The sequence below is a fragment of the Bubalus bubalis genome, chromosome 2 (genome assembly GCF_019923935.1).
Source record: "Bubalus bubalis isolate 160015118507 breed Murrah chromosome 2, NDDB_SH_1, whole genome shotgun sequence".
NCBI lineage: Eukaryota > Metazoa > Chordata > Mammalia > Artiodactyla > Bovidae > Bubalus > Bubalus bubalis.
Window position 1 is genome coordinate 180009675 of NC_059158.1, and position 141924 is coordinate 180151598.

A 141924-nucleotide genomic window follows, 5' to 3' on the forward strand; every position below is an offset into this window, starting at 1 on the left:
TTGCAGGTCACCTGACTCCCCTCCTTGCGCTCCAGCTGCCCCCCCGCCGCCCGCCCGGTTCGTGACTGAGCCCCGGGCGGCGTTTCCGGAGGCAGGCCAGGAGCCCGGGCTGCTGACGCACTTGCCGCCCCCCCGGGCCAGGCCGGGTGAGAAGAGCGAGCCCCCCATCCCCCTTTCCCGTAAGTGAGCTCACCCCCCAGGCCTCGCAGGAATTCTAAGAAGTGGAAACCTCTGCACCTGCTCCTCGCCCACCACCTCGGCCTCCCCACGTTGGGGGGAGGAGGGGCGGGGGTCCTTCCTCCTCTCCGGCTCAACGCTCAGGCCCAGGCTGGGGGCTCAGGGGCTGACAAAGGTTTCTCCCCCACTTAGATTAGGAAGGACCCAGAGATCAGGTTAGCTCAGGGCGCCCCCTTGGCCTGGGCTCGTTTTTCAGAAGATAAAGGGGGGAAAATCCAGAGAGGCCTGGGCAGTCCATCTGAGTCCCTCCCAGGCTGGGAGGAACATCTCCTCCTGGTGTTCAGACGGCCCTTGTGGGTCAGCAGTGGCTCAGGAAGAGTCAGCCCTTAGAGACTAGCAGGACCAAGGCCCAGAGACGGCAGTGACTCAGCCATGGTCACCAGCGGAGCCCTCAGCTACACCCCTCCAGGGGCCCACAGCCCTGGGCAGCCCGCTGATGGCACCATCACACATTTATTGAGCATCCTTTGGAGGGACCCAGGATGAAATAAGACGACATCCAGCTAGAATCACAAACATAACAACTAGCAGTCAGCGGGGGCCCAGGGCCAGGGGTTCTCAGTGCTGGCTTCTCAGCCAGAGCGCTAGGCTTTGCAAAAATACCGATTCTAGGCCTCTAGCCCTGAGACTAGGATTCAGTGGATTGGGAATCTGCATTTTATAGGATTCCTCTAATTGATCCGATGGCGGAAAGGCTCTGGGACAGACTGCGAGTGGCTCCAGGGCGGGTGTGCCCTGGAGGGTGATTTGCAAGGGCTTCTAATGGGAGGCTCAGGTGAGGCTCCAGCCTTCCCCTCCTGCACCAACCTCAGCCTGCACACGGGGTCCAGCCCCAAGGGATCCCAGAAATGATGCATCACTGAGTCAGGAGCTGAATGAAAGGATGTCCCCCACACCTTCCTCTTGCCAGGAAAAATGGGGGCCAATATCTGAGCCCCAAATGTCTGCTCACTCTTGTCCTAATACTTAGGAAACTTGGTTTTCTCTGGCCTGGTGGCACCTCTCTAGGGAATTTGGAAAGCAGCCAGAAGCTCACAGGCTGGGCTGCCTGGTTAGGGGCTGGCCTGCCAACCCATCCTACCCCTGTGCCTGCACTATGTCCAGCCAGGGTCAGGGAGGAGCCCTTGGCCAACGGGGGGGGATCTGAGGCAGCTGGAGCCCTCAGATGAGCAGGAATTGTTTTGGTCTGGGACACGGGGCCCACCTTCTAAGGCTACGGGTCCTCTCGAGGACTCCGTGTCCTCTTCTGTACAATGGGTGAAATCAGGAGCAGAGTGGGGAGAGAGTGGCTGGTTGAAAGCCCACAGTTTGGCTCATAGCAGTGGCTGGCGGGGGGGGCCCCCCTGCAGGCACAGATGCCCCTCCTGGCGGGGCGTGTCCCAAGCGCCTCTCTGGTCTGTATGGAGGTCATGGTGAGGAAGCAGAGGGCCTCTTCAACCTCCCCAAGGCCTTCCTCGGGCAGGCCACACCCCCTCCAGACCTCTGTTTCCTTCGGGCAGATACCCCAACTCCAGAAGGTCATTGTGAGGATTAAACGAACACAATCACCTGACCGTGTGAAGAGCGATCCTTACTTCAACTGATTTGTTTCTCACTAGCCTGTGAGTTCCAGGAGTGGGGGCTGGGCTCTGCTTCCAGGGCCTGTCACAGCACCTGCTACGTGGTGGGTGACCCGCTCGTGTTGGCGGAGGGAATAACGGGTTAGAGAGAGAGCTGCCTTTCTCTCAGCACGCATGTGTGCACATGCGTGTGTCTGTGTGTGTGGGCCTGCACGCTCACTCCTGTATGTGGGTTTGAACCATTGTGGAAATGTGGGTCTGTGCATGGGCCTGTCTGGGTCTAGGTTTTGCATACGGGTCTAGCGTGTGTATATTTGCATGTATGTCTTAGTCTGTGTGCCTGGATGCATGGGCCCATGTGTACGAGTGTGCTCAGCCCACAGGTGTCCAGGCCTTATGTGGTTAGTTCTTTGTGTGGGGGGTGGGGTGGGTGGGTGCCCCTTACTCTCCTGACCTCGCCCTTCCCCTGAGACTCCAAGTAATGGGCCCACCTGGGAGAGCCAGACTATGCAAAACTGAGGCCAGGCCTGGGGAAGCCCCTGGAGAGCAGCCCCTGGGGACTGGCTAGGCCTCCGCCTCCCCCCAGCCCCCTTCACAGCCCCCTCCCACGCTCCCCACCCTCACCACCCGCATAGAACAAACAGCCTGCCCCCTCCAGGGTCCTGTGAGCCTCCCCTCCCTGGCCTTCACACTGTCAGGAGCCAGGTCCCTAGATTCCCCCGCCTCACCAGCCCCACCCTGTCTGCTGTCTGCACCCCCCGCCCTCCCTTGATACCATGCCTGGAGTCTCTCTCCGTCCTCTGTGAGACTCCCTTTCACTTCTGCACCTCCCTGAGCTGCTGTTGCGAGCTGTACCATGCAGCAGGTACTTGGCACTTCACCAACAGAAAGGTCTGGCAAGTGCCCCATCTTACTGATGAGGAAACGGAAGCTCAGAGAAGTTAAGGAACTTGTCCAGGGTTGCACAGCAAGCAACTGAGCGTCAGACATGAACCAGACTCCATATCCAGATGTCTTACCCACAAGGCCACACTGCTGTCAGGCTTCAAGTCACCTATAAATGGCCAACCCTTGAGGGGCTGACCTTGTGAACCTCCCCTCTCCAAAAGGGGCCTCGGGGGCTGGGCTCCATCTCATATACTTACAGCTAAAGAGGTGGAGGCCTCGGACTCAGGAAAGGGCTCATCTTCTTAATGGCAGAACTGTGGTCCATCTGTGCTTCTGGGTCTGAGCCACATTGGGCCTAGAAACTTCTGCGCTCACCCCAGTCAGGCCAACTCGAAGCCCCCCAAGTCTTCCCATTGCCTGGTGGTCCCCACGGAGAGATCAGAATCCCCTTCAGCAGGGTGATTCTTGTTCCTCCAGGTCACGCTTCCATTTGGCAAGGGGGTGTGCTTTGGGGGAGCCACGTGGCTTTGATTTAAATCTCACCCTGGAAAAACAATGGTTTGGATTAAGAGAAGAAATAGTAGGTGAAAAGTCATGAAAAGAAAGGAGGGCAGAAGCGGGGCCTTGTAGCAAAAATGATCCCCAAACTTTTAAACCCTCATTCCAGAGGTTTCTCAAAGCCTGCCATCCAGCCGTGACCTCCCATGCCAGCACACTCCTGCCCCTTCAGTAGCTGGGCGGGTGACGCTGTGTGTGGGGGTGGGGTGTCCCCCAGGCCTCTTTCTCTCCTCTTATAGAGGAGTAAACTGAGGCTCGGAGAGGGTGACAATGGATTCTGGTGGCTTCCATGCAGTGAAGAATAAAGGTGGGGGGAACAGGGGGCTCTGGTGCTCCCATTGTGTTGGCAGGGAGCTTGCCCTCTTTAGGCCTACTTCCCTCCTGAGAAAGGGAAGAAAAGGGCATTACCGTAACTTATCACCACTGGAGCTGAGTAAAGCCCAGGAATCCCACACAAAGGCAGCCTGTTCAGCTCTGACCTGCTGACCTTTCCACTTGCCAGACTCTGCACCAAAAGCTTCTCATACATCTCCTGCACGAGTCTTCCCAGGACCTCAAAATCCCCATTTCACAGATGAGCAGACTGAGGCTCTGATAGGCTAGGAAATTGGCTGAGGTTCCCCCCCGCCCCACCCCCCAGCTAGGATGTGGTGATTGTGTCTTGAGGCCAGGTCTTTGCGGCCCTGAGGGCTGTTTCTAACCAATGGACTGTGAGACTGAGGCCAGGAAGTTAAGAGTGGAGGGGAGTCAGACTAGGGAAGTGAGAGCTGGGAAAAGTCTGGAAGCAGGCCCACAAGAGCATTTTGTGTCTCCTGAATTACCAACCTTTAGAGCTGAGAAGGCCTCAAAGAGTATCTATGCCTCCCTGGGGAATAGTAGGGCAGAGCAGAAATTGAGGCCAAGGAAGGTGGGACACGTCCAGGGTCACACAGGGGTTGGTGCAGGGCCCAGTTACAACCACGTCTCCCAAGGGCCAGCGGTGGCTTTGTGGCATGTATCCAAGCTGTCCTGGAGACGTGTGGATGGCCTTCACTTTTGGGGATGACACCTCTGGCCCAGCAGGCCAGTTTCAGTGGTGGAATGGCCTGTGCTCTTCCAGAACTCACATCTATGTCTCTGACATGGCTGCTTGGGGTCAGGATGCTGTGGCTGTGGTTATGGGTCCATCTGAGACCAGGGTCAGAGCATGGTGTGTGGCCGGCCCTGGTGTGTCAGTAATCTGGGCTTGGTCTGTGGCTGGGATCAAGGCTGAGGAGTCTTAGGCAATGAATATTGGAGTGGGTAGCCATTCCCTTCTCCAGGGGATCTTCCCAACCCAGGGGTCGAACCCAGGTCTCCCACATTGCAGGTGGATTCTTTACCAGCTGAGCCACCAGGGAAGCCCATGAACTGATTACGGAAGACCAAATGGACTTCAAACCCTAAAAAACAGGGTTACTAATGGTTCAGTTGCAGGAGCTGTGGTGTGCTGAGATAGAAGTAGAAAGCTGGGCTCTGGAGTCTCTGGGGGCAGAGATGGGGGCTCTCCATCCCATGCAGCTCCCCTTTACACCCACTGCTACCTGGCTCCAGGTATGTGAAGATGGTGGGAGCACCTGGCAATCCCCCTCCACCCTTTTCCTCTGAGAAGATGCAGCAGTCAATCAGGCCGTTCCCTCTCCTGACTTGCCTCCTATCGGACCGGAAGAACCACTGCCCCTCAGTTCTGGGGTTCCCTGGGCTCAGAGCCCAATCTTGGCCCCCATGATGGGGACAAGAACCATCTGGGAGAAGGGCAGTTCTGCTGGACTAGGTGTGGGGATGCTGAGCAATGGATAGTCAAGGGCATTGTTCCAGTTCAGGATGCCCCTGAACTATTCCTGTTACTGGGCACTCAAGCCATATGAAAGTGAAGTCGCTCAGTCGTGCCCAACTCGCAGCAACCCCGTGGACTGCAGCCCACCAGGCTCCTCCGTCCATGGGATTTTCCAGGCAAGAGTATGAGTATTTCAAGCCATATGAGGTTGAGCCAAATACCCCCGTTTTATGGATGGGTAAGTAGAGTGCTCAAGGTCACCAGCTGGCAGGGATGGAGCTGGGTTTATCAGGCCGGCTGGCTCTGAGCCTGGGCCATACCCACTCCACACGTGGCCTCACCAGCTCCTTGGCTCATCCTGGGCTCCAGGGGGCACCCCTAGCTGAACAGGCCAGGATGAGGCATCACCTGACCTGCCTTCTCAAGATCACAGGAGAAATGGTTTTCCCTGGAGGTGGGGAGAAAACCTCGGCTGATACGATCTGCTGATCTATCCCCCTCAGGTTTTGATGTCTGGTGTCCCCCATACCAAGGCAATGATGATAATAATAAATTGGCACTTCTTGAGGACTTCATATATATGGGTACTATTCAAAGAAATTCCAAGCATTCACTCATTTTATCCTTCCAACAACCCCATGAGGTAAGAACTATTATTAATCCTATTTTTAAAAGTCAGCTTTAGTTTTTAGAACAGTTTCAGATTTACAGAAAAATTGAGAGGCTAGTGCAGAGTTCCCATGTACCCTGCACATACGGTCCATTTCCCTGTTATTAACATCTGACATTCATCTGGTGCCTTTGTTACAACTAACAAATTGATGTTATTAATTAATGTCCATACTTTATTCCGATTTCCATCATTTTTGCCTGCTGTCATTTTTCTTTTGCAGGATCCCACCTAGAACACCACATTATATTTAGCTGTAATATTTCCCGAGGCTTCTCTTGGTTCTGACAGATTTTCAGGCTTTCCTCTTTTTTTTTTTAACGTTCCTGACAGTTTCAAGAAGTTCTGGTCAGGTATTTTGTAGAACGTCCCTCTGTTGGAACTTCTCTAATGTTTTTCTCACGATTAGACTGGCGTTATGGAATCTGGGGAGGAAGGCCCTGAAGGTAAAGAGCCATTTTCATCACATCATATAAAAGACACATAGTATCCATATGGCTTATCACTGTTGATGTTGACCTTGACCGCTAGAGGAGGTAGCATCTGTCAGGTTTCTCTACTGTAAATTTATTCTCCCCGCTCTTAAACCTTTCCCTTTCCGTACTGCTCCCCTTGGAAGGAAGTCATTAACCTATGTTACAGATGCAAAAACGCACTCAGAGAGGGTAAGTAATTTGCCTCACGTCACACAGCAAAGGGCAGAGCCAGGATTTGAACCCTTGTAGTCTGGCTCCTGATCCCAATGCTTCCGATTGTACCGACCAGAGTTCTTGGCCTTCTCCAATCAATAAAAATTGACCAGAGGCCCGACAAGAAATTCAGGCAAGGCTTTATCGGGGCCACTGCCACAGCGGGGGGTCGAGAACAAACCACAAGTTCCCTTGTTTGCTCACTTCCCAAGCTTGTTCCTTATACAGGGTAAGGGTGGAGGTGTGTCCAGGGGTCAAACTGGAGGGGTGGCTTAGGTGGTTTGCCCACCCAGTAGGTGGTGTGTGTGCAGAGGGAATGTTTTTTCTCCCAACACCCTGTTTTTGCTCCAGGCTCCTGAAAAAGTGTGGCAGTTGGAGTTTTTGGTCTCTTTGTATCGTTTGGATCCGGAATTGGCCCCCACGGTGCATGCACGCAGTTATTTTTAGTCCCATGCAGTTTCTTTGTATTTTGTTGCTCCAGGAGAGATGCATCCAGGTGCAGGCATTACAGGAAAGAGTCCCAGATCCCAGTCTGTTTCACAACCAGTTGCCGTAAACTTCCAAGAGCCTAGTGAGCAGCGATCCCATGATTTTAGCAAAGCAGGACAGAGTGGGGCAAAGTGCGGAGACTTGGGGCCACATGGCCCGAGGGTCAGGCTGTATCCTGCCGTTGAGTCTGAGCAAGTCACTTCATATCACAGGGGCTGATATGTAGGGTCAGACAACAAACAGGGGTCTTAGAGTCTCAGCACCAGTCTGCAGATCCAGGCAATGGCACACAGCCAGGGCAGGAGAAGCCACCCTGAGCCTCCAAGCGGCGTCCCATGAGAAGGTGCCCCCTCCAGCCTGTCCTGCATGGGGACAGTTGGCAGCGCTGGCCTTGACTTTGCCAAAAGGATGGGAATCAGATCCAGGGGTCAACGCCTGACCTTTGTCTGCTCATGATGACAGTGAGAAAACAATCCCCAAGAACTGAGTAGGAACCACCCTCTCCCCATTTTACAGAGCAGAAAATTGAGGCTTCAGGCTAGGAAGGGACTTGGCCAGCATTGTCCAGTGAGGTGCAAGCACGTGCCTGTCCCGACAGGTGCCTCATGATAACAACAGGGGCTACCTTTGCCTAAGTAAAGCCCCCGCCAAGCCTCCACGTGTCTGGTCTCATCTAATTCTGTCAGGGCCATCTGACCACCAGCCTCATCTTGTTAGGGATGCCACTGGTGGGGGTAAGTTTAAGGTGGCACTCACTCTTCCAGCAAATGAAAGCGATCGCAGTCCGGGTTCGATGCATGAGACAGGGTGCTCAGGGCCAGGGCCCTGGGATGACCCTGAGGGATGGGATAGGGAGGGAGGCGGGAGGAGGGCTCAGGATGGGGAACACATGTACACCCATGGCTGATTCATGTCAATGTGTGACAAAAACCACTACAATATTGTAAAGTAATGAGCCTCCAATTAAAATAAATTAATTAATTAATTAAAAAAAAAGAAAGAGGTGAGACTCGAGCCTGGCAGTCAGGCACCAAGCCACGTGTCCCCACGGTGCTGTGTCCCCAGCCTCACTCCCAGCGGCCCAGGCCAGGGGACCCCCAGGGTGTGGCAGCCTCATGCCCAGCCCCCCTCGTCCCCACATCTTTGCAGAAGTCCGGCCCCTCTTGGTTCCACAAGGAACACTGTTCCCTTTACCCTCCAGCCTGTCTCACGAGAGGTAAGAGGAAGACAAAACCACAGACGCAGGCGAAGTGACCCCACACCTGCCACCATTTCCCCTGGTGGATTTTTCCTCTGCCACTGAATTCAGAGGAACCAGCCAAATGGGAGAAGAAACTAGGCTGGGGGTGAAGCAGCTGTAGCCAGGGGTGGGTGCAGGAGATGGGGTGGGCAGTACACGACCAACCAATTGCAATCAGTTCATTTAGCATCAGCCTTGAACAGTGGGCTTTCCTGGTGGCTCAGTGGTAAAGAATCTGCTTGGCAATGCAAGAGACATGGGTTCGATCCCTGGTCCGGGAAGATCCCACATGCCGTGGAGCAACTAAGCCCAAGCACCACAACTACTGAGACTGTGCTCTACAGTCTGGGAGCCGCAACTACTGAGCCCCCGTGCCTAGAACCCATGCTCCTCAACAAAAGAAGCCATAGCAATAAGAAGCCGGTACGCCACAACTAGAGAAGAGCCCCTGCTTGCTGCAGCTAGAGAAAAGCCCATGCAGCAACGAACACCCGGCGCGGCCAAAAATAATTAGATAAATTTAAAAAAAAATAACCTTCAGCAAAGTCAGAATCCTGCTGGGTTGAGGGATGCCAAGACCCAGTTCTGGTGCCACTGCTTTGCTGTGTGACCTCGGACAATTGGCTTGGCTTCTCTGTCTTCATTACCCCACCTCTAAAATGAGATGCTTGAATTCATCAGCGAGGCTCAACTCTGGCAACACTCAGAGTCCTTTAAAATGTACACTTCATTAAAGTTCTGGGGTGAACACTACTTAAACCCACCCCAGGTGATTCAGCTGGGCAGGCAGAGTTGACGTCCCACCGCCAGCTTGTGTGTGGGGCCCCTGGGCTCCGACATTACCCACACACTACCTCACAACCATCAAAAAAGTAGAACTCCCATGGTCCCCTTTCCACAGAGGAGAAGCTGAGACTCAGAGAGGTGGAGTAGGTTTCCCAAGGTCACAGCTAGGAAGGAGCAGAGTCGTTTCAAGTCCAGACTGCGCACGTGAAAGGCTGTGCCTGAAGACCTCAGGGTAAGGGACCCGCACAAATTCAAGAGGGTTCCGGATTAAGCACCCAGACTTTCCAGCCTGCAGCCTGGAATCCAACCCCAGCTCTGTCACTTACTGGCTGTGTGACCTAGGGCAACTTACTCACCCTCTCTGTGTGCTTCAGTTTCCCCGTCAATGAAATGGAAATGGAAACCGAACACATGGGGCGTATGGGGGTTTCTGGTGACACTTGATTTGTACAGCAGCACGGTGCAGAGTCAGCGCCGTGTAAGCTGCAATCGTCACGATTATCTTACCTGTGCTGGTGGGATGCACCCAGCTGTGAGCAGTGGTTACTCTGGGAGTGGGCTGGCAGGATTTCCACCTCGTACTCACCACACTTCAGTAGCATTTTGCTTTTTTTTTTTTTCAATGAGCATTTAACCTCTATTGTGATATACACCCTTTTTTAAATAAAGAAAACCTTGGGCAGAGCTGAGGTGTGAGTAGGCGTCAAGAGGTCTCTTGTGGCAAGTTGTTCTCTTTAGAGAAATAGAAGAGGGGAGCATTTGATTGTACTTCATAGAACCTGAGTCACGGCTCGTGGGTGTGCGAGAGGCCAAGGCATTTCCATCAGCTTGAACAAGAATCAGTTTCACCCCCACCGCATGCTCGGGGCTGCAGGAGGAACACTGGACGGAGAGCCCCGAGATCTAGGATTAGCCTGACATTCTGCCATCGCTTGTGATGAGGCCTTTATTTCTTTGCTCAGTATATTCTCCCCAGTGCCTCCTCAGTGCCAGGCCCAGGGCCCCTTGGGCTCTGAGGGTCCACTGCTTGCCAGTCCTGGCACGAGTCCTGGGGGACAAAATATAGGACAAGGCAGAGGTTGTCCTCAGACTTTCGTGACCAGCAGTCCCTCAGGGGAGGCCAGCACTATCAGATCACCCCACCAGCAAATGTTTAGTGGCTATCTAATGTGTGCTAGGGGAGAGGCAGGGGACAGGGGCTCTGAGAGCCTCGATGGGGGCTGGCAATGGTCAAGGTGAGGAGGAGACGAAGGATGCATTGCAGGGAGAGAGGACAGCATAAGCAAAGTCCAGGGGGTGCAAAGGAACATAGGGAGCCTTAGGGAGGGAAAATGTGCCTAGAGCGAACAGGGCAAAGGGGAGCTTGGTATGAGATAAGAGGGAATGGAGGCAGAACCAGGCCGTACAGGAGGTCATGGTGGGAATCTGGCCTTCATCCCCCAAAGCCACAGGCCATGAAAGGAAACCAGGGAAGAGTCAGGAAGGTCTTACCTAGTGAGATTCCCCCCAAAGCCTGGGGAGAAGAGATTAGGTAGAGGGTCAGAGTGGACCGCTTCCTCTAGCTGCATAGTCATGGGCACAGAGCAGCATCAGTAAATGGCTCTTCCTCCATAAACTTCATCAACTCATAGAGGCAAAATTTAGACCAGTCTCTTTTTATTTAATAACTTCTTTTCCTGAATACAAAATATGTACTCTATAGTGCAGAACCATGGGGAATGACCAAATATAAAGGGCTGCCGTGGGAATTAGGGGCTTAGCTTACTTCCTGGGTTTCTCATCAGATGGAGAATCAGGTGTATGGGATGTAGCTATAAGTGCGTGTGTGCTTAGTCGCTCAGTCGTGTCTGACTCTTTGCAACCCCATGGACCGTAGCCCACCAGGCTCCTCTGTCCATGGAATTTTCCAGGCAAGCATGCTGGAGTGGGTTGCCATTTCCTCCTCCAGGGCATCTTCCCAACCCAGGTATGGAACCCGCATCTCTTGCATCTCCTGTGTTGGATTCTTTACCACTGAGCCACCTAGGAAGGCCATAAGGATAAAGAAGAGTTCCTCAACCTGTTCTAGGGGCTGTTAAGCTGCTAAGATTTCTGGGTTCCTGGATGAGTAGTGAGTTCCTCATTCCTGGTAGTAGGTAAGCTGTCAGAGTATACGTTTTAGAAAAGAAGTATGACTCTTATTCAAATATAGATTGAACATACATCAAAAGTTTGTTTAACTCATGAATGAGAAAACCAGTAAGACAGTCATGCTGATTCAAGGGAGAACAAGAGGAAGACAATTACAGGCTACTGGAGAAAGAACATTGGGATAAAATAGCTCAGTTAAATACAAAACTGGTTAGTGTTCTAAAGGACCAAACATCTGTAATCTTTGGGTGTTTCCTACTAGAGAGAAATCTATCAGTTTACGTACAGCTTCTAAAGTCATGCCTTTTAATAGCATGTGCCAATTGGTCAAAGTTAAATCCTCCAGATAATTGAATACCCTTGGTGGGTCAGTTATACAGTGCTCCAATATGTCTTTGAAAAGACACGTTGCCCTCTATTTGCCTATTTCCAAGTTTCGATACTTTTTCTTACAAAGCTGTGCAAATGGCTCCAGTGAGAGGCTGCAGGGGGGTTCTGGTGGCAGAGGGTTGGTTGGCATATTATTTTTTTGTGATATAAAATATTACCCAAAACTTTGTGGCTTAAAACAATCAACTTTTATTATGTTGCAATTTCTATGGGTCAGGAATGGGAGAGCGGCTCAGCTGGCATTTCTTGTTCAGGGTCTCTTATGAGGTTGCAATCATATGTAGGATTGAGCTGCATTGACCTGAAGGCTTGACTGAGGCTGGAGGATCTCCTCCCAAGATGACTCAATCACATGACTGGCAAATTTGGGCAGGGTTTTGGCAGGGCGTCTCATGTGGATCTCTCCATGGTTGCTTGAGTATTCTCACGATATGGCAGCCAGCTTTGCTCAGTGATCCCAGAGAGTTAAAACAGAAGTTCAGTTCAGTTCAGTTCAGGACTCTTTGCAACCCCATGGATTGCAGCACGTCAGGCCTCCCTGTCCATCACCAACTCCCGGAGTTTACTCAAACTCACGTCCATCGAGTCAGTGATGCCATCCAACCATCTCATCCTCTGTCGTCTCCTTCTCCTCCCGCCTTCAATCTTTCCCAGCATCAGGGTCTTTTCCAGTGAGTCAGTTCTTCGCATCAGGTGGCCAAAGTATTGGAGTTTCAGCTTCAGCATCAGTCCTTCCAAAGAATATTCAGGACTGATTTCCTTTAGGATGGACTGGTTGGATCTCCTTGCAGTCCAAAGGACTCTCAAGAGTCTTCTCCAACACCACAGTTCAAAAGCATCAGTTCTTCGACAGCAATTTCTTTTATGACCGAGGCTCAGAAGTCATACTCCATCATTTCTCCAGTGGGCTATTGGCTACACAAGTTGTCCCTGCCCAGTGTGGCTGGGGACTTCACAAGGGGGTGAATATCAGAAAGTGAGGATCACTGGGGCCATCTTGGAAAACGTATCCACAGCTGGACGCCTTTAGCGTTATTTCAGCTGGAGGCTGAGGTTAGTGCAGGTACCAAGCAGAAGTTACCTTCAGCTGTCCCACTGCCCTTGACACTTCCTATTTGGCTCCTTAAAGCTGCTACCCAGCCAAGGTCATGGGGTAGGTGAGTCTGCACCAAAGTCTGTCATTGCAGCACCTCATTGCATCTTCAGAACAAAAGCTGCTCTTCCCATCCCAGAATCTCAGCCCAGAACCAAGCCTCACTCTGGAAGAGCTAGGCTGATCAATCAGTCACACCTTAGTATGAATTAGTAGAAGCAGAAAAAGAGATTTGGGATGACAGTTGGTGGGAAACAGAGTCAAAGGAAAGTAAGCCAAGCAGGGCACTTGGTGGGATTCCCCAGCAGGGAACAGCCTTTCTGGGGAGGACCAGAAGGGACCATCTTGGGGGGAGCATTAGAAAGGGGACACCTTGGGCAGTGCAAGCGTGGGACGCTCAAGTGGGTCAGTGATTGGGGAACTTGGGATGGGAGCTGGGGCTCACTGCTCAGGGTCATCTGGGGTCACTCAGTGCCCAGGTGAGGGCATCAGGAGAGGGCAGGAGGCATGCAGGGGGAAAGGGCACAGCAATGAGAAACTTCCGACCCTGGTGGGCGGACACTGGCTGGCAATTAGGACGTGGTGGGCTGGCTGCCCGCTGATGTGTCTGGTTGAGGGGTGGTCCACAGCCCCCTAGTGACGGGCAGTTGGGCCACTCCAGACCCCGTGGAAAGCTCCCCTGTGGAAGTGGAGCAGGAAGAAGACTCTGTACTTTGCACAGTGGGCTGGCAGGGACCCAGGGGATGGTGACCAACCAAAAGGCTGCACTCCCAGGAGGCCTCCCAAGCATCAGGCCCATCAACAGAGGCCCACCCAAAGCTTCCAAATGAGGGAACTAGGACGAAGAGCCCCAGGCTCAGGGTCCAGTCTTGGTCCTGTCCTCGGCTGCATCGAGCTGAGACCTCTGGCAGACTCCTTCCCCCCATCTGGTACCCAGTTCCCTTCTGTGGGACAGGCTGGGGCACCATGATGGTGGAGCCAGCTCAGGGGGCTACCCCAAGTGTTGGCCTCTTCCCTGGCCAGGGCTGGAGGGCTGCCAGGCCTCCTCCTTCCTCTCTCCCTGGGCCGGTCCTCACTGAAAGAGGAGGTGGGCAAACAGGAAGGAGGACAATGATTCCCAGGGGCCCCATGGCCAGCTGATGCCCAGGATCTGATTGGGGGTGGGCAACTTCTGGGGGAGGTGAGGGGCAAAATCCAGCTGGGATTTGAGGTCTGTGAAGCCGTCCTAGACGCGTTTATGCAAGGAAGAAGGGGAGGGAGGCTGCCAGTTTAGGGGGTAATTATTTTGCAAAACTTTATGAAGTTTTGGAAAATCTTGTTTCCCCCTTCATTGAAACCATTGTTTTTCAAGGGAAATTGAATTAGAAGGTGGTGGCTGCTGGAGGGGTCTGGAGAGGGAAGAGTAAGCCACATGTTTTTCTAACTAACTGGGCGTCTATCCTGTGCCAGCAATTCCAGAAGCTCCTCAAGTCTGCGTCTAGGACCACCAGGACTGCGGCCAGGGTTGGGAGAGAGGTCCCAGCAGCTCTGGGGACAGTGGCAAGGCTGGCAGTGCCCCTAAATCAGTCCCCTTCATCTGGGCTGGGAGGGCAGTGGGCTTGACCTGAGAACTGGGGTCAAGCCCCTGGTTCTGGGATGGAAGCCTGAGAGAGGCTTTTGCAGAAAGCCAAGTGGCCTTGTACAGGTCTTCTTGTCTCTCCACAACCAGTAATCAGAAGGCAAGATAGGACAAAAACTCTCTAGAAGGTGTAGAGTGCGGCTGTCTTCATTGCAATTAGCATCCCCATCATGACTGTGTTGAGAGATGGTTAACCAGCGCCATCCTTTAGGTCAAGTCCATAGAGACTGGCTGGGGTGATTCGGTGAAAGTGTGTTCAGTGAGAGAGAGTGCAGGGACTGACTGTTGATGCCTGTTATGGATGTGGATAGGGAAGTAATATTACATGTGTTGAGGATTTGCCTTCTCTAATCTAACCCAACTCCCTCAATTTTCTGATAAAGAAGCTGAACTCTAAAGAAGCAAAAGGGTGTTTCAAAAGGTGACTATTCTGGCTTCCCAGGCTTATTGCCACGTTGTCACTCAAAAATCTTCGGTGACTCCTGCTGCCTAAAGAATAAAGTGACTCACTCTGAGCTGCTTCCAAGCACACTTTCCAAATGTTATTTCCCTCCCTAGGACTGTGTTCCAGCTGAGCAAGACCCTGCAGGACCCCATCTCACCTACCACCCGGGCTTTGTCCCTGTGGTCCCTATGCCGGTAACGCCCTTCCCATGTCCCACCTGGTCAGTTTTCTCTCTCACCCCAACCCTCACAGCCCTCCCTCTCTATTTTCCCTCCTGGTCCTGGTCAAACTTTATATTTTACACATATTCCCATACGTTCTCTTCACTGCTGAGTTGTGAGCTCCTGAAACCGAGCAGGTTGGCTACAATTTTTTCCTCTCCCCTTTCCTCGCAGAGGGCCAGGCACACAGACCCTCATCAAATACTCAGTGAGTAAATGAAATGAATGCCTAACCTCATTGCAGGAGGCGGTGGCCTCCTTACCCTGGATGCCGAACCCTTGACTCCCGGATCAGAGTTTCTATGGAAATCTGGCTCTCCCATGTCAGCTTTCTCTTGGCTTCCCCAGGCCAGATAAGCCTCTTTTTCCTCCCACCCTTGCTCCCTCCCACTCACCCATCCATCCTCCTTAGAGGTATCAGGAGGACCCCATTCAAGGCTGGCCTGATCTAGACTAATGCCTAGAGGTACGACACTGCCCCTCCCCGCCACTGCCAGATGAAGAGAGCCTGGAGACCCAACCTGAAACTCCATCATCTCCCCAGCCCCTAGGCTCAGCCCATCTCTCTCCTCTGATGACCCTTTATCCCTAAGCGTGAGGAACCCAGTGCAGAGGAAGATACCTGACTGGAGGGGCTGAGTCATATGCTCTGACTGCCTGACCTTGGACAAGTCCCTTCCCCTCCCTGGGCCTCTCCTGCACAGGAAATCAAAGGACCCCTCCAACTCTCCTGTGCTTCCCTGGTGGCTCAGCAGTCAAGAATCTGCCTGCCAGTGCCTGCCACTGCAGGAGACACGAGTTTGGTCACCGAGTCGGGAAGATCCCCTGGAGGAGGGCATGGCGACCCACTCCAGTATTCTTGCCTGGAAAATCCCTGGTGGGCTATCATCCATGGGGTCGCAAAGAGCTGGACACGACTGAGCAACTAGACAACAACAGAAGCAGCTCTAACAGATGAGGCTCATTTGTGCCTCTCAGCAGAGCGGGGGCACTGGGACTATGGGGGTGGAGAAGGGACCCCACTCTGTCTTGTCCTGAGGGTCTGGCCTTTTGGCCCGGTGCTTGAGCCCCCTTCTCCAGCACTCTGACTCAGACTGCCAGGGAGGCTGTGGCTCACGAGCCCGACTGTGCCAAAGGCCTTCCTGGGCCAAAGTGATGGTGAGCTGGAAACCGGAAGACAATCCTCTTTCTCTATACATTTGGCAAACTGAAATATTTCCTGGGAGGTGGGGGTGAGGTGCAGAGGGTAGGGAGGTGTGACTTTGATTAGAGACATTAACCTTAGTTTTTGGGGTTTTTTTTAAGTTTTATATATATAAAACTTTTATAAATTATATATATGTAAGTATATATATATATTATATATATGTAAGTATACATATATATAATATATATAAATGTATAATAATATATATAATATAATATAAATATATATATAAATATTTAAAATATAAATATATATAAATATATATGTATAATAATATATATAAATGTATTTTTTAATATAAATTAGTATATATATATACTAATTTATATTAAAAAATACATTTCTGCAAAGAAAGGGAGGCTCCAGGAGAGAGAGAGAGAAAGCCAAGGGAGGGGTAGGGGGAGGGGAGAGGAGAATCAGGCTCTAATGACTGGGGCATCTCTATACATTTCAGAGCTACATGCAGACGTCCTGACCAGGTATTCAGCCCTGCTTCACCTTCCACTCCTCCTCCTCACTTCTCCCATAGGCTTCAGAAAGCAGACTCCAGCCTCTGACCCTTTACTCCTGTAGTTTCTCCACCTAGCCTGTCCTCCCTACTGGCTCCGCCTTGCTGTTTTTTCAAGATGCAGGACAGAGTGAGAGATTCAGGCTCTGGGCTCCAAAAAGATTAGGTTCCAGCCCTTCCTCTGCCACTTTGCTGCAAGTGCTCTCACCTCTCTGAGCCTAATTCCCTATCTGAAAGGGGAAGTAATAGTAATAGCATCCACCGGGTTTGAGATTTCAACACTCTCAAATACTTAGAAGGGGGTCTGTATGCGTTAAGTGTTTGAAGTCGTTAGCTATTAAAAAATGATAAGGTCCATAAATGCACTGCTGACAGGCTGCCTTTGCTGACTACTCAGCAGGCAGCAGGTTCTCAGCAAATGTCTATCACTGGTGAGGCTGCACGTGGGGAGGGCAGTGGAAGGGCTGGGCAGCATCTCATCAAAGCCCTAGCCCCTTGGCTGGCCTCATCTACAACTGATCCCAGACAATCTTGTACTGTTTGATTTTGGAACCAGGTGAATGTGTCACTAATTGCCCCAGTTGCTACTGCTGCATAACAAATTACCCTAAAATTCAATGGCTTAAAGCAATGATTTTTTTTTTTTTAACTCATGAGGTTGTGGTCAGGAAGTGCTTGGCTGGGCATCTCTGGCTTAGGGTCTCTGACGCAGCTGCAGACAGGTGTGGGCTGGGCTGCATTCATCTGAGGGCTTGATGGGGCTGGACATCCAAGCAGGCTCCCTCCCACAGCTGGCTACCCATGCTTGGGTCTCGACTCGGGGCTCAGCCATGCTGGCAACTGGAGCACCTCCATGTGGCCTAGCATGGTGACCTCAACACAGTCAGATGTGTTCCACCAAAGCTGACTTGTTAAGCAGCAGGGTCCCAAGAGAAGCAGGAAGAAACTGCATGGTCTTTTACGACCTAACACTGAAGTCTCATCATGTCACTTTCATCAGATTCTGTCGATGGAAGCAGACACAGGTCCACCCATACTCAGGGGGAGGGGGACATAAAGCCCACCTCTTGATGATACGAGTGTCAAAGAATGTAGGATACTTTCTAATCTGCCACATTGAATTTTTAAAATTTAATTTAATTGTTAAAAAATTTAGGAAAAACTTATATCCCCACACTAAACAGAAAACCAACATCAAAAATAAATATAAGGAAACTGCAACTGCAAAAGTAATTGCAAACATGAAGATAAGGAGAGTAAAAACACTGCATTACTTTCCTATTGCTGTTTAATAAATGTATCAGCTCAACTCAACCAAAACTTATTATCTCACAGTTCCTGCCGGTCACGGCCCAGGCACAGGTTAGCTGGATTCCCCTGCCCGAAGTGCTGGCAGAACCGGGGCCCAGGCTCCTCTTTCAAACACACTGGTGGTGGCAGAATTTGGTTCATCGTAGCTGTGGGGCTGCCTGCTTTCTTGCTAGTGGTCAGCCGGGACGGCCCTCAGTTCCTGGAGGCCGCCCGCAGTTCCTTGCCATGTGGCCTCCCATGCAGCTCACCATTGGCTGCTTGCTGTCACCCTGGTCTGCAGAAGTCACTTCTCGGCACTTTACCTTCCTTGAAAGTCTCCTCTGATTAGGCCAGGCCCACCCAAGATAAACTTCCTTTGATGAGCTCACATGCATAGATCCTGCTCACACTCAATGAGACAGGAATACACATGGCGTGGATAGGAATCTTGGGGGCCTCTGAGAAGGCTATCTACAACAAAGGTTCTGAAACTCCAACTGGATACTACGGTGTGTGGAAGCCTCTGACTCTGAGACCCTCTGTTTGGATGGGAGACTGGCAAGAACAAGAGTGTTAAAGACACCCCCAGCACCTGACTGATGGGAATCAGAGGCACCAATGAGCATAGAAAAGGGCATTCCTGGCTCACTCTGGAGTCAGAGCCCATCAACAAGCACCAGAAACAACTCAGAGACCAGATAGCACTTGAGCCTTTCCAGTGACTAAATTCTGTGATGTTGGGGCTTCCCTGGTGGCTCGGGGTAAAGAATCTGCCCATGAATGCAGGAGACTTGAATTCGATCCCTGATTCAGGAGGATCCCCTATGCTGCAGGGCAACTCAGCCCGTGTGCCACAACTATTGAATCTCTGCTCTAGAGCCTGGGAACCGCAACCCTTGAGCCCACGAGCCGCAACTCCTGAAGCTCGGTGCCCTGGAGCCTGTGCTCTGCAACAAAAGAAGCCACTGCGATAAGAAACCTGCACAATGCAATGAAGAGTAGCCCCCGCTCGCTGCAACTAGAGAAAAGCCCACGCAGCAACAAAGACCCAGCGCAGCCAAAAATAAAGTTTAAAAAATGATTAAATAAAAAATTCGGTGACCTTGACCGTCAATCTCCGCTCTGTCCTTTGTGGCTATGTGGCCTTGGGCTGATCACGGTGAGCCTAGGATTTGAGAACGGGCTCTGCAAACTGTCAAGTGCTGGGCTAGTGCCTGGGGTTGTCATTCTTCATCCTGCCTCCTGAGCTAAGCCAAGCTGGACTTTGTAACTCCTCTGGGTACCCACACAGGTTGGGCAGACTGGAGTTGGGCTCCCAATCCGTTATCATAGCATTAAGTAGCTTTCAGTGTTCCTGGTGCTGGGGGTGGCTCGGAAGGGGCTGGGCTGTGCCATCTCAGGGGTCTGACAAGAGAGGCGCTCAGGGGTCTTCCCTCGGGATAGTCATCCAAGGCCTGTGTTATAGAGGTGCACCAACCAGTATTCACCATTTTCACGGCATTTCATGTATTTTAGGGTGGAAAGTCTAAGTGTTAGTTGCTCAGTCATGTCTGACTCTTTGCAACCCCATGGACTGTAGCCCGCCAGGCTCCTCTGTCCATGGAATTCTCCAGGCAAGAATACTGGGGTGGGTAGCCATTCCCTTCTCCAGGAGATCTTCCCAACCCAGGGATCAAACCTGGGTCTCCTGCATTGCAGGCAAAGTCTCTACTTAATCAAACCTGTGATTCCACAGACAAGATTTCTTAGGATGAGGTTAAATCTATTAAAGTAAAAACAATGAATACATTTTTTAAAACACATGAAGTAAGGAATATTATGTGCAATATGAGTTTAGAATAAGAAACGTCTTGAAGTTGTTACTGGAATGACTGAAATTTGGGAAAAAAAAAAAAAAAGCATGTTTGGGAGGACAGCTCACCACGGAGCGGGGTGTGGCTGTTTCTTCCTGAGTCATCAAGCCCAAAGTCAGGGAGTTGAAGTCGGGTCCCTGCCGCCAGGCTGAGTTCAGGATGCTCTTCTCTCACAATGGCAGAGAGCATCTCTTTGTAGATCGAGCTGCCTGGCTGGACCTGGCAGGAGGGTAGCTCTGCTATGTCCCGTCAGGCTAACCGGTGTGTAGTCTGCGGCCATCCTAACCCAGACCAAAGGGTGACCTGGGCTGAGGCCGCTGCCCGATGGTGCCAACTTCCTGCTGAGGAAGAACCTGAGGGCTCCTGAGTCTGATTTCCGGTGGCCAGGGAGGGGACAACGAGGGAGAGCTTGTGGCTGAGGTGGAGGGGGTCCAGGGTGGGGCGGATGGAAGACGGGCTGGGCAGGGAAAACCCAGGCAGGAAACACGGTCAACCAGCAGGACTTCACCTTGGGGACAGAGAAACCAGCATCAGCGAGGAGTAAATAAACCCACCCTGTCCTGTCCGAGCCTTTACGGAGAGGCTGGCCTTGTCTCCGTGTGGGCACGGCAGGCAGCGGCCATCATTGGGTGCAGGGAGGGAGAACCAGGGCAGATGCTCTGGGATCTTGTGTGGCCTCTTCAAGGGGCCGGAAGACAAGCCCAGGGCCCCGTCCTGATCCAGGGACCACAAGGGCTCAGAGCCGGGTCTCTGCTGGGATGTACGGGCCTCTGTCTGTTGTTGGGGAGCGCTTGCACGGAAGGGCAGGATGGAAAAGAAAAGCGGGGGCAGTTTGCACCCCAAGCACATCCTCAGAGCTGTAATAACAGAGTATGACACCCACTGGGCACTGACTGTGTACAGACCCTTCACAGCGTTAGCTCATGGGCGCCTCCTGACTCCCTAAGGGAGGGAGACACTCTTATACCCACTTTACAGATGTGGAAACTGAGGCCCAGAGAAATGGAAAAACTTGCCCAAGTTTACACCTGGGGAAGCAGGGAAGTGGCCAGGCCCTGCCAATGTCACCCTCAAGAGCCAAAGTGCATTGTTACATCGAGAAAACATGTCCTTCGTATGAACGTAACTAACCGAGATGAGCTCACACCCACATAACTGTTCTGTAATCAGCCTTTTCTCTCGGTGTGCTGAGAACCTCTTGACACCTTATGACCTCCATCCTGACATTTCTCAGGGCTGAGAAAACCTAGGTCTGGACTGGTTGGTCCCAGTCCCGTGCTGGGCGTGATGGAGGAAAGGGATGACAGGGAAAGAAGACAAGTCTCCAGGACATGCAGATGGTGGAGCCTGGCACCTGGTAGAAAGTCTCCAGTGGACATTTGTCCCCTTTGTGCCAGGCCCTGAGCTGGACAGTGAGTGCAGACACACACCCGACGGGGCCCTGAATTTGGGGAGCTCTCTCTGGTCGGGACATGAGCAGGGAATCAGTTAAATCCAGGGCAATGAGTTGAGTTGCCTGCAAAGAAGAGAAACCCGGAGCCCTCAGAGCACCCAACAACTAACCTGAGGGGCAGTGCTCTGCCGTGCGGGCCAGACGATGGGGTGGTGAGCCTGAGGAGGGACAGTTCTCTCGGGAGGGACCCGTCAGAGAGGCTTCATGCGGGAGTGGGACCTGGGCACCTTGGGAGGACGGGCCAGCCGCAGAGCCCAGAAATGATGGAGCAAAGGCCGCAGGAGGACAGAGCCTGGGAAGCAAACTGAGACAGTTGGTCATCCTGGAGCAGAGCTACTGGGCGTCAGCACTACCAGTCTTTGCGACCAGCTCTTTTTCATTGGGAGGGGCTGTCCTGCGCCCTGAGGGATGTTTATAAGCATCCCTGGCTCCTGCCTACTCATTGTGACCCCCTAGCTGTGACAACCGAAAACGTCTCTAGACGGTTTCAAACATTCCCCCCACCCCCCACCCCCCGCCCGAGGAGCAGAGTCCCCGGGGCCTGAGAACCATCACCTTTGAGGAAAAGAGAGGCTGAGAGACGAAGGCACTTCTCCAAGGCCACACAGCAGTAAATAGCAAGTCTAGGGCTGCTTGAATAGCAAACACATGGACTTTCCACGGGGCCGTGTGGCTGCTCCTGGCGTGGGGAATCGGGACATCTGGAAGGCGGCCCTCGTTTTACGTCTCATGTGCTGTGTGTTTCAGGCAAGGCACTCCCCGACTCTGGGCCCGTTTCCTCGTCTCTCGACCTGACAACCACTGAGGCCCCCAGATGCTCTGATGTTTAGATGCCCTGCCTTCCCAAGGGACCAGGGGAGGGTCAGCTCGGCTGGCCTGAGTGGGAAGTGGGGTGAACAGCCAGAGGCGGAGAAGCAGTTGGGGGGCAGGGTGGTTAGCGGGCGCTGAGCATCAGGCCCCGCTGTCTGGGTGTCTGGGTTTGGTCACCCTCGTGCGTCTGTCTGCCCACAGGCATATCTTGCTGGGATGTGGGAGGGCTCTGAGCTGCTCACGGTGGGTGTGTTCAAAGGAGAACAGAGGGGATGGAGCAGGGGGAGTGGGAAAACAGGGGTCCACAGGGTCGCTCAGCCCTTCGGGAAGCCAGTTTGTCTTCATAGCTATCACCAACACTCCTTCCTTTGACTCCTGCCTGCCAGGGCTTTGCACTTAGTGCTCAAGAAATGGTTGTTGTTTTTTTTTTTCCTTTTATGAATGAATGAACTCCAGCCCAATTCCCACCACAGCTGTGTAGGAACCAGTTCCAGGCACCCTGAGCCCTCCCAGGCCTGTAGTTTAACCATCACCCCTGCCTGGTGAGTTAACTATCATCAACCAAGGCTCCTGCCTCCCTGAGGTCCTTCTTGGTCTCACCCTCCTCTGCCAGGGCCTGGCATACGCTGTGTGCGCCCCATACAGGGACGAGATGCTCCCCGCCATGGGGTCAATCTCCAGCTCCCTGGTAGAGAGCACCTAGCGTGTAAGCTGGGGGACGCCTGGCAAGGAGGGGCTCGGAGCCCCCCTGCTCCCCACCTCTCCTGCCCCCCACGCTGCGGTTTGCTCACAGAGGAAGCAGCAGCTGGGCCTGAACACGAGGCCTAGAGGCGTGCTTGTCGGGGCCGTGTGGAAAGTTACAGCCGCCACCACTGAGGTCTTTGAAGACCAAACTGTTTGTGTTCCCCACAGCTATTTGTGGCCAAGGCGCCCCCCCCCCACCCCCACCCCCCACCCCAGCCGTGCTGGCTCAGAGCTGGAGACTGAGCAGAACTCAGAGCACTGTGGCTAGACCCCAGCCAGCTGGGACCCCAGCCAGACCAGGTCAGCCTACAACCCAGCCCACCTCGCCAGTCTAGCCCAAGCCAGACAAGCCAAGCAACCCAACCTATCTAAGCCAGCCCAGTTCTAGAAACCCAAGTGACCCATCCCATCCCACTAGCTTTACCCAACTAACCTTGCCTGCACCAACCCAAACCAATCACCCAACCAACTAACCCAAGCCAAGTAATGATTTCAGCCCATGTAACCAAGCCTAATTCTGTCAACCAGACCAACTCAAGTAGCCCTGCCCCACCCACATAATCCAGTTTATTCAATGAGTTATCCCAACTCAACCCACCCATCCCAAGTCAACCAATTCAACTTGTTATGGACTTAATGTTTGTGTCCCCTCTGAATTCATATGTCAATACCTAATCCCCAACATGGTGGTATTTGGAGGTGGGGCCTTTGAAGGTAATAAGGTCATGAATGTGGTGCCCTCATGATGGAGTTAGTGCCCTTATAAAGGGATGAAGAGAGCAGAGCTTTCTCTCTACCTTGTGAGGATATAAAAAGAAAATGCCTAGTTGTAAACCAGGAAGAGGGGTTTTACTAAGAACCTAACCTTGCTGGCACCTTGATCTTAGGCTTCCAGCCTCAGACCTATAAGAAATAAATGTTTGTTGTTTAAACCATCCAGTCTATGGCATTCTGTTTTAGCAACCACGGCTGAGTAAGACTCAACTCAGTAGCCCAATATAGCTAGCCTAGCTGAATCCAACTAACCAGCCAAATCCATCCAAACCAGCCCAAACCAACCCAACTTACCCAACCCAAATGAACTGACCCAAGTAAAGCCAAGCCAATAGCCCAGCTCAACTAGCTTAAACCAACTCAATTTACCCATGCCAAGCCACCTCAGGTCTCTCAATCCCAAGTAATCCAACACAATTCAACTAAACGGCCATTTCCCCAAACCAGTCCAGTCCAATGAAACAAACCAATCCCACTCTATTAACTGGCCCCATCCAATTAACTCAGTTTATTCCAACTTGGCCCAGATAACCCAGCCTCACCCAGCCTGACTAGCACACCTAACTCAACTTAATTCAACTAGTTTAGGATAAATCCTCCCAATCCACCTCATTCCTGTTGAACCAGTCCAGGTCCAAAAAGACTACCCATGCACTTCCTCCAAAGGGTACCCCAGTCCAGTTCTATCCCACAAGTTGCTATTAAGAAGCTACTCTTCAGGCTTCCCTGGTAGCTCAGTGGTAAATAATCCACCTGCCAATGCAGGAGACATGGGTTCGATCCCTGATCTGGGGGATCCCACGTGCTGCGGAGCAGCTGAGTCTGAGCACCACAACCACTGAGCCTGTGCTCTAAAGGCCAGAGTCACAACAACTGAGCCACATGCTGCAGCTACTGAAGCCCGCGCACCCTAGAGCCCGTGCTCCACAAATGAAGCCTGCTCGCCACAACCAGGGAGTAGCCCCACTCACCACGGTTAGAGAAAAGCCTGCATAGCAGTGCAGACCCAGCCAGCCAAAAATACATACATAAAGTTTTTTTTTTTTTTTTAAAAAAAGAAGCAACTTTTCTTCAGAATTAAATAAGTCCCTGACAAGAGGATGAGAAGAGACTAGGTCCTGTCCTCAGGGCCCTCATGGTCTTCCAGAATTTGGGAGGCAGCCTCTATAACATGGAGGGATCCCCTGTTGTGAGTTCAGTTCAGTTCAGTTCAGTTGCTCAGTTGTGTCTGACTCTTTGTGACCCCACAGATTGCAGCACGCCAGGCTTCCCTGTCCTTCACCAACTCCCAGAGCTTGCTCAAACTCATGTCCATAGCATCGGTGATGCCATCCAACCATCTCATCCTCTGTTGTCCCCTTCTCCTCCTGCCTTCAGTCTTTCCCAGCATCAGGGTCTTTTCCAATGAGTCAGTTCTTCGCATCAGGTGACCAAAGTATTGGAGCTTCAGCATCAGTCTTTCCAATGAATATTCAGGACTAATTTCCTTTAGGATGGAGTGGTCAGATCTCCTTGCAGTCCAAGGGACTCGCAAGAATCTTCTCCAATACCACAGCTCAAAAGCCTCTGCTGTGAAGGCCACCTCAAATTTGACACAGACCTGCAACATGGGAGAGGCTGTAGCCAGAGCCACAGGGTTTCTGAACACCAGGTACCATGGCTGACACGACCTACATACGGGTCCTGAAGAACGTCAGGGTGGACAGAAGGTAAAGGGAGGGAAGGGCAAGAGCAAATGCCCAGAGGTGGGAAAGCCCTACCTGACAAGCAGGACCAGTGTATGATGGCTAGGCAGCTTGGGGGCATGGTGGGGAGTGTGTGTCGGGGGGGATGGATGAGAACAGAAGGGAGGGCTGGGAAGACAGCATAGAGCCGCTGATTGCACTTCTATGTCTTGGGCAATAAGGAGCCAGGGAGAAGGATAGGGTCTGATCAGACACATGTTTTTGAAGATTCACCTTAAAGGACAGAGTGAAACAGGGGGACAGAAGGGCTAGTCTGGGTCAGGAGGCCATGAAGATGTTGCAGGTGGGATGTAGGAGGAGTGGAGCAGCAGCAGGGAAGGGAGAAAGGAGGGAAGGGAGGAGAGTCAAGAAAATGCGGAGAGAACAGAGAGAAAGCCGCATGTGAGATCAGCCTGGAGGGGCCTCAGCGCTGCCCCCAGCTCAGTGTACCCCTTCTGCAGATGTGAGCACTGCAAGCCAGAAACCAGGGTGTATCCAGGCTTAGACCCTCAGCCCAGTGTTCCTTGCCCAGCAAATACAGGAGCCCAGCTCTGTAAGCTATCGTAAGGACCCTGCCTGCAGGCTCAGCTCCTGAGGTCCCCTTCCTGGGGGTCAGCCCCACCCCCATAGAGAAGCAAAGACCGCAGGGAGGCTACACCTTGGGAGACAGGTACAGGCCCCGGGGATGGGGTGGGGTGGGAGGTGGGGGTAAATATCATGAGGGCTTTTGAAGGGAACTTGCCAGGAGAAGGTTGGTGTGGGGGAAAGCCAACAGTAGTTGACGCTGGGATGGCAGGGCTCAGGCTATGAAGCGGGCCAGCTACGCACTGCCAAGGACCACGCCCAGCCCATGAGCCCCTTCCCCAGCTAGTGCGACGTGCCCAGACACCAGGGAACGTCGTCACCACCATCGGGGAGAACAGAGCTGACCGTCCTTCCTGATGATTGATCTGAACTTCTCCTGTGGCCCCTGGGAAACTGAGGCCCAGAGAGGGACAGAAACTTGCCCAAGGCTATGCAGTAGGTCAATGTCAGAGCAAGGGCTAGAACCAGATTGATGATCCCAGGCCAGAGCTGTCAAACACATACCACCAGGCTATTTTTCAGGTTCAAAGTCCAGGGCTAGAGCGGAACAGCAATGAGCTGAAGCACCAAAAAAGTATCAAGGTTATTCCTGAACCTGGAAGTTGTCTCCTGGGCTGTCTCTTCCTCCTCACAGGCTGGGGCTTCCCAGCATGCTCTGCAGTCTGGCCACGCCAGCTGACCTCCAAGCAAAGTGTTTCCGAAAGTCAAGGGGAATTATTTCCTGGCTCCAAACCCTCTGCCCTCAACTGCTAGGCTGAGTCCGATCAATTTTAGATTGGGAGAATAACAGCTGTTTTCCTTGTGCTGATAGCACGGATCAATAGAAATAGCCCTGTCCTTGCCAGGCCAGACAAGTTTGCATGGCGGGTGGGCAGTGGATCTATATCAACCCAAGACCTTGGAATCCCACCTGCCCCAGCTGTCTGGAGAGACGCCAGGGATATTAAGGGAGAGAGGCCAGGAAATATATACATACACAACCCACTGTTTCTCAGAGTGAGTTCCCAGAGGAGGGAACAGGATTTGGGGATGGGAAGAATGGACCACATGGGGCAGGAGGCAGAGAGGTGCTAAGAGCCCAGAAGGTGGAAAGCATGTGGAGCAACTTCTTTGAGAATGCATCTCATTGACAGAGGGAAAGTGAGGCTCAGAGAGGAGCCAAGACCTCAGGGTCACAGGTGAATGAGGTCAGAGCTGGGATTCCCAGACCCGGGACATGGCCTATTCTGCCTCCTCGAAACCAGAACCAACCAGGAAACTAGAGAGAGGGTCCAAGAGCCATTACCCTTGCTCCACAAAGACAGACAAACTCCCCCTGGCTCAGCACAGGTGCTACAGTGAGTAGTTTAAGCACGTGGACCATGAATCAGACACCTGAGCTCATATCGCAGCTCTCCACAAATTGGCTGTGTGAGCTTTTGGTGACTCAGTTTTTCTACCTGTAAAATAGAAATAATAGCATTTTTCTCAGCTGTGAAGCATTCAGAACAGCACTGGGAGCATAGCCAGGGCTCAGTAAATGTTAGCAGTTTTATTTCCCAGTACTTGACAATGAATGGTTTAGTAAATAAATGAGGACCTTCTCCAAGATCACAGAGTGAGTCAGCTGCAAAACCAGCACCAGACATCTGTAAAATGAGTAGAAAAATGCTGAGAAGAGGCAAGGAGAGGATGCCCAAACTTGCTTGGGACAGTGCCGGTCACATGACAAGAGCCATTCCTCAGCCTGAACTCAGGGTTGGGCTCTCATTGGCCCATCTTGGGTCACATGCCCAGCCACACACCAATCAGAAAATCTCTGGGTGGCCAGGTCTGGGTCACGTGTTGGCTCCAGAGATAGGGGCGTGGCCACCAGAACAGCAGGAACTGGACTCAGGTGGTGATATGGCATGGAGAGGTTACCCCCTCACGTCCGGAGCTCCTGGAATCTGAGCAACCAGGAAGAGAAAGAGTAATAGCGCCATCATTTCCAAGCCCTGCCCACGGGGTGCGCACACCCAGCCTGTCAGGTGGGGCTGTCATCACCCCATGTAGCAAGTGAGGACACTGGGGCAGAGCTGAGTCATTAAGAGCCTCTGAAGGCGGGTGCCTGGGAGGAAAATGTATGGAGCTCGTCTCTATCAGGGGCCTCCTCAAATTTAACTGAGAAGCGTCACAATGTTCTCCTGTCAAATGGCTGTTAGGAATGTAAAATCAACGGTAACAATAGTTTGCATTCATTAAGCACTTACTATATGCCGGGCATGGCTTTAAACATTTTTCATGTATCAACTCGTTTAACCTATGTAATATTCCTATGCGGTAGGTCCTGTCATAAACTCCACTTTACAGATTAGGAAATTGAGGTGTGAATAGGTTAAGTAACCTGCTTAAGGTCGTACAGCCACTTATTAGGCGTTTCAAGAGAATTTCAATTAACCATGGTTTTGCCATATACAGGGTGGAGATTTCAGTTAGTATCTATAGAGAACACCTCCCTTCCGCTTCCTCCCCATTGGACAAAATAACTGTTACCTCAGCACCACCTACTTGCCAGGCATTTTTCTGGGTATATGACCTCCATTTAGTCTCTCACTGTTAAGAGTCATCCCCATTTTACAGATGAGGACACTGAGGCTTGCAGAGGCAGAGTGTTGTGTGCCTCAGGTCACACCCACACCAGAAAGAGCTGAATAGAGTCTGGACTGGCCAGGGCCCCTTCTTGCTCTGTGGTGAGGACCTGGATAAATGGGGCACAACAGCGGTGTGCAGTGGAATGTTCCCTGCCCATCCCAGCTCTCTCCCAGCATATGTCCCATAAATCTATCTTCCAAAAGGCTGGGAGTGGCCTGGGTGCCCCATGGGCTGCTCTGTCTGAGGCCTGATTCCCGGTGACCTTGGCATTGGCTCCTCCAGGACCACAGCCTGACCCTTGTTTTGCTCAGAAAGCCCACACATCATTTCACACAGGAAATTCAACCTGGCCTTCTCACGTCCTGTTCTCAAGAACAGGGGAAAAAAAACCTGTAAAGTGAGTCGCTGTGTTGTTTTTTAAGCCGACTTTGAAAAGTTTCCTGAGAGGGAGGGAGAGTCAAGAGAAGGAGAGAGAGAGAGAGAGAGAGAGAGAGAGAGAGAGAAACCTGCAGGTAGAAATGGGAGGGGAAATATGTCAGAAGGACCAAGAATCAGAAAGGAAGAGAGATGGAGCAGAGGGGGCTTCTGGGAGGAGCCCACGATGGGAAAGCATCAGATGGCACCAGCAGGTGATGGAGAGAAACAGAGTAGCGAAGGGAGCCAGTGGGGCTGAGAGAAGCACAGGGGGAGTCTGAGCCTGGGGAGGAGCCCCACCCCAACCTCCAAGGCCATCCTCACCCGCATGTCAGTTCCACCGGCCTGTGCTCCCACCACCCACTCATTCAGGGGGGTGGAAAGGGGCCTCATTTGGGGGTAAGACAGACCTTCAGATGTGCACTGGAGCCAGCTGGTGCTGGTTGCTATGAGCTTGCAGGAGGCAACTGTGAAACCCTTGGGAATTTTGTAGGTCAGTTGTTGGTAACTTGAAATTGACCTTGGTGGGAGTAGTTACACCATAGAAGTTGGCCACAAATCAAGGCTTTCTTTCTTTCTTTTTTTTTGAAAGCCAGAACACCACTGCCTGGAGTTCAATTCCATCCATGTCTCTTAACAGCTGTGTGACTGTGGTCTTGTCACTCTCTAATCCTCTTTCTCTTCCTGTGCAGTTAGAAGACTGATACCTGCCTCCCAGGGCTGTTGGGAAAATGAACTAAGAGTCTGTGTGAGGCACCTGCACACAGCAGACACCTAGCATATGCTCCCTTCTTCCCTTGGAGAACTTGGAACCCTGTTTCTCTTCACCCTCTTTGCTTCCCCTTTACGTCTGAGGTTCCCCTGCTAGAGGAAGATGGATTTAAGCCTTTCTGTCATTCAGTAGTTAAGTACTCCTCTTCTGGGTAGGGGAGGACATTGGTATGTTTCTCAGGCCTTTAGTCATTTTAATTCAGTAGGTATTAAGTGTGGGAAGGGAATGGGGAGGCTAGAGGAAAAGATGGAGATGAAGATGTATTTCCTAGAATCACAGAAAGGAGAGATGAGGTGGCATGTCCCAAAATGACTGACGCTCAGAAATCATGACATGTGGCTTTGAAACATGGAAATCAAGGGAGGCTCCCGAGGAAGGTCACATTTGAACTGGGCTGTCCTCCCTTCCTCCCTCCATTCCTCGTTCCCCTTTCATCATTCAATTATAATTTATTTGTTCATCATTCATTATTCAGCCAGCATTTCCTGCCCAACTGAGGGGATGAGGACACAGGAGAACATGTTCCCCCCTCCCTCCTGGAGCTTGTGGGCAAGTCGGGGAGACAGGCCCACAAGTGGCCCATTTCAGTGAGTCGTGGTCCCCTTTGCAGGCTGGCTGGATCTCGACACGTGCAGATGGTCAGGCGGTCATTCCAGGAAGAGGAAATGGCATGAGCAAAGGCCCAGAGGCTGGATTGGGTGGAGCATGCTCAGAAGCAGTGAGGAACCTGAGTGGCTGGAGAAGCGAGACGGGCAGGAGAGCAAGAAAGAGAAGTCAGGCCCTTGAATGCCTGAGACAGGACCTTTTTGCTTCATAGGGTAGGACCATTTCCAAGGACTGACAGCCTAAAGCGAGGAGGAGTGGGGAGGAGGGTCCCCAGAGACCCTGATCCCTAACACCAGTGCTGCCTTCCAGACAGTCCTGTTCCATGAGCCAGCCTTCCTCTGCAGAGCTAGGCAGCTGCAGTGGACACCGTGTTTGGGGCACCCCCAGCATCTGTCCTGTCTTCCTTTGAAAACGCTATCTGGATTTTCTTGTGGATTTTCCTGTCCTTCCTGCTCCCTCCTGGTGGTTCTGCATCATCTGATTACAAGTGAGATCAGGCCACTCCTCTGCTCAAGATCCTCCAATGGCTCCCACCACCCTGGAAAGACGAGATAAAATCCTCCTCGTGGGCTTCAGGCCCTACGAGCCTGGCCTGTGTTACTTTCAGATTCCTCCTCTCCCCTCGCTCACCCGCTCGGTTCACACTGGTTCCTTCACTTTTCCTGGGAGCATGCCAAGCCTGCTCTCGCCTCAGGACCTTTGCATGTGCTGTTACTCTGCCTGGAGTGTTCTTCCTCCAGGTCACGGTGTGGCTCACCCACTCACTTCATTTAGGCCTGTCCTCAAATGTCCCCTCGTCAGAGAGGCCTTTCCTGACACCCATGTAACTTTCAGTCCTCTTATCTTGCGTATTGTTTGCTTCTTAGCGCTCTTTGCCGTCTGACATATTCCATCTTTGTGCTTTGTGGTTTATTATCTCTCTGACTTCTCTGGGCCTGGCCAGTGAGAGCACTGAATCCAAGTGCATTTAGCCCTTGGTTTAAAGGCGAGCACATGATCCAAACCAGGCCAATGAGAATCTGTCCTGGGATTTGCCTAGATCTACGGAAAGGAGAGCTCTTTTCCTGAGACTGCTCAACTGAAGAAATGTAAAATTTTGGTTACTGAAGGCCACAGAAACTAAGAGGAAACGGGTGCCTGAAAATTAGGCCAAGACTGAAGATAGCATTATGGGGAGCTGCAGAAGAAGAAGGAGAGAGACCTTATCCTGATAATGCTGTTTGAGCTTCTGGATCCAACCATGCCTGAAGCCATAGCCCCTTGGAATTTTCAGTTATATGAGCCAATCATTAGACCAGTCTGAGAGAAATTTCTATAATATGGAACCATAGAAGTCCTTACCAACTTATCTCAGTCCTGGCCATCCTACTGTGAGAAGTGTCTATCTACTGAACCACAATCAGAAGAAAGCTTCAGGGATAGCAGGGGTTTCTTGAAACCATATCATTTGAGGAACTGTTGAAGGCAGATTAGCCTGGTGGCAAAAAACCCCACAGGATTTAGAGTCAGAGCAGGCTTCCTACTCTGTCCTGTATCGGTTGGGTGACCTTAAGAAACCCCTTCACATCTCAAGGCCCACAATGGGAGTGCCCACTCAGGGACAAGGGCATGAGATAACATGAGTAGTATGCATGGCTTGGCATCTGGAGAACAGCTGATAGGAGAGCTGGCTTAGAGGCTGGAGACTTTGGAGTGGGTGAGGGGTTAACATAGTGCTGGACTGGGCAGAAAGGGACAGGGGGTGGGAGACAGAGTGTGAGAGGGCAGAACTGTGACTACTAAGTGAGCAGACTCCAGCCCAACGTAAAAGGAAAGTTTCACCTAGTCAGAACTAGCCAAAAATGCCATGGGCTGCCTTAGGTAATAAATTCCCTGTCACCAGAGGCATGTAACCATTTGCAGGTGGTATAGAACTGGCTCAAGCGTTGGGCAGAGGCAGACACTAAAGTCTCCTGAGTTCCATGGAGGGTAGGGAGGCATCATGAGCCAGTTCCCTGGAGATTTCAGTTTCAGCCAAACTGCTTCCCAAGGGACGATTCAAAGCCTGACTCCACCCCCAAAGCTGTTCAAATGAAACCCTAGGCTTTGTCACATCCGTGTGCTTTTTCTTCAAATCTTCAGTTTCCAGTTCAGAGTGATTCCATCCCCTGGATGTACCTCAAGGCAGGGAACAAACAAACACGTAGGCGTCATCGTCAGACCACAGAAAGGAGGGTTACCTGGTCCCCTGGCCGGAGTCTCAGCAGTTGGCTCAGGACAAGTCACATGACCTAAGCAGGCCAATCAGTGGCAACCCCAGAACTTTTGCTGGAATTATTTGAAAAGCAGCCCTCCCTATCTATGGTTTGCTAAGCTTAGACAATGACTTAGAACATAAGGCAGCTTTCTTTGTGCCTCATGAGGAGAGCCTGCTCAAGAATGAAGTCAACACAGAGGAAAGTAGAACAGCGAGAGAGATTCTAAGGAAGAGGTCCACTCTGTTGAGCCTGGAAGGTTCACAGTTTGCAGAGGGAGACCTGTGAGAGAGCTGATGTGGCAACACGTCTGAAGGTCTATCTGCTGACCTTCTCCGGGGAAGTCAGTCTTTTTTTCCCTTAAGGCCATCCACTGATTGGATGTGGCCCACCCACACTAGGGAGGACAATCTGCTTTACTCAAAGATTTAAATGTTAACCTTATCTAAAAATACCTTCCTAGCAACATTTAGAGTTTTGCTTGATCAAATATCTGGGTACTAGCACCTTGCCAAGTTGGCACACAATATTAACCATCACAGTTGGGTTCCTGTCACTTGTAATAGAGCTTCCCTAGTAGCTCAGCTGGTAAGAATCTGTCTGCAAAGCAAGAGAGCCTGATTCAATTCCTGGGTCGGGAAGATCCACCAGAGAAGGGATAGGCTACCCACTCCAGTGTTCTTGGGCTTCTCTTGTGGCTCAGTTGGTAAAGAATCTGCCTGCAATGCGGGAGACCTGGCTTTGATCCCTGGGTTAGGAAGATCCCCTGGAGAAGGGAAAGGCTACCCACTCTAGTATTTTGGCCTGGAGAATTCCATGAACTGTATAGTCCATGGGGTCGCAAAGAATCGGACTCGACTGAGCGACTTTCACTTTCAGTTATAATAACCAAGGGAGTTCTGACTAGAAGCAGGGGAATGGACCAGGTGACCTTTCTGTCTTTTTCTAGCTCAGGGATTCCACCTGAAACAGAGGCAATAGAGTGTTTTAGAAAGAGCCCTGGATTAAGTGTCAGAGCTGAGCACAAATATCTCTTGTTGTAAGAAAAGGCATAAGAAAGAAGAAAGAGTAGGTGGAAATGAAAGTCAGTGTGAAAACATCTGATCACTCCTCTCTGCTTCCCCCAAAACTCTATTTGATGGAAGATGTTCCAGCTGGAAAGATAAAGTGTGGAGTAGAAACACCCAGATTGTGCACTCAGGAAGGCCAGCGCAGTCTCGACGCTGACACTTCCTGGCGTGTGGCTCTGGGGTGTCCCTTAGCCTCTCTGAACCCCAGTTTCCTAACATGGAAACGGTGGCAGTAGTACCGGCATCACACACCGTTGTGTAACTTTCAGGAGGGTGGTTTTGTGAATTGTACGGCTGCATGTAATAGGTGCCTAATACATGTGAGCAAAACCTGAAAGGGTAGAAAATCCAGTGAATGCCTCCACTGATGCCCATGCTCTACACCACACGGTGCCAGACTCTTAGGGGGCGCCAGAAGCAGAAGCTAACGTCTTGGCTACAAGAAGCACAGAAGAATGGCAGCTTCCTGGGGGAGGGGCACTAAAGCCGAGTCATGAAGGGTGAGGATTTAGACAGTGGCAGAAGGAAGGGAGGGACTTCCAGGAGGAAAAATCCCTGTGAACAATGATCTGAATTTTTTAGGTGCAAAGCATACCCAATCCTGACTAGTGCAAAATGCATAAGTAAAAGCAGCAAGAAGGTTACCCGGAAGGCCTCAAACTCCAGGCTGAGGAGTGGGGAGATGTTACAGTGGGCCCTAGGGAGCCATGGGAGATGGTAGAGCAGGAGAGGACCAGTTGTTTTGCCTCCCCTGGGGCTGCAATGGAACTGAAGAGTCCATCCCAGCTCGGGCTCCAGGAGTGAGCGACCTCTGCCCACGCCCTCCCCAGGTTTCCCAGAGGCCCAGCTGAACAGTTTGAACCACCGAGGGAAGCAGACAGCAGCCGGCTCGTCTGACACCTCGACCACATTCAAGACAAGAGGCTTATCTGATGTGCCTTAATGTGCAGAGTTGACAGAGCAGGCAAGGGAAGTGTCTTGATTTCTCTCTTGCTTCTGGTTGCTCTGCTTTGGAAATATTACCGTAGGGGCTGGAGTTGGGGATTGGAGCGGGGGCGGGTGTGAGTCCTGGACTGTCGTCATCGGGCCACCAGGAACGGCAGGGCCCAGAATGACACCGAGGCCAGGCCCCTGGTGCCAGCGTAGTTGCTGGCCCTGAGAGGCTGGGACGAGCTTCCTCTCTCTCTCTCTCCCCTCTCTCTCTCCTGCACCTGAAATCCCACCGTCTGAGCTGCCACCCCGCTTGCCGAAAGCCTGCTCTGCCTACTCACCAGAGCGCAGGGGAGGAAGGTGGCTCTGTGGTCCGGGCCTCAGAGGGAAGGCCTTCGGGTTGTTTTCTGGGAGTGGATTCTGACAGGGGAAGGATGGAAAGCATAGAGATGCTAAAGGTTGGGGGACAGGACGGATCAGGCAGGGTAAGGGACAGATGGGGACCCTGGGACTTCTGAAGCCCATCTCCGCCACCTTTGGTGCAGAGCTCCCATGCGGGTCACTCATGCCTCCTATTCCTCTACATCCTGTCCCCACCACACCAGACCTTGCCACGGAGTCCCCAGGTCCCCCAGGCCATGGTTCATCTTAGGGAGTTTCTTTCCACCTCCCACCTGCTCAGAACTTGACTCTTTCCAGTACACCACCTCTCTGCAGCCCTCCAAGAGAGCCTGCCCCTCCCTCGTTTCCCCACTGTCCAGGCTGCTTCCGGACGCTGCCCCCAAGAGTCCTCGCCTTGCCTCCCATGGAATCTTCTGCTCCTCTGGGCCGCTCACCTCTTCACTTGCACCCTTGCCGTGGTCCCCTGGCCACACCCCTCCCACCCTTCCAGCCCTAGGCCCCCGAAGGCCATTTTCCTTTGTGCTCCAAGTCCGAAACAATGAACGAATTGATAAATGGATGAGTGAATCAATAATCTGGCATCTGCTGCCCCCACTGAACCCCTCTCACCTGAATTGCACCCTGTTAATCACCAACGCCGCCATCCTCCTAACCGAATCCACGGTCACGTCTCAGGTTCTCTCTGCCCCATTGCCTCCCATCCATGATACCTTCCTTCCAAACCCTGGCCTGGACCCCCTCTACCTTCCCAGTCACCTTCCTGAGCTCACCTGTCCCCCCTCACATCCCTCCAGCTGGTGCATCCCAGCTTCCTGCCCTCCATTTGGATCTCTTCATACCCATTCTTCCGTGGCCCTGTGTGGGCAGGTGAGGCCCCCATTCCTTTTGGGCTCCAGAGCGATACCTCTACCTACCTGCTGGACACCTTCTCCAGGAGATCTGCTCAGACATGGCAGGACCAACCTGGACCCCTCGCAACTCAGGACCTCCCAGGTCCTGCCTGTGTTCCACCCTATGCCTTCCCACTAGACAGGCTCCAGCCCAGTGTTCCTCACCACCATCCACCCAGCCTCCAGACTACAATGCCAGAGCCACCTGTGTCTCATTCTAACCAGCATCCTAAGTGTCTCTTGAATCGATTTCCCCACTTTCTTGTCACTTCCAGCCACTGTCCTGTTTCAGGCCTTGGCATCGCCAAAGCCTGGATACCTCCCTGCCTCCAGGCAGATACTTTAGGTATAGGTAAGCTATCTCCAAACCCCTTTTCCCACCCACGTAACTCTTCCCAAATGCAAACCAGCCTCTCTGCTCCCACTCAGCTCCCCGCATGGCTCCCCATGGCCTGCCCAGGACTCAGGGCAGACGCTGTGGCAAGACGTACCGGCTGTCCGTTTTGAATCTCCTTTGCTGCTTTGAGGCCCACCTGTCCACAGTCCAGACCCAGGTAGGGCTGATGATCAAATACAGAGTTTCCAGTTAAATCTGAATTTCAGATAAATCGGAATCATTTTTTAGTGTATCTCAGGCGATTTTTTTGCCTCCTGCATTTTTATTTGCCAAGTCTGGCAACCCGAGGTCCAGAGCCACCTCATGCTGTGTCCACTGACGACTGGCCACCAGTGGTCTTGACCACAGACTGGCTCAGTTGACCCTTGGCATGTGGAGCCGACCTCGTGTGGTGGGAAGGCGGGGAGCCAGCCGCCTTCTTACTGTTGCTCTGCACAACTCTGTTTTGGCTGCTGCTGTGGCCTGGAATACACTGTTGTTGTTCAGTCACTCAGTCATCTCCGACTCTTTGAGACCATGGACTGTAGCATGCCAGCCTTCCCTGTCCTTCACCATCTCCCAGAGTTTGTTCAAACTCATGTCCATTGAGTCAGTGATGCCATCCAACCATCTCATCCTCTGGTCCCCACCTTTTCCTCCTGCCCTCAGTCTTTCTTAGCATCAGGGACTTTTCCAGTGAATAGGCTTTTCACGTTAGGTAGAACACACTTCTCTAGACTAAATGCTCATGACTCATCCCCTTGTTCCCTCGGGGTGAGGGTCTCTGCTCATTTGTCACCAGCTGAGAGAGCCCCCAACAACCTACCTAGACCAGCCCCTCCCTCTCTCTTTGTCCCTGTTCCTGCCTCGATTTCTTCATCTCACAGGCTCCACCCAGCACGATTCCCACTTACCTGTTTGCTGTTCTTGACCATTTCTCTCCTCGCCAAGGACCCAACTTCAGGAGGACAGAGACCTTATTCTGTTCACTGTGAATCTTAGAATTGAGACTCACGCCTGGCACACAGTAGGTGCTAAATGAACACCTGTGAGTGGAACAAAGCAATGCAGCCTCCTGCCATTTCAGCTCTCTGCCCCAAGGAGCCACACACGAGGTGGCTGGACACACTGCCCCGGCTCCCCAAAGTGAAGGAAACCAGAGCTGCTGCTGCTAAGTCACTTCAGTCGTGTCCAACTCTGTGCGACCCCAGAGACGGCAGCCCACCAGGCTCCCCCGTCCCTGGGATTCTCCAGGCAAGAACACTGGAGTGGGTTGCCATTTCCTTCTCCAATGCATGAAAGTGAAAAGTGAAAGTGAAGTTGCTCAGTCGTGCCCGACCCTCAGCGACCCCATGGACTGCAGCTTTCCAGGCTCCTCCGTCCATGGGATTTTCCAGGCAAGAGTACTGGAGTGGGGTGCCATTGCCTTCTCCGAGGAAACCAGAGGGGACTCCTCAAACATTGGTGGAGGGCTCTTTGGAGAGCTGTCACATGGGAGTGGGTGGAAGTGGCTGCAGACCTGGGAATCTGCGCTGTGACAAGCCCCAGATGCACGTGGGCCACAGACCTTGCCCCGCAAAGACCCACACCATCGAGCTCCTTCCCCTCTGCCACCGCGGAGCCCACCGTGAAGGGGGGCCATCCCAGGACACCCAAAGGGCGAGCCTTCCCCAGTCACAGCTCCATCTGTGACCTGGGCCAGCGGGCAGAAGAGAGGGGGAATCTTAACCTTTATGTGGGCCCTGGGCTCCTTTGGGAATTTTATGAAAATGAGGGACTGGAAACTACATATCTGACATGATTTTGTGTGTGGTTTCAAGGAGTCCCCAGGTCCCCCGAAGCTTGTATACTCAGGGAAAGAATGCCTGCTCTGGATTCATGAAAATTCAGCTATGGTAATGACATCTGGGGAGAAGAAAGAAAAAAAGGAGAGAGAAATAGACAGACCCTGACTCAAGAGAGAGAGACACACCAAAGTATTGACAGTGTTTAATTTTAAGTAGGAGGTGTGGGGTGATTATTACATTTTTTTTTTTTCCTCTTTGGTCTTCCCAAGGGTTCAGCATTGTACATGTGTGGCTTTTGTAATCAGGGAGGGAGATGCTAACTACAGGGAGAGGAGGAAGGCAGGAGGAGGGTTTGGTCCCAGGGTTGGGGGCAGGGCAGGCAGGCAGGCCTGGAGGGGGGCTCCGAGGCACAGAGCCCGGCTCCACTCAGGGCTGTGGAGCGGCCCCTCACCTGCAGGGTCAGGGACTTGCCTGGCTTGAGCTTCAGTTTCCCATCCATTAAACGGGGACAAGGGCGACCTTAGCCAGCACGTGCGGGTGAGGATGGAGCAGTAGGGGCAGGGAGCGTGTAAAAGTCCAGCGAACAGAGCTGAACCCCCAGTCAGCTCCCCTCCCGCCCTCCCCCTACCCTGAGGCAGCTTCAGGCTCTTTGATCTATTTCCTCGAAAGAGGGCACTTGAACATCCATGCATGAGGGGCAGGGTGGGTAGGAGCTGGGGTTGGGGGTGGGCAACTTCCCCTAAGCCCCTCCAGGTTCCTGGAGGGCCCCTTCCCCCACGCCAGGGACAAGACCATTTTCCAAGGGTCCTTGGTCCTCTGAAGGGCCACAGAACACGGGAGGGGCCTCCTGGGGTGGGCTGATGGGCAAACCTGAGCCTGTGGGGCTGACCTGTGGGGCCAAGGGGACTTGTTGAAACCGCCTGCCAACTGGTTGCCCCAAATCCAGTTCCCCGATGCCCTCCTGACCCTCAGTTGGAGTACAAGTTCAGAGAGGTTGAGGTGTTCGCCCTCGGTGCACAGCAGCAGGTGGCAGAGCTGCAAATTTAACCCAAGTCCTTTCCACCCGCTGCCTTGATGGGTGCTGTGGTCGCCCCCATTTATAGACACAAGAGTCGTATCTTGTGCTGTGGAGCAAATGGCAGAAGGGGTGTGAACCCAGTATGGGTGGCCTGGCTGGCAAGCCCGTGCCTTTCCACGTGCAAAAGTCACTTCAGTTCGGCTGAGAGCTGTGCACTGAGCAACACACGACAGGTGGTAAACCCCAGGTAGGCATTTTGGAAGCAGGGGCCCAGTCGTGTTTCACGCACAAGGTCTATGCTGTTGGATCCTGGACAGAGCACCAGCCGCCAGCCCAGGATCCCAGCAAGGAGGGGTCTCAGCTGCACGTTCATCTCCTACGTCTGCCGAAACGAACCCTCACAGACTGGGTGGCTTGAAACAGCAGAAATCTGTTCTTTCACAGTTCTGAGGGCCAGGAGTCCCGAATCGGGGTATGGGCAGGGCAGTGCTCCCTCCCGAGCCTCTCAAGGACAGTCCCTCTCTGGCCTCCTCCCTCTTCCGGTGGGGCCAGCATTCCTTGACTTGCGGCCGCATCCCTCCGGTCCCTGCCTCCTCTTTTCTGAGTGGCCTCTCTTTGCCTCAGAGACACGTAAGATGGCACCTAGGGCCCACTGGATAAACCCAAATAACCTCAGCTCAAAATCTGTAATTTAACCACACCTGTTACCATATAAGGGCAGGCTTCCCTGGTAGCTCAGCTGATAAAAAATTTGCCTGCAATGCAGGAGACCCCGGTTCGATTCCTGGGTCGGGAAGATCCGCTGGAGAAGGGATAGGCTACTCACTCCAGTATTCTTGGGCTTCCCTTGTGGCTCAGCTGGTAAAGAATCCGCCTGCAATGTGGGAGACCTGGGTTCGGTCCTGGGTTGCCATATCGAGTTTCCCAGGTGGATCAGTGATAAAGAATTTTCTTGCCAAAGCAGGAGCTTCAGGAGATGATCCCTGGGTTAGGAAGATCCCCTGGAGTAGAAAATTGCAATCTGCTTCACAATATTCTTGCCTGGAGAATCCCATGGACAGAGGAGCCTGGTGGGCTACAGTCCATGGGTTCACAAAGAGCTGGACGCGACTGAGCACGCATGATTGTTACCATATAAGGCCATATTCTCTTTTTGCCATATAAAGTAACCTTCACAGTTTCCGGAGACTCTTTCGGGGAGTCACCACTCAACCCATGACAGGCAGGCAGGCCTAGGGTGAAGTGTTGGGACAGGGAGATCCCTCATGGAGGGTATTAGTCGGGCGACAGGTTCAGAGGAGACAGCCTTATCTCAGGGAGGTGGGGACAGGGGCCCCAGGGCTAACCTTAACAGGAAGCCACCACATGGGATGTGGGGAGGGAGGGAGGTTGAAGGTCACCCCGTCCTTCTGTCCTTGGTGAGAGGGGTGCAGCCTGCAGCGTGTGTGTATACACAGCCCCGGTCCCCCTTCAACTAATTCTCTAGAGAAAACCTAACGCATGCACATCTGACCGTGTTACACCCCCGCCCCAAGACTTACCAACACTTTCTTCACCTCTGGTTGCCTTGACATCCTTCCAGAGCTGTCCCCGCCTACCTGTTCAGCCTCCCCTCTGCCTGGGCCTACAGCCTTGATCTATAGCTCCCGGGTCAGGCTGGCCCCTTGCCCTCCTCTGGTCCCTGGCCCATGCTGTGCCCTCTACCTAGCCCGCTCCTCACAGACCTCACCCCTACCCACGGGTCACCACGGCTCCTGACTCTGTAAAATGTCACTTTACCCATGGCTAAAATGAAGTAATTATTTGTGAAGTTACTTGTCAAATGTTGATTTCCCCCTTCAGCCTCTAAGTCCCATGAGCGGAGAGATCACACCTGTTGTGTTAACCGCTGGGTACTCAGTACCAAGCACAGAGTATCACACATGGTAAGGGCACAATGCACAACTGTTGAGTAAATGACACACATGCCGAGCCCAACAGCTCAAGCCTTCTCGTCTTCAGTGATTCAGAAATGGAGGGCCCTTCATTCAATCCCTTGTTTGGTCACGCGATCATGGATTCGTTCGTCAAACATCATGTGTGCTTGCTTCGGGGATCTGGAGACACACTTCCTGTTTTTGCAAACTCACAGAGGGTAAAGGGGGCCAGACACAGGAATGACAGCAGCTAGAGATACGGAGCGAGCGAGGAGGTTGGATGACAGAGCAGTTTCGTGCAGGTGTGAGCTTTCTACGGACAAGAAGCAAGGGCTGGGAGCAGGCAGGCCTCTCGAGAGAGATTATAGGAGGGGTAGAGTCCTGGAGATGTGAGGACCCCACACCTAGCCTGGAAGGAAGATGGAGGGAAAGAGCAGGGGTTTTCCTGCAGAAAATGGGAAGTTGTTGAAAGCACAGATGGAGTGCTGGCTGATTCTCCCCCTACCTGGCTGATAGATGGAGGATGAGCTGCCATCCCAGCAGATAAGAAGCAACACAGGGATTATTTTGAAGGTAAATAGCATATTAAAAAGCAGAGACATTATTTGCCAACAAAGGTTCATCAAGTCAAAGTTATGGTTTTTCCAGTGGTCACGTATGGATGTGAGAGTTGGACTATAAAGAAAACTGAGCGCCAAAGAACTGATGCTTTTGAATTGTGGTATTGGAGAAGACTCTTGAGAATCCCTTGGACTGCAAGGAGATCCAACCAGTCCATCCTAAAGGAAATCAGTACTGAATATTCATAGGAAGGACTGATGCTGAAGCTGAAACTCCAATACTTTGGCCACCTGATGTGAAGAGCTGACTCATTGGAAAAGACCCTGATGCTGGGAAAGATTGAGGGCAGGAGGAGAAGGGGACGGCAGAGGGAGGATGAGGTGGTTGGATGGCATCGCCCTTTCAATGGACATGAGTTTGAGCAAGCTCCAGGAGTTGGTAAGGGACAGGGAGGCCTAGCATGCTGCAGTCCATGGGATCGCAAAGAGTTGGACACAACTGAGTGACTGAACTGAAATTCAACAGTCAGACAGAAGAGTGATCCAGGACCTAGCCTGGGGACAGGGTGGACGACTGTGCCACTCACAGAAGAAGGACAAGTAGGTTCTGAAGAACTCTCTTTGGGAGCTGTGGCATTTGCATCATCTGTGGAACCTTTGAGTGGACTACCGGGGAGATGGTTGGCTAGTTTCATGTGTATTGGTTTTTCTCCATTCCCCCCACTCGGATCTGCTCGTTACCTTTCCCTACCCCTGCTCTGTGCACCCGGAGGTGGCCATCTGTGACCTACTTGCTTGGTCTTTGGGCTCCCTGACCCCCCTGCTGGGTTCAGCCAGAGGGAGGCGCTGCTGGAGGGGCTCCTTGCTCACCTGGCCTGCCATGGTTTGGGCAGTGTCTGCATTCCTTCTGTGAGGCACCTCCCTTCCCAGAGCTATTGGCTTCCCGAACCATCTCCACATCCCGTCCCCTCATCCCAGTGGTTTCCCATTGTGTCCCATTGCTGCTGGAATCTGGAAGCATCAGCATACCTTACTGGCTCCCTCATCCTGCCCCAGCTCCACAAAGCTCTGCTGTGTTAAACGCTGCTCAGCCAAGCCTTTGGGGGGTACCACCTGTTTCTTGCAGGATCCTGACTGATGGTCTCTTGCAGGGACATCCGTTTCTGGGCTCTTCATTTTGTTTCATTGGCCTAATCATCTCGTGCTAGTACCTCTCTGACTTGATGACTTTAATGTGTCCTAGGTCCTGATATCAAGCAGGACGAGCCTTCTTGCTTCCCTCTTACAAAACTGTCTTGTCTTTTCCTGGCCACTTATTCTTCCTCATGAGCTTTAGAAACAGTTTGTCAAGTTTTATGGAAAAATCCTAGAATTGCTAATATAATTTATAAATGACTTTTGGGAAGAACTCACTGTTATTTTTTAAATTTATTTATTTTTAACTGAAGGACAATTGCTTTACAGAATTTTGTTTTTTTCTGTCAAACTTCAACATGAAGCATTCACATTTTCTAAAGTTGAGTCCTCCCAAACACAAACAAGATCGATCTGGAATCCTTATTTCCATCAAAATCTTCCCCACGATCTAGAAAACAGAGGAGTGGGTTGAAGGCCTGTGTTCACATCTACTTTCCAGGTGTGGAGAGCTGTTGTTGGCTAGGTGATTGGTGCTGGTGTGTTTTTTTGGTTTGAGGGATTATTTTAGGTTATCTGACTACAAGGTCAGAGAGAACAAGAGAAAAGATAATAGCAGCAAAGTGTAGGAACCTGGAAAGCATCTGTGGGGCAAGCCCCTGACTTGGCAGACCTGAGTGGCCTAAATCCCCACAGACATGCCATGGGAAAGCAGAAAGCAGCTCCATTTCTTACACAGCAAAACTGCGAAAGACTCAGGGATTGGGCGCAGGAGAAACATCCAGATATGGGGTGGGGAAGGCACTGAGAACAGGAGGGATGTTTGAAATGCAGGAGGGCTTCCCCTGCAGTCCAGTGGCTAAGAATCCCCCTCACAATACAGAGGACGTGGGCTCAATACCTGGCCACATGGGTTCGATCCCTGGCTGGAAAACTAAGAGCCCTCAGGCCACAGAGCAACTAAGCCCACATACTGCCAGCTATGAAGGCCAAGCACTCTGGGCCCTGTGCCACAGCTGAAGTCCTTGCCCTACCATGAGGAGCCCGAGTCCTGCAGCTAACACCTGACGTGGCCGAATAAATAAATAATAGATAGATAGATAAGGAAAATCTATAGGAAGCAGTTAGACCCCCAGATTCTCTCTCCTATAACATAGGATACTTGAGATTTATTTTTTGGAGAGAAAAAAAGCAGAGGGTCTCTAGACAGGCAGGGACCAACCACATAAAAGGCAGGGGCTATGGTGTAAAAAAATGAAGGATCAAGAGAATGTTACATTTATGCATTCACAACCCTCTTGCTGCCAAACACTGGCAGTCAGTCCAATACCTTCTAAGCACATTAGGAGAGTCTACCCCTAGGAATCCGAGCAGACCAAGGTGAAAGATCTAAGGATACTGGCCAAGAGAATGATCTAGTCTGACCCCTCTATGAAGTCCAGAGTCAGGCTCACACAATTACACAGAGCTTCTTTCATTATAAATAGGGAAGACAGCCAAGGGTCATCAGCCATATGAAGAAAGCCTCTACCAAGAAAGATAAGACAAAATAAAATGGAAAAATAAAGCAACTCAAAAGAAACACACTAGGCAGGGAGATGAAATATGTTTTTAAGTCTATCATTAATATCTTCAGAGGGATAAGAGAAGGTACTGCATCTATGCAATAAGAATAGACAGGAAATGTAATGATTAGAAAATTGAAAAGTACAAATTCAAATTACTGTAACAAAAATTAGAATAGAGACATGGAAAGAGAAAGATGAAGATATCTCCCCCTGAAAGACTACAAAAACACAAGAAAACAGAAAATAGGAGAGGATAGAATTTTAGAATTTATGAAAATCTTAAATTATTTAGAACTTTGGAAGCCTCAACAGAAAGAGAGAACAGTGAAAAAGAAAAAATGATCAAAGAAATAATTCATGAAAACTGCCCAGGACTGATCATGATAAAAGTCTAAGTCACAGGATCAATGGAATGTCCAGAACAATGGGGGAAAATAGAACCATACAAAGGCATGTATTGTGGAATCTTAGGACATCTGGGACAAAGATTATCATCAAAACTTTCAGAGAGAAAAAAAAAATAAGCTATTTTCAGAGATTAAGAATCAAAATGTCTTTAGACTCATCAGTAGCAACATAAGAAGCAAAAAGACAATGGAAAGATACCTTTGAAGAGAGAAAATTATTTTAACTATGACTTCTATGCCCAGCCAAACTACCCATGGTGTATGACTAATGACATAATCAAATGCTCATAAATAAATCTACCTCTTATGCACCCTTTCTTAGGAAGCTACTGGTAGATGTGCTCCATCAAAACAAGGAAGTGAACCAAGAGAGAGAGGGTGGATCCTGAAAACAGAGCCTCCGGTGGAAGAGAGGGCAAAGAGCACTCTAGGAAAACAGTGTAGAAAGCTCTCTGATTGGTAATTGAGCAGCAGACCTGGAGAGCAACCAGTCCAGACTAGAGCAGGTTAGGGGATTCCAGAAGAGAGGACTCTGTAAATGAATAGATACTATTGAATTTCATAATAGGAGATGTGGACAATTAGTGGAGAGTTTAGGAATACATTTGTGGTAAGCACACAGAAAATTATGCAAATGAAAAGCTAAACAAATTATAACTCCAGGGAAAACAAAAGGCTATGCAATCAAGGAAATGTGATCAGAGCATATTATATGAGCCAGCTGGGAAAGCATGTACCCAGCTGAAAAAAGGAAATATTAACAGACAGCTCATCTAACCAAAATAACTACTATCTTAGAAGGATAGAAATGGTGCATGGTAAGAAGTTCAGGTAAAAGGAGATAAATCCTCTTCCATGGGGAAAGTCCATAGGTAACGTTTAAAACCGAAGACTCACAATGAGCTTGGTGAACATGTTATTTAGAGACACAGAAAAAAAGTGAAAGTGTTAGTCACTCAGTCGTCTTCGGTTCCCTGCAACCCCATGGACTGTAGCCCGCCAGCCTCCTCTGTCCATGGAATTCTCCAGGCAACAATACTGGAGTGGGTAGCCATTCCACTCCCCAGGGAATCCTCCTAAACCAGGGACTGAACCCAGGTCTCCCACATTGCAGACAGACTCTTAACTATCTGAGCCACTAGAGAAGCCCCTTAGTGAAATAGAGTAAGTACTAAAAGTTGAATGTGTTTTTCTGTGAGGATTGGAGAAGAGTGCCTTATAGAAGTACTTGACTGTTTAAGTAACTTCAAGGGGGAAAAAAGTTTAGATAAAAATTAATAAACAAAGCAGACTTCTTCAGCCAAAGTGATGGAGAACAGGCTCTCCTTCCATTCAGCCTACTCCCTGGCACCATGCTCCTCAGGGCTTTCAACACTTTTTAAAAATCAGGATCCAAGGGGATTGCTCTGGTGGTCCAGTGGTTAAGACTCCACACTCCCAACGTAGGGCACACAGGTTTGATCCCTGGTCAGGGAACTAGATCCCACATGCCACAACTAAGACCTGGCACAGCCAAATAAATACCATATTTTTAAAAAGTGTCCAAAATGCTGAAGCATGGATAGGGGAAGTTCAAGCTCTGGGATAGGCAGGCAGTTATTTTGTGCCACATCTACTGTGTCATTTAAATTACGTCTCAATTAAAAGACGCTTGCTCCTTGGAAGAAAAGCTATGACTAACCTAGACAGGGTATTAAAAATCAGAGACATTACTTTGCCCACAAAGGTCCATCCAGTCAAAGCTATGGCTTTTCCAATAGTCATGTATGGATGTGAGAGTTGGACCATAAAGAAGGCTGAATGTCAAAGAACTGATGCTTTTGAACTGTGGTGTTGGAGAAGACTCTCGACAGTCCCTTGGACTGCAAGGAGATCAAATCAGTCCATCCTAATGGAAATCAACCTTAAATATTCATTGGAAGGACTGATGAAGAAGCTGAAGCTGCAATACTTTGGCCAAATGGGGTGAAAAGCTGACTCATTGGAAAAGACCCTGATGTTGGGAAGGATTGAAGGCAGGAGGAGATGGAGATGACAGATGACGAGATGGTTGGATGGCATCACCTACTTCAATGGACAGGAGTTTGAGCAAACTCCAAAGTTGGTGATGGACAGGGAGGCCAGGCGTGCTGCAGTCCATGGGGTTGCAAAGAGTCGGACACAACTGAGTGACTGAACAACAATGACTGTGCCAATACATCACTTCCCTGATGTCATGACAGCTCAGAAGGGTTGAGAAGATACTGAGGAAGATGCCTTGAAATACGAAATCCTTATTTCCCAGAGCCAAGAGATGCCTTAGAAATCACACACCCTCCCCAAAGAGTTCCCCTAAAGTACAGACTGGACATTTTCTGGTCTTGAGTGACCTTTGTCCAGAGGAGTGACAAGAATTCTTGGAGGGTCATTATTCCTAGGATAACCCTCAATGAAGGAGAGACAGGAGTAGGTAGATACATACTCCAGCTCCCTGGCCTCTGGCGAAGCAGTTCTGCGTGGGTTCCAGTCTCTTCCTCGGAGGGTTCCTGGAGGGGAGGAGCTCCAGGGATCAGAGCAGCAAACTGCTGCTCCTTCACCCTGTATGGGCTGCCTTCCCTTCCCTGTGCCTCTTCCCCGATCCCTCACTCCTGCTTCCAGGTGCCAGCCCCCAAATAAACTGCTTACACTTATTCCCTAGGTTCAAGGTCTGTCTTTGGAGGAACCCCAAAACTAAGACAGGGCTTCCCAGGCGGCACCAGTGGTGAAGAACCCGCCTGCCAATACAGGAGACGTAAGAGACATGGGTTTGATCTCTGGGTCAGGAAGATCCCCTGGAGGAGGAGGGCAGGGCAACCCACTCCAGTATTCTTGCCTGGAGAATCCCATGGACAGAGGAGCCTGGTGGGCTACACAGTCCACAGGGTCGCAAAGAGACACGACTGAAGTGACTTAGCACACACGCACTCAAACTAAGACAATGATCTCACTCCTACCTTTTACAAGGAAGTATGACCCTAAGAGGGGAAAAGAACTTATTTGATTTCACACAGCAAATTGCTCGCAGGACCTCGCATCGTGGAAAGAAAATCTGGCCGCAAGTCAGGCGGTGTCGCTTTTTGGTCTTAGCTGTGCGACCTAGTGGAGAAGGCGATGGCACCCCACTCCAGTACTCTTGCCTGGAAAATCCCATGGACGGAGGAGCCTGGTAGGCTGCAGTCCACGGGGTTGCAAAGAGTCGGACACGACTAAAGCAACTTAGCAGCAGCAGCAGCAGCAGTGTGATCTAGGGCAAGTTCCTGCCCCTCTCTGAGCCTGTAGCCTCACTGGCCAGGACTCTCTCCTTACCCTAGGCAGCCCTTCTTCCTCTTACAAAGCTGCCACTTACATGCAGATGCTCAGAGCATCCTATTTAAAGTCAAGAAAATGCACGCGCACAGTGAGGAGGAAGCCACAGCCCTGGATGGTAGCTAATTCTTTAATTTCCTTGAGGGCAGCAGAAATTCCTGGGATACTAGATCGGTGGCATATGAAATGCCTCACCATTTCCCAACCGCATAATGACACCCCCCCTTCCTTTTGCCTGGGTCAGCAAATTTGCTGGCCGGCACACCCCTGCAAACGGGGTCATTATGATTGAAGGAGAAAGAGAGAAAGGGAAGGGGGCGGGGGGGGTCATTAAGACCAAATCATTTTTCAAAAATTGCAGCCCTATCCAGACTCCTCTGGGGGCCCAAACCCCTCAGAGAAAGCAGCAGGGATTTGGGGGGGTATCTGGATGGGAGGATGGGAAGCTGGCAGCAAAGCTTAGCAAAGCCTTCAGGAATTCCAGCAGATGAGGCTCACCACCACGGCCTAACTCTGCAAACTCCGGTGGGTCCCTTTTCTTGTTGGAGCCTCAGTTTCCTCAGGAAGATGGGAGATTCTAGTACCTCCAGTCCCCACGGCCCCCAGCACACCCAAACACCACCACTTGTTGGGAGAATGAACTGAGGCCATAGGTGCTGCACCCTGGAGGCTCAGGGGCTGGCGTGCGGGTCTGAGCCTGAAGCCCTGAGTCGGCCGCCTTGGGTAGATCCTGGCCTCACTGTCTGTTGTCCAGGTGATTTTGAGCGCATTCATTCATTTCCCTGAGCTTCGGTTTCCTCAGCGGTAACATGAGACCAACGGCTGGTAAAATAGACTATCAAATCTGGGCTCCATCCGTCCTGAGTCCAACTTGGGCAAGTTGCTTAAGCTCTCTGAGATTGTCTCCTTGTCCATGAGGATGAGTTCATTTACCTGAGGCTCTTGGGAGAGTGCTTGGCCTGTGGGAAGTGCTGGTTTATGATTAGTTATTATTATTATTTTCGGGTTTGTGGGGAGAAAGGACTGGGTGTGGGGAGGTGGCCTGGCCCCAGATAAGCCTTCCCTGAACAGGAGAAGAAGGAGCCCTGAGCCAGAGTCTGCAGCGCGTGGCCCTGGGGGTGGGGGTGGGGGCACACCCTTCCTCGCTGCCCTCCTGCCCCACCACCACCCCTCTGAGGGGTGCCCACCTCCGGCAGGGTTTGTGGTCACACGAAGCCAGTCCCTCCGCAGGTCGAAGCCCCTGGCAGAGCTCTTTGATGCTAAAAATAGATTATTCCACTGAAAAAACCCAGAGAAAAAGATCGTTTTATGAGCCAAAAGGGGCCACAGCTTGGGGTTTCCTTGCTTCCTCCGAGGGGCCTGGGACTCTGAGGGAGGAAACGTGTTATGGGCAAGGCTTTCCAGCTCTCAGAGGAACACAGCATGGGGACCTGGGTTCAGGTGGCTCTTGACTGGAGTCGGCCTTCAGAACCCAGGATAGTCAGGGCTGCTGGAAGCAGGGCCTTGGTGGGACTGGGCTGGAGGCAGGGGTCTGCCAGGGGGGCATCAAGGACCCTGGGGAAGTGGTGAGTCAGCCACACGCCCCCTCCTATGGCCCAGTTCTGCCCTGCCCCCGACCCCACACACAGCAGCCTTAAGCATTGCCACAGAGGCTCGTCTAAGAGCCAGAAAACAGCTTACTCCAGCCAACTGCCTACGTGTATTCCTCCCTGGGGTGGGCCCTCCTCACCTGCCCACCCTGGGAGGAGAGAAAGGCTTTTGACTTTCCCCATCTTGAAGATGAGGGAAAGGAGTGAGATTGGGAAAGGACCAGCCGACACCAGCATCACATAGTCAGGAAGTGCCAGAGCTGGGACCTGAGCCCAGCTCTCCTGACTCCCAAGACCCCAGCACCTCGGCCTCCCTCGGGGGGCACTTGAGGGAAACAAGGGAAGTCAAGGGGGGCCCTGGGGGTGGCTGGATGTGGCGGCAGCAGACCAGCTGTTGACTCCCTCTTACCACGCCTGAGACTGGTGAGGCCCTTCGCCTCTGCCAGCCTCAGTTTCCCCAGCTGTAAAAGGGAGAGAACCATCTCGGCTGTGTCTGCCCAGGGTGTTCGCGTGCGGGGGGGCAGTGGAACAGGGGACCCGGGGGTCATGATTTTAAGTAGTGAGGAAACTCGGTCCAGAGAGGGAGGCAGCAAGCCCTTCCAGGGGGCAGCTGATCAGCCCAGCCTGGGCTCTTCCCTCTTCAGGTGGCTCCGTGACTCCTCCACCCACTTCTCTCTGCCTCTTTTGACAGGGAGCTTGTGGCTGAAATACATCCAAGCCCAAACGTGCGCTAGTGGTGGAATTCCAGGCGGAAGGAAAAGCCACTGCGTGGAGCTGTGGAGGTCCCTGGTGAAGCAGATGCTGAGAGTAAAGATGGTTACAGGATAGTCCTCAGTACCCCCAAGCCTCTGGCAGCTCCACGGGATGGCAGTGAGGGGTCCAGCAAAGGGAGGCCTGCCTGCAGAAGGGGGCTGAGACCGGAAGGTGGAGGAGAGGGAGGGGGGAGTTCTGAAGGGGGCACCCTGAGCAGTTTTCTGAAACAAACAACAGGAAAGAGAGAAACTGGGGGTGGGGTGGGGAGAAGCCCAGAAAGCGGATGGTGGGCAGGTTGGGTTTGATCCTGCTTCTTCCACCTGCAAACTGGGTGCCCTTGGGTGGGTCTCCTGGCCTCTCTGACTGCTCCCAAGAGATGACCAGAAGACCACTTTGCATGGGGGGCCGTCCTGAGAGCCAACCACTGGAGATTCTGTGCAGAAAGCTCTCATCATGTGCATCCCACCTGGTAGGTTCTTAGCTAATGATCATTGATCTGGGTATCCTGGCCCCTTGGGTAGGCAGCATGCTTGAAGAACTCATCTGCTACCCTGATCTCATGATAGATCAAGAGGTGGTGACCTGGGTGGTGGGGAAAGGGAAGATGGAGTTGGGGGCGGGGACATCTCATCTGGATGTCTCTGCACTCAGCTCTGAAGGTGGAGACCCCTGGGCAGCCTGTGTACTTGTGTGCTTCGTCGCTTCAGTCGTGTCCGACTCTTTGACCCTATAGACTATAGCCTGCCAGTTTCCTCTGTCCAGGGGATTCTCCAGGCAAGAATGCTGGAGAGGGTTGCCATTTCCTTTTCCAGGGGATTTTCCTGACCCGGGGATTAAATGCACTTCTCCTGCATTGCAGGTGGTGTCTTTCCCTGCTGAGCCATTGGGGAAGCCTGCAGTAGATATCAAATATCATTCCAGCACCTTCCTTGGGCCCAGCAATGTGATTGACTGCTGGAAAGCTGGAGTTTGAACTTGAAGACCAGTGCCCACCTCAAATCTGCTAGCTATTCGCTGCAAGCTGGTTCTGCTGACTCCTAGAAACTAAAACGTGGGGTTAATCCCTGGGATTAGTCTTTTCCTCATCAGAAAAGTGAAGAGAGAAACACCTATCCCACAGGTGGTTGGGAGGGTCCAGTGGGCTCAGAAATGTGCCATCTTTGTAAAGTTCACAGACAGGCCTGGAAGCCAGTGCTTGTAATTCCTCAGTCACAGTCACCCAAAGCCCTAGTGAAACCATCAGCTCTGCACACAGGTTAAGAAAACGAATTTCGTCACCATTCACAGTAGGTGTTTTCTTAACTGACCCCAGTGTAAATGGTCCATGGAGCTCACGGGTAATTCTGGGGTAATATACCAGTGGATATATGACTGAGTGGCAGGTCCCTCACTGGGACCCACACCTTCTGGCCCCACCAGTCCACTGAGCTGTCAACTTGCCAAACATCTGTTGGCTTTGTTCCCATACCCATTCACCCCCATTGGGTTTCCATGGTTACAGAACTCCAGGGGCTACCATGCCAGTTTGGGGCCACTTTGCCCTCAGATCTATCTACTCCCTCTCCTGTTTGACTCTATAATGCAGAGATCTGATTCCACTGAGTCAGTCTGCTCCAGCTCCTTCAGCCACCGGGAGGCACCGGGAGGAGATGGAAGGATGGGAGGAGGGGAGGTTTCTTTACTCTTTGTCTCAGGGGCCTCTCCATGGTGGCTGAGCCTCCTCTGTGGCTCCAGTAAATGCGAGACTGGCCGTCCATGCTCCTGCTTCTGCTGGGGGCACTGGTGATGCCACTCCTCCTTGTGTCCCTCGGGTGGTGGTGGCTTCTTGCTGTTGGGGCTCCTCCCCACCTCTGTTTGTCTTCTCAGCTCTTCTATCACCTGGGTTTCCAATAATCCCTGAACTAAGGTCCTTCCCTCAGTTTCCATCACTCTAAGTGGCTTCTGTTTTCGTCATTGGACCCTCACTAGCGGTGATGTGATGTTATGAGTGGTGTGAGGCAAAGCGGGGGTGTCTGTTTCTATGAACACTTTGCAAGGTTGAATACCTTGGAAAGATTCATTGAAGGCAAGTTGCTAAAAAATAAGCTGAATTAAGTGTGGGTGAAACATTGTGAAAGATTGGGCAAAAAGCTCAGCACTGCTACTGGGTGCTAATCGCTTCATAAGCATTTTTACATTTGTGTTCCACGTTAAAGAGGAGAAACCTGGATGTCATAGGAGACTCCTTCTGGGTTGATTTAAGACAGAAGAACAAGAGGGAGGCCATTTGGTACACATTGATAAACTTAAACATAAAAAAAGGAGCATCACTATTTTTTTTCAGTGATTTCCTTCTTCAACCAAAATTTTAGATTAAATGGTTCAGAGGCATCTATGGTACCAGATATTTTTTTTCTAGTGGAGAACAAGAGGACACTCAACTGCTCACTACATACCGAGAGGGTGCATGGTCAGAAGTGGCAGCAACGAGAGTCCTGGGAACTTGGCGCCTACTGAGTGCCGGGCATGCTCACAGTATGTTTTTCATTTAATCCTCTTTGCAATTGTAAGTGGGTCCCATCTCACAGGCGAGGAAGCGGGCTCAAAGGAAAAAGCTTTTGCCCATGATCTCACAGCTCATAAGGACCAAAGGCAGGCTTCAGGAAGGTTCTTCCCTGGGCAGCCTTCAGAGGTTCGTGCAAAGACTGGTGCACGCTTCCGAAAGGGCGTGTGGAGATTATAAGCCTCTTGAGGGAGAAACCAAGCTCGTCACCCAGCAGGCCTTTGCTGCATGGTCCCAGGAAGGCAGCAAGCCACCTGCCTCACAGATGTACCCCTGTGGTCTGAACTCAGCTTCCCAGGGAGGGGGAGTCCCTCTGAGTGACCAAATTATAGGTGTTATGGGGGAGCCCACTCTTACGTGTGGAAAAAACAGCCAAGTGCGTAGGGTGGTACATTAGAAACTCGAGGCGGCGTCGGCAGAGTGGAAACAGCTACTGGGCAGGGAAGCAAGGGGCCCGGGTTCCACTGACTCACTGGTGAGTTCAGAGTGCGTCTCTGCCCCTCTGGGGGCCTCAGTTTCCATTCTGTTAAAGGGGGTCTTTCCAGTTGTTTTCATCTCTGATCAGTTTCACAACATGGCAGACTCCAAAACACTCCAAATTCAGCCAGGAGGCCAAGGCCCCTTGGCCGGCTGTGCCGCTGACCCACCCCGATCCCCACCGCCCAGCCCTGCCCAGGCCAGACCAGCCAATGAGTCTCCAGCAGGGGCACTCTATACTCCTGTGTGACCATGATGGCTCTTTTCCTGCACTTACTCATAACAGAGCCCGAATTACATCACCCAGACTCAGGCAAGGAAACCAGACTTCACGGCGTCCTCACTTAGCTGTGTGTCCTCCGAGAAATGTTTTATCCCCATTCTACAGGAAAGGAAACTGAGGCCCAGAGGAGGGCCGTGACTTGGCCCCACGGCGTTGCAGCTGGGGTTCAGCAGAGCTGGACTAGAAGTTGAATCTGACCTCAGAGCCCTGCACCTTTCACTTAAACCTGCTTCCTCTCTGGAGAAGTTAGAACCCCACCCCCACCCCCAGCAACTTGCCACTGGGGAACAGAAGACTGAGTTTCCAGGAGGACGCAGGTGAGACACAGACAGCGAATTTCCAAGGGCACACCAGTCCCAGGTGACCCAGGGAGGCGGTGAGCAGAAGCAAGTCTCCTCGGGACCTGGGCCAAGCTCCTCTTCCCCCGGATGCCCCCTTCTCCTCTGTCTTAGCCTACAGAGATGACGGAGCCTGGGCCCAAGCTTGGGCTCCCTAGGAGAGACCGGGTGGTGGCGCCCAGGCTGTAGAGGGCTCTTGGGAGCCTCGGGATTTGGCTTAGAGGACACTGCAGAGCCCTGGGGTGTTGTGGCTGAGGCCCAGCCTGGTGAGCCAGAGGCTGACATTCCAATCCCACTCAGAATACTGTGTGGCCTTGCACGAGCTGACTTCAATGTCTCGGGCCTCAGTGGTCTGGCCTATGAAATGGGAGAGTAGTAGAGCTTTCCAGGGAAATGGTGAAGCTTCCACCCTCCCCCCAAAGCCTGACCTGGCTTCTGGGAAAACACGGAAATGTGGAGTTGAATCATCCTCCATGTCTTTTCTACTTCTGAGTCCCTCTGGGAGTTGAAGGATTCAGGGGGCTGACGAAGGACACTGGGAGCTGGCAGAGGGGGAGCGGGAGGGTTGGAGGCAGTGGGGACCGGAGAGCAAGAGGAAAGGCCTAGAGGCAGGCAAGTCCAGGCACATGAGGCTGGAACAGAGAACCCCATAGAGATGCACAGGTGGGCAAAGTGAGCAAAGGGCCTTGAATGACTGAGTGCGGCCCTCAGACCCCAAGCTCTGCACAAGGCCCCTTGACAAGCCCCTAGGAAGCCCTTTCTGGAGGCCCAAGGGCTCCAGCATGAGCGCTGGTGATGCCCCTTCATGTATGTCCCCCTTGGTGCCTGATCCCAACTCCCATAAAATCTCCCCGAAGTGTCACCCAGCCACACGCGTGGGCACCTCTCTGGGACTGAATTGGTTGACGATGGCCGGCTGACAGCCACCCACAGCCCAGGGTTGGGGGTGCCTGGAGGGATCCGGGCTCCTGGGGCTCCCTGCTGCCTGGGCCCACACTGGCCTTCATTAAAAAGGAGTTTCCCACAGGATCCAAACCACCAGCCAGCCACTCCTGCCCCAGCCGCTTTCAGTTCTGCTTTTGGGCCGCGTGCTGAGGCCAGCCCCACAAATAAAAGCCATCCCTTTTCTCTCTCTCTCTCTCTCTTTTTTTTTCTAAAAAGGGAGCGAGGCAGCCACAAGATCTTCTAAGAGGCTGTGACATCATGGCCCAGGTGACTGCTGCCCAGCCAATGGGCCAAGGCCGCGAGCTGGCTTCTTGCATCCTGTGAGCTGAGGTTGGGTTGACACCGTGAAGGCCTGGTCCCTCAACCACAGAACCACAAGGCCAGGCCCTCGGCCGCCTTCGGGGGGCCCTGCGCCGGAGCTGGTTGGCTCCCGGTCCTCCCACCCCCGGCCGCCCTCGCACCCACTGAGCTGAGCTCTGACGGGGGCGAGCCTCATTCATTCATTCCCGTGGCGCCTGGTGCTGGGCTGCCTCTGCTCTCACCGCCCCGCGACTCCTGCCCTGGCTGCCGAAGGCCCCTTCCCGCCATCTAATGATACACTCTGCATACGCTTCTGTTGAAAATTTGTGGCGAGACATTCCTGTGGGACCGGGAATCCAAATTCTTGGGTACAAACAGAAACTTACTTTCCTTGGGGATTTTTTTCCTCTCTCGCTCACACACACACTCTCGCGTTCTTTCCTTTTTTCTTTTTCATAGCAGTAGGTGGGGGTGGGGGGGGCGAAAGGGACAAAACTACAAAAAAAAACAAAACAAACAAAAAGCAACCCCCCCCACTTTATTTTCAAAAGTAGCTAGGAAAAAATAAAACAACAGCCAACCAAGTTATCCCAACCCAACCCCCAGAAGGGCTGAAACCTCGCCTTCCTCAGAGCGGGGCATGGCATCGAACAGCATCTTCGATTCCTTCTCGACCTACTCGCAGACCTTCATCCGCGGTGAGTAATGAGCGCCCTTTTGGGTGGGGAGCTGGGGCCAGGCCCTGGACCACGACCCTCCACCGCCCGCCCTGGCTGCCTTCAAGGGCCCAGGGTTGGTTACCTAAATCCGCTGGCTTCTGAAAGCCGGAGGTGGGAACTGGGCTTGGTGGCCTCCGTGGTCTCCTGGAGTGGGACATCTTTGTGAACTTTTATCCTCAGCTGGTGGGGACCGTTTGTGGTGAGGGTCATGGATACCACGAGACCTCAAGACCTCAAAGACCAGAGCTCTGAGGGTCGTGAGGTGGAGAGGACACGGGGATGTCCCTGTGACCCCACGAGGCTTCCTGCCTCCCCCGGGGGGCTCTGGGGCCCTGAAACCCTAGCCCCTGGCCCTCCTGGGGAGCTCAGACCCTCTACCTGTGCTCAAGGAGATACTCAGATTCTCCCATCCCCCAGGGCCCCAGCCGGCTTTTGCCCAGAGCCGCGGAGCAGGCAGGGGGCAAGTCTTACATTGGTGGACTCAGAGACCTTCCCAAGGACCTTCCCCTAACTCTGCATTTTCCGAGGAACCCCTGGGACTAGGGAAGCAGAGGGAGAAAGGGGTCCAGGCTTTTGTTGGAATGCATGCAGCTCTGGGTGGCCCTGAGCCTGGATCAGAGTGCGGGGAGCAGGCCTCGGGAAGGTCTGTGGATTTGGTCATGGGGAGAAATCAGTTGTTTCTATATATGGCCTAGAGGGACCCAGAGGTCTAAGTTATGTCCCTCAAAAAGGATTTAGTTCCCAGATCCCCCACTGGGAACCTCTGATTGAGGCTAGAACTCAGGGGGAGACTGTTCCTGCCTCTGTCTAGACCTTCGAGGTGAGGTGCCCGGGCCTCAGACAACACCCTGTTGCCTTCCCCCTCACTAGTGGGAGCCCAGATGGGGCTGTGGCACCTGAGATCAGGGGTCAAGAGACCCTGAGGCCAAGATCAGTGGCTACCCTGCTGGGCAGCCTTAGACAAGTTACTTAACGTCTCTGTGCCTCAAAAGAAGGCCCCTCTGGCTGTGACATTCTGATTGCCTGAGGCTGGGAATGGCCTGTGTGTGAGGGCAGGGCCTCGGGGTTGTACACTGGGACGACTTCTCCTCCGGAATAGAGGGATGGGGTGGAAGCCAGAACTCCAGGGCTTGGGGGCCAGGCCTTTGCTCTGCTGAGGTGGTCAACTGAGATGCAGTAGCCGGTCTGACTGTCCATCTGCCCATCTGCCTGTCCCGCTGTGGACTGACTCCAAGCCAGTCCTTGGGCAGCCAGCTCTGTGCAGGGACAGAGGCACATTTGAGTGCTTATTGTTCAAAGGCTTCTGCACGGGCTTGTCTGAGGGCTGGACCCACTCCCTCCTCCCTGGAGAGGGGCTGAGGCAGGCTGTGTGGCTGCAGTCGGGGGGCTGAGTTGGGGACAGGCGGTTTGTGGGGGGCTGCCATCCCCGTGGTAGGGGCACTCCTGTCAAACCCACTTGTGGCCGGTGACCAGCAACAGCCCTGGGTCTGGGAGCCGAGCGCCGTGGGCTCCTTCTTTCCAGCGGCTCCTATTATAACGCTGCTCCCTTTGTAGTTCTGCGAGCTAATTAAAGGCAGTGCTGTGGCAAGAAAATAGGAGTTTATAAAAACCATTTGCTGGGTCTTTGTAATCTGTACTTCTCCCTCCGTGAGCAAGATGGAGAAACGTTGAGCTCAAAACAAAGGAAATTTAGGAGCCGGGACTAAAGGGCCACCCACCTAGGGTGGGCTCCTGAGAGATGGTAGAGGTGACCCGGAGGGAAAGGGAGGGGACAGCTGGTGGCTTTGGGCTGGCTGTGTGCACAGAGCTGGGAGCCTGCCCGGTAGAGCGCGCTGACCCCTGGAGGGTGATCTGGTAAGCTAGGGTGGGGGTGGGGTGGGGTGCTCTGTCTGCCCTCTGAAGCTTTCCCTGAAGTTCCATGTCCTGTCCACACCATCTGGCCTCCTGTCTTGCCCAGTTCTATGCCCCCCCCACAGTTCCCACTCACTTAGACGGATCTGCCTCCCAAATTTTGTCTCCAGAGGTTTCCCAATTCTGTCCCCAGAGAGATCCAACCCTGGGGTCCCGCAGCGCTCGTTCCATGCTAATCCATGCTTAACCTGCCGGAAGCCGGGGACCTTTGCGGATTCTCAGGAAGCCTATGGACGCCTCAGAATCGTATTTTTAAATGCATAAAACAAAATACAAAGAACTATGGAAAAAAAAAAAAAAACCCCTCAGATCTATAGAAACGCTGTCTTCAAACTATAAAAAAAGCCAGTGTGTGACACCGTGACCACGGGCCTCTCAGTGGCGACGGTAAGGGCCGTGATGCGACGGGGATGGGCATACACAGTATTTCAGGAGAATCGTGACAGCCCTAAGGAGACTGAAGGATGTCTGCGATTTCCACGGGCGACCAAGTCACTGTGGAAAAAAGATGCTAAACTTTAGCTAGAGGTCAGTGAAAGGAAAGACGTCATGTGTTTCCTGCCTGAGTCCATGGAGGCCCTGAATTCAGGCCTACGGGCCTAGTTCCTTAGCCGGAAGTGGTAGAGTAAGCAGGTCTCAGGACATCACCACCTCTTGAGAGGTTTTTCGAGTTGGGTTCTGGATTCCAGAACTCCTCTCAGTTCTCTGTGATGACGAGGTCTGGGGAGAGCCTGGCGTGCGTGCACATGTGCCGGCCAGGCTCCTCTGCCCATGGGATCCTCCAGGCAGGAATACTGGCGTGGGTTGCCATTTCCTCCTCCAGGAGATCTTCCGGACCCAGGGATTGAACCTGGGTCCCCTGTGTCCCCTGCAGGCAGATTCTTTACCACTGAGCCACCTGGGAGGATGGGGAGAGCGTGGAGAGGCGTTTGATCCCCACCTGAGTTAGAGGGTGAGGAGGGGACGAGAAGAGGGTGATGCTTACCCCACAGAGCTGGCAGACTGATGGCAGAATCCCAGGCACTGAGGGGGCGAAGGGGGCTCCTGGGGTGCAATTCTCCGCTTTCTCCCATCTCTTCTCCCGAGGATTCTCCCAGGCAGGAGAAGGGGTATGAATCCTCTCTTTGACAAATGGGGAAGCTGAGGCCTAAGAACACACTGCATGACTATGGATAAGTCCTGCCAGGTCTCTGGGCCTTGGGGTCCCCACTGGACAAACGGGGTATGGCTTGGGAATGCCCAGGGGTCTGTCCACAGCCCTTGGAGGGCCAGCACCTTCATTCTGGATCTTTCCACGAGGCCTATCTCTGCACCCCCTGGGGTGTCCTCTTGCAGCAGGCCCCCCTCATAGCACCCCCAAAATGCACCCTCTCCAGGACACTCAGGGAGGGCACCCCTCCAGGGAGGGAACTGGAGGAAATGGGTCTAAACTGCCACGTGCAGGAATCGCAGGGAGGTAAAAGTTTTCCCCGACTCAGTAATTCCACATAAGCTCATCAAGGAGGAGATAATGAGATTCAGGCTGGGTTCTGGAATCAGACACTCCAGGCTCAAGTCCTGCCTCTGCCCTTCAGAGCATCATAGCCCAAGGCAAGTTGCTTCACCTGTTTCCCCATCTGTAAAATGGGAGCGATGATTACACCAACCTCATGGGCTCTGGAGAGAATTAACCAAGCAGGGTACCTGGCACAGAGTAAGCGCTTGCTAAAAGTTTTCATTTTTCAAATTATCTTGAGCCTGGCCTTGTGCCGGGAGCTCAGCTGCAAGGGTGACTAGGTCAGGCTCTCCACCCTTGAAGAAGTCACGGTCTGGTGTAGAAAGAGATGGTGAACTGAAAATTGCACCGGGATGGGATAAATGTTATAAGGAACTAAGAACAAGAGGGCTGGGGGATCAGAGAGGGCAACTGGCCAGACAGTTCTGCTGGAGCTGGGCCTTGCAGGCTGAGGAGGTGACCAACGGGGAAAGGATGTCCCAGGCAGGGGGCAAGGTGGGGAAGCAGCAAAGGATGTGATGATGCCGGGCGCCTCCTGGGATGGCTGGGGGGTGCCATGAGGGATGAGCTGCTGGAAGGGGACTAGGATGGGCCTGTCTGGCTGGGGTTCTCTGAACAGCGGTGGACAGCTGACCGGCAGCTCTGCCCCTGAAGACACCTGGAAGGAATGGGAAACGGCCTCTCAGGTGTGAGCCAGGCCTGTGCAGAGGCAGAGGGTGAACAGAATGGCCCTGGGCAGAGTCTGACTCAGAGGTCACCAGCCAGTGGGGCAGCTGCTCAGACCAGAGAGGTCACTCACTGTGTCCTTTGCTCAGCTCTAGGCAGTGGGCAAACAACAGGGGACTCTCCCGAGTCCCGGGCACCCCACGATGGTTGGTCACCCCGAGCAGCGTGCCCTTGGCGGCTTCCCCTCCCCCACAGCCCCGGGAGATGAAGGGACTGACCGCCAGCCACCCACACCCACTCCGGCGCTTGCCTGGCGCCACCTCTGCGGAGCCCCTTTGACAGCGGCTCCTGAGGCCGCCCTGCACACACCCATCTCCCCAGACCACCCTGCCTGTCCAAAGTACCCCCCAGGCAGGAAGGGCATTCCTGGGAGTCCCCCCACTGGCCACAGGGTCTGGGCGGGCATGAGGCGGCCCCACACAGTGGGACTGTGTGTCCAGGCCTCGCCCGTGCCCACGACGGCGGCCGGCGGCCCCCAGCAGCCCCACTGGTCACATAGAGAGCCCATTGACACCCTGGCCTGGAGGTGGCCGCATCAAAGCTGAGGCCTCCTCGGCTACCCGGGGGGCGGAGGGGGCCTCTCGGGGGAGATGGGGGCCAGGAGTCGGATGCCCCCAAGCAACAGGACCTGACCTTCCAGAAGGCTCTGAGAGCAGGAAGGCAGTGGCACCCCCCCACTCACCCCACCCCATCCTCACCTGGAAGCCAGTCCGGATGCCTTCATCAACAGGGAGACTGGAGTCCGGGCTCAGGGTTCAGTGGGGCAGAAGGATGCTGGTCCTCCGGCCATCTCCTGGGGATGCCTCGTCTACAGACCCTTCTTCAAACCCACCAAGCAGGGGGGTGCCCCACTGGCAGCTAAGGAACCTCACCCAGTCTTCAAGACTGAGCTCACACATCCCCTCTTGCCAGCAGTATTCCTCAGGACCCTGCGACCATCAGGGTCCCCTGGCCTCCTGGGAGCTTCAGACCCAGGCTGGCCTGGGCCTCAGTTAGTCACTCGCGCCTTGGTGCCCAGTAGCCTGCCTTACCTGCTGGAAGTTAGGGGGGCAGGGGGAGGTGGGAAGGAAGGGTTTGACCCCCTCAGTGGATTTGGAGCCCGAGTCTTCCATCCCACCCTCCTTGAAACGGCATCTCCTGGAGGAACACAGCCAGGTTGGGAGCGAGACTGTCCTACCTGGAGACATGGCGAGAAGCAAGAACAGTGAGTGAATTCAGGAGAAACGTTGGAGCTGGCAGGCAGAGCACCTCCACCTTGGTTTATAGATGGGGAAACTGAGGTCCTGAGAGGTGTGTGGTCTTGTGTGAGGCCGGGACACAGAAGGAACACCAACTTTCCCCAGCCACTTGGGGACCAACCTCACACGTCGCTCAGGAGTCAGGCCAGGTTGAAGCTGTTAGGTTAGCTGGGTGACCCAACACGTGACTTCAGCTCTTTGAGTCAGTTTCCTCCTCCATAAGATGGGGCTAGAGTGGTTGCAAGAGAGAAGGCAACCCTGCCCTGAAGGCCTGCATGGCACTTGGTCTATAGTGAGCACTCGCTCGGCACGGCCACCTCCTCGAAACTCTCGGCCCTGTGCCCTGCCCCGTTCGCTAACTTGCCACTTGCCGACATTCCAATGTCTCAACCCCCAGCTCTGTCTCTAACACTGACCCCTGGTGTTAATGCTGGAGAGGAAAGCACAGGGAGCCTGTAAGAAGGACCATCAGGCCCCTTGTCAATGGCTCCAAGAGACGGGGATGGAGAAGAGCCAATATGAAATGCAGTTAGTCACAAGCCCAGGCGGCAGCCAGGTCCCGCCACTTCCTTGCTATGTGGCCATTAGTAAAGTGTGGCCTCTCTGAACTCAGTTTTCTCATCTGTACAATGGGAAGAACAAACGGTAGCCACCTTAAGGCACGCTGGGTGGGTTAATGAGCTCATGCATATTACATGCTTAATCCAGGGCTTGGCGCAGAGGCAAGACCTCCCCAATTATGGAAATTATGACTATTTAGTGTTCCTGTTCCTCCTGGGCAAGAGTCTGACTCTGAACTGAATGGGGAAGGTGAGAAACCCACCTCTCTCTTCTCAAGGCCCAGTCTAAAGACCTCCCCTTCTGGGCAGCCTTCCTGGGTTCCCCCCCTTCTCCTCTCCAGGCCTCAGGAGTGCCCTGCTCCTGCCCACACCACCCCCTACCCTCCTCCTGGCAAGTGGAGTGCTCCTGGGAGCAGGTTGGGCTTAGAGGAGGGAGTGGTGGGGGGTGCAAAGACCAGTGAATGGATGGACCAACACAGACTCTCAGGAGGGTTCCAGCTTCTCCCCTTACTTCCTCTTCACCGTCTGGCTCGTTCTTTGAAACAACACTTGCTGGTGGGAGTCTGAGCTCTCATGTCCAATCGGCACAGCCGCGTGAAGGTTTAGGTTCCTCTTTGGGGTTTTCATTTGCGTCTGGGAAAAGTGTTTTTGGCAAAAGGTTCAGACTTACGTGTGGGCGGATGCCCATAACTTATGATTTGCTGAGGTGACCGAAGTTAGCCCCCTCTAGAACATCTGACTGAAATTCCTCCATGGCGTTTGGCCCCTCTGGGGTGAAGGGTTGCACACTGGGCTTTTTTAGAATGCAGGGTAATTTCAGGGATCTGCTCACCTTTGTAAAGAGGAGAACAACGGCTGGGTGTAGAGGAAGCGGAAGACATAAGGGAAGGAAAACTCGGGGAGCGCAAATGAAAGGGGTAAAAGGAAAGGGGATGGGGAGGAGAAGGGAGGTCCATTTTGGTCATGCCCCTGCCTCAGACTCAACTTGCCCAGGTGCCCTGTGGCTAAAGACAAACACACCACTATGGGCCTGAGAAGTGCCCCCCCTGAGGACTTTCCTTCCATCCCCCTTGCCCCCCATGGAGGGAGCCTCCCACCCACAGCTCTGGCCAGCAAGATGCAACAGGGACAAGATGGATGGAGCAAGGAGCCCCATGTCCTAGGTAGCAAGGGTTCACGGCACTGAGCCTGGTTCTCCCCTATAGAGCAGCCATGTCCCCTCCCAGAGGGCGGAGGACACCACCCGTGGGAACAAGTCCGCCTTAGAAAAAAGACTGGAAGGAAAACACAAAAATGCTGTAGTTTGTGCTACATGATGCAATGATAGTGAAGAGTGTTTATTTCTAATTCTTTTGATGATGGTAGGTTTTCCAAAATGTTTAAAATTTTTATTTATCTATTTTTGCCCATGCTGGATCTTCGTTGCTGTGAGTAGGCTTTCTCTAGTTGAGGCAAGCAGGAGCTATTCTCTAGTTGTGGTGTGCAGGCTTCTCATTGGGGTGGCTTCTCTTGTTGCAGAGCAAGGGTTCTAGGGTGAGTGGGCTTCAGTAGCTACAGCAGGTAGGCTCAGTAGTTGTGGTTCCTGGGCTCTAGGACACAGGATCAATGGTCGTGGCATACAGGCTTGGTTGCTCTGGGACATGTGAGATCTTCCTGGATCGGGGATCGAACCAGGTCTCCTGCACTGGCTGGAGGATTCATTACCACTGAGCCACCAGGGATGCCTGGTTTTCCAAAGTTTTAAACACTGAACACGTATTGCTTAGAAATTTAGGGGGTGTGGGGGCGGAACTTTAGTTTTTCAAACCAAAGAAGAGGAAGGGGCAGCCCCACCCTGTTAGGAGCAGGTGAACTGGGTCCCCTGTCAGTCGGGGTTGCAGCGTGGGGTTGGTCTGCTCCCGCCCAGCCAAGACCCTGCCGGCCGGCCCTGGTCTCTGTTCCTCTCCCCACACCCCTTGCCCGTCGCCTTCCTCCCGGGCTCTCTCCCACCTGGCAGTGGAGTGAGGGTCTGCCCTGGGCCAGGCAGAGCCATACACATAACAGGTGCTCAGGAAATGCTAGTGGTCTGTACTGTGGTCCCAGTCTGAAGACAGGTTCCCTGGGAAGGGCTGGTTTCCCTGGATTCTCCCATGCCCAGTGCCCAGGACCTGGGTGCGATGTGGGCCAGCTGGTGCTGTTCAGTGGACATTTGCTGAGTACCATCTGCACGCCAAACACTGTGCTGGGCACTGAGGATTCAAGAGCAGACCAAACAGACAGCACTGCCTGCCCTCCTGGAGCCCGGTGATATATGGAAAGAGTTTTTCTCAGGAAAATGCCCCAGTGAGAAAGGCCAGCACCTCTTTGGCTGATGCCCTTCCTATCGATATAGAATCTCAGCCTCCTGGGATTTCTGTAAATGTTCCCATTACCCCACTGAATCCTCATCACAGCTCCGTGTGCCGGGCACCTCTACCTTTATTGCAGAGACGAACAAACAGAGGCAGACCGACAGGTGATGGGCTGAAACTAACATTTCATAGAAGAAAGACCCTAAGGAAGGGAGATGGGAACCATGTTTGTTAATGACTTGCTGTGTGCCAGGCACTGTGGGAGCTCCCATTTTAATCAGTTAATCTCTAATCCATGTAGTAGGTGCGATCGATGTCACCCCCATTTTACAGATGAAGAAACTGAGGCCCAGCAAAGGGAAGTAACTAACCCAACGTCACGCAGCTAGGAATCACCAAAGCCCAAATTCACATCCGAATCTGTCTGATATCAAAGCCAACCCAACAAAAGTCTCCTTTCTACCTGGCAGACATCTCTTCTTTAAGGTCTCAGCTCGCCACCTCCATGGAGGCCTCCCTGATTGCTCCAGGCAAGGTGATCCATATTCTCTTCTGTGCAACTAGAGTACCTTCAGGCCCTTCTCACTTACTTCCAGGCTTCCCAGAAAGGATAGGATCTGGGATAGACAGCTCTTGGAAGGGAGGATCGTTGGTGTTCCAGGCAGAATAAATGGCATCAGCAAAGATATGGCAGAAGGACCTTGTAGAGACGCTTGCTTAGAGATGAGAGGGCCTGGGGGTCTTACAGCGATGTGGAGGGAGAAGACACTAGAAGGAAGGTAAGCCAAGCCTAGAGGCTGGGCATGGCCTTCAAGGCAGTGGGGTCCAGGCAGGATCCGAGCAAAGCAGTGATGTGGGGCACAGCATCCCGTGATGCACCGGGCTGCTGTCTCTGAAATAGGCCAGTGTAGACGTGCGCCTTGAGCTCCTGTGTGTGAGTAGAGACCACAGGGGCCCTCCTGCACCCGCTTGCAAGTCCTATTTTTATCACTCTCTAGACACGCATCTTAGTAACTAAAGCAAACTTGTTCTCAGGCACGTAGAGTACGCCATGGATGGGCTCGTCTGTGGTCTGACGAGGACAAGTCGACGGTTCAGAGCAGCCAAAACGAGACCCATTCTGGGGAGAATCCCGGGACCGGTGCCCATGGAACAACTTGCAGGACATGGTGCAAAAGGAGAATGCAGGGCCCCTTGTTCAAAAACCATTAAGAATGTACGGATGGCAAAATACCGAGCATGAAACCAAGAGTGGGGCTCTGCTGCTTCTTTTTAAAAAATATTTATTTATTTATTTTTGGCTGCATTGGGTCTCAGATGTGGTGTGCAGGCTCAGTGGTCGCGGCCACAACTAGCTTAGTTGCCCCGAGGCATGTGGGGTCTTAGTTCCCCGACCAGGGATCGAACCCGAGTCCCCTGCACTGGAAGGCAGATTCTTAACCACTGGACCACCCAGTGGGAAGTCCCAGTGGGGGCTCTTCTAAACAAGGGACCCTTTGTGACTGCTTGGCTTGCATTTCTGTGAAGCCGACCTGCTTAGAACAGCCCTGAGCAGGAGGGACCCTGGGCTGAAAATGAACCTCTGTCTGCTTTTCCTCCCTGTGCTTCATTCCTTTGACTTGTGCAGGCTTCCATTCTTCATGCGTCCACAATTTAAAAAATAATAATAAATGAAGTCTTATGTAAGCACATCCCTTGAAGATTTTAGAACCAGCACCAACTTTAGGGAAAACATGAATTCACCAAATGCCCACCCCTCCTGCATTTTAGGTTGTTGATCACCTGAAGGACCTAGGAAATGTGAAAATAAACTCTGTAATCTCAACACTCAGAGAAAACTGCTATCATTCAGTGTATTTCGGTCTAGACTCTTTTCCCCTGTGTCTGTTTTTTTCACCTCTAGAGGGTTGTTCCCTTTATGGGTGAGGCCATACAGAGACTTATGATATATTCTGGAACTTCACCAAATATATTGATAATCAGTATGATATATGTTGGGATATGTCTTGCAAGAGTCTAGAGCGATGCTATTCAATAGAACTTTCTGCGAAGATGAAAACGTTCTGTCTCTACTGCCTGACGCTGTAGCTACTCACTGCGTGTGAATACTGAATGCTTGAAATGGGCTGGCCCAGGTCCACAATGAGTCTGAATAAAGGACTGAATTTTTAATATTATTTTACCTTAACTATTTTTATTTAAATAGCACATGTTGGACCATCTAGACCTAGAACATATGTGCCCAACTGTCAACCCACATTATCTCTTGAGGTGAGGTTATAAAGTTTTTCATTTTCCAACTCAGAATATTTGATAAGTCTTATACCCAACCATCATGAACTGCTTTTTGTAAGCAGAATAAAGCTGCTGAAGATTTAAGTTTGTAATATATTCAGTGCTATGGCGGGGAGGCTTTAGATTTTTAAAAGCATATCACCAGGGAAGATCGATCCTGGAAGAATGAGATCTATTTTTATTTCTCCTATCAATGTGCACGAGAAAGAATGTGGGGTTTAGAATCAGAAGCTGTGGGTTTGCCTCCTGTATCTGCCACTTACTGGCTGTGTGGCCATTTAACCTCCGTGAACCTCAATTTCCTCATCTGTAAGATGGGGATATTGATGCTACTGACCTTGCCAGGATGCTGTGGGGACTGAATCAGACAGTGATGATGAGAATGCAGGGGACCAGCTGAGCAGTGGAAGCAAGTTACTGGAGATGATTTCCGTAGAGGTGGAACCACTCACTCATCTCTGTGGGGGGCACTGCTCACATCTCTGCCATTTCCTAGAAACCAGGAAATGAGGGGGGCATCTCCCGACGTGTGTTCGGCAGATGTCATCAGGTGCCGAGCAGAAATGAAGGGGGCTCATAAAAAGGAACAAAATAATGCCGCTTGCAGCAACATGAATGGGCACAGAGATTGTCAGACAGAGTAGAGTAAGTCAGAGCAGAATAAGTCAGACAGAGAAAGATAAATATCATATCATACGTGGAATCTAGAAAAATGGTACAGTAAGTTATTTGCAAAGCAGAAATAAAGTCACAGATGTAGAAAACAAACTTAAGGTTACCAAGGGGGGGGCAGGGGGGTGAATTGGAAGATTAAGTTTGGCATGTATACACTGCTGCCGCTGCTGCTGCTGCTAAGTCACTTCAGTCGTGTCCGACTCTGTGCAACCCCATAGACGGCAGCCCACCAGGCTCCCCCGTCCCTGGGATTCTCCAGGCAAGAACACTGGAGTGGGTTGCCATTGCCTTCTCCAATGCATGAAAGTGGAAAGTGAAAGTGCAAGCCTAGCCAGTCAGAATCGGCTCTGCTGCTTTCTTGCTGGTGAGCCATTACCCTCGCCAGGTTGCAGTTTCCTCATCTGAGAAATGGGCCAGCAGTCATTTGAGGACCCAGATGGGGAGGTTTGTAAAACACAGCGCATGGTCTACGGAGAAGGCACTTGATGGATGGCGGTCGTCTCCTTCATTAGTGTATAGTTGGGGAAACTGAGACACGGAGCCATGGGAGCCCCAAGGTGGGGGAAGCTGAGCCAAAGCTGAGCTCAAAGAGCACTCCAAGAGCCAAGCCAAAGTCCGATGGCTGACCCAGGTCCGCACGTGGCGCGGGCAAAGGGCTCCTTTCCCATTTGGCAGGGAGAGACCCCGCTGCCCTTCTCCTAAGAGCACTCTGAGCCTCTCCCCCCGGGCTCCTCTCCCTGGAGTCCCTCCCACCTGGTGCAGGTTCTGTGTGATCTGGCACTGTGCCCCAAGCCTCCTGCCTAGGCATCTTGCAGCAGTCCTCTGGAATTTTCTATCTGGGTCCCCCACGTGGGGTGAGCAGCACACACAGACATGCTTCTACCCCAGTTCATGGACCCCCTTGCTTGTCCAGGGGAACATTCCTCTGCCCCAAGTCACCTCTGAAATTGTGGGCTCAGCACTTGATGTCACTGCTAACTCTGAAACCCCAAGCTGTTGGTATTTTTGTCCCCATTTTGCAGAGGAGGAAAGTAAGGCCCAGAGAAGTGAAGTCACTTGCCTAAGTTCACATCGTGTGTAGGGGGTGGAGCTGGGGTTGGATGCCAGGCTCTGCTCCCCACTGCCACGGGGTCCCCCATGGGCACAGCCCAGGACACAAAAGGCAGCTCCTGAGTGCACATGCTGGATACACACCCCACACGCCCCCTGGCACCCCTGCATGTCAGGGGCTTTGTTGCTGGGGTAGAAGCTGAATGGCTGAGCTGGGGCCCTCCCTCAGGTGGGGCCAGCTTCATGGGCTGTCACCCATGAATGGCGCAGCACTCCAAGTTCGAAAGGTCCCCACACTTGTGTTTCATGCTCTACAGTTGCCTCCTGACATTCCTAATAACTTTATCCTTGGCTAAAATGGGCTGCTGGGGGGTACACACCAGCTCAGACTCCAGGGTGGCCCCATGCTCTGAGTGGAGGCTTGCCGTTCAGCCGAGGCAGGATGGAAGCTGGGCTTCTCTGCCCCCTGCCCCAGATTGGGGGGGCTTGGCCCAGAGTAGTGGGCCTGGGGCGTTGGGTGGGCTCCTGAGGCTCTCCCTGCCTGAGCAGACAATGGGACGAGTGAGGCAGGCACCTGGCCTCGCCTTTGGACACATTGTGGCCCTCCTCGATAAGCTCACAGAGGCCCTAGCGGATGAGGGGAGGAGGGACTACAGCTCAGTCAGTGACACCAGGTTGGGGACCAGCTGTGGTCAGGGATGGGGCTCAGTCTGTGACCATTTGGGGCTCTGATTAGGGCCTGTCTTGTTCACAGCCAGGTTCCCAGTGGTGAGCTAGGTTTGATTCCTAAGAGGGCTCAGTAAATACCTCTGGAGGAATGAATAAAGGAACACAGTTTTCCCAGGGGAGCCAAGCCCTGGATCCCAACCCTGGGATGATCTGCATTTTCAAATTAGCCAGCCCTGGGTCTGAATCTTAGCTCTGCTACTTACTCCCCTTGGGATATATTTAACCTCCCTTTCACACATTTTCCTCATCTGGACAAGGGGGAAAATAACAGTTCAGAGAATTAGCCAAGATAATATTTCAAGTGCTTAGGTCTGCCCGTAGCCCCAGTGAAATGCTCAGGGTGTGAGAACTAAGGTGATTATATCAAAAAGCTCTGCCAACTCCTTCCTCCTCAAAGATGCATGGTATTTACTCTGATGCTAAGATTTCCAGCTTTAACATTTTTTAGGTGGTTTTTCTGTATTTCTCCAAGGTTTTCATTGCACTCATATTACTTGTATCACAGGAACAGGGGTATGTTATATAAGGCACTCAATTAATATTGCTCAGACAGTAAAGAATCTGCCTGCAATGCAGAAGACTTGGGTTCAATCCCTGGGTCTGGAAGATCCTCTGGAGAAGGGAATGGCAACCCACTCCAGCATTCTTGCCTAGAGAATTCCATGGACAGAGGAGCCTGGTGGGCTACACAGTCCATGGGGTTGCAAAGAGTTGGACATGACTGAGCGACTTCCCCAGTTGCTCAGTGGGAAAGACTCTGTCTGCTAATGCAGGAGATGCAGGAGACACATGTTCGATCCCTGAGTCGGGAAGATCCCCTGGAGGAGGGCCTGGCAACCCACTCCAGTATTCTTGCCTGGAGAATCTCATGGACAGAGGAGCCTGGCGGACTACAGTCCACGGGGTCGCAAAGAGTTGGACACAACTGAGCAATTGAGCACGAGCAACTAACACAATTAATGTTATTTATTAACGGTATTGTTTGAAACAGACAATAAGAAGGAGGTAAGTCAGAGTCAGCTGCCTGCAAGCATTCACTGGGGTCCCAGCTCCTTGGGGCCCTGACGGCATTTGGGGGCTGTGCTTTCACCCGCATGCACCCCTCCCCCACAAGTAACCTCACCCACAGATGCCACTGCTTCCTGTGATCCATCCCCCACGGGCACACCTTCCCCACATGTACCCGCTCCCTCGCTTGTGCCCCTCCCCACCTGTACTCCTGCCCTTCAGGCGCCCCCCCAACCCACATGCCTCCCACCTTCAGGTTAGCCCAGCCCCAGCCCAGGGCTCTGGGTAGGAGCTGTAGGTGTGGTCAGGCCACCGTCACAAGCTGCCCCAGTTCAGCAGCCAAAGTCTGGCACCGTCCCTCTACGTTAGGCCCCCAGGCTGTGTGCCCACCAACCCTCATGCTCCCCACACCCCCACTCACAGAGGCAAACACACATCAGAGGCTGCACCCTCTGTGACAGACACCCGACTTTTCAGGAACCCCTGACTGCGGGGACCCGGGGACATCTGGTGGTGTGGTCTGAGGAAGACCGCAGGGGAAGCAGCTTTGCCCCTACCCAGGCTGGTCCCCGCTTCTTGGGCCAGGAAGTTCATCCTCTTCCTGGGCAGGGGGGCGGTCCCCAGACATCTGCCACTGGGCCGTGTCCATGTGGCTGATGCTTCGAGAGAGATGAGGCCTTAGGGAAACCCAGGACAGATGGGACAGAGTGGCGGCCCCAGCTCAGAAGGAGGTTCTCCAGCTGGGAGATGCTTCAGAGGCGCCCGGAGGGGACCTTACAAGTGGGGGAATTGAGGCCATGCAGGAAGGTCCTGCCCTGGGTCACCCCAGAAAGGCAGAGGCAGAGGAGGTGGGAGCACATGGCAGAGAGGCAGTGAGGAAGGCAGGCCCGGCCCAACCCCTCTGGGCTTCGGTTTCCCTCCCATCACTTGGGGACCACGCAGGCACCTTCCAGATCCAGCAGCCTGATCTGCTGGGAGCTCTGGAAGGCTTCAGGGAGCTTCAGGTGAAGTCCACTTAGCTCCCTGGCTGCTGCGGGAGAAGAGGATGCAAATAGGAGGGGTCCCCAGGGACCTGGGTTAACCCCCCCCCAACCCCCCAAGCTCATTTCTGGCCTCTTCTTCCTGTGGGGTTGGTTAAAAAATAGCCTCCCATCTGCCGGGGCTGGAGGGGGGAGGTTCCATCTGGGGCTGTTAGGTACCCCCAGCCTGGCCTAGGACAGAGACTTGCCTACTCCAACCCCCCGAGGACCAGGCTTGGTGGCCTATGATGACGTGGCCCGTCTGACAAAGTTCTGTCTCCCTTTGACTCAGCACTGAGTTATCACCACTGCTGGGCTCAGAGAAGCCACACGCCCAGGAAGCTGTCCTCTGAGTCCCTGCTCTCCCATTTCACAGATGGAGAGGGTGAGGGTTCACGCATGCACCGGGACAGAGGACAGGATCTGGCCCACCCAGCTTGCAGACCAAAGCTCCCTCCTGGCTTCCCAGTTATGCTGGGACACTGCCCCATCAGACAGTAGCTAGGAGGGGCAGTGGCACTGGGTCTTTGCAGCCCCAGATTACAAGGCTCACAGCTCTCTAGGGCAGAACCAGTGGTCTACAGGGGTGCAGCCTCTGGGGGGCGGGGCAGAAGAGTCAGCTTTATACCGAGTCAGGCCAACCAGAGCTGAACCCCAGATGCCCTGTTTCCTTGCTCTGTTACTTCTACAAACCACTTAGTTCTTAGGCTCTCAGGGATCTCATCTATAAGATGGGAGATAGTCATCCCAACCGCTAAGGAGAGTTGTAGGGGTGCACAGAAATGCACAGGGCCTGCTACGTAGTAAATTCAGTCACTGAATTATTAACACGCGTGATGTATACGCAGGCCTGGGGCCATAGCACCCTCAGAGATGTCTCAGGCTGCTGCATTTGGAACCCAGTGTCTGAGATGGAAGACACGAGCCTTAGACCATGACGTGGACAAGTGGCTGAGTACATGAGTATCTTCAGCCTGGATGGAACCAGAGAGGCCTTGGATGTAGATGAGGCCATTCTTCTGAGGAGGTCAAATGATCCCCAGGATTTCCTCCCAAGGCCAGTGGTAGGAGTGGGGCTGGGGAGCAGCGGGCAAGTGGTGTTGGGGGCACAACAGTGTCCACGTGGGCTTCCTAGTCCTGGAACGTTCCCCAAGGGAGGACCCAGGAACGCCCCCAAGGTGTCCACACCAGGGTATTATTCCAGGCAGTGTCTTCATAACTGAAATCTGGAAACACCCCAAAGGGCGGACCACAAGGGAACACCCTGGTGGTCCAGCCAGAGGTGGGAGTCTGTCCACACTCAACCCCCACCACAGCTGGTCAGCACAATCACATCCCCCGCAGTTGAGAAGAGGATTAATGCCATGGGGAAATGCACACTGTAGGTTGGTGAGTTTCAAAACTAGGTTCAAAACATGGAGTATATGTTCCCACCGTTAGAAAAGAAAAGAAAGAGGGAGGGAGAGAAGAAATTAAATCTATACATACAGTGAGAATACCAGAAGGCTGAAAACCAAAATATTAACAATTGTTCTGGGTGGCAGGATTATGGATGGTTTTAATTTTCTTGTGCATAATTTCATTATTTTCCAATTTTTCTTTAATGAGTGTGTATTATCCTTCTAATTAGAAAAAAATGTGTTTTGCTTCCAGAGATGGGGGTGTACAGGTTAGAGACTGTTCTTCCCTTTTCATAGACTCTAAAACTGAGGCCCAGAGTGAGATGTTCACTCATTGCCTTATTCATTCATTCAGTCATCCATTGGTCCTTACATCCTTCCGGAAAGCCCACTAGAGGAACGCTCAGTTCTAAGTTCCTGGGCCAAAGAGCCGAAAGTACTCAGTTCTGTCCTCAGGGTGGCCACAGTCTGGGAGAGTAAAGGACACAAAAGCAAGTCCTTATAATGCACTCAGAGGATGGGACAAGTCCTCCTGAGAGCATCAGAGACAGTCTCACAATGAAAGGGAATTAGGACCAGGCTTTGATGTATCAGCAAGGGTTCTGCAGTCAGAAAAAGCGGGAAGCCACCCCTCACAAAGCACCATGGGCTATTAGAGAGAAAGAATCTGCTCTGTGTGGGGAAGTGTATCAGGAGATAAAGGTAGAATGTTCTGTGAGGGAATTCAAGGGCCCTGAATTGCTTGGCTCTGCAGGCTGTGTGACTGAGAAAGTTACTGAACCTCTGGGGCCTCAGTTTCCTCATCTGTAAAATGGGCTAATGACCTCATTGGATTACTGCAAGAACTAAGTTAGCAATCGTAATGCACTCTGAATGGTATTTGGTACACAGGAATGGTCATGAAACTGTTTGCTTTCATGATTGGTTGTTATATACCCTGCATGCATTCTGGGAGCCAAAAGGATTTTTAAGCTAAAATTTAATGTTCATTCATTCATTTATTTATTTCAGTCATTCAACAGATACTTATTGAGATCCTAGTATGACCCTAAGCCTTTTTTTAATCACTGGGAATAGAGTTACCAGACAAAATACAGGATACCCAAGTCAGTTGAATTTCAGATAAACACTGAATGATTGCACTTGCTGGGACAAGTTTATACTGAAAAAGTGTTTCTTGTTTATCTGAAATTAAATTTAACTGAGTATTCTGTATTTTTATTTGCTAAATCTGGCAAGTCTAACTGGGGATGTGAAACCAAATGGAAAAAGATTTGCTGTAACAAATCACCGCCAATGCAATAGTTTAAAGCAACAGACATTTATTATCATACAAATCTGGGGGGTCAGAAAGCCTGCATGGGTTTCACTAAGAGTAAGGTGTTGGCAGGGTTGTGCTTCTTTCTGGGGCTACGGGAGAATCCACTTCCTCATCTTGCCCAGCTTCTAAAAGCCATCTGCTTTCCTTGACTAGTGGCCCTTTCCTGTCTTCACGGCCAGCAATGCTGGGCCAAGTCTTTCTCATGCCACCATCTCTCTGGTTCCGCAGCTTTCCAGATCACATCTCCCGCTGACTGCCCTCTTCTGCCTCCCTCTTCCGCTTGTAGGGACTCTTGTGCTGTATTGGGCCCATCAGATAATCCAGAATAATCTTAATGTCAAAGTCCTAAACCTTCACCATATCTACAAAGTTCCTTTTGCCACATGAAGTAATGTATTCAGTTTCAGGAGCTGGCATATGGGCATCTTTGGGGGCCATTAATCTACTGCTGCTGGGGCTCCATGAAGGCCTTTCACCGGGGTGTCAGGGACCTGACTGAGGTGGGGATTTGAGCCATGTGGAGTGAATGTAAAGACTTTCCAGACAGAGGGAACAGCATGTGCAAAGGCACTGTGGTGGGGATATAACTGTGTGTTTGAGGACCAGCGAAAAGGCCAGTATGGCTGGAGTGGGATGAGGGAAGGGGAGAGTGGAAAGAGATGAGGACAGACAGATGGAAGGTGGGTGTGGTCATGAAGAACCCCACAGGGCTGACTGGAAGGGCAGAATCAGTGATGCCCCTCTCCACTCCCCGCCCTCATCTGCCTTCAACCCCTGCCCCCAAGACCATCCTGTTCTGCTAACACCCACTCATACCAAAGGCCAAACTGCCCTCCGAGGTACTGCAAGCTGAGAAGGAAAAAGGGTTCCAATGAATTAGACTTAAGGATCTTCAAGGTCTTCCCAACACTAGGTATGCTCATTCACATCTGACTTTCCGCAACCCCATCGACGGTACCCCACCAGGCTCCTCTGCCCATGGGATTTCCCAGGCAAGGATACTGGAATGGGTTGCTGTTTGCTCTTGCAGGGGATCTTCTCAACCCAGGGATCGAACCCTCATCTCCTGTGTCTCCTGCATTGGCCGGCAGATTCTTGACCACTTGCGCCACCTGGGATTCCTTCCTATGTCGACCGGCTGTGATTCCCAGACTCTTAAGACCCTCTGATTCTAGGGATCTTATATTCCAGGACAAAAGCCTCATAACAGTGTGACCTTAGGCAGGTTATTGAACCCTGCTGAACCTCAGTGTCCCTGCCTGAAAGTGGGGTGATCATAGAACCCAGCCTCCTGGGCAGAGGGATGATGCCAGGAGTTAAACTGTACCAAGTGCTCAGCATCGTGCCTGGCACACAGTGAACACTTAAAAGCTGTGCATCCTGATGACAAAGATTCTGACATTCTTGGAGTCTCGGAGCCCGGAGTCCGAGACCCTGCCTCCAGGAGCCTGACACTGGCCAGCTGTGGAATTCCAAGTCTCCGGCCCCCCCCCTACACACACACTGCCAGCGTGCCCCTAACGCCCTGGCCTCCTCCACGTGCTGGGTGGCAAGCCTACCCCACAACCACATGAGAGACCATTCCCCCAGGGTGTCCCCACACCTGGGAAAACCGGCAGCCTGCCCGGCGCTGGCCCCGCCCAGTGGCTGGAACACCGGGCAAGATCAATGGAGCCCGACTGGGCTCCCAGGCCCGGCACCTTGTTCCAATCAGGGCTGGGCGCCTTCCGCTCGGGACCCCCGCCCGGGGTTGGGGGGCCCAGCATCGCCCCTTCTGGGACCTGCCCAGCGGCCCACGTTTCCAGCCCCGTGACCCCTGAGGAGCTGTGCCCAGGGCCGGACTCCACTCTGGCTACTGCCTGCCTGGACTCGGAGGTTTTAGAACATGCTAGATGGTGGGGGCTGGCCTGAGGAGCACCAGGCTGGGGATGGGCTTGAAGGAGTCCTATACGAGCCCCTCCCAGCTCCAGCTCAGTTTCTTCAGCAGCAGGTTGGGCTACTTAGATTCACCCCCAACGTGCTTCTCAGGGCTACTTTGGCAGAAGCAAGAAGGGAGACACAAGATTCAGAGTCATAGACACTCCTGGTGCAGAAAAGGCAGGAGAAGGCAGATGGGAGCAGCGGGTTCCTGCCGCGCCGTGGGCCCTCACATATGTTCCCCGCTCCCTTCCTCCATCCTGAGTCCTTCAACCTCAGGTCTTGGCTCAAATGTCACCTCTTCCAAGAGACTTTCACTGACAGCCGCCCCATCCCGTCTAGGGAATTAGTGACCCACCCACTAGGCTTCTCAGGTGGCACGGTGGTAAAGAATCCACCTGCCAAAGCAGGAGACATAAGAGACGTGGGTTCAACCCCTGGGTTGGGAAGACCCTGGAGGAGAGCATGGCAACTCACTCCCATATTCTTGCCTGGAGAAATCCATAGACAGAGGAGCCCAGCGGGCTACAGTCCATAAGGTCACACAGAGGCGGATAAGACTGAATCGACTTAGCACCTCCATACTAATTTTGCTGGCGTGTGTATGTATTCACTCCTTGTTTATCTCCCGTCTCCCCTGCTGGAATCAAAGCCATCGTGTCCATTGCTGGATCCTCAGCACCTAAAATAACTCCTGGCACATAGTAGGTGCTCAAAAAATGTTTGTTGACTGAGCGAACCTAGAGCCTCTTCCATCCATTTGCTTATTTCTCCTTTTCCTTTCACACTCTTTCCCTCATCAAATGCAGGGCTCCCCCTGTATGACTGGGAACATTCTCCCCTGTGCTCCTGGGACGGGGGAGCCTGGTGGGCTCCCGTCTATAGGGTCGCACAGAGTTGGACACGACTGAAGCGACGCAGCAGCAGCAGCATGCTCCTGGGATGGGACCAGGTTCTGTGAGCAAAGGACTCTCAGACCATCAAGCCCTCCCGCCCACTCGGTTTGTCTGAAGTTTAGAGATGGAGCAGGAGGAGGACCCAGCCCCACCCAGGTTCTGAGCACATTCTAGGATCCCCTTTCAGAAGCTCACTCAGGGGCACCCTGAAAGTCACAAGTGATGAACATCACTTTCTTGCCAGTGACAAATTCATGCCAACAGCAAATGACAAAGAGTGCCCAGTGTCTGAGCCTGTGGCCAGACATGCCAGGTGGGAATTCATGAGCTTGCTCTAGTCTCTGTTCGGCACTGCCCTTATCCTCAGCCCCGCCCCAAGGGCCAGAGGCCTGCTAGGCGAGGAGGGGCAGAACACTGCTCGCTACACGTTACTGGCGTCACTCTGGGCTTCCCAGGTGGCTCGGCGGTAAACAACCTGCCTGCAGTGCTGGAGACGCAGGAGACACGGGTTCGATCCCTGGGTCGGGAAGATCCCCTGGAGGGGGGAATGGCTACCCATTCCAGTATTCTTGCCTGGAGAATCCCATGGACAGAGGAGCCTGGCTGGCTGTAGTCCACGGGGTTGCAAAGAGCCAGACACGACTGAGTGACTGAGCAGGCACGCACAGCATCGCTCTGGCATCACCCCGTTCATCTACCCCTGCTGGCCTTTGGTTCCTGGGGGTCATCTGTGGAACCTGGGCCACAGCTCTGTCTTGCGTCCATGGTGCCTGTGCTCTCTGTAGGCCAGGCAGGGCAGCTCAGGTTGCCAAGGTTCAAAAGCTCAGCTCTGACCTTCACCCAGGGTGTGAACTGGAGCCAGTTATTAACCTCTCTGTGCCTCGGTTTTCCTAGTGGTATAATGGAAGTAATAATAAGGTTACCTAATACACAAAGTGGGCTTCCTAGGTGGCGCTAGTGGTAAAGAATCTGCCTGCCAATGCAGAAGACGTAGAGGCCCAGGTTCAATCCCTGGGTCAGGAAGATCCCCTGGAGGAGAGCATGGCAACCCACTCCAGTATTCTTGCCTGGAGAATCCTGTGGACAGAGGAGCCAAGTGGGCTACAGTCCATGGGGTCGCATAGTCTGACACAACTGAAGCAACTTAGCCCTCGTGCATGCAACATATAAGGTGGCTGTGAGGATAAACGATATGATATATGTCAAGTGTGAATAGCATCAGCTATTGTAAAAGAGGGGCCTGGCCCCTGGGATGAGGCTGCTGCATACAGCAATGCACAATTTCAGCATCAATAGACCTAAGGCAATGGCACCCCACTCCAGTATTTTTGCCTGGAAAATCCCATGGATGGAGGAGCCGGGAAGGCTGCAGTCCATGGGGTCGCTAGAGTCGGACACGACTGAGCGACTTCACTTTCACTTTTCACTTTCATGCATTGGAGACGGAAATTGCAACCCATTCCAGTGTTCTTGCCTGGAGAATCCCAGGGACAGGGAGCCTTGGTGGGCTGCCGTCTATGGGGTCGCACAGAGTCGGACACGACTGAAGCGACTTAGCAGCAGCAGCAGACTTTGGTTCAAATCCCAGCTCCACCCCTTCCTAACTGGCTCCAGGAGACTTATTCAACACACTTCAGTCCCTCACCTGTAAAGAATGCCCAGTGACAGGTACCTGGAGGGCTACTCGTAAGGTCTAATGAGCTCGGTAGGGATCGTGCTTAACAGAGGCTAGATACACTGAAATTCTCAGCATGGTGGGGTTGTCATGATGAGGGTGGCTTCAAGTCCACCAGACGATTCAGCTGAGTGAGCTGGTGGACAGGACAATCTGGTTGAAACAGCAATCTCGCCAAGAGTAAACAAGTCCCAATTTTGATGCACCACGGGCAATTCTGCAACTCTGCAAATTTAAGCATTTTTGTCTCTTCTTTTTTCAGAAGTTTCAGGGAGGATGAGATTTTCAAATATTTTTTATCTTTTGCTTTTCTTTACTGCATAATATAGTAACAGGGGGTATATATAAATATTATTTAAGTTATAATAATAAGATAGAGACCCATAAACCTACCACCCATCTTTTTAAAAATCCCACTAAGTGGACCTTAGGGTTCCCACAAACACCCCTCCCCAATCACATCCCTCCTTCTCCTTCCCTGCTGCCATGGTCACCCACTCTCCTGGTCTTTGTGTTAACCATCATCTTGTTTATAGGCTTTTTGCTTTCAACGTCATTTTCCATTTATGAGTAGATACTTTGGAATAAACTGAAAGGCAGAAATAAAGGATGTGAGCCATTGAACTACTAAAGTTTACTTGTGGGGAAACCATGGAAGATGGTCATGTGTGTTGTGCTCAGTCATGTCTGACTCTTTGAAACCCCCATTGGACTGTAGCCAGCCAGGCTCATCTGTCCATGAAATTTTTCAGGCAATAATATTGGAGCAGGTTGCCATTTCCTCCTCTAGGGATCTTCCCAACCCAGGGATCAAGCCTGTATCTCTTGCATCTCCTGCACTGGCAGGCGATTTCTTTACCACTGTGCCACCTAAGAAGATGGTCAATTCTCCCCATTTTACAGATGAGGAGACTGAGGCTTGAGAAGGCTCAGGGTCACACATTAGCAGGTAAAAATGCCAGGGTGAGAACTCAGAGTTGGTAGGCACTGTGTCACTAACTGTCAGGTCACAAATGAAACTTTGGTTTCATTCTCTCATTTGTTCAATAAGTGCTTACTATGAGCCAATCTAGGCTGGACACTGGCACCTGGTCCAGCTTCCAGTTCCATCCAACACTTGTATTCCCACTACAATATCCTGACCTCAGCTTGAATACCTCCCACAATGGGGAACTCTCTACCTCCCGAGGAAAATCTCATTCTGGGAAGGAGGTTAGCAGATACTGGGGATGTGTCTGAAAGCTCTGGGCTCACAAACCACCTAGAGAGTCAATGCCCCTCGACTAAGAACAAATAGAAACTTCCATAGCCAGGCCTCAACTCCTCCCAGTGCCTCAGAGTTGGGTCCAGCTGCCTGTGTAACCTTGAACAAGTCCCTGATCTTGCCTGGGCTTCAGTGCTCCCAGTTGCAGATTAACATGAAATTCTAGAACATTGAAGATGGACAGTCCTCCTGGGGATCAAGTGTGTGCCAATGCATTTCTCTCTCTGATGGGGTTTGTTGGAGGCCCAGAGAGGGAAGAAACTTGCCTGGGGATACCAGCAAGGAATAAGGGGCTAGAGCCAGGTCATAAGTCATGACCACAGTTAGGCTCCATTCAGCGCCAACTTTCTGATTCATGGAGGACTGGTTTGAGTTTATCAAGGTGCAAGGCACAACTGCTTCCCCAATCAATGAGGGCAGCAGAGGAAAACTGGAGCATGAAAGAGTGAAGGAGGTCAGTCACGAAGGACTTCCAGATGTTTAGAAAGGAGAGCTGGGGCCAGGACTCCCACTACGTCCCAGGCCAGACTTAAGGCAATGACCCACATAGAAGACCTAATAAATTTAAAAGTGGAACAAACAGCTATAAAACTGGGACATCCGCCCCCACCAAGTCCTATGGGTCTAGGCGCAGGTCCACTGCTACCCAGCCTGGCAGAGAGTGCCCCACTCCCCACTGACTGGATATGACCATGAGTCCCTTCACTGGTCTGGCCTCAGTTATCCCTTCTGTTTTGGGAGAATAAAAAACCCTGCCCATGTAAAAGACTGCAGAACAGGGAGTGGTTCAGACACTGGCTTTGGCATCAGAGGGACCTGATTCCCAGTCTAGGCTTCCTGGCTGCATGGAAACCTCTCTGAGCCTCAGTTTTCCACATGTACCGAATTCAGAAAATTGTTCTGAAGTTCATCTCAGACAATGTAGGTGGCTCAGAAAACACTCTCCCTAGGCCTGGATCCATGCAAGGGGCCAGGGGACCTGTGGCAATTGGCTGATGGGAGGACCTGTTGTGCAGGACCGGTCATATTATTGCAAAATGAAAATACAGGCCCCTTATTCAAAAAGTAGTGAAGAAATGTCAAGGCAGGGATGGCAGAGCAGGAAGCCAAGGGCAAGGTCTGGGCGACTGCATGGCTCATGGGCCCGGGAAGCTGGCCCCGTCTGTGGGGACATCTGGCATGGCTCAGACTCGGTTCAGGTTGAGGGGCTGAGGCCCTGACACCCTGGCTTCCACCAGCAAGTGGAGGGCCACCCGCTCTCCCCGGGGCTGCAGCTGGGATCACGACCACTGGGCCCAGCCACGCTCGGTGGCTGTCAGAGGTGGCATGAAAGACCAACTGTTCTCCACCTCGTCCTACCCCGTTTTTATCTCATGCCATGCATACAGCACATAGTTGATTTCTTTCCGCAAAGAGCTGCGCTTTTTTTTTTTTTTTTTTTTCTTTTCCAAGGGCGACGCTGGAAAGCCATGTGGCTTTTATTGCTGGCAGGAATGTCTGAGGCGTTCCTCCACCACCACATGAAATGGAGCCGTAATCTTCATCTGCGTAAGGCCAAAGCCCCCGGTCTCCTCAGAGCCATCGGCCTCTGAGATTAATTAAGGCTTCACAAGGACTGACAGTCATTAGAACCTTTTTGGGGAGGTGGAAAATCCCTAATGGGACTGGCTGGGCCCGGGAGCCACTGGGTGGGCGGGGGGGTGGGGGGCGGGAGGAGGGCCTGCCGTGGAGAGGAAACTACCCTGGACCACAGTCAGTGGGTGGCGGTGAGAGGGGGTCCAAGGCTCTGCCCTTGGCCTAGGCTGTGACCTTGAGCAAGACCCTTCCCCTCCCCAGGCCTTGGTTCCGCCCCTTGATAAACAGGAGATTTGGATATGCTATCTCAGAGCCCTGTGGAGTCTGACATTATAAAATCCTGAATCCTGCCCACAATTCTCATGCCAGGATTCTAATTCTATTCCATGACTGTAACTTCAAGCATCTGATTCTGGTCCATGAGAACAGAGTGTGGTAGTCAGGAACGTGGGCTCTGCAGCCAGTCTGCCTGGTTGGAATCTGAACACCACAGTTTCCCAGCTGTGTGTCCTTGGGCAACTTACCTAGCCTCTCTGTCTTTGGTTTTCTTACCTGTAAAAGGGGGTGATAACTGTACCTCTCCCATAAAAGTACTGGGAGGCACGGATGAACTTAACTGCCATGAGTAATGATGAATAATGCTCAGAAATGTAATCGTGCGGTTGCAATCCTATCCCCCAAATTGGTTTGGCATACCGATTTCTTGGAATCCCATTCTTGCCACCTGCTTAAGGTTTGGAGACATGTTGAACCTGGAAACTCTCCTATCTTTCTTCTACTCTGCAAGAGGAAACAGCCACTCAGAGAGCCCTTTCCCTCCATGACTGCCAGAGCTGAAGCCCTATGCTGGGACTAGGGGAAGGCCATGCTCTTCCCGGAAGCCATCTTGGGCTGCAAGACACCGGGCTCTCCTCTGTCCCCAACAGAAGAGTCCTCTGATTTGATGGGTCCAACAGCAGGTCGTTTGGCACCCACCCATTGCCATGGATGGAGGAAGGCCCTGTGACCAGCCAGCAGAGGGGAGACAGAGCCCAACTCTGCACCAAGACGTCATTTTAGAAGGGTCTTTGAAGGCCTTCCCTGGCAGTCTAGTGGTTAGGACTTGGCAGTGGCCTCGGGTTCGATCCCTGGTCAGGGAACTAAGATCTCACAAAAACAACAACAAAGAAGGGCCCTCAAGACCTTCTTGTTTGAACCTCTCAGGTTCTGAGACCCAGAGGAAATAAGTTATTTACTGTCTGAACCTCAACTTCCCTATCTGTAAAATGGAGAAGACAAAATCTCAGCCCTGCAGAAGCATTGTGAGGGTTAGTGATAACTGAGGTAGCACCCCCAGCACATGGCAGGAGTCTAATCAATTAGGATAACTATTCATCATAGACCAAAGAGCTCTGCCAGAATTATTTCTGCTTTATAGATGACCATGGGCTTCCCTGGTGGGAAGCTCAGCACTAAAGAATCTGCCTGCCAATGCAAGAAACAGGGGTTTGATCCCCAGGTCGGGAAGATCCCCTGGAGGAGGGCACGGCAACCCACTCCAGTGTTCTTGCCTGGAAAATCCCATGGACAGAGGAACCTGGCGGGCTACAGTCCATGGGGGTTGCAAGAGTCGGACATGACTGAAAGACTAAACAACAACAACAGATGACCAAAGAGAGGAACAAGGAGGGCGGTAGGAAGACCAGATCCAGGGGTGGGAGCTGAAACCAGAATCCACTTCCCCGGCCACTGATGGGGCCACCTCCTCTCCTCTGGCCAGGCTTGTGCTGAGACCAGCGCCCTGCCCTCCTTCCACTCTCTCCCTTTTGGGATCTGGGCATCCAGATGCCATGGGCATCCTTGCAGGGAAGCATGGCATTTCTCCTGGAGCAAGGGGTGGCAACCAGCCGGGGGGTGGGGGGTGGGGTGGGGTGCAGTGTGGTCCTGGCCCAGGGTTCCACCTGCGGGGTTCCAGCAGGGTGGGTGGAAGTCAGGCCACCCCACTTTGGGGGCCACACCGTGCTGCCCCCAGCCTTGCCGAGTCTCTCTTCTTCTTCTTCAGTGACACAGGTTAAGTCTCTTGCCATTCTGGACCTCAGTTGTTCCTATCTGTAAACTGGGGGCTACAGCTGAGTCAGCCTCCTCTCAGGTGGGTTAGTTCCGAGGTGAAAGGAGAGCGGGCAGTGCATGGGCCTCAGTGGACAACTCCTGGAGCCCCTCCCCCGAGTCCGAAGGGTCTGCTCATTCCCCAGTCCACAGCTATTTAAAGATGTCATTGCCTCTAGTCCCCCCACCCTTTTGCAGTTAACCGTATTGAGGTCTTTCAGTATCCATCCATTCGCGGGACTCTTCCCATTTCTTCATTTAACCAGTGCAAGGTTGGAGGGGGGAGGCAAGGAATGTACACAACCATTTGGGGTGCCTCCTCCCCAAATTTTGAGTCAAATTGAGCTTTTAATCTGGTTCTGGTCCTCTTTAGCCCAGAAAACCTTGGGCAATGTTCCTTTTCATTTAAACTGGCGATGACACCTACCACATACAATTGAGGGTTGAAAGACCACTTCAAGCCCAAACACAGTGACGGTACATGGGAACATCTCTGCTAACATGGTTGTTACTGCTTTTCCCACTTTACCATCCAGGGGACCAAGGTTCAGAGAGATGCAGGCCCTGGGCAAAAGTCCAACCAGCCAACAGCAGAGCCTGTAGCTGTGTCCTACCCACCGTCTTCTCCCCAGCTCCCCCCAACTCCTCTCAGAATCTGGCCCTTTCCAAAAGAAAAAAAATCTACAATTTGAGAGGACATCTGTCTTCCTGCTCCAGTCCCCTCAGCAGAAGCCTTCCTGAAAGGCTGCCCAGGGCGGGTGGCCTCAGAGCTGGATTCTCTAGGGTGAAGGCTCCCTGCCCTGAAGGTGACAACCCTTCAGCCACATTATTGTCTTTCATGCCCTTTCTCACTAATTTTATTTTATTATATAAATATTAATATTCCCTGGTGGCTCAGACAGTAAAGAATCCACCTGCGATGCAGACCTGGGTTCGATCCCTAGGTTGGGAAGATCCCCTGGAGGAGGGCATAGCAACCCACTCCAGTATTCTTGCCGGGAGAAACCCCACGAACACAGGAGCCTGGCGGCTACAGTCCATGGGGTCGCCAAGAGTTGGACACGGCTGAGCTACCCCCACCACTGGATAGCATATATATTAATAATAAAACTTACATATGTATAAATGCATATATCTGAAATAAGGATGCAGACAAGCCCTAGTTTAATTAGCAGCAGTTGCTTTCTTATTCTTGCACATAGAACAACTGATGGTATATCTGATTTGGTGAAGCACAATACCCGTCCCCTTCAGGTTGTGAAATGGAATCATCAGAACAACCTCCGTTCACAGTAGAGGAGACTGAGGCAAAGCGAGGGACAGGAATGTCCCTCCTGGAGTTCCAGGGCACAAGGCATGAAACAGGTTTCCCCATGGTTCCCTCTGGAGTGGGGGTGTGGAAGCCAGGTTGGGAGAAGTCATTAGCTTCTAGCTGACAGTCCTCTGTGTTATTCACTGGACTAGGGCTCCTGGGAGCGGCTCCAGGGAATAAAGGGAACAACCACCTCCCGGGGAGGGAGGGGGTGCTGAGGCAAGTTTCAAGTTAGGAAAGTGTCTGCCTGTGGGGAGGTAAGGGGCGGGACCAGTGGGTTTCCTGAAGGAGGGTCTGAGAGCCCAGGGGAAGGTGAATCCTCAAGATCAAGACATGAGTAGTCCTCTGGTGGTGGCTGAAAACCCTCCTGCAAGCTGCCTCTGCCTGGAGGCAGGTCGCAGACAGTCCTTAGCTCCCCCAGGGACCCCACCACCACCTCCAGGAGAACCATCTGGGACAGGACCACCATGGACCAGGCTCTGACTCAGGCAAGCTTTAAATGTGAGGACTGGATATTTCACAAACGGAAAATGTGAGGCCCAGAGAGGGGAAGGGACTTGCCAAAGGCCGTGTACAAGGGGTGATCAGGACTTATTTTTGAGCATAACTGTACCAGCTTGCATGGATGGAGCACCACCTATGTGCCAGGCGTGTGCCAAGCACTTTACGCATGATTCTAAGAGACCACTGTTATTACTCCCACTTCACAGAAGAAACAGATGAGGCTTGGAGAGTTTTAAGCAATTTACCCCAGATCACGGTAGGTGGTGGAAGAAATCATGCAGGGGAACCGCAGACCCAAGCTCCTTCCACAGCCAGTGGACCTCTTAGAAGAAGGTTTTCCAGAGCATCTAAGTCCACTACCTGCCACAGACGGAGGATCCTCACCCCTCCCCAGGCACTGGGACTCCCTGGGAATCAGACTCGCTCTCAGAAGCTCTCTGGTAGGAGGGGAGACACGTGCAGGCACCTCACTGCCAGGAATGCAGCTGAAGCACCCTCCTAAACACCCTCCAGCAGCAGGAGCGGGGCGCCCAACACGGGATCATTCTGACTCCCTCCCCCTGGGGAAGGAGTGTTTCCCAGAACCCAGACTCTGCAAGGCCCCAGGTTATGTTTCTGTTTACCTAGCTCTGGGCCAAGGTAGGTCCAGACCTCCTGGCTTCCTCTCCCTGTTGCAGACAACCTGGCATGCCCTTAGATGGGGGCTATTTGAGAGTGGCTGTCGATGGGTCCCAGAGAAGAAGAAGGGATCCCTATCCACACAAGATGGGGAAGGGAGAGATATCTGTGGGCCCCAGGGCGGGAAGTAGATTTCCAACTGAAACTGTCTTTTGAAAATGGGGAGAGATGGGGTGGGGAGAGGAGAGAGAGGTGTGATGCTAGGTCTGTCAGTCTGGGGTGGGGACAAAAATGGGCTGGTCTTAGGTTGAAATTGGGACCGAGTTGGTCTGTTCCTGTGTGTGCTCCTCCCCCCGGGTCCCCCCGAGAACAGGACAAGACTGCGCACGTCTACCAGAGAGAACGTTCTGCAGGGGGTCAGAGGGTGCCGGAATGCTCCGGGGTCTGAGATAAGGCACAGAGCATCCACGTCCATGGGGGGCGGGGAGGGCAGCCTTCGATCTACCACAAAGCCACTGGTTTGTCCGATATGTGGCCGCACAGATGGTGAGGAATCGGGTGGGAGGGCGGCTTGTAGGAGCCGGCCGGTGGCGCCTGGTGCACATCTGTGCCCAGAACCTCCGCGGCTGGCAGAGTGCAGGCGTCAACTAGCGGTGGGTCCCGGGACTGCTCCTTGCCCCGCGGCCCCGGCGATCTCCAGCTGGGGACCCAAGTGTCTACAAACCCAGGTTCCCTGGTTCTGGCACCCACCGGCAGCGAGCGCCTTTCTCTTGGGCTGGAGCCGTGCGGGCACTTCTGGCCAGGTGCCAGGACCCACAGGAGTCCTATCCTCAGGAAACCCATTTGTAAACCAGCTGTAGGACAAGAGGGAGAAATCAGGCGGAGAGACCAGGAAGGGCACGGCTGCAAACCAAAACCACTCAACAAATCGAATTTACAAACCCCAGATGCAGCGGGTCCCGACCCCCAAAGCCGCTCCGGGGCAGCACAGAGTCACCCGCCCTTCCTGGCCCCGGGCCCTACCTGGACAAGACAAGGTGGGCCTTTGCAGAGGGAAGCTCCCAGAGGTCGGATGCCCCAAGGCCCCTGTTCCTCACTTTCCTCCAGTTCTGCAGCCAGTGCCAGCGCTCCAGAGAGTGTGCAGGCCCCTCCTGGAGATCTGCAACTGCTAAGTGCAGGCTCTATAAAAAGGTCCAGCAAGGGACCTTCGTTGTCCCCGCTCTCTAAATGGTCTGAGAGGGACTGGTGTGAGGCTCTGACAGGGCTGAGGACCAGCTCTCCAGGTGGTCGAGGTTGGGTCAGGTTGGGTCGGTCTATCCTAGACCCGATACAGGGCTTGATTTCGTTTGGCAAAGACTAAGTGGCCCGCGATGGGTCAGATCCAGGGCGAGATCTTGCTGCCGCCATCGGATCCTATGTTTCTCCGCTCCCGAGGCTTGGAATCCGTCGTTTTGCACCTGTCCAAGGCCGGAAACAACGAATATCCAACCCGATCTCCAAAACGGCGGGCAGACTCTGCACGCGTTCGTTTCCCAGACTCCAGGGGGTCCATCTGGGGCGATAATCCAGAGCGAATGGGGGCTTGATCTTTCCAGTCCTCCTCCTCTGTGTAGCCTGTCCCTAGGCCCGCTATCCCGGCGTAAGAGGCTGGAGAGGGGATCATTTGCCTGTTTTGCCTCCGGGAGCGGTTGGGCCACGCGGTCGGGAAAGGGGAGAAGGGGAGAAGGAGCGAGGACGCCGGGCTGGCGAGCAGAAGGTGCCTCGGCAGAGCTGTCTGCGTTCTTGCCGCAGGGCCAGAGCGCACTGCCCGGGAAGACGTGGGCGTGGACCCGCGTGGGCCAGTTTGCATACACCGGGTGGATGAAAATTCCCTGCTTTGGAAGCCGGGGCCCTTATCCTTTGCAGCCTTTCCCGCGCGTTCTCTGCACGGTTTCCTTCTCATCACGAATTCTGGTCCTCTCCTACGAAGCAGGACGGCGTTTACATGCCCGCGGGGGGTTGGGGCTTGGAGGTTGGGGGAGCGATGGGGGAGTGGAAAAGCTCGCGTTTTTCAGGCACCGTCGTGTTTTTCAAAGAACCATAGGCCGACGACGCAGCGAGGCCTGCGCGATCCTGAAAGTCATTTTTGGAGGGGAGAGCGGAGAGGAATGGTGTTACTTGCCCCCACGCCGATGCGGGCACGGAAGGGACACCCTTCTCCCTGGCCCCGGGCCGGGAGGAAAGTTGCGCAGGGCTCGGTGCTGCAGAGGCCTCTGGCTGGTGAGCGTCATCTCGTGTGCGGTGGAGTTTCTGGGGTCAAAATAATTTGCGGGACAGGTAGGGGCAGGGAAAAGGCACTCTGGGGCCGCTACTCGCTTGGTGTTACCGGACTTGAGGCCCGCCCCCCCTCCCCCGCGCAGTCCCCATCTTGGGGGTTGCGGGGTGCAAGTTTCACAGGCCGAAAGCAGCTGGAGCTGGGGAGGCCTGGCTGCCGGCGGCCGGGAAGGGCACCCGAAGAAGCTGGGGGGGGGCGGGGGGCGGCAGGAAGGACTAGACGTTTTAAACAAATTCTCAGCCTCGGCTCCAGCTCCCAGAACCCTGCAGGAGCCCAGGGCTGTCGCGCAGGGAGTCGGGGGGCCCAGCCCGGACCCCGGGCGCCCTCCCCGGGCGGAGCCTTCCGCCCCTCCCCGTTGGGCGGCCTTCGGCGGCCCCCGTTCCTCCCCGGCGAGCGCAGCCGAGGTGCCCGCGATGGGGGCTCCCATTGGCTGTGCGACGCGTCGCTCGGGCCGGCCCCGCCCTCGCGGGCCCCCGGGGGTACTAACCCCGCGCGGGCGGCGGCGGCGGCGCGGCCACTCGGTTCTCGAGGATTTTGTTCTGGGGCTGCGGCCGCCCAGTCGGTGGGGCGGCCGCGAGCGGGCTGCGGACGGCGGGCGGGCGGCGGGCTCCGCCGCAGCCTGAGCGAGGCCGCCGGGACCGCCGCGAAGAGCGGCCGCACGCGGGCCGCGCTACACGCCCAAGATGCGGGACTAGCGGGCCGGGCCAGCGGCGCGGCCGTCGGGGGGGTGGTGAGGCCTCGCGGCGGGCGTCCCCGGGCGCCGCCCCCCGCCACCCCACCCCACCCCACGCCCCGGCGCCCTGAGGCCCCAGCCCGGCCGCTTCTGCTTTCCCGCTTCTCGCAGCGGCAGCAGCAGCAGCGGCGGCGGAGGAGAGGCGCCCGCGCCGGCCGCCCCCGGGGGAGCCGAGCCGCCGCCGCCGCCCGCCCGGCACCCTGACGGCCGCTGTTATGCGTATTCCTGTAGACCCGAGCACCAGCCGCCGCTTCACACCTCCCTCCACGGCCTTCCCCTGCGGCGGCGGCGGCGGCGGCGGCGGCAAGATGGGCGAGAACAGCGGCGCGCTGACCGCGCAGGCGGCCGTGGGCCCCGGCGGGCGCGCCCGACCCGAGGTGCGCTCGATGGTGGATGTGCTGGCGGACCACGCGGGCGAGCTCGTGCGCACAGACAGCCCCAACTTCCTCTGCTCCGTACTGCCCTCGCACTGGCGTTGCAACAAGACGCTGCCCGTCGCCTTCAAGGTGAGTGCCGGGGAGGCCCCTCACCCCCGGGCGGGAGGACACCGGCCAGGCGGCTCCGGGCGTCTCCGCTGCAGGAGTCAAAGCCCCGGAAAAGGGAGGGGAAGGGAGGCGCCCGAGAGACCCCAGCGGTGAGAGCCCGGCCGCCGGGCCCCCCGGAGCTTTTGCGCGCTCCACCCGGGGACTTGGGCGTACGCTCTAGAATGCACCCGGCACGGATGACTTTTTAAGGGCTTTGCCACCTTCGGTCTTGGGGTGGTGGAGAAGAGGGGCCCTGCGGAGAGACCGTTGATGCGGAAACGGGCGGATGGGGTTTCGCTCTTCCCCAACCGGATCCCTCGGATACAGCCCTGCGGGCAGCGAGCGGGGCAGAGAGGAGCCCTGGGACCCGGGCGAGGACCCCGGAGGCGGGGTGCGGAGGGTGGGAGAGGGCCTACCCTCCCCTGCCCGCACCCCTCCTCCTGCACGGCTCTCAGAAAACACTTCCTGCTCACACCGTCAACTCCTGGCTTCTGAAATTTTACACCGGGAGGCTCCAGGCCGTGATGGGGGGCCCTGAACCCTAAACGATTGCTGGCCGGGAACCCGAATGTCAGACCGAGATTGGGGGAGGGGAGCGGTGCGCTCCCACCCCTGGCAGCCCCTAGTAGCCATCCCGAGGAGCTTTTTTTCTCTTTGCTGGGGAGTAGGCGACTGTTTCATTTTCATTTTTTTTTAAGGGGGCAGCGAGATGAAACGAAAACGCCTTGGTTTTCCCCTAAACCTCTCACAGCTGCCGTGAGAAAGGGCAACGCAGGAAGGGCCAGCGGCTGGGGGTGGCGGGTGCCCGAGGTGGCTGGAAACAGCGGCTCCTGGCAGCCGAGGCCGTCTTCGGTCCCATTAAGACGACTCCAAATTGGAAAAAGGGATGAGTGGCTCTTTGAGGTCTCCCGGGTGACATCTTAAAATACCAGTGGGGAAAATCTCCCGGGGAGGAGGGGGAGGGGGAGGCCCGTGTGACTTTAATCCTCAGATCGGAGGTTTTACTGTCACTTGGAGCTTAAAAGGAATCTTTGAAATTAAAAGAAGACAGGATGTTGACAGGAAATCTGGCCTTTTTAATCAGACCCCAAACATTTTCTCCTTGAAATTTTTACCATCTGGATCCCTAGTCCCTGCACGCGGTGGCCACGTTTAAATGGCTGTGACTGCCTTTGCAGTCTGATTTCCTTTGCAAAAGGCATCTGCCTCTCCATGCTCCTTGGAGCCTGGGGTGGGGAAGACTGTATTAGGGGGGCATCTCCACCTTCATTTTGCAATTCCCCAACAGGTGCATCCTCCTGCTATCAGAAGCCCCTCTCTCACTTTAAAGGGGGTTTCTGGGCAGCCCCTCTCAAAACAGCAGTTTGTTTTGCGTTTTGCATTTCCCCTGCATAACGAATTCAGGCTCTGCAGAGGCTGATAAACTGGGCCTGGGCTGCATTTCGGGGCCCCATTTCATACCCCAAAGGGCTCTTGCATTAATTGAATGTGGGGGAGCAGTCCCGTTATTGTTGTTGTTGATATTATTTTCACTCAGAGACTCGGTTGCTAGGAGCATGTTGATTCCTCTTTTGCTCAAGCCTAAGGGAAGAGAGGAACTGCACCCCAGGACATAGCGGCTGTGTTCATTCCCCGCTTTCACTTAGGTTTCATTGCATTGAAAGGATCAATTCTTCAGGACGTGACTTAACCAGTTGATGTAGGATTTGGGTGTGGAAAGTAGAGATTTTTGCCTTTTGATTTTTGTGGTATTGGGGGTGGGGGCGCAAGTGTCTATCGTTTTTAAGCCTCTTCTCCACCCCCGCATTTGAAAAATCCGCACTGCGCCTGGGCCGCGTAGGGGAGCTGCTGACCCTGCCCCTCCCCTTCTTTCGCTGGCCTCCCCTACCTGCCTAAGCTGTCCCCCTGCCCCTGTGCCCTCAGGTGGTGGCGCTGGGGGACGTGCCGGATGGAACGGTGGTGACAGTGATGGCGGGCAACGACGAGAACTACTCCGCTGAGCTGCGCAACGCCTCGGCCGTCATGAAGAACCAGGTAGCCAGGTTCAACGACCTCCGCTTCGTGGGCCGCAGTGGGCGAGGTGAGCGGAAGGGCGACTTTGGCGATGGCAAAAGCGCAGGGAAGTAAGCTGAGAACGAGGTTTTGGGGTCCTTGCAGAAGCCCTCGAAGCAGGTCTCCAGGCCCAGCTCTGTCCAAAACAGCAGTTTGGAACTCCTTAAGGTGTTTCAGACCCTTTTGAGGACGTGGAGAAAGTTAGGGTCCTTGGCCAGAAAAGACACAGTTTTCTTCCCGTTTCTGGGGTTTACTAACTTGTGAAGCCTTCCGCGTCTCCCCTCTTTCCCAATTAAGCGCCTCAGCCTCACAAAAGATGCTGGGAGATCGTGGACCAACAAGCTCAAAATGGGGCCTCGTGGATCTTTACGGCGCGGCGCGTTACTTAGAAGCTGGTTTAGACAAATCCTTCGTCTTTGGGGCCCCGAACACCCCAACCACTCTCTCCACTGGGGTGGAGTCTCCCCCACACTTTGAGGCTGCCTCTCCCCAGCTGTGGTCTCCCGAAGCCACAGTTTCGCCAGCCCCTTTGAACCTTAAGGTGGTTTAGAAAAGAAAAAAAAAAAAAAAACAAATGCAGTGCAGGATGCTGGGTGCTGGAAAGCAGAGCTTGAAGGCTGCCATCTCCCACTCTAGAAACCAGGCTGGTGTGCCATCCTGCCTATCTGATCTTCCTGGGGCATTATGAGGGAAGGCAGGACCAGACGCCACTGTGGCTGCCGCCAGGGGCTATTGAGTGGGAGGTGGCTGGGACCTGAAACCCCATCATCACTTCTGGATTAAGAAATCCTAGAACCCCGGCAGGGGCGAAATGGAGACTTAAGGGCTTGCTGGCCCTTTAAGACCAGGCTGCCGAAAAGCTAAAAGCGGGGAGTGTCCTTTCCAGGCAACCAGCCGACCCCTCCAGCTTGTTAAGAAAGCTAGCTAGGTTCCCTCTGCTTCCAGTCTCCACAGAGGCTGAGGCAGAATTGTACTTTTCATCACCAATAAACAAGACCTTCTTAAGGTTTTAGTTCTCTCTGAGCCGCCAGCCCAGCTCGGAAACGGGCATCTGGGCACCATTTTTTCCTCTCCAGCCGTTCAATGTATACATACAAATGTCAAACATATTTTGACTTTTCAGCATTAATTAAAACCAGGGCATTATTTGCATGTAATAACTGTTTACTTGTTACTTTTTTATGAAACTGAAATAGTTTACATTCTTTCAAACATTTCCTGTTCCTGTTGGCTCCCTTCCCCACGCACAGATTTCTTTCAAACGTTGCCCTTAACTGGTTGCAGGTTGATGGATGGAAAATGTTTGCTTTTATGAATTAAGCTTTCATTGCTGCTCCTAATTAGTCTCCAAGCCCCCTTTGTCATTCCCAATCTCTCAAGCCTTTTGCAACTTAATCCCAGCCCCAGCCCCAAGTGGAGAGTCGGGCCACTGGTCGGCGGGGGGCTCGCTCGGATGCGGTTGGATCTCGGGAGGTGGCCGGGTCCACCAGTGGCAGTGGAGGCCCCCTGGAGCTGCAGCAGAAGGGGCAGTCATGCTGGGAGCCCAGCGAAGCGTCAGGAGTGGTTCCCCCTACTCCCTCTCCTGGGAAGTGACAAATTGGTTATTTTGTGTGTTCCTGAGACTTCACCTGGCCATCCCCTCCACTGAAAATTATTTCTTGGTAGTATTTATACCCACAGACCTGCACCCACCCCGCAAGGCCCACAGAGAGGGAGCTAGGTTTCCAAAGTATCATTCAGCCGTGGGCTCTTGGAGCAGGCACTGTGGAGGGAGGCTGGGATCCTGACTATGGGAGGTGCAGGAGGTGGAGTTTACAAACTCCATTCTCTCTCCAGTCTCAGTGGTCCTAGGAGGCAGAAGAGGCCTGAGTGGGAGTTCCGATGCCCATGGAACTCGATGAGCCTTGCAGACCTTGGAGGCTCATCAGACAGCCTGGACTCTGCGACCAACCAACCCGGTTCCAGTCCCAGCTCTGCTGGTGACTGGCTGGATGACACTGAGCAAATGGCTTACTAACCTCTGTGTGTCTCTGTTGTTTCCTCATCTGTAAAATGGGGCAATACTCGTACCTCCCTTGTGGGATTTCTTTGAGCATTAAGGAAACTGGTACTAGTGTATCGGTTGGCACCTGCTGAGAACGGGATACAGGTTAGAGACTGTGTTACTTCAAGTGCCTGGGACTGGAGGAGACCTTTGAAGTCCCTTTGAGTGGTGACAGTCACTGATTCTCTGATTATGGTGTGGTTTGGGCGGGGGTGGGGGAAAACCAGAAGGTGTGAATTGTTGAGTGGGAGAAGTGGAGGCGGCTGGCAGTGAGGAAGGAGGACACAGGGGTCCTGTGGCATGCAACCACACCTCTGCTGCGCCCAGCCTGCCCATTGGGAAATTCCCTCCCAGGAACACATCGGTGGTTGACACAGACAGTTTGGGCCACGTTAGGAATCAGGACAGCCTGGGGTTTGGGACTCCAAGCCTTTCCCTGGCTCTCTGACTTCTGCCAGAACTTAAGAAGCCAGAGGGAAACTTTTGTTCATCTCCTTGCTTTTTATCCCTTGATCCTGCCTTAATTCTAAGAAAGAGATTTCCTTGCAAGACATATACACAGAACTACCACAGAGCTCTCATGATAAGCCTGAAAGTGTAAACCAAGAGAAGAAAGGGAAGGAAACCAAGTCATTCTCCTGCAGTGATTAGGGCTGACGTCCCCGCCCTGCCAGACGCAGCACCCCTTCTTACAGAAGATTTTTGCAACATGCCCTCTACCATCCTATGGTTGAAATGTGCATGATATTGTCGTAATCTATCCACCTACATGCATTCTCAAAATCGATATAATTCCATAACTCTAATGGAGAGAAAGGAAAAGTAACTTATCACAATGTATCTATTTGAATATGTAAATGTTGGAGCCGACAGACACTGTGGGGTGGATGGATGTTTGTACCTCTAGCGGAAGCCCTGTGACCTCCAACCCTACAGGCCAGGTGTACATGACTCAAAGTCTGAATGTGGCACCTTTGCCAGGGTCACGATTTGCTGAAGCTGTGAGAAATTTTTGGCAAAACTCTGAGCAAAAATTTTTTGAAACAATTAAGGAACTATCTTCTCTCCTGGAAAATTCAATAGATGTTAAAAGAGTGCAAAAACTTCTGGTTTATGTAAAACTGAGTTAGGCTCATGGCTCAGAGACTGTCTGTAAGCTGCTTTTCACACAGAAGCAGTGAATAATCCATTGCCTTGTGCAGTGCTTGACATTTGTATCTCCCCACCCACCACATCCCACCCCTTGAGGACCACGCACCGTAAACTCCCAAAATGGCCCCTAGTCAAAGCTGTGGTTTTTAGCTGAGCACCGAAGAATTGATGCTTTTGAACTGTGGGTGTTGGAGAAGACTCTTGAGAGTCCCTTGGACTGCAAGGAGATCCAACCAGTCCATCCTAAAGGAAATCAGTCCTGAATATTCATTGGAAGGACTGATGCTGAAGCTGAAACTCCCAGTACTTTGGCCACCTGAGGGGAAGAACTGACTCACTGGAAAAGACCCTGATGCTAGAAAAAATTGAAGGTAGAAGGAGAAGGGGACAACAGAGGATGAGGTGGTTGGGTGGCATCACTGACTCAATGGACCTGAGTTTGAGTAAACTTCGGGAGTTGGTGATGGACAGGGAGGCCTGGCATGCTATAGTCCCTGGGGCCGCAAAGAGTCAGACACGACTGACTGACTGAACTGAACTGAACTGAACTGAGGAGGGGGCCACTGGCCTAGGTGAAGATGAAAAGAACTGAACCGTCATGAACTGGTTAAAAAGAAACCTCAGTGTGTGGCAAGAAATTTGGAATGCGATCGTGGACACAGACTTAGGGGGACCGCTGGTGGGAGAGGAGTAGATGGCTTCTTGGTCGACCCTGAACAAATCCAGAGGCCCCCAGAGATGAGTCCTCCCCCTGTCCATGAAGCCCCAGGGGCGGGGACTCGTTCCACAGGAACCCAGGCCTAGAGGGACAGAGACTTGCCCAGGACCACACTGCCAGACCCCACCACGTTCTGCTGCATTCAGCAACCGAAACCCGGGTCCTCTGGCGAAGTCTGGGGGCCGTTCTCAGCCCCACAGAGCAGCAATCTCCAGACTAGGACTCTGGCCCCCACTTGCAGGGCCACCTGCCGACAGTCCAGGAGTTGCACCTTGATATACAGGTGAGCCTGGGATTCCTGCACAAAGTCCTCTCAGCTTCCTGCCCTTAAGAGACGGCTGGATGGGTTTGCTGCCAGGCACAGAGAGAGGCGAGGGGTGCTCTGGGAGATGGCTTCCCCCACCTCTGGTTCGCGGGGGTGGGGGGCGCAGCCTCCTGTGGCACCTGACACCTGACCCCTCCCACTCCTGCTCCCAGGTCCCAGCTCCTCCCTCCCTCCTCTCTGTGGGTACCTGGGAAGGGTGGTGTCAGGCCTAGAAACTGGGAGGAAGCTGTTGAGGTGGGCTGGTGACCTCAGGGCTGGCCTGTGGCTTGCTGCCTATTAGGGTGGAGTTTTTCACACTCAAGGAGCAGATGCTTAGGGTCATTGTGGCGGGGTAGGCTCCAGTAAGTGCTAACCTTTCCGGGTTCTGCTTGGTTATCGTGTTCCTGGCCAACTCATTGCCCTGCTGTGAGCCTCAGTTTTCTTATCTGTAAAATGGGAGCAGTAACCTCTGCCCTTAATTCATTTCACAAACATTCATTGGGCACGTGCTATGTGCCAGATGCTGTCCTAGGGGCTGGGGACAGAGCAATGAAGACAAATATTCTGGCCCCTACTGAGCGTATCATCTACTTGTTCAGTTGCTCAGTCGTGTCTGGCTCTTTACGACCCCATGGACTGCAGCACACCAGGCTTCCCTGTCCTTCACTATCTCCCAGAGTTTGCTCACACTCATGTCCATTGAGTTGATGATGCCTTTCGACCATTTCATCTAGTGGAGGGAGACAAGATAAACAAGTAGATGGATTATTAGCAGTAATAAGCCTTAGGAGGAAATTCAAGCCTAGCAAGTGGAAGTGGGAAGGTCTGTGATGCTTCAGAATGAGCGTCTTAACCTTTCATCACTCCAGGAACCCCTTTAACAGTCTCAGAATAGTGTTTTTCAACCTAGAGGGGTGGGATGGAGCAGGAGGTGGGAGGGAAGTTCAAGAGGGAGGGGACATATGTATACCTACGGCTGATTCATGTTGATTTGTGGCAGACATTTATACAATATTGCAAAGCAATTATCCTCTAATTAAAAATAATTTTTTTAGAAAGTGGACCATGAAAAAAGAAAGAATGAAATAAAATGCAAAGGATGGTGATGAAAGCCAATTATATTAAAACATAGTTAGCAAAACATTTTTTTTATGTGATAAATATGCTGTCTTGTTAGCATGTTAAATAGCAAGATCTAGCAATGGGTTTGATGATGACTGTGACTTTGAAGTTGTGACGTGCACAAAAGATATTTAAAGAAATCTGCACCGTCTGTAACATGATATGTTAGTATCTGTGACGTCTGTTGGCGACAAGGTCACGGAGACTGCTGTCATGCCTCTGTGGTTTGTTGCCTACGTTCATCCTTCAGAGAGATGCTCCATTCCAGGTGGAGGCTAGGGAAGATACAGTTGTTGTCCTTTTCTTCTTTTCCTATTGCACTTCTCAAGCCCGCTCAATTCTAAGAGGCATGCCAGGAGAAAAATGCCTCCTTTAGATGAAGTGACCCGGGAAGGCCTACCTGGGAAGGTGACTTTTCAGTGACGACCTGAAGGAAGTGAGGTTAAAAGCAGAGGGCTTCAGTGATCTGGCGAGTGCAGGGACCCCGCAGCCCATTGGCTCTGGGCTGGCCACCTAAACCACCCTGGTACCAGGGAGGCAATGGGAAGGGTCAGAAGCCCAGTGACCTCTGGACAGTGCCTGACTGGTTGGGGAGAGGGTCCAGCAGGGAACGGACCTCAGAATGAGAGGAAGCAGTAATGGGGCAGAAGGGTCCCTGGGAGGGGGTGGGCAGAGAGCCTGAGGCCAAGAGACTTTCTGCACGCCCTCTTTCCAGAAGCCATGGAAAGTGCCCCTGTGGTCTCAGAGTGAGGAGCCAGGCTAGTTTCTCTGGCCCAGACGCCAGGTCAGACGCAGGTGCATTTCCATCCCTGCCTCCAGCCGCCAGTTCTGGAAAGTTCCTTCAGAGAGGCCCCTCTCTGCCCCAGTTCGAGTCACACCTCAATTTAAACAGCTACCCTTACCCTGCTCCTTCCCACACACACACACACACACTCTCCCAGGCTCAGAAGCCCCTGTTGGTGTGGCCCCAGCAGCCTGACTGGTTTTCTTTTTTCTTTTTTTTTTTATCCAAGTATCTTTGCTTTTAGGGGCTTCCCTGGTTGTGACTCGTGGAGTCGCAAAGAGTCGGACAGGACTGAGCGACTGAACTGAACTGGTGACTCAGACAGTAAAGAATCTGCCTGCAATGCAGGAGACCCGGGTTCGATCCCTGGGTGGGGGAGATCCCCTGGAGAAGAGAATGGCCACCCACTCCAGTATTCTTGCCTGAAAGATCCCGTGGATGGGGAGCCTGGTGGGCTACAGTCCATGGCGTCACAAAGAGTCAGACATGATTGAGCGACTGACACACACATCCTTGCTTTACAGTACTGTTAGTTTCTGCTGTAGAGCAAAGTGAATCAGCTATATGTGTACATATAGCCCCTCTTTTTTTTTTTCGGATTTCCTTTCCATTTAGGTCACTGCAGAGCATTGAGTAGAGTTCCCCTGTCTATACAGTAGGTTCTTATTATCCTAGTCTCTGTTTTATACACAGCAGTGTGTATATGCCAGTCGTAATCTCCCAGTTCATCCCACCCAGTCTTGCCCTGTGGTGTCCATACATTTGTCCTCTTTGTGTCTCTGTGTCTGCTTTGCAAATAGGTTCACCTGTATCATTTCTCTAGATTTCACATATATGTGCTAATATATGCTATTTGTTTTTCTCTTTCTGACTTCCTTTGGTCCGTGTGACAGTCTCTAGGTCCATCCATGTCTCTGCAAATGGTACAGTTTTGTTCCTTTTAATGGCTGTTTTCTTTTGCACTGGGTTGTCCTGTTTCTGGGGCTGGAATTTTCACTCCCATCACTGGATCATCAAGTACCAGCCATGCTAAGCTGGCTATTGGTCCCTCCCCCCGACACACACCCCTCAAACTTTTGTCTCCCACCTGTGAAGTGGGAATGTGGAATTGGGTCTGCCTGTCCTGGATGGGTGTTGAGAGAATGAGGACAGACCTGGTGGACGCAGGTGCACAGAGCCATCGGCCCCTGCCCTCGGGGAGTCCCCAGGCACGTAACTGGGGACCAGAGGTAGGGGTGCTCAGAAGCAGAGCTGAAGGAGGCCAGTGTGACTTGGGGTTCAGTGATCCTTGCGCACTCCCCCACCCCCCAACCTCATATATCGTGGAGACTTTGATGATAATAGAGAACAGGGCAGGAAAGGAGACTCCAACTTCAGAAAAGGTGCTGGGAAAATTAGGTTGCCCTTTGAGGAAAAACCTTTACCTTCTACCAGGCCAACCGGTAAATCCCTAGAAGAATCAAAGAGCGACGTAGGAGTTTGAGAGGATGATATTGATCGAAGGTACCCTTTATCTGCTTGTTCCATGGGGAAACCTCCCCAAACATGAAAAGACAGGAGCAGTCACAAATTAAGAGGCAGAACTGAAAATGCAAATCATCTCAGAGTCAGAAAGCGAAATGTAAGGGCAAGTGAAGTGGGAGACCGAATGCCACAAACAGGACAAGGAAAGTGTTAAGAAGCTTGCTAGAGAGCGGGGGGTGTGTGTGTGTGTGTGTGTGTGTGTGTGTGTGTGTTTAAGGCATTAAAACCTTAAAACTCTGGAAGACCGTGAAGCAGTCATTTGTGTTGGATGAGAACAGATGATAAACACATGAAACGTTTCAGTCTCACTGATAATAGAACAAAGGTGTTGAAGTTAAGAGCGTTTCAGAGATCGTCCGCCTTGATAGACTTGGTCCTGAAGATGCTGAGCACATCACAGTAGACTCGGCCCCACTCCGATCCCCATGCTTCTCTCTGGAGAGTCATCTCACTGGGGAGATCAGGGCTCCTGAATCCATCTCAGCCCTCTGATGCGATGAAATCACTCACCGCTGCCTGGAGTCTAATCTAAGGAAATAAGCAGAGGTGTAGACAAAGATTTTTATAAACAGAAGGTCATTTTCCTTTTATTTTAAACGGTAACACAAAAATCATGATTTTTAAAGTTTTTTTTTCCCCCTCCTCAGGAATTTTGAATGGAGACTTTGGGGCCAAATGTCTATCTAAAAATAGAACAGAGTTCTGGAAATAACAGTTGTGTCTGCAAATGAAATGTCTGTAGCTCCCAAATCAGTCCTTTTTGAAGCCCCAGTTGCACACGCCAATAAGAAATGAGCAGCAGCATAAATACCCAAGATAAGGAGATGGATAAATAAAAGATGAGGCTTCCATGAGTGGAAATATTTTGCAGCCATTAAAAATGAAGTTTATGAAGAATTTTTAATGACATAAGTGCTTATGATGTGATGTTAAGTGAACAGAAAAAAAAAAGAGGGTACGGAAATATTTACTTTAGTGTCGTTTTCACAACTGTGTAAAAACACACACTCGCCCGAAAAGGGTTGCAGGAGAGAACATTCAAATGTTAATAGTGTTTCTCTCTAGCTAGTGGAACTGTGGGTGATTTCTTTCTTCTTTTTTTATATTTCCTGTATTCTCAAAATTTTCTCTAAAGGCTATGAATTATTTTCAGGAACAAACATGTATCTCTCCTAGCTCCCCAGCCCCAAATCCTGAGAGTCTCTGAGGAATAGCACAAAGGCCGAAAAACAGGGAAGAAATAAGCCAGGGTGGCCAGAACACAGGGCAGGGGGAATGTGATCAAATGGGTGCCAGGCCTCCAGAGGGCCTTGAATGCCAAGCCCAGCAGCTTGACGTTCACCCAGAGCCCTCTCTTCTGCCCCGGGTCTCAGGAGAGAGACCCGGCCCTTCTGGAAGACGAGGGCTTCAGGCTGTTGTGAATAGCTTCCTGGTGCCAACCTCCTGCCTTTATTTCCGCCCCCCAGGTAAGAGTTTCACGCTGACCATCACCGTGTTCACCAACCCCACGCAAGTGGCCACCTACCATCGCGCCATCAAAGTGACCGTGGATGGACCCCGGGAGCCTAGACGTAAGTGCCAGAGCCACTGAGCCGACTGGGTTGGGGAGGAGGGCCCAGCGGGGTCACCAGGGTCAGGCAGATGGCACTGGATCCCTGGAGCCGTGGGGGACTGCAGTCCTGCCGCTCAACTCTGCACCCCGGCCTCCCTGCAGTATGTGCTGATGCTGAGCCTGCGGCTGTAGGAAGCCAGGCTGCAAAGGGGAGGTGATGGAATCAGCTTGACCTCCACCCTGCCACCCCGAGGGTTGACTGCCCATTGAGGAGAATATGGAAAGGAAAGGATGGAAAAGACTGCAGAGAGGGCGTTGTGTGTTTGGGGTGGAGATGGGGCCAGGTTGGCTTGACTCCACCCCAGCTTCCTCTGCCTGCGTGGGAGGGAGGGAGCACGCGAAGCAGGTGCTGCTTGGGGTGCAAGGCCACATCCCTTCCTTGGAAACCCTTCCTTTGAATCTCAGGGTGTGACTTAAGTCTCAAAGAGCCCAGACACTCTGACCCCAGGACCCACCTCTTGAGATCAGGAATGCAGATCTGATTCTGCAAATGTTTATTGAGCACGTGTTTATTGAGCACGTATTCTCTGCAGGGAGCAGGGCATCCATGCATTTTAGCATCAAAGAAGGTTTCTGTTTTGTTGCTTCTGCCTGCTGGATGACCCAGAGTTTCAGATTGAGATTAGGGAAACCAGAGGGGCAGCTGCCACTGTGGGCCAGAGACCAGTTTTTCCTGAATGAATGAGGGAATGAATGAATGAAACAAAGAAGCAGCCAGTCATCTCTGGACTGGTCGCTTCCTGAGCTCAGAGCAGAGCTCTTATGTGAACTGGCCCCGACTTGTGGCATGATTGATGTACTGAGAGTTGCCATGTCCTTCTCTTTGTCGCTGTGGCCCTTTACAGTTTAGAAAACCCTCTCACATTTCTTGGCTCATGGGATTCTGAACCAGAGGGTCACTGGGTTCCCAGAAGGAGGAATCCAGCCCTGGGGATGTGGAGAACCTGGCCAGGGCCTCACACTGTCTTAGGTGTAGGGAGGTGCCCTGTCTTCCCACAAATAGCTTTCAGTTCCAATTCCAGGCCTGAGTGGGCCTGAGGAAGGAGGCTGGGAAGGGGCTATGGCTGTGCAAGGGCAGCATCAGTGAGGACCACCCAGGCCTGGCCCTGGGCCACTCTCCCTTTCGGGGAATCAGGCCTGGCCCCCCGATCTGTCCAGCCCACACCAGCACCTGGCCACCTGGAAAGGGCTCAGAGCTGGGTCTTACAGCCCTGGAAGTGTTTCCCTGCAGGCTTGTCAAGGCCACCTCCTCTAACCCCCTCCACCCAGGCTCCTGATCACGGTCATCAGGCCCAAGTGATTCACCTCCCAGCTGGCACCCGCCCTGGCCAAATTCCTGCTGGTTCCTTCCTGCAGGGGTTAGATGTGGATGGGCTCATGACTGTGACCTTGGGCTTTGTGACTCAAGAGAAGTCCTGTCTCCTTTTGGTCTTGGTTTTGTCATCTGTGAACCAGGTCAGTGACCCCAAGAGTCTCAAGGCGGTGATGGCTGGGAAGCCCTTGTGAGCCACAGGTGCGTGGTACAGAGAGCAGATTCTGACCCGGCTTGCCTGGCCGGGGGACCTTGGGGCAGTCCTTGACCTCTCTGCAGCTCGGCTGCCTCCTCCAGGAAGTGGGATGATACCTCCTAGCCTGATGGCCAGTGATGGCATGTGGATAGTATCTGGCTGTAGCAGAGGGAGGTTCCTTGTGAGTCTCTGGATCCCCGGTGTTCTGTTAATCCTTGTTGTCTGGATTCCCCCATACTCCCACCACCACCACCACCACCATTGGTCGATGGTTGAACCTTTCTTGGTCAGCAGTAAGGTGGCTGCTGAGAAACCCAGGTCATAGTAATAGAGGTATTGAGTCTCTGATGAAGGAGGTGCTGTTTTACTGTAAGTCTCCAAGGGCTGAATCAGGATGAATGGGAGCCACAGTTGGGCTCAGCATGATGCTGAGCACTGAGGAGCCACTCCATAAAGCGGCGAGCTTCCGTGTAGAGGCAGGCGAGCAGGGGACTTGGAGCTTGGTGGGAAGGGTCCCAGGACCCAGCCAATGCCTGGATCCCTCAGATTCCAGAAGGGTCCAATGCTTGGACCCTCTGTGTTCAGCCCTGCCCAGCCCAGAGCTGCCCACCCTCCCCAACTAAGGCCACTGGATGTGGGAGGAGGCTCAGCTCTCTGCCCTTGAGAGCCCCCCAGTCAAGTCCTTGTCTGCTCATCTCTCCCTAGGTCTCCCACACCTGAGACAGCCCCTTCCTGGGGTGAGCTGGTCGGGGCAGGGATGGCATAGTTGGAGGCAGCAAGAGGAAGGGAACGAAGCTGGGCTCTGAAAGACCCTGGAGTCAGAAGCAAGTCAGTGTGGGCCAGATCAGTGGTTTTAAAGCAGTTTCTTGAAACAAAATCTTGGTTGTTGTTCAGACACTAAGTCATATCTGACTTTGCAACCCCATGGACTGCAGCACTCGCCAGGCTTCCCTGTCCTTCACTGTCTCCAGGAGTTTGCTCAGACTCATGTCCATTGAGTTGGTGATGCCATCCAACCATCTTATCCTCTGCCGCCCTCTGATCTTAGCAGAAGCTCATTTATAGAAAAGGGCGAATGTGGGAGGTGGCCCTCCTGGTCTCCTCCCCTCCGCCTGGCCCTTAGGGCAGGTCTCCCCAGCACCCCTGGTTCCAGCCCCAACCTGGCCTGCACTCTGCCACCTTTGGACACCGCCGCCTCCCTTCTCAGCTTCCATTTCCCCAGCTGTAAGTGGTCAGAGGCCAGCTCAGCTGCGTTTGGTCAGTGAGTGTTCCCGGGATGCTGGGCCCTTTGCAGAGTCTCTCTTTTGGGGGGAGGGCCGCACTGTGCGCCACATAGGATCTCAGTTCCCAGACCAGGGATCAAACCTGCGCCCCCCTGCAGTGGAAGTGTCCTAACCACTGGACTGCCAGAGAAGTCCCCAGAGTCTCTTAACTGATCCTCAACTACCCCAGGAGGAGACAGGCCGGCAGACAAAGCCGCTTGCCCCAGGGTGAGCTTCCGTACACCCTTGGGGCTCCACCCTGGGGCTCAGGGAAGCCGGGGCCCGTGGAAGGGGCTTCCAAGCCCAGTGTGCTCATCTGTAAGGCAGGGACGGCGTTAGCTTGTGCTGTGGGGAGCTGTGAGCGTTGCATGAGTCTGTCGCTGACTGGCTCTCAAGACTCTCCTGATGGATGTTCGCCGGGTTTTCCTTCTGGGCTTTTCTCCTGCTTTGGGACCTCACCCCCAACCCAACCCCATGTGAGGGCTGAGCCTTCTGTGGGGAGGAATGGGAGTCGAGGCTGGTCCCGGGAGCCAGGGAGCGGGTGCCTTGCAGCTCCCCAAGGCCTGGCTGTGGGTTCTGTGGCTGGGTCGTTCCCCTCCGCTGCCCTGCAGAGCGTGCCCAGTCTGCAGCCAGGTGGCCAGCTGGGTTTGAAGGCTGGCTTGGTGGCTTCCTGCCTGTGTGGCCTTGGTTTCCGAGGTTCTCAGGGCTGGTGTCCCTCAGAGTCACCAGGGGCTGGTTACAAAGCAGGTGGAGCACGATCCTAAAACACGGTGGCAGGCGGGGTCGTGCTCGAGCGGGCCTGGGCTGGACCACAGTTCGGGAACTACTCACCCCGTCTCCCAGGCTCAGGGGTGTTGTACTTGAGAGGGCTTCCTTGGTGGTTCAGGCCATAAAGAATCTGCCTGCAACGCAGGAGACCCAGGTTCGATCCCTGGATCAGGAAGATCGCTGGAGAAGGAAACAGCTACCCACTCCAGTAATCTTGCCTGGGAAATCCCAAGGACAGAGGAGCCTGGCGGGCTACAGTCCATGGGGTTGCAAAGTGTTGGACACGACTGAGCAACTAACGCACACTTGGAAGGATGGGGCACAGGTTCCTCACTGAGGCACCGGCCCATCTGGCCTGGGGCGGGAGTGGGGGTCGGGTCTTTTCTTCCCCAAAATATACATGGGATGATTTCAACAAATACTACTTTCCTGGGGCCCGACCCTGTATCAGGCATTGTTCTAGAAACTGAGGAGGCTGCACTGAACCCAACAGACCAGGTTCTGGCCCTCGCAGGTCTCACACACTTGGGGTGGGGAGAGATGGTAAGTCATGCTGCTATCACCACGGCCGTGAAGCCCAGATCTGATGTGTGACCGGGCCCCCTCCACCCTCCTCTCCTCCACCTTCCTCTTTGCTTACCCTACTCTGGCCGCTCTGGCCTCTTGGCCTTTGCCCTGCTGTTCCCTCTACCTGGACATGCCTCTCCTGACACCCCTGGACACACAGACATCCCCGTTCCCCTATACTTCCTGGCTTTCGTTTTACTTGTCACCTTCTAAGATGCTATATAGCTCACGCATTTATTTCACCTATTTTTCATCTTCCCTGATTACTGTTTGTGCCCCACCCCAGGGGGGTGGGTGGTCCTTTGCTTTGCCAGACATTGCTGTAGACCCTGGAACACAGACGTGAGCACGTCGTTGGTGTTCAGTAGATAGTTGTTGAATGGATAAACGAGGTAAAACAAATGATTTAGCTAGATTTCTGGTAGTGAGAAGTCCTGCAGAGACAACGGAAGCTGGGGGAGGGGTGGAGCGAGCAGGGCTGGGACCCACAGGGAAGTGCCACCTCCTGAAGAGGTGGTGTTGGAGCAGAGGCCTGAAGGAGGTGAGCAGACAGCCACGGGGGCGGCTGGGAGCTGGAGACAGCATGGGCAGGCCAAGTGAGCCTGAGCCGGCCACCAACCTCAGGTCGCCACAGTTCCAGCCTCCATTCCAGGTGTGGGCACTGGAGGGGTGCCCAGGATGCCCACCCCCAGGGAGTGCACCCAACAGGCAGGAAAGGGTTAACCTCAGACCTCCTGTGCTCCCCGGATCAGGGTCCTGGCTCCCAGTTCCTACCCACCCACCCCCCAGCAGGCGGGAAGGGGTTAACCTCAGACCTCCGGGGCTGCCCCCTAATCAGGCCCAGGCCGCTGGAAGCCCCAGTTGTGGCCCCAGGAGGGACCCGCTGGCCCCTTGCCTGCCCGCCCGCTTCTCTGCCCAGCCGCCGACCGGCTTTCATCTGCTCACAGGGGGCCGATTCACAGCGGACCACCCTGGGCCCAGCACCCGCCTGCGATGCCGCGCGGCTGTTAAGAGCCGGGTGTAAATCTCCTGACAGGCCACAGAGCGGGCCTCGGGCCCGGGTGCCCCACCCGTGCGGCCGGGCAGACAGTGGCCGCTGTGTCTGAGCTGTGGCTGCACCAGGTAGCCGAGAAGGTGGCCGAGAGGCTTCAGATGGCAGAAGGGCCCCGTGGCTGGGGCCCACATTGTCGCCCGCAGACCGCGCCTCTCCCGTGGCCCCACCCAGCGCTGCTGCTCCTGGCTCCCAGCTCCGGTTGGCCTGCTGCCCTTCTCGCCCCTTCCATGGCAGGACACGGACCTGGCCTCCTGCCAGTCCGGCCTCGCTGCCAAGGAGGCCAGCTGTCCTCTCTCTCGGAGGTCTCAGGAAGCCAAGACCTTAGCAGCTGAGCTCCATGCACCCTGCTCACCCTTCCGGGTTTGCCCTCCGCCACGTGCCTCCACTTTCCCATGTGGAAAACGGGTGTGATGGTAGCAGCCTCCCAGAGGATCATCATGGCCCTTGGAGATGATATGTGTGGCCTGCCCAGCACAGTGCGTGGCCCATCGACAACGTCTGCTCACGTGGTTGCCATGCTCGTCTCCAGGGGCTTGTGTTAGGCCAGGGTGAAGGCAGGGTGATGGCCCCCAGGTTTCCCCCCGGAAGCACTAGGTCCCTGGCAGTCCCTGAGGACCCAGTGCTGGCCCAGGGACGAGCGATGCCTGGGAGTAGAGAGAAGGGAGGCCCCTCCACCTCCGCTGGAACCCAGCCCTGGTCCCTAGGCTTCTGCCGCTGTGACCCCCGGGTGAGTCACCCATCTGGCTGGGATCCAGGGTTCGTCCCCCAACTCTGATCCTTCTTGCACACCTATGAGGCCCCATGCACACACCTCCCCCCCAACACTTCCCCCCACCACTGATTAGATCATTGAAGAGGAGCTGTGAATCTTGAGGGCCAAGGCCCAGCCGGGTGTTTCATTCTCCTCAGCCTGTCTGCACCCTCAGGAGCTAAGAGTGTGAGCTCCGTTTCACAGACGACACACCGGAGGCCCAGGAGAGAGAGTGACCTGCCCCAGTCACCAGTGGGTGAGAGCCGCCTGGGACAGGCCCCGGGTCGCTGGGCCCTGGAGGCTCACACACGAGGCCGGAGCCCTGATCGAGGTGACATCGGAGAGGCCCTCAGTGAGATGAGCCCCGCTGCTTGCAGGGGGTCAGGCTGCCAGGCCCAGACAGCAAGGGGGGGCGCGCTCCCCCAGCGTCCCATCCTCCCTCTGTTCGGAAACACCTGGGGGCCCATCCTCTGGCTCAGCCTCAGCCCAGGGCTTAGACAGTATGATAACCACTCGACAGGAGTGGAAATCGAGGCCCAGAGAGAGGAGAGGGACTTGGGGGGTTAGAGCACGATGTGAGTTTAGAAGGTTGGACTGGGCTTCAGAGCGGGGCGGGGCTCCTGCTGGGGTCCACTGAGACCCTCTCATCTGCCTTTTCCCGGGCCCGTTGTAGCACTGGGCCCTGGGCCTAGGCTGGGCCCTAACAGCCAACCGTTTGGATCCCCCCCCTGACTTTGCAAAGCCAGGCTCGTTCCCTATAGGGTGGGCTCCAGGAAGGCAAGGTGGCCAGGTGCTTCCGTGTGACCTGAGCGTGTTACTGGCCTTCACCGAGCCTCAGTTTCTTCACCTGTGTACTAGGGACAGTGGTGGACACCTCCCCACCTACCAGCACCCCCCCCGCCCCCCGCCCCGCCATGGGGATGACGCAGGTGAAACAAGGCAGAGTGTGGCAGCTGCTGAGACCCTGCAGTGGAGAAAGCGCTCAGTAAGCATCAGCTGCCGATTTTCTTTCCATCCCTGCTAGCTACTGCTCTTAGCCTTGCAGAGGAGCTGTGGGGCTCCGTGCTGGGAGAAGGGGGCTTCCTAGAGGGGGTGGGGGGCTCTTGGAGTGAGCCCCAAAGGACAGGAAGACTCCAGACAGGGGCTGTACCTGAGCCGCTGCCCTGAAGTGTGCGAGGCAGAGAATACTAGAGAAACCCTGCGAACAGAAGAAGCAGACGGAGGGGCCCCGAGCCAGCGACCCCCGCTTCCTCGCCAGTGGCTAGTTCTTGGAGTCTAAAGTCAGGGACTTTCGAAGCTGGAGGGGCCTCAGGGAGCAGTATGTACAGAGGGGAAACTGAGTCCCAGTGTGAAAGGGCTGGGCCCCTGGTGACCCGGTGAACTGGGCCAGGGCTCCCCGCCCCCAGCTCTCACTGTGGGCGGCGGAATGAAAGAGGTCTATTCTGAAGGCCCATCTTCTTTCCTTGGGCACAGGGAGTTCTGTTCTCCCAGTGTGAAGGCTGGGGCCCCGTGGCTCTGAGACTCTCTGGCGCCCTGGCACCATGGAGCTGCCTGGGCTCCCCTTCGCCCCTTCCAGGCCTTGACTTGGGGGTTCCACAGCAACACAGAAGCAGTTCCCCCACGTGCTGTGAAAACTCCCCTCCAGGAATTCTGCCCTTTGCGAAAGTAGGGTAGCATGTGGTTGGAGCATGTGCTCCGGGACCACATTACCTGCTTTATATCCTAGACCAGTCACTTAGCGTGGGGTTCATCTTGAAGCCTCAGTGGCCCCATCTGTACAATGGGGATGAAAGGGAGGTGTTCAGAGAAGGAGCACTGGACTTGGGGTCAGGGGTCTGGGTGCCGACATTGACTCTGCTGGCCTGGCTTTGTGTCCCAGACAGGACTCACCGACCTGGCCTCAGTATCCCGGTCTCCACGTGGAGACGATTATCCTGCCGCCCTCGGTGTGAGCTGGGGTAGAAGTGACCACACAGGGGACAGTGACCTGGGAGGGTGGAGAGCATCCAGAGACCTTGTTTGGTCGGAACCACGACCCGCAAGGGCACCGTGTGGCCCTCCCACTGTGGCTTGGGGTGGGGGAAAGGGGTGTGACTCGAGCTCAGCTACCGGCTACCAGGCTGCAGGCGGTCCTTGAACCCAGGCGGGCTGTGAACCTCGCCCTCCTTCCGTCGGCCCGCAGGCGTCTCTGTAAACACTCTGTACTCAGTGTGACTCAGAAATGGGACTCTCTCCGCCAGCGACAATAACAGCAAGGCCTGAGGTTTTGCAGCAGCTTTTGTGTAGCCCCATTGGCTCACTTCAAGCTTGTGGTTGACTAAGACACCCGGATCCTTTGCACCCGAGCTGCTGTCAGGTCAGTCTGCGGTCTCCACATCTATCCAGCCGGCTTCCTCCCTGTTGAGATTGTTCTCAGTGCATCCATGATCCAGCTCATCCACGTCACCCAGTGGCTGCAGCAGCCAGGGCAAGAGCACGCCCTCCAAGGCCTGCCAGGACTGAGGCTGAGCCCCATGGCACTCCCCTGGAGACCCTTTCCCCAGGGCTATCCATTAGTCAGCCCTCGACGGCTCACGTTAGACAGCCAACCAGAAAATGAAACCTCAAACTTGGAGGCTACAAACTGGCAACCCCTGAGCAGGACATATTCTGCCAAGTGGGTTATTTTGTTGTTGCTGTTGGTTTCAGTATACCAGGCTTCCCTGGTGGCTCAGCTGGTAAAGGATCTGCCTGCAATGCAGGAGACCCGGGTTTGATTCCTGGGGTGGTAAGATCTCCTAGAGAAGGGAACAGCTACCCACTCCAGTATTCTGGCCTGGAGAATGCCATGGACTGTATATAGTCCATGGGGTCACAAAGAGTTGGACATGACGGAATGACTTTCACCTTTCAGTATTTGGGTTAATCGCTGACATATATAATATGGGAGATTTCACAGAAAAGCAGGTTTATGGCTTCTGGTAAATTGGAAACTGGCAACACTGGGCCCACCTCCATCGGGGCACCAGTCAGCTGGGCTGGATGGCAACTGCCCCTTCTACAAGGCCCACCCTCTCCAGTCTGCCCCAGTCCCCACCCATCCCATCTGCCTCATTTATGAGACTTGCCTGGTTCCCCTTAAGCATCTGAGTTTGCAGCCTCAGCTCCAGCCAAATTTACCCCAGCCCACGTTTTTCCTGTTTCCAGGGGTCCTGGGAGGCAGTAGTGGGGCCTGGCTGGTGTCAAGTGGCTGCCACATGTCCTATCAGCCCGGGCCTGGGCCTTCCTTGGAGGAGAAATTGGGTTCCTTGGTTCTTGGTGGCTTGCTGAGCCCACTGTGGCCCCCAGGACAACCAGTTCGATTCCTCAGGGCTCTCAGATGCCTATGTGAGCTGGTGGCAGGGGTGTGGAGCCAGCCTGGGGGCCTGTGGGTACCAAAATCCATTGCATCCTCATTTGAACATTAGGAATCAGGCCCATTCTGCAGCCTCCAGCTCTGTCCCCTGGTTCCCAACAGCAGTGAAGAGTCCCATCACACTTACCCAGGCCCCACGAGGGGGCCATATCCTGAGACTGTCGTCTTCTTTCTCTGTCAAGCTAGAAAATTCCTCATGTCACGGCAGACCCCAGGACTCAGGCAAGCCTTCTCCTCTCCCCGAGTCCCTTCCCCACTCTTCTTTTCCAAGAATCCTAGGTCTAGAAAATCCTCCCCGCTTCCTCGCTGTGTGACCTCAGGCAAGCTTCTTTACCTCTCTGAGCCGCAGCTCTGTTGTGTTACAGAAAGAGGACCAGGCCAGCCTGCCTGCCTCAGCAGGAACGTGGGACACACATGGGCTCAGCAAGGCCACTCTGCCCCTACTCTTGGCTCCTCACCACGCCCCAGGGTGGGCTCCCGAGGTTTTGCGGAAACTCTGTGGTTTCTCTGAGGTGGGGGTACTCTCTCCATTTATCAGATAACGAAATTGAGGGGCCCCCACCCAGCTGGGCTGTGGAAGAGCAAGTTACAGAATGATACAACCAGGCTGAGACCATTCAAGAAAGTTCCATGAAAAACTTGCTCTGTGTTTTCCATGCACATGAAACCCTAAAAAAGGCCTGGAAAGAAAGACCTCCAAATTGATCACTTAGGGATTTCTGGGTAGGATTTAGGGTGGGTCCGAGGAGTCGTTAGCCTTACCTGTAATGCTTTTCTTTTTGGAGGTATTCACGTGTTGCTTGTGAAATGTAAAATGAGTAATTGAAAAAGTTGTGCGTGTGTGTATGTGTGTGTGTAAGGGGGTGATCCCTGTAAGCCTGATGTCATTCAAAAAGGGTTGAGGGTGGCCTTGACTGGCTGCTTAAAGGCAAGGGCACGGCCATCTTGACCCGGCCAGCTCCTCCAGGGTCTTGGAGACGAGGCTGGGGTCCTTGTATGGTAATGGCAGAAGAATCCTGGAAAACGCTGGTAGTTTGTCCAGGCTCAATGCCCCAAGCAGGTGCACTGATCCCCCTGTCCCCAGCTTCTGGACAAAGATGGGAGTCCGGCCCCTCACACAGTGCCCCGCAGCACTTGCTGGCATCCTGGTCAATTTCCCCTCCTATCTGAGGCCCAGAGGGGAGAAGGCATGTGCTGGGGGTTCCCAGGTAGCTCTGGACTGGAGGAGCTGGCATTCCCATTCTGGGCCTTGTCTCATTCCTCTTGCAGATGGAAATGCTGGGGGCGGGGGCAGGGAATGCTGGGGGCAGAGAGTGGTACCATCCCTGGGTTCTCTCCCTGCCTCCCACAGAGCCTGCCTGAGCCCCTATGCATGCCTGTTGCCTCAGATTTCTCTTCTGCCAAAAAGTGTAACATAGGGACTTCCCTGGTGGTCCAGTGGCTAAGACTGCCCACTGGCAATGCAGGGGCCAGAGTTCGATCCCTGGTCAGGGAACTAGGTTCCGCATGCCCCAGCTAAGACCCTACACAGCCAAATAAATAAGTGAAAGTAAATATTTTTTAAAAAGTTTAACATAGAGGTGTAGATCTCGGGCTTTGAGTTGAACTCCCAAGTTCAGATCTTGACTCCACAACTTACTGGCTGTGTGGCCTGGAAGCTCTCTTGAGTCTCACCTGTGGTGTCGGAAGGTCAGGGTAAAATCATGGCAGCCGCAGGGCGGCCCGTACTGACTGTTCTGTGTTCAGAAAAGAGGCTGGTAACGGCCAATGGGATCTCCCTGCAGAGGCCTAAAGTTATACCGCAGGGGGAACTTCCCAACAGAGCAAGGTGTGTCTGCCCACCCCACCCCCCACCCCAGGATGAGCTGCTCATGGGCTCCATGCTCTGCAGGGCATCGGCAGAAGCTGGAGGACCAGACCAAGGGATTCCCCGACCGCTTCGGGGACCTGGAGCGTCTGCGCATGCGGGTGACACCCAGCACGCCCAGCCCCCGCAGCTCGCTCAGCACCACCAGCCACTTCGGCAGCCAGGCCCAGACCCCCATCCAAGGTATGTCACCCAGGGACGGCGGTGGGGTGGGGGTGGGGGCGGCGGCCTGGGCGTGGTCGCCGGGCCTCAGACCGGAAGCTCATCGGAAGGTCCTTGACTGTATCCCCCTGGTCTTAATGACGGAGCGCGGGTGCCCACTTGCTCTGACACTCGGCCCACTCTGAGGGCCTGCTCAGCCCGGTCCTGGGCTCAGCCCTTCCTTCACTCAGCAAATAGATACTGCCACCCTCCCTGTGCCATCACAGTGCCGGGCCTCAAGGATCAGTGTGAATAGGCAGACACAGTCCCTTCCCTGCCCCGCCAGGAACTCCCTGTCCCCTGCGGGAAATAGCCATTGGTCCCCCAGCATGCCTGTTGGAGTTGGACAGGACCTGCCCCAAGAACCTGAGACAGACACCTGTCTCCCGAGGACATGGTGGGCCCCCAAACCTCGCCTTTCTCATCTGAAAGCAAGGTGGTTAGTGGATGCCTCTGCCCAGGCCTGGGTGACGTTCAGATGATCTCACTGCGCTCAGAAAAACTTGGTGAAGTCAGGTTGTAGCCCTGGAGGGACACAGAACTTTCACCTAAGAAAGGTCCCCGGCGACCCAGAGACTTCCCAGACGGGGGAGGAGGAGGGCGGCCTCTGGGCGGAGGCAGGGGATGGAGTCTCTCCCCCGTGGCCGGATGGATGCGGCAGGCCATGGGAGCCTCGGCCTCAGGCGGACCGTCCAGGTGCACGGGGCCTGGCGCGCAGCTCTCCGGGTTCTCTTGGCCAGTAGAATGGGTGCTGGGGGCTGAGTGCACAGCTGACCCTCAAGCTAGGCGGGGACTGAGCGCGTTCATCCCCAGCACTGGCCGAGGATGGGAGGGCTGGCTGCCATCAGGCGCCGCAGGTTTGCATCCTTTCTCGGCCCTCTGGGCCCTGGTTAGATTCCATTTGGCAGATGCGTGAACTGAGGCTTCAGAGGTGAAGGGCCACCCTTGGGTCACGCAGACCATCACTGGCCAGATTCAAAACGTCCACAGCACCTGCCCTTGGGCACCTCCTGTACTTCCCAGGGCCTAGGGGGTCCCTACTGGGTCTCTCTGTTAAGGGAGGCCCTGCCCTCAGCCTTGGCCATGTGTGCCAGGCATGATGCCACACTGAAGCACTTGATGAAGCCCCCTGGCATGAAGAGGAATTTTCTCCCTTCTGGCCTGGGGAGCTGGGCCTTGGCCCTACTGAGCCCTGAAGGTGGGGAGAGGCACCCCCCGCTCCCCGGCCCATCCTGCAGCTCTGGGCCAGGGGCTGTCCACTTTTGAGACACTCAGCAACTCGTGAGCCCAGGGGATTGCAGGGTGGAGGGGTCTGAGCTCAGGTGGCAGGGAGAGGTCTTCTGGGCTCGTGCCCAGCCCTATCCAGAAGCTGTCCGTGTTTCCGTTGCCCATCGGCCGGCCTTTGTGCAGGTGAAGTGGTCTAAGGTGCCAGGCCTTCTGCCATGGGCAGGGCTGGCGCCCAGCCAGGAGCTCCTGGACCCCAGCAGGTGGGCACAGAGTGGTGTCCCGGCCAGCAGCTCCCATGGAAGGGTAGCCCCCCTCCCCTTTCCAGCTGTGTGGACAAGGTTTGGGAAGCAGCACCTGACGGAGTCTGAGACAGATCTACTTACCCCTGTCTAGCCCCAGAGGGCCATGCCTGGCCCAGCAGCAGCCAGAGGCCCTACCTCCCTGGGGCCTGGGAGGAGAGGAGGTCGGGCCTGTGTGGGACACCGGCTGACCCCACCCTACCCCTTTGGAGTGAGAGGAAGGGCTTCTGACATCCAAGACCAGGGAAGAAGCCTGACCTTTGCAGTCGGGTAGGTTCTAACAGGCACTGGCTGTGTGATCTCAGGCAAGTCGTTTCCCCTCTCTGAGCCTCAGTTTTCTCATCTCTAAAGTGGGAAGAAGGAGGTATCTGTCACAGAGGGGCTGTTGGCAGAGCCAGGCTTGGGGAGTCCCTCTTTCTGACCCTCCCCTCCTGGTGGGACAGATCTCTGCCTTCAGACTCCATCCTGGGGGTCCTCTTCAGGGCACCCGCCCCCCACCACTCCTCTTGGTTCCTGTTAACAGCTTTGACCCCCCAGCTTTGGTCACTGGCAAGCAGCGCTGAGGCCCCAACCCTCCCATACCCCAGCCCCCAGCCCCCTGGCTGCGGCCGCCCACAATGGGGGCTTCTCACAGCTCAAAGGCCTCATTCAGCCACCATGCAGCAGCTGGGGCAATTTGGAGAAGAAAATAAACATTTCCTTCCAGTGTTGGGATTGGCTGCTCGACAGCGGCCTGGCCAGCTCGGGTTTCCTGGGGCTACTGGGCTGGAGGGGGTGAGGGTGGGGGGGTGGGCAGGAGCTGAAGGGTGCTGAGGGCAGATGCTGTCCCCACCACCCTGCCCTGGGAGGGAGACGAAAGGGGATGGTGGCAGATCCAGGCAGACCTGCCTGCAGCCCACAGGACCCCCCGAGTGCCACATACACCCAGGCCCACCTGGCACAGTCCCTGTGTTTCCCAGACTGCAGTCCTGTCTTTGCATCCTGGGGTCCCTGTTTGGGCTCCCTTTGTTTTGAAAAAAGGCTTCCCTGTCATAGGGGCAGCGCTCACTTCCCTGAGCTCAGAGCAAGGTGTTAGCTTCATGCTCGGCTCTTCCAGGGGGTGCCAGGCGATGCCCGCAAGGCTTCTCCCCTGGGGTTGGGAGGTGAGGACAGGAGCCAGGCTCCCCTGACCCCCTAGGCTTCGGGGCAGCATTGACCAGTCAAGAGATCTGTTAGGGAGGGTACCAGGTGTGCCAGAAGACTCTAGTCTCCCGGACCTTCGCCCCCCACATCTTCCCAACCTGGAGCCTAGGTGCAACATCGCATTCTGGTCCATGTCCAGGATCAGAGCCTGCTGCTGAGGAAGCAACCCCCAGCTGAGCCGGGAAGACCCCAAAGCCCAGAGAGGTTGCAGGTGTTATTTGAGGCCACACAGCGCCTCAGGCAGATCTGGGAAAGCAAAGCCTGAGAGCACCTGCAGCTCTTATCCCAGCCGCGCCTCAGGCCCTGCAAGAAGTGCCCTCCTGGAGCTGGCCAGGGGAAGGGCTGGGCACCTCCCAAGTCCTCTCTGGCCCCTAGTTTTTGGTGGACAAAGGGCTTGGGGACAGACTGACTTCCCAGTGGAACTGCTGCTGGGAGCTCACCTGCCCGCCCCCAACTGCTGCCCAGAGTCACCCCTGTGGCCAGGGTACAAGGAAGGACCAGGTCAGGGGCTCATCTTTGCTGGGCCCCAAATGGGCCAGTTTTCCTGGGTGCCAAGAACGGGGGGTGTCACAGCCAGGCGGCAGCACAGGCCCTCATCAGGCCCCTGCTCTGGGCTCAGTGTCAGCACTTCGCATGCATTGAATCCCTAGGGCCTATTATCGTCTCCATTTTTCATGTGGGACAGCCCGATGCACAGAGAGGTTAAGTGACTTGCCCGGGAACACACAGCTAGTCAGTGTCAGAACTAAGATCTGTATCTAAGCTTGGAGACGATACAGTTAACTTCCAATGTGCTGCCTCAGAGATGGGACAGCTCCCCCTCAGGCACGTGTGAGTGCTCAGGACCAAGAACCCCGGGTTCCGTGCCAGGTCCAAGCTGCTGTGTGACCCTCCGGCGAGTGCCTCACCCTCTCTGAGTCTCAGGTTTCCTACTAAGGGATTTGGACTCGTTCCTGAAGCCTCTTGGGAAGTTGAGGGTTTGGGAGTCTGTGATTACAAAAGGCAAGGCAGAGGTGAGGATACCCTCGTCTTGGAGCCAAACCCCCGGGGGGAGTCAGGGCAGGGCCTGGGCTGGACCCTGGGTCTCTCTGCGATGAGGGCAGAGTCCAGGCCACCAGACCCCTCTGTGTGCATCTCACTTTGTTGTGGAGGCAGGTGAGGGTGGCATCTGACCCTCATCTGGCCACCAGGCAGCTCCAGCCTGCAGGCAGCCGTGGAGATGACAGGCCCAGGGTGAGGCCGGGTGGCAGGAAAGGACAGAGCCGCTGTGGACGCAGCCCCCTCAAATGTAGGCCAGATGGCTCCCGTAGCCTCGCTGAGCCCCGCTGGGCAGAGAGGTGAGGCGGGCGCATGCACACGGGTACATCCCAGCAGGAGCAGAAAGCAGAGAGCCCCTGACAAGTTCCAGTCCCTTCCGTGCAACATGGGAGAAGCCATCTTTCTCTCTCTGCCTGTTCCCTTTATCTGCAAAAAGCAGGGCTAACTCCTTATCTTGCAGAACCACCAGAGCCCCTCTTCGCACCCATGGTCTTCCCAGCTCTTACTTAACCCAGAGGGAGAGAGGGAGGCAGGAGCTGTTGAACCAGGCTGCTGGGTGGCTGGTGCTGGCCCTGTCCTCAGTGTCCCTGACACCAGCAGCCCAGCTGGGAGCCTAGCTTCACCCCCTCAACGGGCCTCTGCACGGCCAGGCTGTGACAAGGACTCCGGGAGGAGAGAGACAAGCCCTCCCCCTCCTCTCCCTGTCCCGGCAGGGACCCCCCCGACCCCTGGCCATCCACAGCCCAGACACCTGCTCTTACCCGTCTGCAGGTGGGGGCCAGATTCAGAGTCCACAGACTCCAGCCCCCGAGCAGCCCAGAAGGGTCAGAGCAGAGCCAGATCTAGAACTAGGGGGTCCCCCACACGGGCCTATGAACCAGAGCCTGAGGTCCTTTTTTTTCTTTCTTTAAAAATTAATTTATTTTTTAATTTTTGGCTGCACTGGGTCTTCATTGCTGCCCGTGGGATTTCTCCAGTTGTGGCGAGTGAGGGCCGCTCTTGTGGGTCACAGGCTTCTTATGGCGGTGGTTTCCCTTGTTGGCAGAGCAGAGGCTCGGTAGCCTGGCCAGAAGGCTCAGTTGCCTTGCTCATGCGAGATCTTCCCAGACCAGGGATCAAACTGCGTCCCCTGCCCTGGCAGGCAGATTCTTAACCCCTGGACCAACCAGGGCCGTCGCCCGAGGTCATCCTTGAAGAAGGGCCCCCGGGCGGGAGGAGGGCGGTGGGCGTCGGGCTGCAACTGACTGGTCCTCCTTGCTGTCCCCCCCGCTTCCACCAGGCACCTCGGAACTGAACCCCTTCTCCGACCCCCGCCAGTTCGACCGCTCCTTCCTGCCGCCCCTCACGGAGAGCCGCTTCTCCGACCCCCGGATGCATTACCCGGGGGCCATGTCAGCCGCCTTCCCGTACAGCGCCACGCCCTCGGGCACCAGCATCAGCAGCCTCAGCGTGGCCAGCATGCCGGCCGGCGGCCGCTTCCACCACACCTACCTGCCGCCGCCCTATCCCGGGGCCCCGCAGAACCAGAGCGGGCCCTTCCCGGCCAGCCCGTCCCCCTATCACCTCTATTACGGCGCGTCCTCGGGCTCCTACCAGTTCTCCATGGCGGCCGGCGGCGGAGGCGGCAGCAGCGGGGGCGACCGCTCCCCGACCCGCATGCTGGCCTCCTGCACCAGCAGCGCCGCCGCGGTCGCCACCGGCAGCCTCATGAACCCCAGCCTGGGCGGCCAGAGCGACGGCGTGGAGGCCGACGGCAGCCACAGCAACTCGCCCACCGCGCTGAGCACGCCCGGCCGCATGGACGAGGCCGTGTGGCGGCCTTACTGACCGCCTGCGGCGGAGTGGACAGCTCTCGCCAGCGGCGCGCGGCGGGGGGGTACCCCCGAGACCCTTCCAGACAAGTGCGGCAGGCCCAGCTCCAAGGCTCAGGGCGCCAACTGGACTTAACGCTCCAGGGCAGTCATGGGCCCCAGACGGGTCCACTGTCCTGAGGGGCGGCCCCGGAGCTGGTGGCCGGCTCTAAGAGCGTCTCATCCCAGAGCCACGACTTTGTACAGAGGGGTGGAGACCTCCTCCAGGACCCCGCCCCCAGCCCAGATCCTGTTCATCTCATCCCATGTCCCTGTGGGAGAAGCTCCCTCCTGCCACCCCACCCCCTGACCCCCCAGCCCAGGGTGACCTGGCTGTCCCCAGCTATGCCCACTGCTGTTAGGGGCCCAGGCCCCCTGGACAGAGACCATCTCTCTCCCAAAGAGAAGTGGTATTTGCCCACATGGTTTGCCCTCTTATCCACCGAGCCCTACAAAGACCTCCGGCCGCCATTTTCCTCAGAGACCCCTCACCCGTGGGCCCAGCCCTTCCCTCCACATTTACACAAGTTGAGTCACAACTGGAAGGTTCCCGCAGCCCTGAAAGGGGCCTTCCTCATGGTATGGAAGAGGAAGGAACCCCTCCAGAGGCCCCAGGGGATCACTAGCAGAGATGGAAAGAGAACACCCCAGGCCCGCCCCACCCCTCCCTGAGCTCTGCTCCCCGACAACTCTAAGAGGCCCCGACCCGGTCCCAGGGCCCCAGAGCAGACTGGCCTGTGACAGCAGGTGCCTGAAACCAGGGCAGGTACCTGCAGACGGGTCCTCCGTGCACTTTACCAATTCAAGCCATGCGCCCTCTCTCCTCTCGGTGGGACTGGGAAGGGTCCCTTTTCCCCTAGGCTGGTCTCCACGTTGCCATTTTTGGAGAGAGCACCAGAACTGGACAGGTCCCAGCAGAAAGCCTTGGGGTGAGGGGTCATCATGGGGTCAGATGTCAGCCTCCCTGTCCTACCTAGATCCAGCCAAGCTGCACACACCCCTGACCCCCAGCCTCCTGAGAAGGCCCAGCCAAACCTCCCAACCTCTGACATACAACCCTCCATCTTTAACCAGTCTGCTCCCAAAGAAGTTTTGAACAACGGCAAAAAAAAGAAAAACCAGTTGTCAAAGCTGATTTTAGAAAAAGAAGTTTCTCAAACATTTTCAGACACCCAGTCCCTTACAGGAAAAGGCCCCGTGATAGTGAATGATACTCCCCCCACCCCCTCGAGGGTGTGGAATTGTTAGCCGTCCCCCCTAAAACCTCCTCAAGATGTCACATTCCTTCAGCAGCATCCCACCAGCTGCCACCAAAGGGTAACCCTGCTGCGGAACAAAGGAGGCGCTGGTGAAAGGCTGGAATCTCACGTCTGTGGCGCTCAGGCGTTTGTTCGAGAGGGTGTGAGCTGGGGCGCGGTGGCTGAGTGACGGCAGATCACAAGAGCTGTGAAGGGCTCGGCAGCCTCAGCCCCAGCTCTGTTCACGGGAAGTGCTACCGTTTGCAGATGGGAAGACAGTCCTGGCCCCCGGGTTTAGGCACGTCCGAGTGTTCTGGTTCTAGAAAGGCATAAGAAACCCACTCCTGAGGTGTTTTTTTTTGTTGTTTTTTTTTTTGTTTTTTTTTTTTTTAATTCTAGAAAAGCAGAAGTGGAAAAGGACAAGAAAACTCTTAAAAGCATTGGGCAGCATGTGGATTTAGTCACTGTTTTCGGCCCCATCTTCTGTGCAGATGGGAATCTCCTCCACACAGCGCCCCTTGGCGGTTGTCTCTGTAACAGCCCTTGGCCGGCCCGTCACCCCAGCCTGCAGCAACCGCCAGAGAAGCACACAGGATACACACTCAGGCAGGTTAGGAAGTCCTTCTGGTGGTCTTACTCAACCCCCCTCTTGCTGCAGTTTGTCTTCTGGAAAAAAAGCACGTCTCCTCCCTTCAAAACAGCTGCTGGGGGATTCCACTGACTCTTAGGCGGGGCGCAGGTTCTGAGGGTGGTGAGCTCCCCACTCCTCCTCAGGAAGCAGCTACAAATTCACTGCCCTGGTGTCTTCTCTCCTGTTCCCTGTGGTTGTAGATGGGCCCCAGGCCCCAGGGGGAGGCACCCTTGGGTCCCCAGGGCCCAGCACTTTGTAGCCCCCCCAACAGATGACTACCCGCTTCCTGATATCCAAGCCCTGGTTGGGGCAGGGACCGGAAAATAAATTGACCCCCTCGCCCCCTGCCCAGTCCCCGATTAAAAGGGATGGCAGCGGTGCTGAGTCTTGGTTTTATGCCCTGATGGGTGCGGACAGCTTGGGGCGGTACAAGGCTGCTTTAAAGTCATACGAGGCAAACACTGACCCAGAGAGCACAAGGAATCAAGGGGTTTGGGTACCATATTACTGTAAGCCTATTGGTGATGGGTACAGATTGGTTGTGACATATTGTCATGCTGAGGTGTTCATACCTGCTATACGCATACCTTCTGTAAAACCGTCCCAGGGCTGGGAAGAGGGTGGGGGAGGGATGGAAACTTGCTTTGCACTATAATTTGCTTGGTGTGTTTGTTTTTAATGCACAACTTGCTTGTACAGTAAACCGTCTTCTGTACTATTTAACTGTAACATGGAATTTTGACTGATTTGTTACAATAATAGGACTCTGAGAGGTGTCAAAGGAGCCTAGTGCCAGACCTCCAGGGCTGTGTGTATTGGCTTGGGGGTGGGGGGGGGGCAGTGGGAGAGGATGGACCCCTCCCACCATGACCAAGGAGGAAGAGGGCAGGGCCAGGGGGCAAGACCAGGACTGACCTCGCTGTCTTGGAGACCCACCCCCCCCACAGCACCCTGGCCTCCCGGCATCCAGCTCCACCAGGAATGGCCACCCTGGGCAGGCGCAGCTAGCAAGGCCTCTTCCTGGTGTGGCTGGAACACCAGGGAAACTGACGTCTGCAGGTGCCAACATCCCTCCTCCCCTCACAGGCGACCCATGACTTTTCACGAGTCCACGGGACAAACAGAGCCCCTCCTCCAGCTCGTCCCCCAGGCCCTGAGTTAGGAAGCGGCCGAGGCGGGTGGACTGTGAAGTGGCCTCGGTGAGAGCCCCTCAATGGCAACTGTTTGCTGCAACACTTGGCAACCTGGCAGCAGTCAGAAGCACAAAGCAAGCAGCGCCAGCAGCTCCTCCAGCATGCGGATGAGGGGACTGAGGTGCAAAGAGGGGGTGTCATCTGGCTCCGCCTCTCCGCAGAGTTGTTTGTGGTCTATGGTGGGGCCCGTGGGTGTGATGGTGTGGGGACCCGGCTGGGCTGCCGCCCTCCCCACCCCACCAGCGAGGAGGCCTGGCCCGCCGTGCCTGTCCAGCTGGGACTTGTGGAGGGGAAATTTCATAAAACAGACCTTATTTTTGAGCAAAAAGACTTCAAAAGCTAATCCCAAGACTTTGCCTTGTTCAGTTAGATTGGTCTGCCCGAAACCCAACACTCAGCAGGAAGTTCCCCTTTCCCCAGCCAAACCCTGATCCCCGCCCCTCTGCCCTGCAGCACCCCTTCTGCCCCAGGGCCAGCGGAGTCTTCTCTGAGCAGGAGTCCAGCCAGAGTGGCAGGCTGGCTCTGTGGGTGTGCTCTGAGTGCCCTCTGCCCGGATGAGCAGGACTGGTCCCAAAGCAGCATCTATAATAAGCCAACACTCTGCTTCTGTGTATGTGTTTATGTGGGGGCACTTTGGAGGGCTTCCCAGGTGGCGCTAATGGTAAAGCACCCTGCCTGCCAAGGCAGGAGATGTAAGAGACGTGGGTTCCATCCCTGGGTTGGGAAGATGCCCTGGAGAAGGAAATGGCAACCCACTCCAGTACTCTTGCCTAGAGAATGCCCATGGACAGAGGAGCCCGGCCGGGCTACAGGGTCACAAAGAGCTGGATGCAACTCGGAAGTGACTTAGCAGGCTTGAAGGGGATGTGGGAGGTTCTGAATGAGTCCCAGTTCAAGCTCCTTCCCGCCAGCCACATGTGGGTGCTGCAGCTGAGAGAAAAGGAGGTGTGGCCTCCACAGCCCCTGACTCAGAGCTCCAGCGCCTTCACCCCAGAAGGCACAGACCAGTACACCCAGCTTCCCAGAAGTAAACGGAGGTCCAGAGAAGTCGAGGACTTGCCTGAGGTCACACAATTCTGGGGCTGTTGAGGCAAGCGCTGCAGTGACTACATCAGCCTGCAGGTGGCAGCAGACAGCATGGACCTTCCCCTTCAGAGAAGGAGGAAAAGGGACGTGGCCTCACGGCCAGAATTCAGGTTAGGTATTAAGAAGAACTTCCTAACCTCAGGAGGGTCATCCCAGAAGGGCCTGGGAAATGTCTCGATCTGGAAAAAGGGTTTTCTTTCCTTCTTGAGCTCTGTAGCCGTGGGAGGTCCCTGCCCGTCTCTGAGCCTCCGTTTTCACTCAGACATTACATATGCACCTACTATGTGCCAGGCGTGTAGCAGAACCCAGGTCCCATGACCCCTGGAGGCCCTGCTCTGGGACAGCGGTTTACTTGGCTTGCCGGGAAGGTTGACGTCCCTGGCCCAGCCACTGCAGCCCACTACTGGAACCCTGGCCCAGGCCCAGGCCCCCCACCTCCTGCACCTCCCGGCCAGGGTAAGGCCTTTCTGTTCCAGAGTCTGTGAGCCCCAGAACCCTAGAATTCCATTTTGAGGCTCGAGGACTTGGACCAGTTTGGAAAGTGCCTACAGGCTCACCGGCCCCTGCCCAGCCCCACAGGCCTGTATCCGGCCTGGCCAGAGACTGAGAGAGGTGGTCCAGGCCTTGGGACGCCCAGGGGTGGCCTGCTGGGCACCGGGCTGTGCTTGACACCCCCTGTTGAGGGATGGAGTGGCCCCAGATAGACTTCTAGCCTTCTGGGCTTCTGGCCTTGGAGAAGACTTAGACTTTCATTGTGAGATGAACGCCTTGGCAGGGTCTCCAGGCTCGGGGTCGGGGTGGGGAAACTGTGAGGGTCAGAGGAGACTTGCAGCGAGGGGCTGCCTGGTGTGGGGCCAGCCCCAGTGTTATGCGGAAGGGCCTCAGACCTGCCTCTCTCCCCCGCTGCCCCAGACTGCACCCCATAAATACAGCCAGCCAGCCCCCGCCCCTGCGGCGTGGCCCAGGGGGCAGTGCTGAGCTGCCCCAGACACCCAGATTGGCCACGTGAGCCAGGAATGCACCTCAGTGGGTCGGTTCATTTTGGGGTCGTAAATGAAATGAGCTGTCAAACGGACGGGTTGGGGGTGGGGGGGAGGCGCCAGAGTGAAAGAATGAACTGTTCCTTGCGGAAATTCAGGGTGTCCCCATTCTTCCCCATGAGGGCCAGGGGAGCTGGGGTGAGGGGCCATGTCCCCCAGCATCCGCATCCACACCTGTGTGGCCCAGCAGCTAGAGGAGCCGGGGAGCCAGATTCCAGGCTTCCTTGAGGGCCAGGGGAGCTGGGGTGAGGGGCCATGTCCCCAGCATCCGCATCCACACCTGTGTGGCCCAGCAGCTAGAGGAGCCGGGGAGCCAGATTCCAGGCTTCCTATTTTTAGTTTTGCAGCTCAAGGCATGCTGTTTGTTTTATATATTTATATTCACCCACAGAGGGAGCCGGCCCGGAGGCAGCCCTCGAGCGGAGGGGAGGGGAGCAAGCCCTAGAGCCCGCTTTCTGGAGCCACCCTCCCTTGGTGCCCAGGCCAGCTGCTGAAACCGGGGTGGCCTCATGGGTGTCCTAACGGGTGGCACCCATTTGGGCCACACACTCCACTCTGCTCTTCTGAGCTGATATCTTCGAGGCCTTGGCCGGAGTTCATTCACTCATTCACCAGAGACCCAAGCCCCATGCCACCCCCACAGGCTGGACCATCAAGGAAAAAAGGCCCATGGATGTGCCCCGGGGGAGTTCATGGGGCAGGAAGACAGGAGGGCTAAGCCAGGGGATACAGGGTGTGAGTGAGACAGGATGGAAAGATGAACAGAAGTTCTCTAAGTAGCAGGAGAGCCTCTGAGTGGAGGGAACCACATGTGCAGAGCCTGGAGGACAGAGGTGCGTCTAAGCTGGAGTGGACAGTGGGGAACATGGAGGAATGGTGAGGGGACCATATGGGAGGCGAGCAGCCCAGGAGCTCACAGGGGCTGAAGGTCGAGCTGAGGGGCCTGGATTTTGGTTCTGCAGGCACTGGGGAGTGGGGGCATGTTCAGATGGGTGTGTGTTGGGGGGATCACCACGGCAGCTGGGACTGTGGACTGCACGAGGGTGCAGAGACCGGCTCACAGGCTACTGCAATAGTCCAGACAAAGAAGGGTGATGCCTGTGCGAAATGGCTGGAGGAGGAGGCATCTTCAGCACGAAAGTCACAGGAAGGATTGTTGTTGTTGTTCAGTCACTAAGTCATGTCCAACCGACACTTTGCTACCCCACTGATTGCAGCATGCAGGCCTCTGTCCTCCATTATCTCAAAGCTTGCTCAGGTTCATGTCCATTGAGTCGGTGATGCTATTTAACCATCTCATCCTCTGCTGCCCCCTTCTCCCTTTGCCTTCTGTCTTTCCCAGCATCAGGGTTTTTTTCCAATGAGTCAGCTTTTCCCATCAGGTGGCCAAAGTATTAGAGCTTCAGCTTCAGTATCAGTCCTTCCAGTGAATATTCAGGGTTTATTCAGGAAGGATCCAGTGCCCCAAACCTCAGACTCAAGTGTCTCTTGGTTTCCTGGGTTCATGGGATTTGATGGAGCCACTGGGGGCAAAGTTTTGATAATAGTTTTTGTTGTTGCCACGTGTGTAATAACAGCAGCCCTGCCCTCTCCATGATCCTTGGGCTCCTACCCCGAACAGGTCTTAGTGAAGCCTTATGTCCGGACTCACGACAACCCCTCACCATCCCTGAGGCCACATACAGCCTCTCAGACTAAAGAGTCCAGGGCTCAAAATCTGGTCCTGGCACCTCAAAAATGTAATGATTGTAAGATCTAATGTCTGAGGTTCCCAGATTCTGTGTATTGAATTTTAAAATCAAAAATTTTAAATTGAAGTATAGTTGATTTAGAATATTATGTTTGTTTCAGGTATGTAGCATGGTGTACTCTATTTTTCAGTATTTTTGCAGATGATACTCCATTAAAAGTTATTACAAGATAATAGCTGTAATGGAAGGACTGATGCTGAAGCTGAAACTCCAATACTTTGGCCACCTGATGCGAAGAACTGACTCACTTGAAAAGACCCTGATCCTGGGAAAGCCTGAAGGTGGGAGGAGAAGGGGACAACAGAGGATGAGATGGTTGGATGGCATCACTGACATGAGTTTGAATAAATTCCAGGAGCTGGTGATGGACAGGGAGGCCTGGCGTGCTGCAGTCCCTGGGGTCGCAAAGAGTTGGACACGACTGAGCGCCTGAACTGAACTGGACTGAGCTGGATAGCTGTGATTCCCTGTGCTATATAGTATATCCTTGCTGCTCGCCTATTTTCTACGCAGTAATTTATATCTGTCAATTCCATAGCCCTAGTTTGTCCCTTCCCTTTCCCTCTCCCCTTTGCTAACCACTAGTTTGTTAGAGAATATTGTGTGTATGCGTGTTTAGTCATGTCCGACTCCTGGCAGCCTCATGGACTTTAGCCCACCAGACTCCTCTGTCCCTGGGATTTCCCAGGCAAGGATACTGGAGTGGGTTGCCATTTCCTTCTCCAGGGGATCTTCCTGATCCAGGAATCGAACCTGCGTCTCTTGCATCCTGCATTGGCAGATGGATTCTTTACCACTGCACCACCTGGAAAGCCCTTTTAGTGAAACAAGTCAGACAGAGAAAGACAAATACATTATGATATCACTTATACATGGAATCTTAAAAAAGAATACAAATGAATGTGTATACAAAGCAGACTCACAGATATAAGATCACATTTTAAAATTACACCAAATAATACATAGTCATGGGAGAAAACATAGATTATACAGGTTATCAAAAAGAACACAAGAAAAAAAAAAAGGCACAAAAAAGGTTACTTATAATCCCACCTCTCCAAAGATAAACATTGTTCATATTTTCAGGAATTTTTCCTCCATGCAGATCTTCATTTTCTATAAGTATATAAATATTTTTCTAGGAATAAAGTTTTTTCTAGCCAAGTACACAGTGTATATTCAGAATATCAGTTAATATTATTAAAAAACAAATGAACCTAGAGTGAAATCACTGGAAGATTGTGGTTATAGCTGTTTCCTGTTTTCTTCTTTATATTTTTCAGTGTTTTTTCAAGTTTTCTAAAGTGAGCACATTTGTTAGGGACATAGTGTATTAAACTTTTAGACCTTGATAAATATCCAAGCAGAGGAGTTCAAAATCATGCTTGGACCAAGTCTTTTGACATTAGCTGAGGTGTCACCTCTCCTTCCTAGCCTTCCTTGGTAACCTCATGCTGAATTTGGGGCCTTCTCTGCATTTATCTTGGAAATAATAATCAGTATCAGTTCAGTCGCTCAGTCATGTCCGACTCTTTGTGACCCCATGGACTGCAGCATGCCAGGCCTCCCTGTCCATCACCAACTCCTGGAGTTTACTCAAACTCATGTCCATCAATTCGGTGATGCCATCCAACCATCTCATCCTCTCTCATCCCCTTCTCCTCCTGCCTTCAATCTTTCCCAGCATCGGGGTCTTTTCAAATGAGTCAGTTCTTCGCATCAGGTGGCCAAAGTATTGGAGTTTCAGCTTTAGCATCATTCCTTCCAAAGAAATCCCAGGGCTGATCTCCTTCAGAATGGACTGGTTGGATCTCCTTGCAGTCCAAGGGACTCTCAAGAGTCTTCTCCAACACCACAGTTCAAAAGCGTCAATTCTTTAGCGCTCAGCTTTCTTTTTAGTCCAACTCTCACATCCATACATGACTACTGGAAAAACGATAGCTTTGATAGCTAACATTGCATGTCAGGCACTATTATAAATATTTTGCCATGTTAACTCAGCTTCTTAAGGTCTATACTATCAATATCCTCATTTTAAAGCTGAAAAAACTGAGAAACAAGAAAGGAATCCCCTCCTATTTCTAATAAGGGTAGAGAAATACCTAATAAGCGCTTCCCTGGTGGCTCAGATGGTAAAGCATCTGCCTGCAATGTGGGAGACCTGGGTTCCATCCCTGGGTTGGGAAGATCCCCTGGAGAAGGAAATGGCAACCCACTTCAGTATTCTTGCCTGGAAAACCCCATGGACGGAGGAGACTGGTAGGTTACAGTCCATGGGGTTGCAAAGAGTCAGACATGACTGAGCAACTTTTTCTTTCTTTTTTCTTTAGATACCTGATAAAGTTGGGCTTAAATGTCCCATCAACTAAAGGTATAGGTGGCTCAAAGTAAGAGTTGACTTTAGGAAAAAGTTGTTATTTCTTGCACACCTGAGTTTGTGCCCCATGAATCATCTTTGACATAAAGGCTGCCCATTAAAGGGGGAAAGAAAGGAAAAAGTTATGAGAATATGCCTTTAAAAAAAAAAAAAGGAAAGCAGAAACGGAAAGGACACAGACTTACAGCCCTCTCTCCACATCTGAGAATAATGCATCTGTCTTTCTGAATTGTGAACCTGAAATTTGACAGAGGCATGAAATCAAAAGACAGAAATGACATCTCTAGACCCTCCGGTGACCCCACCGCCCATCCTGCGCCCTCAAGGGTGAGGGTGCCCTGTGAATGACCTCCCTGGGGGGCCGGAGCCCCTGGCGGCAAGCTCCCTCACTCTGCAGGAGGACACACGGAGGGACGACCAGCTGAGGGGGCGGTCTTCCCCTCCTCAAACAAGTGCTATTTCTCTTTCCATGAAAACAACTCAGTTCTAAATCACCGACGCCTGAAGCTAGAAAAATACGCGGCCCATATTATCATAAAACTATTTTAACACGGCGGGGCCCTCTGGGCGGGAGGAGGGGTGGCCGGGAGCCCACAGCAGCCCCTTCCAGTTGCAGCCCCTGGAAACGCTCAGGGGGACGAGAAATTTGGTTTTCATTAGCGGCGAATGTGAGCGGTTCTATCGCTCTGAATGGACCTTTGATTCTGGCTGGCGATGGAATCTTTCCAGGACCAGTGAGTTTTGTTTTGTTTTGTGTGTGCGTGTGTGTGTGTTTTTTTTTTCATAGAAAATGGGCCAGGCCCTTCTAGCTTACGTCTCCTCAAACTACGCGGGAATTAGGCGACTCCCCAACCTCTTGACTTCTAAGATCAACAGCTAGGGCCGGCAGGAGGGGCACCCGGGACCATTTGGCTTTATTGACTCTGAGGTTTTATTAAAAATGTTATGTTTCCTTGAGGTCCGCGCCAGACCCAACAAGAAGCCCGGGCCAGGGAGGGGCTCACCGGGCCAAGGGGATTTTCACCACCTGGAAGACAGCCCACCTTGACCTCCCTTCTCTCACCCTGGTGACCCCCAGAAGTGGCCTCTACTTTAAAATCTCTGCAGAAAACCCTCTGGCTTGCCTCCCATTGATTTCAAGTGAGGGAACACAGGCCACTCTTTGATTCATTTGACACATATTGGTTCACCACCTACTACCAGGATGGGGGCTTGGGATGCAGCTGTGAATAAGCCAGAATCCTCAGCCCCTTGGAGCTTAGGCCCTAGTAGGAGAGAAAGACCATAATCAAGCAGATAAACATGTGCCATAATTTCAGAAAGGAATAAAGGCTACAAAGAATAAGATGGGAGAATATGATGGCGGGAGACGCAGTGCTGCAGGAGAACATTCGAAAAGGTGGTCAGCAAAGGGCCCTCTGAGGAGGGGATTCAGGCTGCCAGGAGCTTCAGCCAGGTGCAGCCGAATCTCCGTGCCAGGTGGCATCTTCCCTGAAAGACATCTGGAAGGTGTCCAGCATGTCCGGAATCTGGCAGACAGCCATTGATATGGCCGACTCTGTTCATGAGGTCCCACAGCAGAGAGGGGGCAAAGCAGTTTGCCTATACCCGACAGGGGCCACAGAACCCTCTTCCCGGTCCCGTCTGATCATCAAAACAACGCTCCTCTGGGCTATCTTTTTTTTCCTCCCTTTCCTTTAATTAATTAATTTATTTCTGGCTGGGCTGGGTCTTCGTTGCTGCGTACGGGCTCTCTCTGGTTGCCGTGAGCGGGGGCTGCTCTTCGCTGCGGCGCGCTGGCTTGTCATCGTGGTGGTGTTTCTTGTGGGTCACAGCCTCTCGGGCACACGGCCTTCAGTAGTGGTGGTGCCCGGGTGCACTTGCTCCACGGCAGGTGGGATCTTCCCAGACCACGGATCGAAATCCGTGTCCCCGGCCCTGGCAGGTGGATTCCTATCCACTGTGCCACCAGGGAAATCCCAGGGCTGTCTTTACTCAGGCACCCTAGACACAGATCCAGAGGCAGGGATTTTTGTGGGGGGAGGGGGGTTCAGAAGCGGAATGACAAACAGGACAGAGCACGAGAAGAAAGCTAATTACCATGACGCATTTGGGTTGGAGATTTTCCTCCTTCTGGTCTCACGGGGGACTCTGGAGGGTGCATTGCACCACTGACTTGACCCCCAGGCAGCCAGTGTGACTGACCGGCCCCTCACAGGGGAGTGACCTCCCTGGTAGGCTCCCTGCGATGAGACAGACTGCAATGCTCCAAAGAAGGGGGAAGATACGAGCTGCTAGAGCCAACCTGGGGGGCCAGAGTAGTGTCAGGAACGTCAAGAGGATCAAGAACACTGGCGTGGATGCTATCAGAACATAACCCACCCCTCCTCCCTGGGCCCGCACCCCATGCCCCTGCTGCTGGGGAAGCAGGAAGTGGCAAGAACATGGCCAGAGGGTAGGAGATAAACCCCTGTGAAGATTCAGGGGTCCAACATGCTGATGTAGAGAGGAACATGGAGCTGAGGCAGGTCACACCCTCATCTCTAAGATAAGTTGCTACATTTTTGCACCTTTGACCACATAGTAGGCAAAAAATTCCCCCCGGGGACTTCCCTGGTGGTCTAGTGGTCAAGATTCACCTTCCAATGCAGGGGTTGCGGGAACTAAGATCCCCCATGCCTCTCGGCCAAAAAACCAGAACATAGAACACAAGCAATATTGTAACAAATTCAATAAAGATTAAAAATGGTCCTCATAAAAAAAATCTTTAAAAAAAAGTCCTCCCACCAAAAGATACATCCATATCCTTATCCCTGAAACCTGTGAATAGTTTATTTGGAAAATGGGTTATTACAGATGTAATTAAGGATCTCAAGATGAGAGTATAATCTTGGGTTATCCGAGCAGGTCCTAAATCCAATGACAAACATCCTTATAAGTGATGCACAAAGGAGGAAGCAACGTGATGACAGAGGAAGAGATTGGAGTAAAGAAGTCACAGGCCAAGGAATGTCTGGAGCTCCCAGAGGCCAGAGGAAGCAAAGAAAGGATGGTTCCCGGAGACTTCAGAGACAGCACAGCCCTGCCAGCACCTTGATTTCAGGCTTCTGACCTGCAGAACTTTGAGAGAGTAAACTCTTACTGTTTTAAGCCACTTTCTTTGGCCTCTTTGAATTTCGAAACAGTGTATTCCACACTTGGGAGTATTGCTCGGATCTGTTTATTAGGTGATGAGGAAGTTATCAACTTTGTATGTGTGTGTTAAAATATATATAACAAAAGTTTACTATCTTTACTATTTTAAGTATATGGTTCAGTGGTATTAAATGCATTCACATTATCCTATAACCATCACCACCATCCATCCCCATAACTCTTTTCATCTTGCAAATGGAAAACTCTGTATCTGTTAAATGATAACCCCCAAGACCCTGGCAACTATCACTCTAGTTTCTGTCCCTATGGTTTTGACTACTCTAAGTATCTCATATACATGGAATCATACTGTATTTGACTTTTTGTGACGGCTGATTTCACTTAGCGTTAACATCCTCAGGGTTCATGCATTTTGCAGTATATGACAGGATTTCCTTCGTTTTTAAGGTTGACTACTGTACCACTGTATGGATATACTACATTTTGCTCATCCATCCATCCATTGATGCATACTAAGATTGCTTCCATGTTTTAACTATTTGTGAATAATACTGAGTGTAGAATATATCTTCAAAACCCCTCTTTTTATTCATTTGAGTATATACCCAGAAATGGAATTGCTGGCTCATACAGTAATTCTATTTTTAATTATTTGAGAAGCCACCGTACTTGGGGAAGGGAGATATTTTTTAAGTTGATTTACAATATTATATAGTTTTAGGTGTACAAAATAGTGTTTCAAAAATTTTATAGATTATACTTCATTTCAGGTTATAAAAATATTGGCTATATTCCCTATGTTGTATAATATATTCTTGAGCTAATTTATTTCACTAAACATAATACCTTCCAAGTCCATCCACTTGGTTGCAAATGGCAAACTTTCATTCTTTTTTCTGCCTGACTAATATTCCATTGTATAGATACACCACGACTTCTTTATCCATTTATCTGTTGAAGGACACTTAGGTTGCTGCCGTGTCTTGGATATTGTTAATAGTGCTGCTGTGAACAGTGACATTTGAGGTACAGAAACCGCCTGCCAGCAGAGGAGACATAAGAGACAGGGGTTTGATCCCTGTGTTGGGAAGATCCCCTGGAGGAGAGCACTGCAGCCCACTCCAGGATTCTTGCCTGGAGAATCCCATGGACAGAGTAGCCTGGTGGGCTACAGTCCATAGGGTAGCAGAGTCAGATGCAGCTGAAGTGACTTAGCACATGTGAACATTGGGATAGATCTTTTGAAATCAGTGCTTTCATTTTCTGCAGAAATATATCCAGGAGTGATTGCTGGATCATATGGAAGTTCTGTTTTTAGTCTTTTGAGAACCACCAGTTTCCCATAGCGGCCACACCTGTTTACATTCCCACCAGCAATAACCAAATGTTCCCTTTGCTCCACATCCTTGCCAATATTTGTCATTTCTGGTCCTTTTTACTGTAGACATTCTGACAGTTGTGATTTTTCAAGGTAGTTTTGATTTGCATTTCCCTGATGATTAGATATAGAACATTTTTCATGCTCTTCTTGGCCATCTGTGTGTCTTCCTTGGAAAAATGTCTGCCCATTTTTCAATTGAGTTGTTTAGATTTTTTCTGTTGAGTTGTATGAGCTGTTTATATATTTTAGGTATTAACCCTTTATCTGTCTTTCATTTGCAAATATCTTCTTCCATTCTATAGGTTGTCTTTGTGTTTTGTCGACAGTTGTCTTTGCTGTGCAAAAGCTTTTAGGTTTAATTAGCCCCAAGTGTGACGGCTTCCCTGGTGGCTCAGACGGTAAAGGTTCTGCCTACAATGCAGGAGACCCGGGTTCGATTCTTGGGTCAGGAAGATCCCCTGGAGAAGGAAATGGCAATCCACTCCAGCACTCTTGCCTGGAAAATCCCATGGACGGAGGAGCCCGATAGGCTACAGTCCATGGAGTCGCAAAGAATCAGACACGGCTGAGCGACTTCACTTTCACTTAGGCCCCATTAATTTATTTTTTGCTTTTGTTTCTTTGCCTTAGGAGACAGATCCCAAAAAAGTTGCTGCAATTTTTGTTGAAGAGCGTTATGTCTATGTTTTCTTCCAGGAGTTTTATGGTTTCCAGTCTTACATTTAGGCCTTTAATCCATTTTTAGTTTATTTTTGTATATGATTGAGAAAATGTTCTACTTTCATTTTTTCACATGTAGCCACCCAGTTTTTCCAGCACCATTTATTGGAGAGACTGTTTTTTTCCACTGTATATTCTTGTCTCCTTTGTCATAGATTAGTTGACCATAACTGTATTGGTTTAATTTGGGGCTGTCTAGTCTGTTCAGTACCATCTTTTTTTGATTATTGTCACTTTGTAGTATAGTCTGAAATCAGAGACTGTGATGCCTCTAACTCTGTTCTCCTTTCTCAAGATGATTTTGACACACTACACTGTTTTCCACAGTGGCTGTACTACTTTACATGCCCACAAACAGTGCACAAGGGTTCCAGTGTCTTCACATCCTCACTAACATTTGTTATTTTTTTAAAAAAAACTGTCATTTCTGAGACAAAGAAAGAGATAACTCTGTAGAGGCTGAGGCTGCATTGCAAGCTGCCTTGTTATTTAAGCCACGTGACCAAGAAGATTCCACAGTGCTAGATAGGGATATTGGACAGAGTCTTTGGCAAACCCTAGTGAAAGAGTTCTAGGGCACACTCCTCAGGTTTTCTGCAGCAGAGAACTACTCTTAAAAAAAAGTAGTTTCTGACATTCTCCTGATTCCTAACTGGGACTGCATGCCTGACCATGAGACACTCAGCAACTATAAGGTAGCTCTCTCCAGAGTGACCTTTATGAGCTGGGTATTATCAAATCTGTCAGGTCATAATATTAGGGAGGCACAGCAGCGATCCATTACAGAATTAAAATGATATATTTGGAATGGGGACTGAGTGGTCCAGAGCATCCAGGCAAGTTCCATGAAGAGGTGTGCCAGGCCCCAGGTCACCCACTTGTGCCTCGTCTATACCTGTCCCTCCACACTCTCCTGTGTCCTCTACAGTCGAAGGTCAGAGAAGTCAAGGAGTCAGGCCCAAGTTGTGTGTTGGTGCACAGTGATGAGCTATCCACGTGGTCTTCCCTTCACGTGGAGGAAGAAGGACCACATATAGGCACTAACTGGATGGCCAGAAGCCTGAAAGGACAAGATTAGATCTCAGATGGCGTGGCTGGGAAGACCAGTCTCAGCAGGATGTGTGGGAGATGCCTCAGTGTCCCCAAAGGTCAAGTCCATTTTCAAAGCACCACCAGTCACAAGTCACTGAGTCTCAGGACCTGTGAGATGGGTCCCTCTGTGGCTCCTCTGGGCTGGGTCCCTACATCAGTCCTGGCCATAGCAGGCTCCAAGTATGTGTATCCATCTCAGGTTGGGATGCCCAGAACAGACTTTGAGAAGAGGACCCTTATGAAAGCAAATTTCTTAAGACATTGCTCCCAGGACAAGTCACAGACAGATTTGGGGGAAATGGACATGGAGAGTGAATTAGCTCTACCCTGACCTGTGGGGGCACTCTGGAGAGCCTTGGAAAGATATTTATGTTCCAAAAACAAATGAGAAAAAGCAAAACCACATGCTTCCATCACCTTCCAGAAGATGAGGAGCTGCTGCCCCACCCAACAGGGACCTGGATCTGGGCCATGGATGGGAGCACCATTAGTCTGGGCTGGAAGCACATCCAAGTGCTCCAGAGGTTGTTTTCGGAACTGCACTTGGCCAGATGGGAGAGGCGCTGGGCCTGGCAGTGGGACCACAGCCCAATTAGGGGAAGAGGAAGGAGCAGATGGGTACCAGGTGAGCAAGGGAGGGGGGTCGTTCTTCTTTGCTCCTGGAGACCCTAGTCATGAGTGTAGGCCTAGGAAGAATAGCAGAAAAGAAGCTTGGCTGGGATCTTGCCAAGTTGTCCCTCTGGGTGGGAGGCAGCAGCCATGTCACCTCAATCCTGGCATCTATTACTAACCAGAGCATCCCCCTGGGCCAGAAGAAATCTTCAAGGAGCAAAAAATCCACTAGTAAGAACTTCACCCAAACTTCACTTACTCAAGTACCACATCCCCACTTTTTGCATATCTGGCACATATCAGCTTCATAAGTATTTTACTTCACATTTTTCTTTAAATTATTGCCTCTTTTTAGTCTCTTCAACAAGTGGTGATGGGATAATTGGCTACCCATATGCAAAAGAATGAAATTGGACCCCTACCTCACATCGTATACAAAAACCAACTCAAAATGGGTCAAAGAGCTAAATGTGAGCACTGAAGCTTATAGAGGTTAAATCTTCATGACTTTGAAATTAGCAATGGCTTCTCAGATATATGACCCCAAAGCACAGCAACAAAAGGAAAAAAGCAGATAAACTTGACTTTATCAAATTGAAAAAATGTTGTGCATCAAAAGACACTACCAACAGAGTAAAAAGGCAAATCACAGATTGAGAGAAAATATTTGCAAGTCACATATCTAATAAAGGATTAATATTGAGAATATATAGAGAACTCCTCAAACTCAACAATGAAAAGACAAACCAATTCAAAAATGGACAAAGGACTTAAAAGACAATCTGGAAAGAAGATATTCAGGTGGCCAAGCAGCACATGAAAAGATGTTTACTATCACTAATCATTCAGCTCAGTTCAGTTCAGTTCAGTCGCTCAGTTGTGTCCAACTCTTTGTGACCCCATGAATTGCAGCACGGCAGGCATCCCTGTCCATCACCAACTCCCGGAGTTCACCCAAACTCATGTCCATCGAGTCGGTGATGCCATCCAACCATCTCATCCTCTGTCATCCCCTTCTCCTCCTGCCCCCAATCCTTCAGTCAACTCTTCGCATGAGGTGACCAAAGTACTGGAGTTTCAGCTTTAGCATCAGTCCTTCTAATGAACACCCAGGACTGATCTCCTTTAGGATGGACTGGTTGGATCTCCTTGCAGTCCAAGGGACTCTCAAGAGTCTTCTCCAACACCACAGTTCAAAAGCATCAATTCTTTGGCACTCAGCTTTCTTCACAGTCCAACTCTCACATCCATACATGACTACTGGAAAAACCATAGCCTTGACTAGACGGACCTTTGTTGGCAAAGTAATGTCTCTGCTTTTCAGTATGCTATCTAGGTTGGTCATAACTTTCCTTCCAAGGAGTAAGCGTCTTTTAATTGCATGGGTGCAATCATTAGGGAAATGCAAATCGAAACCATGATGAGATACCACTTCACATCCACTAGAATGGATATAATGTTTAAAACAGAGAGAAAATGGAAAGTGTTGACAAGGATGTGTAGAAATTGGAACCCTCATACACTGTTGGTGAGAATGTAAAATGGTGCAGCCACTTTGAAAACACAGACTGGCATTTCTTCAAAAAGTTGTGCACAAGGTTACCATATGACCCACATAGGTGTATACTCCAAAGAACTGAAAATAAGTAGCCAAACAAGTGCTTGCACATGAATGTTCATCGAAGCACTATCCACCTTGGCTAAAAGTGGAAACAACGGAAATATCAGTGGGTGAATGGGTAAACAAAATGTGGTCTATCTGTACAATAAACTATTATTCTGCCATTAAAAAAAAACTGAAGGACTGAGGCATGCTAACTACATAGATGAACTTTGAAAACATTATGCTCAATCAAATAAGTCAAACACAGAAGATCTCATATTGAATAATTCCTTGTATATGAAATATCCAGAATTGTTAAATCCATGGAGACAGAAAGCAGATGAGTGGTTGCCAGAGCTTAGGGGAAGGAGGAATGAGAAGTAGGTGCAAGGGTCTCTTTTAGGGGTGATGAAATGTTTGCAACTAAGTAGAGGTGATGGTTGCATAACCCTAACCCTAACTTTACAATATATGAATCATATAGTTTGTCAAAAAACTGATTTTGAGTCTGGAAAAACTGGGCACCATCCAGCAGCACTGAGGCTTTTACTCTTCACAATACCAACACTCACCTCACAGCGGAATGAGCAGACCAGGAAGCTAACGCCACGATTCTCAAATTTTAGGTTTCGGCAGAATCTCCGAGAGGGTTTGTTCAAATACAAACTGCTGGCCGTGTTCCCAGGGCTTCAGATTCAGCAGGAGCCCAAGAATGTGCATTTCTAACAAATTCCCAAGTGATGCTGATAATGCTGCTGGTCTGGGGACCACACTTTGAGAAGCGATGAATTAATTCATGAAAAGTGCTGTGGGTCTGGCCCCTGAACAAGGACTCACTATCACATAAGCACATTTTAATTCTTCCCCACAACCACAACTGGGAGGTTTGCAGAACCAGGGTTATCATCTGAATGGTGAAACTGAAGTCTAGAAAAGGCAGTAGCCGCCTGGAGGCATGAGGATGGGAGGCAGCCAGGCTGGGACTTGAGCCTGGACATTCTGGTCCATGCATTTCCCTCTGATTCCACCCCCAGCTCCTGAAGAACATGCTAGGTCCTTTCCAAACTCCCAGTGCTCCAACGCACTCAGTCCATCTCCAGCAAACTCCTGCAACCTCCTTGCTCTTCTGCAGTTTGATCTAAACCCACTGCTCTGGATCGGCTTCACTCTGGATGCTGCGTCCTACCATACCCTCCCCCAGCTCCAGAGCAGGTGTCAGCCTGATCCTCCCTGCCACTCTCAGCCCCATCTGCCAGAGACCCAGGACTTGGCCCTGGCAGGCATGGTTGGGGTAGGGCAGCCTGAACCAAGACACAGAAGGAAGGAGTGGTCCTGAGGTCTCCAAAGGGGTCACACGATGCTTTCAATGAACCCCTCTGAGCTCGGGTGAAGCCAGGATGCACACCATCCTGGTTGTTCCTGCTAGTTTCAGAGAAGTGGTTTTTCTCCAGGGCAAGGAATCAGACAGGCTGCAGAATGACATCTCTCCACCCAGGTCTGTCATTGGCTCCTTCATTTAAATATTTCCTGGGCACATGCTCCACGTCAATAGCATGCTGGACTTTGAAGGAACATAATATATGGGGATTCCCTGGTGGCTCTAGTGGTAAGGAAGACAATGCAGGAGAAATAAGAGATGCAGGTTCTATTGCTAGGTCAGGAAGATCCCCTGGAGAAAGGCATGGCAACCCACTCCAGGACTCTGGCCTGGAGAATCCCATGGACAGAGGAGCCTGGTGGGCTACAGTCCATAGGGTTACAAAGAGTCGGACACGACTGAAGCAACTTGGCACACACACACGCAGATTTGCAGAAGGTCACTGCTAGGCTGGGAAGAGGACGCTGACCCTTTGAAATAGTCATCACAGGGGTGTGTCTGTGGTGGAAGCCCATAAAGAACACCTTGAACCATTCCCAGAGGGCACAAGCCCTACCTTCGTCTGCACCCAGAAAAGATGATCCAGAAGCAGTCTGGTGTCAGAGCCATGGTTTCCCTGTCTTTCCAGGTCAGAGCCAAAGGTAGTAACACCCAGCTGACCCTGAAGAAATGGGCAGATGCCAGCAGCTTAGGGACTGGACCACCACTGAGACTGCTGGCCACGAGGAAATCGAGATGCTTCCGCTCCACGGGGCTTAACCATCAAGACAAGCGACTTCTCAAAGGAAAGTGCTTCCGCAAAGGAAGATGTTCAAAACAGTAATAATACCCTGTATCTCAGCCATCCTAAGAGGCATGGCCTTCACATTTTAATAGCTCTGAAATCAGGGTGCGTCTCCCAGTCTCTGCTGGCCAGGAGCCCTCTGGATGGAGTCACCATTGCCTGCCCAGCACTCTGGGATGGGTTTCTGTGGCTTGGAAGAAAACCCTGGAGACAATAGAGAAGCATTCTTTTAACTTTTAGGAAACAACCCCATCGTGGGTAAAGCAGACAGACGCGTTCAGCCACATTCCTCACTGGGAATCAAATGTGGGAAGAGCCGCAAAAGGCAGGGCCAGGGTAAGGACCCTCACCTCTCAGTCTACCTGTGGAATTCTTGTAAAAAAAATGCTGCTTCAGAGGTTCCTTGGTGGAGATGGGCTAGGAGAGCACAGAGGGGCCTTCTAGGCAGCTGGAAAACTCGCTCCTGACCCTGATGGTTCAGTTCAGTTCAGTCGCTCAGTCGCTCAGTCGTGTCTGACTCTTTGTGATCCCATAGACTGCAGCACGCCAGACCTCCCCCAATCCATCACCAACGCCCAGAGTCTACCCAAACTCAAGTCCATTGAGTCGGTGATGCCATCCAACCATCTCATCCTCTGCCCCACCTCCTGATGGTGGTTACAGTCAATGAGGGGGTGCTGGTATACCAACCTCTGAGGGTGGTGGGGAGGGGGAGCCCTAAACTATGGCACTTGCCAGTTTCCATGGTGTAAATATTCCCACCATGGCGACTAAGAATTTAATTTAAAAACTGGTTTGCAAAAGTCCTAGCTATTAATACTTAACAATCAGCCCATCACTGATCATACATGTACACATACATGGGTAAAAGCCCATCAGAAATACTTATGATTTGTGCATATTATTATATGAGAACTTTGGTTCCATAAAATGTTTCTAAAAAACAGAAAGGGAGAGTGAGGTCTGTATCACCAATACTGGCCGGCTCAGTGGATGATGTTGTGTGAAAAAGCATGAGCCTTGGCTGCTCCCTGAGTCGGAGTCAGATTTTGTATGTGAAGAAGTTTATTTTTATATAAATTTAGTTTCATTTCACATAAATTTGTTTTCATACAAATTTCCTCTTATGTATATACAAGACTGTTGTATATAAATATACATATATACGATATGCATCTAAGTCTAAAAGGGTTCTTTCACTAAGTAGGAAACAAACTCTAAGTGATAAAGTACCGTGTCTTAGTGTAACTGACAGCATTCCTATTTCCTAGGATATATAAAATACTAGTATGTCTATGTTCAATGATGTGGATTTATTGAAATATACTAATGTGTTTTTTTCCAGTTTTACGGCTGTTCTCAAGAGCTGGTTAGAACTCTGGGCCAGCAATCACAAGATGGGTTCTAGGTCTAGATTTGCTGCTGTGTGACCTTGAGCAAGTCAGTTATCCTCTCTGAGCTTCAGTTTTCCTACCTCTAAAATAAGGAGGAGGACTTCCCTGGTAGTCCCGCGGTTAAGACTCCAAGCTTCCACTGCAGGAGGGCACGGGTTCGATTCCTGGTTGGGAAAGTTCCACATGCCTCCCCAAGGGGGTGGCCAAAATAAAATAAAATAGGGATGATAATATCCTTTGGGGACTTCCCTGGTGGCTCAGTCAGTAAAGAATCCAACTGCAATGCAGGTGATCCAGGTTCGATCCCTGGGCCAGAAAGATCCCCTGGAGGAGGAAATGGCAACCCACTGCAGTATCCTTGCCTGGAAAATCCTATGAACAGAGGAGCCTGATGGGCTACAGTCAATGGGGTCGCAAATATCATTTACCTTATATAGCTGCTGGGAAATTGAAGGAGAACTGTTTGCAGCGTGATTGAGAGTCTTAATTTTAGAAAGGCATAAAAGAGCTCAACAAAGGGCAACAAATTGTTGTCACCGTTGTTTCTTAGTCTCTCTGAGCCTCCATCTATCAAACAGACACAGGTCCCAGGTTTGCCAGGAAGATCCACCGAGCTGTTGCGTATAAAAGTGCTATGCAAACTAGAAAGTGCTCTGCTAACGAGAAAAAGTGGTAAGAACAGTCTAAGGAGTGTGTGCAATAGACATGAAACACCTCAGAGCATCAAGACCACGACTAGACACATTACCCAAGGGAGAGAGTGAAAAGGGAACTGTGAAAACACACGTCAAGGCTCAAACCCCACTTCCACACGTGGAAACATCTGCCAATCTGTGGTTAGACCTGCCGCCTAAGCCCCAGCCTCTTGGTCATTTCAGAATGGAGAAGTGGCCATGGGAACGGCCTCCTCATCTGCAGGGGACTGACGTAGGGGCTTGGATGGAGGGTAAGGGATGAGGCGCCAGAGCTGAACTGAAAACGTCCCCAGGGAGGTATCCTGTGCATTTGCACCCCACTGCCCAGCCGTACCGGGGCAAGACCATGTGGGCTGGCCTGGCACTTACGGAACCAGGCCTTCACAGATGAGAAGTGGGTTCAGATCCCAGCTCTGTTTCCCAGAGTCAAGTGGGCGTGGACGCTGTCCTCTCTGAACCTCAGATTCCCCAGCTGAGAAGTGAGGATAACAGTAGCTAATTTCATGTAGTTGGGAGAATTAAATAATATATGCAAAGTAGCACTGGGGAGGCAAAGTCAAGTCTGTCAAGTTCTATTCCCTGATGAATCAGACAGACCAACAGGGAGATTCGAGCCTGACGTCATGTACTTAGTGCTAAATAGGGAAGGAAGCATGAGGTGCTTTGAATGGGCAACAGGGTGCCATCACCCAGTATGGGGTGCTGGGAGGTTTTCTGGAGGAGCCGAATCTCATCAGATGGGTGAGAGTCAACTGGGTGGAAGGGGCATTCCTGGCAGTTATGGCAGCACGAGCAAAGCAGGGAAGCATGAGGCAACTGTCTTACACAAAGGGTTCCTGCTGCAAAGACAAACCCTCATCTTCAGGACGGGAGTCACAGACACTTCTCCTTTATCCTGAGCCAGTGTTTGTACTCAGCAGGCAGCGAAACGGACTACTGCTGCTGCCCCTGAGGTTAGAGAGTGAGCTCCCCGGCACCTGGAGCATTTAAGCACAAATAGTCATAGGCCAGGTGTGGGCTTCCAGCCTCAAACACTTTCCTGTCTATGTTGCAGAGCGGGTTGATGCCTGTGGGCTCTGTTGCCCAGGCTCCCTTGCCAGCCGGTTTTCAGTTACGTTCTGCCCCATCGAGGTACCGGGGGAAATGGAGGAGGGGGGCATGAAGGGAGAAGATGGACTATTCCTCCCACGTTCAAGTCTGCCCCAGGGGGTGGGGAGGGGTGGGTCACTGGAGGCTGGTGCGTTTCCTCTGCGCTCCACCCAGCCAGGTTCCAGCTGGCACCAAGCAGCCTGGGATTCTGGGCCCTGCACACCCCAGCGCCTCCTCTGGTCCCTCCACCCCTGGGTGGTGGCAATTTCCCACGATGGCTGATCTCTGGGTTGACTCATCATTCCCCGCTTTGGCTTCTCAGCTCCCCTATAAACAACCTAGGGAACCAGCACCCTGTTTTAAGTACATCTATCTGAAATACCCTTGGACTGCAAGGAGATCAAACCAGTCAGTCAACCCTGAATATTCATTGGAAGGACGGATACTGAAGCTGAAGCTCCAATACTTTGGCCACCTGATGCGAAAAGACTCATTGGAAAAGACCCTGATGTTGGGAAAGTTTGAGGGCAAGAGGAAAAGGGAGCAGCACAGGATGAGATGGTCAGATAGCATCACCGACTCAATGGACATGAATTTGAGAAAACTCCAGGAGATGGTGGAGGACAGAGGAGCCTAGCGTGCCGCCATCCATGGGGTTGCAAAGAGTCGGACAAGACTTAGTGACTGAACGACAACAATCTGAAATGCCTAGAGTGTGTCTGTTACTTAACTAAACCTGAAATGACACAACTCCTTACTGAAAGTGTGAAGTGAAGTCGCTCAGTTGTGTCGGACTCTTTGCGACCCCATGAACTGTAGCCCACCAGGCTCCTCCATCCATGGGATTTTCCAGGCAAGCGTACTGGAGTGGGGTGCCATTGCCTTCTCCAGGGGATCTTCCCAACCCAGGGATTGAACCCAGGTTTCCCACATTGCAGGCAAACGCTTTACTGTCTAAGCCACCAAGGAAGTCCTTACTGAAGCCACATGAAAAGCCTTGTCCTGAGAAATCAGGGATAGAGGTTGATCCAGAAGGTCCTTCGTAAGCCTTTGACTCTCACCCGGGTCCTCCCCTCCCATCCCAGTGCCATCTTCCCTCTGATGTGGCACTGGACCTGCTGCCTCCACCCAGACAGGTAGGTCCCAGAGCAGAGACTGAGCCTCCTCCAAACCACCAGACAAGCCCAGTAGCCTTTCGCGGCCACCAGAGCACAGAGTCCTTCTGAACGGCTGGGAATAACTGCAGGGCGCTGGGGGATACTGCGCTGTTTTACACACCAGGGTCTGATGCAAGCCCGGAAAGTCCACCAGTGCCCTCTGGGCCAGCATCCTCATTCGAGGAGGAAGAACGAGGTCAGTATGGGGAAGTGGCTCCCTCTAAACCCAGGCCTGGTGCCCTTTCTCCTCCTGTGTTGTCCTATGCCCGGGCACCTCCCAGGGGTCTTCAGGGCTGCTGGCATCCTGGCAGGGACTGGTGCTGCAGTGGCCTGGCCAGCCCACCCTTGAGAAGGTTTTCTACACAGCCCT

The 141924-nt window shown here is 53.0% G+C and overlaps 1 protein-coding gene across 2 annotated transcripts; it reads left to right on the forward strand.

Moving 5' to 3' along the window:
* The first annotated feature begins 55172 nt into the window (after positions 1–55172).
* Positions 55173–119775, forward strand: RUNX3 (RUNX family transcription factor 3). 2 transcript variants are annotated; one of them, XM_025278720.3, is made up of 6 exons: positions 55195–55702; positions 88605–88879; positions 90821–90977; positions 100064–100168; positions 111405–111563; positions 116607–119775. In XM_025278720.3, exons 1-6 carry the CDS (start codon positions 55645–55647, stop codon positions 117152–117154), a joined length of 1302 nt encoding a protein of 433 aa, XP_025134505.2. In that variant the 5' UTR covers positions 55195–55644; the 3' UTR covers positions 117155–119775. The 2 variants fall into 2 exon arrangements, with proteins under 2 accessions (XP_044794043.1, XP_025134505.2); XM_044938108.2 differs by lacking the exon at positions 111405–111563 and having other exon boundaries at positions 55173–55702.
* The last annotated feature ends 22149 nt before the right edge of the window (positions 119776–141924 follow it).

Coding starts and splice junctions, on each gene's coding strand:
- RUNX3 (XM_025278720.3), top strand. CDS start 55,645: ATGGCATCGAACAGCATCTTCGATTCCTTCTCGACCTACTCGCAGACC. Junction 88,880..90,820: donor CGCTGCCCGTCGCCTTCAAG/GTGAGTGCCGGG, acceptor CTGTGCCCTCAG/GTGGTGGCGCTGGGGGACGT. Junction 90,978..100,063: donor CGTGGGCCGCAGTGGGCGAG/GTGAGCGGAAGG, acceptor TCCGCCCCCCAG/GTAAGAGTTTCACGCTGACC.